This window comes from Bombus vancouverensis, chromosome 2, assembly GCF_051014615.1.
Source record: "Bombus vancouverensis nearcticus chromosome 2, iyBomVanc1_principal, whole genome shotgun sequence".
Taxonomy (NCBI): domain Eukaryota; kingdom Metazoa; phylum Arthropoda; class Insecta; order Hymenoptera; family Apidae; genus Bombus; species Bombus vancouverensis.
The window spans coordinates 8,558,579-8,675,068 of record NC_134912.1 but is presented as its reverse complement, the minus strand read 5'-3'; the positions used below and the strand labels follow the sequence as shown (position 1 = coordinate 8,675,068).

Genomic DNA, 116,490 nt, shown 5'->3' with positions numbered 1-116,490 from the left:
AATATGTATATACGAGCAATTTCATTTGCAACAAGAAATAAATTTTTCATAAATTTCCCTACTCATTTTTTCCTTCTCTTTATATAGTTGCGTTTAGAGAAAAATAATAAGCATAATACATAGCATCTCTTTGTAATGCGATAAGATCGATAACTCGGTGTTCCTCTCAACTCCAATAAATCTACGACGGTATCCTAGAACAGAAAACAGTTGAGAAGTATATATAGTGTGTTGAAATTGTATATATACATATAAGTATGAAATTGTATATATACATACATATATATATATATATAGGTGAGGCCGCGACGTCCAGTAATTCGACGAAACTTTTTCACGGAGGGATAACACCTTCGTTGCACTTGTCAACGAAACGGTTGGGCTACCAGGAACGATATCATCGAATGGACCTCCGGCTGCTCGTTGTCGCGGCTAGGAACAAGAGGATTTTTCGGAGTCTGGGAGCGAAAGGCGTTGGTATTAATTGGCTGGACTAGTCCGTGTGGAGTGGGCTGACTATGCGAGTGGCGCACTACTACCAATATCGCAACTATCACCACTACTAGCGCACGACAATCACCGAGCAACGCTATTCTCTGGGTTCGAACGTTTTTCGTGGTCCGTGCCACGGAAATGTTCGTTCATTTGGTGACCGTCCCTGCCATCTCTTTCTTCTTTCTTCTGCGACCCCTGGGGTCGTACCCTCTTCCTTCTTCGACCCCTACCCATGGTGCGGAACTCGAGGAGACCAGCGGGAGTATAGGCCGCGCTCGCTTGTAGCCGTGTCTATACACACGTATACTGGCGCGTAGAAAGGCATAATAAAGGTTGGGGAAACAGTCCGCGCGGACTTAACGAACGGCTGTCAGCGCGCTCCATATGGAAGCCAGTTGGTCGGAGTTACTGCGCTCTTCCGGCAGGATTGGCCTTTTTCGTTCTCGATTACGCCTCTTTATTCGCCCACTGGGCGTCGCCTCGCATTTTTCTGCGCCCAGGTTGGTTGCTGTGGTTGGCTCGCGCCTCTTATAGGCTGACACGGTGCTTTTTCATCGTGCAAACGTAGAGAAAGTCCGCGCGGACAAACCGAGGCCGAGGTTAAGACGCCTTGGCAATCAAGTAGAACCTCGGGCAAGCAGGGGCGGTTATGGGTGGTTATCGGAAGGGGGTGCACCAGCCGCACCGGTATAGAGAAAGAGAGGATGTACGAAGGCGGCCATATTTAGAGAAGGAAATCAGTGAAGAGCATTTCGCGCCGTGTACCGTGTTCGACCGTCTGTCCTTGTTTGGCAGGCGATACACTCCATCCCCCTTTCCTTTTCTTTCATCTTCGTCCCTCCACTATCGGTGTCCCTCGTTCCTTCTTTACGCGTCTCAACATACCGCTGTGTCTGCGCCCGTTGAATTTTGACGGATGAAAAGTAACCGAGGTCGTCAGAAGCGGCCGAGGTTTCTTCTCGCCAATAGGGAATTATGGTTTTGCGGCAGCGAAGGCGTCTCGACGATCATCGGCACGCTAAAAGACGAATCGAAACGTTGTTCCTCACCGCGAGAGGAGAGTTGCGCGCTCTCAATCTCGCTCTTTCTTCCTCTTTTTCCTTCTGTTCCTCTTTCACCGAGACTGTCCTTTTAGCACGCGCGTTACCCTTGGTACTTTACGCACTCCAAAGAACTCGTCGCTCCGTATCTCTCGTCTCGACGATCAGTTTTTATGGGAGGGAGAGAACAGTTCGCGGTGTTTGTTATTAACCAGTGCATAGGACCGCAACGTAGCAGCAACTCGAAGAACTTTACCGTTCTTGGCGTCGTAAATAGACCGCCGCATCGGAAAACTATTGTCGCGTCTTTGATTCTACGGTGAAACAGAAGCGTGCTTCATGATTTTCCATAGGCTATAGATGGAGTTGACAGTTTTCTCGTGACGTACCGTTACGCCTGTATGTATACATATATATTTCAATGCCGTGTATTCGTAAACCTTCGAAAGATCACCCTTCTTGCTAGCCACAGTCCCAATGGGCTCATGTACGTATGCGCGAGTCTCTATCTGTATACGTAATTCGTAGCGAGTGTCCAATGGCGTAGAAAAGATTGGGCACGACGTTTCGTCAAATTAAAGTTCGCGCTGTATCGAGATCGTAGATATTTGTCGAGGCTTGCTCGATCGAGCATCAACTTAATACGAATTTGTGCCTCTAATTCGACAGAAAATCGCTAAACCGTTTATATCTTGCGATGTATTGAATTTTCTCTTGTCTAATAAAACCTTTATCACATACAAATTTCATTGAAATCGATTTTCACATATGTACCTTCGATATCAACACATAAATAGTCGCGTCATGGTCGCTACATCTGTCGTCGACGCGTATAGAGTTATTTCTACGCTATTGTCTTTCGAGTTGGCGTAGTCAGTGGAGAAGGAACGAGCCACTTCTAAACGCGTAAACGCTCGCTGCACGCGTCAATCGTATATACGCGTATAATCGCGTACCTTGGATCCGAGCGATCATTCGAGCTAGGCAGCCTGAAGCTTTTCAAGCAGTTTTTTGCAGTCGTCGACGACGGCGCTGCTGTGTAGTCGACTGGTGTGGTGTCGTCGACGGGCGCGAAGCGTTGCTCGAAGCTCAAGAGCTTTTTCTGCATCGCGCCTTCACGGTATGTAATGTCATTTCTCCTCGCCTCGGTGCCGTGACGAAAACACTCCTTCTGATTTCTCCCGTCGTTTCTCCCCTTTCTCCTTTTTTCTTTTTTTTTTTTAATATCGTACCCGTAGCCAGGCCTTTTTTATTTTGCACTTACCGTAATGTCGGAGTCGGAGCGTTCCCTGTTTAAGAGGTTACCTCGCGAAAGAACGCGCGGTTTTTTCGATTTCAGCCGTATGCTATCTGACCGTGTTCGCGTATATATATGAACCGCGGGCGCGTTTATCGTTGTTGCGGTTGTTTGACAAAGGGAAATGATTAAAGCACGATAAAAAGAGGGAAAAAGGAGTACGATAATATATTAAAAAATTATAGTCTGTTTCTCGTTCTTGTCGTTGCCCCCTCCTTTTTTCCATTTTCGTTTTCCTTTGTCCCATTCGCCGATGGAAAACGAGAACGCAGGTGGAGCGTGGACGATAAAAAGCATTTTCTACGAGCCAAAGGAATACCCTTTTTCGTCGCTTTTTCCCCACTTCCGTACATACTGTGTATATACGCGCGTTATCGACACGCGGCAGAAATTATTTTTTGCCCCGGTTTTATCGACCGAGCCGCCTTTGTTCCGTACGAACGCCTTCAGATAGGATTCTAATGACTTTTCATATATCAAATCCGAGCAGTAGGCAAGGCGGGTCCAAAGATCCCAGGGTGATCGTGAAACTTTTCCGTTTAACAGTAGCAAGCGGACGCGACCTAACCCGTGCGGTTGCGCCGGGTGATAAAACTTTCCGCTTGATCTATTGCCGCTTCGGCAATTAATTCTCGCGCTCGCGGCCAGCTGATATCAGTATGCTGGTGTGTCGGTTATCAGGAAGCGTGGAAATAGTGACGTCCACATCGGATCGCGGCGTTATAGGTGTTTTCGCGGAAAATCATTTTTTGATCGTTTTCCAAACACACGCCGCAGCTATTGCCAATGTATACGTATAAATTTCAAAACTGACCGATCTTCGTTAAAGTTTTTATCCGAAACGCCGTGCATATATGCGAGCTATCGAAATGGACGAATGATCACAGGTTTGTAGAGTGAATCGGAATCAAAGTTAAACCATTCACGGTTAGAATCTTACTACAAGAGCAAGCTCGAACAACTTAATCTTTCTGTATTTAAGGATCAGGTATTTCCCATGCTACGGTAATCTGTTTTACTAAGGTGTGATTTTTTAAATCCACGTCGATGAAATTTTATCCTTACGATCGCTTAAATTTTTATTTCAATGTTATTAGTGATACGGGAACATGTTTCAACAAATGTAGGTATTATCTAGCGAAAGTTCGAAGATGGTATCTCACTGGGGGTAGCCATTATATTATTATACCACTAAGCTATAATATTTTACCAAATGTCCTACAAACATTGGACCTCCTGGACAAATTGTAAAATTCAAATAAATAAATAAAAAAAAAAAATCTAGCGAAAAAATACTTCATTTTTACGTATTATATTCGCGTGGCAGCTTATATCCGAAAAAGAGCATGCGACATTAAATCCGTCGTACCATTCATCTTAAGGAGTAAATGTTTTCTCGGAGATTGATGCGTTATTGCTCCATGCCCATTTAAAACAATGCCCAGTCGGACCGCTGATCAAATTTACTTAACCATCCGAATTACATGTCCGATCGGTCGGCGTCGTCAATTAGTCAAATTGCTCGAATAAATATCATTTCGATTAAAGTTTGCCGTGGATGCCGAAGCCGGGGCCAAAATTGGCCCGTTTCATAAACCGACCTGACAATGATCGGTTTATTCGGCCGCTGATAATTATCCAGGTAACAAAACAGCGTCGATTACGCGCAAGAGACCGAACCAATCTCATACCGTATCCCCGTCCACTTTCCAGTTGAAAAAGGTGATCGTTAAGAAGAGTGGTCGGTCGAAGTGTATATGTATACATATCTACGTATATACGTTGCAGAGTGGCGTATAGAGCGAAATGCTTTCGCCGGATATCGAGCGGACGTGTACCCAGCGCGTAGCGATTGATGGCCGAGCCAATTGGCAGCCGGGCACTTGGCAAGAATGATGCAATTAACCAATAAACACGTTTTCCAACCGGGCAACTGCACGTACACGGCAGGGAGCAAGCGTACACAGTCGGACAAACTCGTACAGGACACATGCGTTTCTGTCGTGGACGTGGTCGTCGTCGAGAAGTCACGTTCCACGTCCACGTCAGACATTCCACGATTATCTGCCATCCGTGATCGCATTCCCGCTTTGTCTTCGATCCTGTCGCGATAATTCGCTCGACATGCGATTCACTGAAATCGGACGTTGTGCCATCGAATCTAAATAAACCGGTTCGCGTTCGCTTCCCGTATGTACTTACGGTTTGTCCAGGTGAAACTTTCTTCGCCTTTCATTGACAGTTTTCCTTTCCGTGATAGTTCTTTTTAAATGCTGATTTTAAAGGTAGAAGGGTTATGAGCTAGGTATACTTCTATACGTGTTCGGTCTAACGAGCACGTTTCATTTTAATATTCGAAAGGTGTTTGCGTGAGTAGGTAACATTGGAAGGAACGTTGTATTATACACACGGATACACGTAGATACGCGTGGAAAGGCTGTTTTTCTTCGGCGAATCGATAGAGATTCGCATGCACGGGACGCGTTACGCTGGTAATCGTGTAATCTTTCGATCACGCTAGAATTATCACGTATGTACCGTGGCAATCGATTCGACGTACGCCGATCAATTTCGCCCCCGACGAACCCACCGAACAATAGACCGATGTAAATAAATACACCACGTGAACGGAGAAATTCTGTCGGCATTAATAAACCATGCGTTGACAAACATTCGCGTTAAACAAACTATAAACATCGATGATCCTAAATATTCGTCATCCTCATTGATAAACGCGAGTCCGGCCGCGCTACTGTTTAAATAGGCACACGAATCGAATCGTCCCGAGACTGATATCGTAGCTAAAAGTGACGAACACGATGCGAATTGATCTCATTCTAAATGATAATAATAACGACAATGATGTTAAGCTCTACTCATTGACACAACGGATTTATTATACGTTAGCTTCGAAATCGTCTTTATAGATTAGGATTATAGCCAACGTTATTAAAATGTACTGATGAGTGTCGTATCGTAAAGATCTCGTCAAATAATAGCAGGATGAATTAAAGAAGAATTTCACTAAACTTTTAGGAAAGTACGGCACAGTTAATTCTGAAACGTCCGATCATTACGTCTATAATAATAAGCATTATCATACCGTGATATTCACAAACAGCTTAAGAAATACTTAGATGGAATTTTCTAAGGGTTTATCTCTACCTGAATTACCCTAATACCTTTCTACCTGGGAATTACTTGCGCTGTTGGTATAGGACAGGATGTTCAACATTTTCTTTCAAAGCTACGTATAAGATCTGTAAAGTACATGACAATATTAGGACTTTTGTAGCTTTGAGTCAGTTTTTCCTATCTACAAATAAAATCTATGTATATATACCTTGCAAATAATATATATTTCAAATGTTAAAATACAAAAGTATAAAATACGAAATAGATTCTAAAAGATCTCAAACAAAGAGCGAAAGAAAGAAAGAAAGATCAATGAAATAACACATCACGAAAGGCGCGAGAGGATAAAACATCTACGCGACTCTATCACGAAGCTCCGGTGAAATAAGTGCGGAAAAAGGGAGAAGAGATGGTCGTTAAAATGTTCGGTAAATACGATGAAATGGGAAATGTTTGAGAAAACGTCACACATTCGTCAAAACTGACATCGTAAAATGCGACGTTAACTCGGTTTTGTTTGCGAGAGAAGGCAACCGGTTTTTACTCGCGATCTGTCGTGGCTCGTGTTACATCGCGAACATTCGAAAACACGAAGTAAAAGCGTAGGAGGTTGTGAAGAAGGGTGGGAAAAAGTGCGATCCATAGCTTTTAATGGTACGCCCGCGTAATATTCGGGCGAGAACCGTCCTATTTTTGTCGCTGGATTATCCGGTTAAACGTGTCGTCGATATGTCAGAAGATAGGAATTTCGTATCGAGCGTTCTAGTTCGATGACAAGCGATGACGTGTTTCTTTCCAGCTTTCGCGCCGACTCGAATTATGCGGCACAGATTTCTGTATCCTGTACCGCCAAACGAAACGATCTCGTGCAGTATGACTTCACAAAACGCTCGTGGATATTAACCAATTAAACCAGAAAACGACCGAATTAATCCTATATCGGTAATTATGCGTTTGCTTAATCGACGTACGAGTGATTTTCTAACATGGAAATCGACGTTTAAAAGCCTTTTTTGTTTCGCTATCGATTGAGAGTAAATTAATCTTCGGCAAAGTCGGTTTGATCGCTGTCTAATTTTACTGGCGCTAGATTAATTAGCTGTGAAATTTTAATTGAACGTTCAATTGCAGTGTGAACGAACAGAAAAACGTTTGTAAAAAAACTTCATGTATCGAATATTAAAGAAATTTGTAAAACGAATGGTGAAAAGAATTAGAGAAAGTGTTAGGAGAATTTAACATTCTAATTATTATATGTAGTATATATCTTGTACATAATACAATTATTAAATCGTATTGCTCACGAGAAGTTAAAAGTATCTACGTATTAATACGATAATAAAACCATGACTGTAACAAAATTATTTCCTAAGTCCTTTGTTCAACCTAACCTCAATTTCTCCAAATTTGATCACACCATGAATAGGTTCAAGTAATGCTAATATTTCACAATTAGAGCCGCCGAACGATACGCAGCGCGATGTGGAAGCAAAATTATTGCCGCAAGACATCGACACAGAGAAACGGTCGACAAGAAAAAAAATGCACCCCTTGTCCTCAAGCACGCTGCGCAACGATTAGCTCGAATTACAGTTGCTAAAGCATGTCGCTGGGTGCACGTTGCCTGGCCACGGTATCATTAGCGGGCTCCGGTAATTTCTTCTTCCATTTGCTCTGGCGTACGCGAAATTTTCGTGACGAACATGGCTCGCGTGTCACCGCTCGTTAAAACTACTCGCTCGTCTCGTCTTCTATCCGAGAAGTCTCTTTCTCCCTCTTTTCCCCTCGTGTAGCCTTGTTCTTCTTTCTCCCGTTAAATAACGATAAGATTAAGCGTCACCGGGCCGAGTGCAGGAAGGGTAAAGTGATAATAATTGTTTGCAGGGAGTTGAGGCGGAAAGGTCGTCGATGGTTACCACCCTATCCAAAGGGGATGAACGTCGAGGCTTGTAACAGGGCGTGCACGCGTGTACACGTATACACGCCGACTGTAGAACACACACTGTCGAGTTGGAGTCACTGGGACGAAAAGAGGCTGTAGCGGAGTAGAGAAGGCATCGACGTGGTCGAGGGTTAGGGAGAGAGGAAGGCGGGGTGTACGACAAGTAAGAGGTCGAGGATGAAACGGACTGGCGGCGGTGAGATAGCGAGGACGAAAATGAGAGAAACTAAACGAGCGTGACGAGGATGACGGATGAGCCGAGAGCAGGCTAAACTCCAATCTGAGAGGTTCGTGGCTACAAACGGGACGAATGTAAACTAACCGAAAAGCGCGGGTCCACGGTAGAAGGTTTTGCCGATTGTACCGGAACGATGCGGTAGAAGAATAAGCAGAGAGATTCGAGGAACGAAAATAACTTTATTTGTAGCATGAAATAAGTTTTGCATATCTGGTTCCTTGTTGTTTAATGTTCGTTTTCGGTTTGAAGTTGGGATGAGACGAACGAGAAAGCCGATGGTAATTGTAGTTTGTTTAAATTCCTTTTCGATACGATTTGAAGCTAGGCGGAGAAACTTCATGCGCGTCGAGACACAAGGATAATCGTTTGAAAATAATTCTGGATGCTTGCAGGTAATTTAATTTAATAAATGCATGGGGAAGGAATCGCGGTAGCGACATTCGTTATGAAGCGATCAAATTTGCATGTAATAAAGAGGAAGGTTAACATAGGTTTTCCGGCGCGCGTTAGCAATGTTCAGCGTGTCTGGAGTAATAATTTAATACGCGCTCGGCGTAATGCAGCTACAAACTCACCGCAAGATCTACCGCGTGCAAATCTCGTTTTTGTGTAAGTAAAAATGCAAAGCGGATCGCGACGAACGGATTCCCTGTCTAGCTGAAACGTAGTATACGAAGAGCCCGTCTATGCCGCGCGCGCAACCGACCGGACCAGACGGAAAAGAGACGAACGAGCTAAGAGGCCGATTGTCGGAGGTGCAAGAGTGAGAAAGAGAGGGAACGACTGTGCGGTTGGATGGGAACGAGTGAGACGGAAAAGACGAGCAAAGGGGAGACCACGTGGTGTCGCGGTAAGCAGTGGGAGGGCGTAGCGGACGACGGTGCGGGAGAAGGAGAGGGAAGAGCTTCCCCTCGACTCTGCGGTTGATTAGTTGATACCCGTCCGTCGTCGAGGGTAGATCGTTCGGAGTTACGTCTTACATGTGTGTGCCGTCGGGTATTCGTATTGTGTAACTCTAACGTGATTCGATACTATCGTAAGTATTATTTCCTATTCTAAACATACACGCGTAGCGTATGTTGGCTTTCTTCGCGGTGTATATTCATTGTGAAACGAGTATCAAGTGAGTAGTGGCTGCCACGAGAAAACGACTCGAAGAAGAAAGTGACAGTGCTTAGTGTGTGCTCTAGCTTCGACTATTCTTTTCTTGTCTTGTGTCTTCTCCCGTTATTTCGTTTTTTATTGCTGACCAGTGAATAATAGTGTATACTGGCTATGACCTGGGATACCGCCGGATATACCTGAGGATAACGGAGACATATCCATTACTCCTGGCAGGACTTCGTCGTGACGGGAGGAAGCAACATAACCTCTTCGAGGGCCTCTGACGATAAGATGTACCCTAGTGCCAGTATAAACGCTGCGGCAGCTGTGGCTGTGGCAGCTGCGGCACGGCACCCGGTAAGTGCTTTTATTTCTCTTTCTCACTTGTCGATCTTTCTTTTCTTTTTCTTTCTTTGCCTCCTTCTCTTCTTACGTACTTATGCGTTCGATAGGAATGACTGACACGACAATCGCGATAAAAATAAAACAGCAAAGGATTTTGAAGTATTGAGACATCTTGTATTGAGCTCACGAGGCGAAGCGTTTGGATTTTCGCGTTTAGTCGCGTCGAACCGTATGATTCGATCCGACGCTACAGACAAACACGATCAACTTTCGACGTGCTCGTGCAAATTCTTATAAAGTTGTGTGTTCTTACGTTCTAGGAAATGAGCTCGGAATTATTGATATGTATATGTAATGAGCGTGTAACTGTCGTTTACGCGGTAGTTAATTATCGTATTTACAATTTCCGTGAGACAATTGCACAAAGACCGTTTGCATATTGAACGATAGATTTTTCTGCGAGTCGTCAACGCAGTTGTTCCTTCTTTTCGCTCTGATCGTTTATCGCACGTTCTAAGTTTCTATTTATCGGGAAATTATACGCGAAGTGATGAGGTTGATTAACTTGAACCGGTGACCTCGCTACATCTTGCTATCAATAGATAGTGATTAAAGCACAAAGCAACCGTGAAAACATTCAGATCCGTGGTCAGATACGATTAACCATAGTCGGTTTCCCCCAACATTATCGTGTATATACTTATACACCGTGGACGCATTGTTGTCGTAGCAGAAGTGCACCTACAACCAAACCGGTGAAATTAAATTTAACCTTCCTCATTACAACAAGATAGCAATTTGCATGTCGTAAAGAATAAGGGTACGAAAATTGCATCTGGTAGTAATCAGTCATCGAATGACTGTACGCTCTTTTCTTTCTACCTGAAACTTCTTGAATAATCATTTTGTTTAATTTTTTGTCGTGTAAAAAGAAATACATAATGATGTATATTTTAATATTTTAGATTAGATTCTTTTTTTTTTTTACACTAATAATTTTTATAATTTTATGACCATTATGCGCAATATAGTTATTAAACAAATATATCTGACAAATATACTACGTGAATTACTGGTGAATCACTTGACCTGAATGACAAATTATGGGACGTATTAACCAAGTACTTTACAAATATTGAGTATCAATGTCTTATAACAAATGACGAATTGAAATTCACAGGATGTCTTACTCATATAGAGCAAATCAAAATTTTGAGAACTTTAATATAACGGCGTAATTTAATTTATGCAGGCTCTTTTAATTTCGTAGTTCAATAAATTATAAATTCTTTCTCTACCATAATACTTATATCTGATACCTAATACTTTTAACGTACACATCAAATATATTCTTTATAATTCTTATTAACAAAGGTAGAACATTATTTTACAAAAAATACTGCTAAGCTAGCTTAGCTTACGCCATTATGATTTTCAGTTAACAAATATGTATACAGTATACAAGTGGTGCGACTATTCATATTTGAAAAAAATGTCAAATAAAAATTAGACAAAGTTTAGTTCGGAGTATCCATCTCGTAATGGCTTCCTCTCGATACGTTGCGCCCCCATATTCCTATATACATACACGTACATACAACGTTGTCTCCACACTTCTCGCAATTCATCGTCTCGTTTCGCCACGGATATCGAGTATGCATCGTGTATCCTCACGTTCGAAAATCCTTTCAATTGTGCGAGCGTACTTTCGATAAGTATCGTTCGTTGCAGCACCGGTCGGAGCGGAGCCTCTACCCATGCTAATTCGAGATACCGATATATCGACCGGTATATGGGTGCCAGGTCCATAGACTCTTTCTGCCGTCAGATGAATTCGTAGCTCATGGTCTATGGCTCCATAGCCTCCCCTCCCCTCTAGCCGCCTTTTCCCCTTCGTGCACCGGCGTTACTCAAACGGAATAAAAAAGGTAGACCTGAAAAGTACTGTCAGAACGTTTTTTCATTTTTTTGGGGGGCAGGTCGTCGGAACGGTTGCGACGGCAAGCGAGTCGCGCGCGCGCGCGCGTATACTCGCTCTGCCAGACGAACTCTTTCGGATCGTTAGTCGAATGAATCCGGTCCCGTATTTATTTTCTCTCGATAGTTTACCCACGTTCTGCACCCATCACCCTCTCCACTCTCTACACGCGCTTCCCTTCCGTCACTACCTCCATCACTCTCTTTCTGCAAAGTACACACACGCGGCAGGAACTCTGACTCGCGCGCGAGACGAAGTTTGCTCATGCGTCTGTGCGCTAAATACCTATGCACTCCTCTTGTGTATAAATACGCGTCCGATGGAATTGACGCGAATCTAATTTTTTCCCTTCGTTTAGTTTTTTGGACCTCTCGCTTGGACCCTGAATTCACTATATGTAGCATAGATATATATCTACTAGGTAGTATGATTGTCAGGATTGTACGTGTCTTGTGGAAGCGCCTTATGCCTCGTGCAAAAGTTATATGTGAACTGGTATATTACTTACAATTTTCCACTAAAATTATGAGAAATTATGTTCGTAACAATTATAACAATTCTCTTCTTCTTTAGTAATAATTGTCATATTAGTGAACATCGATTTGTAGTTGTAGATTATATCAGGCATACTTTTTAAAAAAACGAAAAAGATTTCGTTCTGAAAGTAGCTCGAGTTCCTTATCTCCCGAAATATATCTCAAATTACATGTTTCGACAGTCGAACCGTGTAACTCAACTCCTTGCTGATTTTACGACAGCGCTTATACGATAATATGTATCGCATCAGCTGGTTGGAATTTTGTTTCGTTAACAGACTTTTGTTATTCTCGTCGCAAAATAAACCAAGTGGCTTAGTTCATTGAGTGAAAATGCATTGAATGGAAGACAGATATTGCGGCATTCTTAGAATTATACCTCTCATGATAAGGTCACGACCTCTGGTCAGTTTACGCGGCACTACTGTATATTGTTTCCATCTAGTTCGTTTGTTCACAAGGCTTGGTATATCTTGCGTGTTTGCGTTGCACAGCATGGGCGTGCTATATACAGACGGATAGACGGACGGTGGCGCAGAAACGGTCGAAAAACGAACGAACGAATGACTGAACTGGGCGAGCACAGTGAGGAAAAGAGATTGTGAACGAGCGTTGGGGTCGCCGACGGAATAATATTTGGCCGGCGTGCAAATTTCCATTTGGCCGTAAACAGGCCGCGAGCCGAGGCGGAAAAGCTCGTCGGGAATACGACGAAAATAAATGCGTGTATCGTGACCGCCGCCGGCCAATATCCGCAATTACATTATGTTTGCTATAGCGCGGTACCGGTAGGTCGATGTATCGACGATTACCGACCGAGTAAACGGCGGGAATCGAAGGAAGAAAAAAAAAGAAAGGAGAGGGAAGGAAATAGATCTTGGATAAGAGGAGACGCTTCTGTCGCGTGGAATTATTTGAAAGTGCTGGAACATTTCCAATACGGTATATCGGAAGTGGAGCAGATTTGCTGCTCGTTTTAAAAGCTTGCTTTAGGTGATCCATTTTTATTCGATGTTCTATTGCACAATTGCTTTTTTATTGTCTCAATCGTATCGTAAGATATGCGTGTTATCGAACACGCTTCTTTTCGCCGTGTAACCGATTAATGATTCATAACGCGTTCGATGTGAAAGTGCGTTTAGTTGAAACTATAGACTCTATAAAATTGTATATGATTAATATAATTCCGGGCTTTGTCGTTGAAAAGAAAGCTGTCAGGTATAAGAAACAGAATTTTATAGTATAGCCATTGTTCTAGAGAACGGCATACACTACAGTATACGCTACATGTAACGGTATGTCTAATGTAGAAATTCTTGATCCCTACGAAAAGGTTAGTGAAGAGCTTATGTGATGGAATGATTCATCTGTAAATGTAGCGCGAATGATGCTCGAAGATCGAATGAAAAGAATCGAGTGTTTCTCTTATGATATAGATTGAGAAACGATTCTAAGAACATACGTAATATGCATACTGGACATTCAGATGCAGAGTGACGTATGGTATAGGTTTTGTGCATGAATAAATCTTTAGGAAGCTGGTGTAGGTGATAGGAAAGAGAGAGAATCGTCGCAGAATCATTAAAGTGTTGTGAGGTAGCGTGGTAGTGCAAACGTGGCTGCACAGACTTGGTTTCACGTTTGTATGAAGGTGCACTGTTGTAAAAAACACGTCTGCGAAAGAAAGACACTTTTCAGACAACCCAATATATGTATACCTAATTGAACGTATAAATGCATATATTTATATACTTATCAATTTAAAACTATTCAGCTCATTTTCCATCTTATCTATATCTATCCATTGATATTCACTCGCACGTGTAATATTACATAGTCGATTATACGATACTACGCACATATCTTCATAATTATATGAACTGCAATTTTCTCCACCATTCCAAATATCTATCACCCTCGAAATATGCAACTAATTTTATATTTCAAACTAACCTTTTCCGATTCGAGTTTCTATTTCTCGAACAGAGATCATCCCCTACATCTATACCTAGATGTCTTTTCACTGAAAAGTGAGTCTCGTGAACAGCATTCGCACCAGGACGAATCGCGTTTGCTCAAAAAATATTATTCGAAACTGTGAAGGATCAATAAAAGTAGGAGTACCTGCCGTAACGAGCCGGTCAAACAATCGAGGCTGACAATGCTAAGCAAACATAGTCGATCGCAACTCAGGTAACCAGCTTTTTCTATTTTTCTTTTTTTTTTTTTTCTTTTCTCTTTTCATCTGCTTCTTTCTCACCCCAAGATCCAAGAACACGGCATCTGTGTTTACATTGCAGGCACTTGCCAACAACCAACTGTCCCCTTTGTAAATTATAACCTCACCCGAGCAAGGGTTCGAATTTTACGATTATACGATGTTAATAGGATTACCAGATTAAAGTGTAAAAAGCTAAGATACGGCTGTTGGAAGTGACGGCGAACCGACAGTGGCGGGACGCGTCTTTAGAGAGGCGCAACGAGGCAGCATGTTCTCAAGCTAGATTTTTATAAGCATTTCTCGTATCGATTACGGAAACCTGTAAACGGCGCGTATTACGGCGATAAAACAGGAATAACCAACTCTCATCGACTTACCGATAGTACGGTTAAAGGCAGAATCGTTTACGATCGGATAAAAGGAAATGCGACTATGTGGGAACAGGTTCTATAATAGCGTAATGCTAATACAGGATGATACGAAAGTAAATTACAATCTTTACTTTTTTATGACGAAGGTAATGAGAGGAATTTGTGAAAAGGTTTTTATCGGAACGCATGTTTGTTTTGTTGAGAAATATTCCAACGTTGGAATAAATCTTGCTATACGCAATTGCCAAGAATTCCTCACAATACCGGCGAATTTGCCATCATGTAATTTTATATTGGAATATTTCATTCGAATTTAGTTCGATTTAAAGATATCGGAGCGTTCGATTTTTCATGAAGTATCTAACGAATTTTACTTCGGTCTGTTAGTTTGAAGGTAAGTTATTCACGCGTATATAAGCCATTGTAATACTCCATCATATATACAGGGTGGTTGGTAACTGGTGGTACAAGCGGAAAGGGAGTGATTGTACGCGAAAAAAGAAGTCGAAAATATAGAATACAAATTTTTCGTTTGAGGCTTCTCGATGGAAAAATTAAAAAAAAAATTAAAAAAAAATTGTTATTCTATATTTTCAACTTCTTTTTCGCGTAGAATCACCCTGTATATTTCTCAGATACAACCAGAATTTAGTAAAAATCCAAATAATCCCCTCCTGCTTAACAGCCCTTTAACACATTTCGTATTACGTAAGATGAACATCTTCGAGCAAAATACAATTACTGTATTCCACGTTATATTCCATTGCAACATATCCACTGAGATCCTGCGTAATCTCACCTTGATCGATCGGTGAATTTAGCAAAAGATCGAAATTGCATCCACGTGCATATCCTCGGCCGAGCACCGGCTATTCTCCACTTCCAGCTACCATCCAATAAAAAGTAAAAAACCGGAAAGAGAAAAAAAGAATCGTGTAAATCGAAACGGAGGAGAGTACATTTAAACTCGAATCGAATTAAATCCCGAGCGATAATGGAACCGGCAGACTTTCTTGTAATTATTATATGACGATATACGCGGGAACAATTGGTCGCGTCGCGTAATTGTCGTCTGGCGTGTGGAAACGAAGAAAAGAGGGAGCACGCGGGGAATGTAAAAGCGGAACAGGGCTGGGAAGAGTGACGTGAAAAAAAAAAAAAAAGAAAGGGAGAGAAGCGGCGTGTATGTGGGAGAGATATATTCAGGCAGGATCAGGGCGAAATTGAAATCGAGACGAGCGGAACGACGAGATGGCGACGAGATATGGGGATGAGACGCGGGTGGGGCAGAGAGGAGCGAACGAAGGGATTCGAAGTACGATTGCACGAAATTCGCGGTTCGCACGCTTCCGAGCTTCCGCAGAGACCGCAATATGCATTGGTAATTACACGGGATGAATTACACCGCGGAATGAGCGAAGCGTGTTACGTGTAATTGGCGCGCATTATAAATCTCGCGACGTGCAAATAGCTCCGCACACCTCCGTTCCGCGTGGATCGTGGACCATGATATCGTTGTCACGGTCGTTCTTTTCCGTAGGACATTCGTTTGCTCTCGATTTTTGCTGGAAATCCTTTCGCGATAATTTATCGTCACGCTTTATATTGGACGTGGACGTTGAAAGTGGCAATAGGGAAATTTAGAGCCAGTCACACAGGCGTGTTTAATGTTTTTAATATGATTCGTGCTCGTTGCAACGAAGCTCGATAAGAGAAACGTTTCTTTCGATGAATCATTCGATTAGATCGTATGTAATGCATGGAATGTGTGAATTATTCGGATAGTTCGTTTAAATTGTGGCTAAAAGCATATCTTGCTTTATGTAAAATTAAATGTCAATCAACTATATGTTCTTTCGTTTCGTGTATTCTGCGTTTGAAATAGCGTTGTTGGAATTAATTCGCTATTCTTCTTCGAAATTTGCGTTATCTTCCCTTATGGGGTTAAATCCCACCATTCCATTGTGAATGCTGCATGCCATGTTAATTGTTTTTGACGAGAGCTTTATTAATGAATGTGCTGTTCTTCGTTGGTTTTCTACATTTATTTTTAGTCACCCGTTAAAATGAAAAATAGATACACGTATCTGTGAAACATTCATAGAGTAACTATGTATATAACGCTAGAAGTACAGTTTGATATTGTTACTGTAAATGGCTTGGTTAGAGGCGGAACGCTAACTAAATTGGAATACAAATGCTGCTTCCTTTTTAGTGGTGTAGTAAAATGGAAATAAATAATCTGTGGACGTGCTAATACCTTTTTGGAAATACACGACTCCATGTAAATACTTTCTTAATTCTTCAAAATCAGCCATGTAAATTTCACTATTGATACTGTTCATGAACCTTTGTTCATACATTGTTTTTTTCCTATTTGACGTATTATCTTCGGAACATCTTTCTTATATTCTTTCGTGTATTTTACATTGTTATAATTCGAGCAATTGCATAATTGGAAATATAACTAAAAAGCTAACTAATAACTAAACTAATAACTAAAAAAAAACAGAACGTAATTGAAGACTCGATTCGTTCTCTAAATATTATATAAGTATCTTATTTTAAGTATTTTGTACATTCATATACGCGTTAAAATCTTCCATAAATACATAAGCGTCAAGTATATGAAATTATTTACATTCCACAGCTTCTATTCCATAACGTATCAAATAAATTTTGTTCGAAGAAATTCAATTTTCTATTACATGAAAAATCTCTATCCTATGCTATATTCTATTCCACACCGTAAGAAATTCTATAGCACGATACCACCGCAGTCTTAAAATTCTTGGAAAATTTACAACCGTACAATCATCCCACAGCCTTTCGCCGAAAAGTCTCAACGGATGATTCGCGTAATTTCCGTTCCGCGATCAGTCCGATCTTCCTTATCCGGGGTTCTCAATGTTTAAACGACGCCAAACAAGCTTGCCGCGTTTGGAGGCGCTAAAAGCCTTTCGTGAATTACTAATTTGCATGGAACGTAAACGACCGAACGGAATCTCGCGTCGTTAGTCAACGGGCGTCATTGCAAGTTTATTGCGGTCGTAAAAGCAAAAAGTAAGAGGGAGACAGGGGGAATAAGAACGAGGTAGAAACTGCTCTCTTGGCGTGGTTGGACACCGCCCTGCCTCTTTCTCGAAGCCCAAGAGTTACACCTTTCTTCTGGCTCTCGCATCGTGACTCATTTGAGCGGCCTGGTACTTGACCGAGTTGACACAGGCGGTGTTATTGGCACTCTGGAGGGCCGCCAGGGTTGTTTACGTACAAGCTGTACAAATATTATTTCCGGACAAACTGGCTCGCCGATCATTACGAAACTCCAGGCGGAAAGTTTTAACAGCGAACAACCCCTCCCACGTTCCTGCCGACGGCTTTCCACCGCCTTTCGTTCTCTTCTCCAGACGATACTTTAAACTTCTAGACGGGATCGATCGTTAAGGATCGAGCCCCGGTGTTTCCGGACCGACTACTCCAAAACGCTGTGGCTCTCGAGAATTTCGAACCGCCGGTAACGTTTGCGGTCTGGCAATCGACGAGACGAACGTTTCTCTTTTATTTTTTGGTCCTTCGGTCGTCGTTTAATCCCGCGAAACTCTGTCGGGATAAAGTCGGACAGCTGGTTTTTGGATGTCAGAGGATTCTCGAGAAGGATGAGGGAAGCGGCTGTCGCGTGTTACAGCTTGGATTGGTCGTGCTCTAGCGTGAATTGGATGTATCGGTGTGAAATATAAGGCGATGAAGTTGGCGTAAAATTGTTTCGACCGATAAAAATTGATTTTCATGCGATGATATAGCGGAGATGTGAAATAATTTGGAGGATTATGTAATTTTGATTTTCTTTTTTCTTTTGTTTTTTTTTTTTTTTGTAGCGTTGGAACATTGGTATTAAAATATTAACTTCTTAATACACGTATGTTTTCCTTGATATTTCACGTTCTCTTTGGAAATGATTATTGGAAGCGTGATACGTTTATGGATATATAAATATGATTACTTTTAATACTTAGATAAACGTTCGAGTACAAATGGGTTAATACATTGCAAACAGATATGAAAGTATGGAAGACTTTAATTACAAAGAGTAAACTGAACGTGACGCATCTTTCTCTGTATAAAATAATTTTCGATGCGTTGGATGGTGAAGTTTAAATTGAACGGTTAAAGTAAATAAAAGATACCCGTTATGTTACTAAAACAACTAGACGGTCACCTATCTAAACAATGTTATCGCTTGGAAAGGAATTCTTGAATTATTCTAAATAATTAGTACAAATATTATTGTAGTAAATAAGATAAATATTTTGTCCTTGACATTTAGTTAAAAATGATACTCTTATGTTATCAAGGTACTCACGTTCTGTGTCATTATTTGACTGTTCGAGATAACAAATTACGCGAATTAAGAATACGCGAAAGCTGTAGGTACAAACAACTAAAGCAAACAACTTTCATCGCTAGTAAATTTCATTTCAAAACTTCAAACCTATTATACTCTAGATAGACTGATAATTATAAATAGAATGATCGAAGTTATCTTTCTTGGCGATTAATTTTTAATTCTTCGTAGGCAATACGAGTTTATTTAGGTTCAGGGCGGTATTTTTTATTGTTCTAAGCTTCCAAGAATTTCCAAAACATTCTGTAATATTTGTTTATGTCTTTATTGTATCGTACAATCGTTTGTAAAGTCGAACGGTGGACATTTTTTTTCTAATAAAAAAGCGTATTTGGAGGAAAAAAATTAAAGGAAGAGTTTCGTTTGCATCTACTTACTCTAAGTTTAAAATTAATCTCATAATCTATGGGTATAATCTATTCACATGCTTCCTTCTTTTTATTTCAATCCCTTCATACGTAACAAGATTATTAACATTCATTTCCAATACAAAATTGAGTGCATGATATAATTTTGGCAAATTATGCAGAAAATGCAAAAGAAATAATTATTCTCTGAAATTCATTTCCAATTCACCCTTATATAATATTACACCGTTAAAACGTTAATAGCTAAATTGTTAAGCATTTTTTAGAAAATATCGTCACGGCAAATGGCAGAAAAGCGCATAACAAATATAATATTTAAAAAATTTCTAGTTAACTTGTCGCTTTTATTTCATACAACTACGATCAGTCAAATTTTATATAATTCGTTTTACACAGATAACTGGAGAGGAATGATTTCGGTTGAAATATCACGGGAATCTGTGTGTCGTTCCCGCGGATATTGTCCGGAATAAATCAGATTCCGTTTGGAATGTCTTTGTCGATGCGCGACGTGCGTCGTAAACGCGAACGAATATCATTCGAAGAGCGTAGAAAGCGCGATATCTAGGTACAGGTTTGTCTAAAAATTTCGAGAAATGATGACGCGGGTCCTCTTTGGTGAAATTCGGCCGCGGGAAATATTCTCGACGAGGATTCCAAAGGTGCATTTCGCTCGGATATCGTCGAACACAGTGACTGTGAACGCTCGAAGCGAAAACTCGAGACCGGGAGAGCAATTGCGCGCTTATCACGCGATATCTCGACACGAATTCGTTCCTCTGCAAATAACGCGACGTGCACGTGTAATACAAGACTCGTGTATGATCGTCGTTGACGTATCCGCGAATATCTCGAGTGGCTCTTTTCGTAACTCGCCTCTAAATTGCTTTGCGATCGTAGGAATATCGAATACGATATGAGAATTATCGTGTTGCCTCACTGTACCTTGTAGTCTTTTATTTATAGCCTGTTTTTAAATGGGGTATCGAAATCTTTTTCTGTATCTTTATCGCAGCAAAGAGAGAAATACAGGGAGGAGAAAATCGTTGCTCGAAAGTTGTTCCGATCGTAAAAACTTTTTGGAAGTTTCGCTGATTGTCGACGTGTAGTCTTCCATCTAGATATCGTTTGTGTGTTCTTTGTAAAACATAGCATGTATCTTATATATTTCTTCATTGTAATCGAACAACAGAGTATAAACAATGTTGTTGCTATTAATGTTATTTTACGTCTAAAAAGAAATATTTAAATGCCACGTCGAAAGAAAGAAAAATGCAAAAGACCTGTTACTATTATAGTAGAATAATTTTTAAATTCTGGCAAGGGAATAACGATACGTATCGTACAATCGCAAAATCAAGTAATACGGTAATTTCGATAGCATCGGATTTATTGCAGACGTATCTACGGAATTATAAAATCGTTGTCCTGTAAAAGCCTAGGAAAATGTGACTTCGCGTGTTTTTCCTCTTTGTAGCCTTCATTGTAAATTACATTCAATTTTAGAATAGCAGTTAAACGCGATACCTAACCAAGTAATTTATGATCATATCGAGTATCTATATCTTTTTCATTTAAATATTCGGAACTTTATAAATAATTCATAAGTTGTGAACATCAACGGAATTGTTGTATTTAACATTTTCATGCTTGAGGTTCTACATGCAACATTGTATGTTAACAAATTATTAATTAAACACACTAAACGATAAATAAATGTATTTGTTTTGGATAAAATTGGTCTTAAATTATGCTACCCAAAAATAAATCAACGTCGAGCAAATGTTTGTCCGGATTTACCGCTTATTTTTTCTCTCTAATTAAATTCGTTAATGAGTATAATTAAATTTATTTGCGCCGAGTGGATTGCGACGAGCTGGTCGGAACTCAAAAATTCATTGTTAATCGGTGGTTGCGGTACGCATTCACATGAACAGGTCCACCGAGAAATCGTGCAGCGTACAAATCCCTTGGTTGTAATTGTTGCAAAATATACAAACAGTCTGCGCTAACCCAGAACAGCTGCATTATCAAACCAATTCCGCACGTAGCACGGAATCCCTGCAAAAAGGCACAACCTTTCACCTCTCCGTTACGCAATAGGAATTTAATCGATTAAGGGGATATTCTACCGTGAACGAGCTAGTTTCAATTTGTTTTTGAAAATTCTTTTTCCGTGTGTGTATCGCTATTTGAAGTATCGAAAAGGCATTGTAGCCTACTACCACTGTTCCATTTTTTTTCTAATACAAAATTTGTCACACGGTAGGAAATTTATACGATTTATGTAATTACCAGAATAACATTCGAACAATTAAGATTAGAAATTATTTGGTTGTCCGAAAAGTTTCTTTCGTTTTATAAGGAAATAATAAACGCACAATGTTTTCTGTTTTATATTAGCTTATTGAATTATGCACGAACATAATAATAGAAATAGAACGAAATGAATCACACCTAATTCAATAAAATAATATAAAACAGAAATTGTTGTTCATCTATTATCATCTTATGAGACCTAAGAAACTTTTCGGACAACCTAATAGAAGTGGAAAAATTTCGTAAGACAGCGATATGATGTGAAACGGAATATACTTTTGAATAAATTTTATCCATTTTTTTATACATCGATATATTTAAAACTGCGTTCGTATCATCTCTTTTAAGTGTAACTTTGTAGTTTTGGCTGCAGATACCTGTATACAGCATTATACATGAAAAATATAAAAATCAAAAAATTTAACGTTCAACGTTCGATCAATTGATATTTCATCGAAGTTAAAAGTTTCTGCCGGAAGCAAGACAGATGCGTATTTTTTTACATCAATTAAGCGTATCATCGAGGGAGCCGTTCGACACAATTGTCGGCCGCAGCTTTACAAACGTAGCGTAGAATCGGAAAATAACGTAACCGAGTGACGGCAAATTACGCCACGGCGCATAATCTTCGGTCAGTCATTAGTTTATTGCGGTGCACGTTCGCCGAGGTTACCAATGATGACTTTTTATCGACGTGATTGTGGTGATGATTAAATCTATTCCCCTCGACGATCTGCTGACCTCTGACCGTTTCATTGAAGTAATCACGAAAGAAATGTTTTCACGAGTTGGAAAAAATGATGCAACATCCACGCGTTTCATCTCTGCCACGAGTAATTTATAACACGTTGCACGTTACGTAGGGTCATCGATAACCGTAAATTATCGATGGAAGTGATATTTTTATTAGATAAACAAGAATATTATTAACTTTTTCTTCTTAATCTAAGAGAAGTTCGTAGCGCAGCAAAGTAACAGAAATTTGTATATATGTAGTATACGTGTGTATATGTGTATGTATGTAGTATATCTGTGTATATGTGTATATATATTTAGATGAAGCTTTTGGAAGGTCAGTTGTATTCCATCTAGGAACCAAATTCTTTTCTAATGTACGAGAAAGATTGCCTTTATTAATTATCGGTAACGGCAGTGTACTTGTGGGATGGTTTTATAAAGAAAATAAAGTTTTATTGAGAACAGATGTATTTATAGTTCAGTTTAATTAATCGTGTTTTATATTATATCACATTGTACTTTAATAAATTGTAAACAAACAGAACGATAAATGTATAAATTTTTTAATAAAACTAGTCTTCAATGTTATCATTATATTCTCTTCACAAAAATATGAGATCAACTGTACACGTTTTTGTCACGAATGGCTGATTAGACAAGAGGTTCCTACAATAATAAAACAATTGAATCCCGAAATAAAACATAGACAAAATATATTATTTTACGCGATGAGTCGTATGGAACACTGCTCCCTTCAAATTACAGCAAATTTATAGTCTACAACGATTGTGTTATAAAAGTACCATTCTGCTATTCGTATCACTTCTGCGAGGAACATTTAGAAACTGTAAAAGCTTCTTTACATTCTTCTGCACAAGTTTGGTGAAAGATGTTTTGGGACTTTTGAACATGTCTGCCAGGTCGGTCTGTGCCAGAAAATGGTGAAGTAACCGCATTGTTGGCGCGATAATACGGACTAATTTGTAAGGGGCAGCGAAACGTTGGAATCAAGAGGACCATTGTCAGCGGAGTCCTTGGTGGAACATGTCGAACAAAGCTCCCTCCTCGTAGAGTCCTTAAGATCGCCTCATTGTTCATAGACCGTGAGTCCTCTTCCACGCTCCATGGAGCAGCCGTTTAGTTAGAAATTGCCGATATTATGCGCTCGACACTTCTTCCTTTGCCAGGTAACGGCGGCTACGAGAGAGAAAAAAGGGAGGAGGGGGAAAAAAAAAGAGAAATCTCGCATTGTTTGCCAGCCACTGTGTCAAATATTTGTCGACGCCGGGAATCTCTAGAATAATCTCGATGGACGATCCCCGCTGGACTTACTTTTCACGTTGCCGGTTAACGAGCACTCTTGCTTTAAAATTGGGCGTTCCTGATAATTTTCGATTATCCTATCTGCAGCGACTGTTGAAGCGCGCCCGTACGACGCATTACTTGAAGGGTACTCTCTTTTAGAACATCGATTTTTTAGCGTTTAATCGATAGTTTATATAAGGCGCTCACTAATTGAGAAATTGGTAGAAAACTCACGTAAGATACGTTGAGTGTTCGTTCTTAGGAAGATAAAATAAGAGTATATGTATTTATATACATTTTTACTTGAACACGATATCGATGATTATCGAACGATACGCGTACGTTCAGTGCATCGATGTATTTGTTATTTTATCTTGTTTTAAAGTGTAGTGTCTACATTCGGTGTTTTTAACCAGTTAGCTGTTGCGACCTCTTTGAAAACTTTGAAGAGTGTGTACGTAAAATGCGTGGCAAAAGGTAAGCGACGTCGAGTATACTCGTCAAACACAGAGTATGCGTGACTGTTATAATATAGAATTAAGTTGTAATGAAATGACTGTTTTATTTTCTAATTTTATTATTGACAGGGTTCGTCATAACACCAAATATTGCCATTTCTTCATGACGAGTATACTCGTCAGAAACAGTCAACTGAACTTAATTCGTATAACGATACAGCTTGGAGAAGTGGTCTTTTTAAATAAATGCATTCGTTTAGTTTGGAGTTTCGAAGAAGATCATCGTAGCAAGGCAGGTTAAAATCACACGATGAGTACCGTTTTATAAAATTTTCCTGACAGAGGAGCGAATCATTGCAAATTGATTCGAAGAAATAATTTCATGTGATAACTTCTTCATTCTATCAACTTATTTGCTAATACGCCTCGAACATAACTATTGCGGATATAATCGCGCTTGTCACAATTCCAGAGAAATGTGAATTATTAAATTATACGCGATATCGTAAATGACAAAAACACGTATGTTGCGAAAGTACGTAGCTTGCCCGACAAAGTAATATTTTCCTATCTCTTTTCATGCGACATAGTATTTTGCTACTTTTTTCTGTCGTGATATGAAATTTTAAAACGTCAAACATTGCCTATAAATATATCTTTCATATCCGTGGAAACTTTTAGCATAGAAATAAAAATATTCTCAGCCGAATATATCACATTCTTTTCTCTTAGCAAAAAGGAGCAGAGTTATACGTTGTAACTTCGTGTTATTCGTATGTATTACGTTTCAAAGATTTTGTTTTCACTCTCATCCCCTGTCATGCAATCTTCTTATATTTTCTGGTTAACAGTGCATAATGCATTGTTCCACAATTATCGCTGTTCACACTCGTCCTCCCATTTATCATTGGCGTAGCCCACGCCAGCCTGTTCGTGATGTCGAGTGTTTATTTTAGACCACTGTTACACATGTTAGAAGAAAAGTAACTTACCCTTTAAATTTCCCTTTCTTTTTACTTCGAATGAAATCCTCTATCTTTCGGATTCCATAAATTAATTTCCAGTACAAATTATTGTACTTTACTACGACGTTCGAATATGTGTAAATTACGATAATCCAGTAGCAATATTACTGAGATTTTCATTAAATAACAAATTGGAATTTCGTAGTACCTGTATAATTTTTGTTATTTAAACTTGTATAATCCAATGTGTCTCATCCTCGTCAACGAAACTATACTAATCAAACGTATTAAAACTAGTCGTATTACTTCCATCCTTGCATGTCCCAATTAAGCCGTATTAATAAAAAAAATACACGCCATAAATTCAAGTCACAAAGAGCCCCCTTTAGCGCAATTATAATTCACATCAATAACCTGATCGCTCGATCATTATCTCTTTATGGTACAGAACCTATACTTTGTCAAACAAAAAAAAAAAAAAAAAAGAAGAAGAAGAAAAAGAGGAGAAAGAATAGCCGTTCTCACGATAAAAATACAAAAGATAAAAAAGAAAGAACTGGCAGCTCTTCGCGTGTTGAAATAACTTCGAAGTGTTCGCTTCCCGACTCTCGTTGGTCGTTCATCATCGAACGAGAATCAGTGCCCCGATTTCGTTCGTGGTATAATTAAGGAAGAAACTGGAAGTTTTAAGCAAGCCGATGAGTAGGTGAGAACAACAGGGTTGTGCCATGAATAGCGGCGTTCCCCGGCGAATTTCCTGCGCCGGCCGGTGTGGATTATTGCTAGGGGACGGAATCGACTACGAAATTGAAGGGCTCCGGGCAATTTAGGACGGCCCGCCCTAAAACTGCCGTCAATTTCCGCGTTAATGGCCGAATTCGGGAAATGGTACTTGGACCCTCGTCACCATTAAAATGCCTTGGGTACGAGTTTCATGCTTTGGCACTCGTAGACGGTCTCTAGTAGGAAGGCCGGAAAGGAGCCGAGTCGATTTCACGGCAAAGAGAACCCTGTCGGAGTATTTCCTCGACGCGTATCGATTACTTATTTCGAACGTCGAGTCCTGATTACAAATTAAAATCGTGCCTGGCATTTAATGGAGGACCAGCGACACCGCGCGCGGGGACGTGTTCCAACTTTTAAGAGACGAGAAGCGCTTAGTAGCGAGCGCGCCATTTGTTGTCGTCATTATTATAATAGTATTTATGCCATCGTTTCTTTCTTCCTTTTTTTTTGCTCGATTGTACACGTTCCTGCTCTTATATGCACGTACGTATAAAGAAAAAGAAGAAAAAAGGATGGCATGCGTAAAAAAATGGACGCGAATCGATGATCGCGTTTCACGCGTCATCGAATCCTTTTTCTTAATGCAATCTCGTACTCTGGCGCGCGTTGATTCGCGGTTTTATGGTCTCGCCGGGCTAAACGAGCGCAATCGAAGCCAACGAGCACACTCGAGCCTCTGTGTGCAATCACCAGTATCAGGGGGTGGAGGAACATTTCCACCGGGTCGCGAAAAAAATTCGATCTCGCCTCCATGATATATGTACATACGTATACGCGGTGGTTCGTGCCGCAAGTACGCGGCCGCTTATACATACACATAGAAAAATGGAAAAAGATATGTACCGATCTATATGTATATGTATATGTATGTATACATCATGTACGTAAAGATACATGTATACGCGTCTATATGTATACGCCACATGTACATACATCTAGACGCATATACATGTATGCGCCTTGTACATATAGATACACAACATGTATGCATCATATACATGTAGACACAAACAGGTAAACCACAGGTAGATATGTAGATAGTATATTCTACCAATAGACGGGACAGCTCCAGTCACGGTGACTACATCCACAGGCGCATGCGCGGTTGTATAGCGGCGAATACGCGAGAGCGCGGAAACGTACGCACGCACGCACGCGCGATGCCCTGTGTACATTGTTCGCAATAATGAGGAGTTTGCACAGACCGGGATCCCGACGTTCTTCAAACAAGGAGAGCAAGGACAAACAGCCCTATATGGACGGATGGACAAACACACTCAGCCACGAATCACACACCGCGCCAGCAGGCCCGGCGACATGCGTATTGCGTGCTTATGTACGAGGCAACTAAGCCTGTGAGCCGCGTCGTGTACATGTGCGCTCACCCGCTCACGGAACGCTCACGAACGAAGCCTCTTCACCGCTCCCACCACGGAAACTATCGACCATCACCCTCGCTCAACAAGCACCATAAGCGATATGGTGGCTAATATTTGCCGGGCTAAGCACACAAATACAATACAGTACTGTTTACCTACTGCCAGTGGTGCTCAGCCGTTTTGATCGACGCTGCTGATACCGGCAGGTCCCGTTTGTAATTGCGGCTCTCTCCGTTTCACGCACGATCGTCGTTCTCTGTCTCGTTCCATCGCGGACGTGTGTAATGTTGCACCATGCTGATGGTACGTCGCGCCGCGTCGCGTCGCTCCGAAATGGGAAGCGCGCGTTTCATTATGAATCGATCGAACCCCCTGCCATATGGGCTGGTGCGACCGGTTTGTCACGTTTTCGTGCCAATCTTGATTTTGCGAGGATGGAAGTTACATCGAGCGTTAGTTTTCCTTCTTTTTTTTTCTTCCTTTAGTTTTTTCTTTTTATTCTTTTATTCGATACTGCTGGTTGGAGAAGGTTCGAAGAATATGTTATGATTGATTTTAAGCGAGAGGTTTGCAGCAATTGGAGTTTGTTGAAGTTGATCGTATGCTCTCGTTTGATCGAGGTTTAAGGGAGCGTAATTATGTTTATTACGTTATGTGTATTAATTCTATGATATTCATAAATTATTAAACGATTGTACAACGTTAAACGAAGTACTCGCGATTTGTATTGACCATTTTTCCAAAGTATAAAGCCAAAAAACGTACTTTTCTTATCGACACGGCCATGCAAAGGACGTACTCGAGATAAGCGATAGGCGATCAAGATCGATTTACGGTGTTTGTAGAACAAGTTTCATCGCAATATCGATTTCCCGATAAAATGTTTTCCGGGTATGATTTTCGAAGCTTCGATATTGCTGTGATATTTTCGATGACTCGGTAAATTTAATACGTGCTGATAATGTTGATCACGGTTTATCGATAACGTTAATTTTATATTGAATCTAAAGCTAGGACTTGTGATTTCTATCTATTTATGGACTATCGACTGATCTTTTAAAAATGTATTTCATTATGATCCAAATAAAAATGAAACCTTTTTTATATCCTACTTTAAAGTTAGATAAAATGAGGATTTTAATTTTAAGAAAAATGTTTGTTTGTCCTTCTAAGTTACTAGTAAAAAGTCTATTCTGTATCGCTTATTACGATCTTTATCAAATTTACACTTTGGAATTCCTAACAATATTACGAATTCACTATCTCGACTTACCATTTATCGTACCTTACACAATCCATTTCAATACAATTTCAAATTAAACGCGATTGCTTATCCCGCCTTCTATTTTTCCACCAGTATCACTTACAAAGTAATCAAATTACATTCTACGCGGCGCTCTCGTTGCTCCCTGTATCACAAACAATCCACGAATTCGAAAACAATTGCCGCGCTCACAATACTTCCGCGCCATTCACCGGCACAAAGAAACGTGTATTAGCAACGGTAGCGCGAGAACCGATTCTCTCAACGCCTTTCCAGGCGTTTTTTCCATCGACCGAACGTAACGCGAGCCGAGCGCAGCCGGTCGTTTCGTTTCGGAGAAACATTTCTGCGAATCGGACGATTTTACGCGAACACGGTTCATCGGGTAAATTTCTTTTTTGCCGAAACGACCGCAGGCAGCTCGCTATCGAAAACGAGCTACTCGCATTCACCGCTTCCTTTTGAACAGCAAAATTCTCTCAGGAGCCGCGGGCCCGCCAGCATCCTGGCGTGACGGTTAGGTCAGCTGGTCGGTGGTTTGCGAACTATCTCAATTTGCCTAAGCCGCAACCGCGGCGACCACGAGAACCGCAACTTCCCTCATCCGTGGCCACCTTTGCCCCTCTTTCTCCGCAATTTCAGCTGTTCTCTATCCCACCCGCAACGATCCTCTTTCCCCGTCCGCCTTTTGCTGCTCTGTCTCCCCGAATATATTCTCTCTCTCACTCTCTCTCTCTCTCTCTCACTCTCACTCTCTCTTTCTCGTGGCTCTAACATCTCGAGAATTTAGCAACTACATACCTAGTCTACATCGGCGTAACCTCTGACCACAGACCCTCGCGTCGAGAGAGCGACACTATCGTGTACTTTGCTACTAGTAGTAAGCTCGAGCGATTTTAATGATGGGGGGGAGGGTAATGTTAGGTTTATTTGAGACAGGATATTTTAGTCCGGTTAAGTAGCTTGCCTTGTAACTCGTCAATTTCGATTATGAACAATCTTTAAACGATCTACACGTGCATGTACCGTGTACTTACATTTACCTTGATAGCTTGACGATTATAGTTTTCTACGATGATGTAACTCCTATTCGCCGAAAGGAAAGTTTGTTAACACTAATAATTGTATCTTACGACTAATGTCAATGTATTCTCAATTGTATATAATTATAATTCAGGGTACGTATATTTTCTGGAAGTTATTTGGTCGTTTATTTTATTTTCAATGTAATAGCTTCTCGCCGACTCAGACGTTCCTACCGGTGGTATTGTTCGAATCATCTTTCGGTTTTTTGATATCTTCGCTTATTGTACCTGAAGTACACCGTATTTCTTTATTCTTTCGTTATTATATCGAAGACCATTCGTAACAGAGATAGAAAGTCCGCTGTCTCGTAATACGCAAGCTTCATTATTCTGTACGGAATTTATGGTTGAATTCTAAGATGTCGAAGCTTAGGTGACTCGAAATAACTAACTTTACTATACTCCGACCCGAGTAAGATCTACGGCGAGAGAAACAGGAGGAGCATGAAAATGAGAATACCAGAAATTCCGCCAGCGAGATTACGAATAACCGCGACTCTGCCACGAGAAAGGAAAGTCCTGATCTCTGTTCTCTCGTTCTTCGCGACTCGATGCAAGACAAGAGATTGAATTCTTTCGCGATTGCTCGCTGTATCGAGCGTAACATCTTGCGGTTTTCTCGCAGCTCGATGGGTAATTTCGGAGTACGATGGGGAAAGGATTAACGCGTGTCGTAATGAGGCGTATGGTGTAAAAGTATTATTTTAGATTGGATTGCCTTATGTGAAACGATGAGTAGCGTGAGTCGGACGAGTTATGTCCGATGCTCGATCGAGGTTAAGGGGGTGTCCTGAATTAGGATGTTCTAAAGTAGCGTCTTTTTGTGATTTCTTTTAGAAGGGAAAGAAAGAAATAAAGTTATTGAATTGTGAGGTATGGTTTTATATATATTTAACGAATGCAAAAAAATTTGTTTTAAAGTAAAAAAAAAGAAAATTATAACAAATTTCTAAGCCTATTTCATGGGCTGCAGTTTTCAATCGGTGTGAACGATCCACCTCGTAATTCTTGACTGAAACAAAAAACCAAAAAAGGATTAGATTATTATATATTTTTCTTCTCGATGAACTAGAAAAGTTCGTCAAAAAATTTATTCAAATAATTGTTATAGCACGGACGGATTCAACGATGCGTTATCGAGCGTGTGTTTTTCCTTTTCAGCAGATTTTTAGTTATATCGTATGCGAGACTGTTAATTTATGTGTTTACGATTTTTTAATCAGAGCCTCCCATTTAGATTTTTTGAATTTCGTTGTTCTTATCGTTGTTTATGGTAACGTCGTTGAAGTCATAATTTGTTAAGATGATTAACGTAACTGGAAAAATATCGTTTCTTCGCATCCGCATCTCGAAAGAAACGTATAGTCTTATTAAGTGTAACTGTCAATTACATTTTGTAGGTGCACTGTCAAGATTAATGTTATTGTAGCATTCGCTTTCTTATCGAACTAGAGATATAACAACCATCTTTTTTATCGTGTAACTGTAGAAGTATGTTGATGTCAAACTTTGTAAATTCATTGTATTCTATGTACAGAGTAATAACACACTAACTATTGCGGCGGAGATACAATTTTTTAACATCCGTACTTAATACCTTAATACGTAAAAAAAGGTACCAGTTAGCAGAAAATATTGGTATATCGCAAATAACATTTACACACATCGTGTTCACTTATCAATAATTTTAACGCGCATTAAGACGTACATATATAGCTTCTTGTTTTAAACCAACTGTTTACTCAATCTATTCTACGAATAGACGAAGAACTTCCTCTTGTATGCTTCCAACTTTTATCTGCTAAATATATCACCGCGAAAGATATCCCGTCTAAAGTGATATCCGTTCGTTGCTACAACTGCCTATCAAACTACTTATTAACGGTATTTACGATGTATTTTTGGAATGCAGGTAGAAGTTAGTAATGCCAAAATAAAATCGAGTGCCTAGATTATCGATAAGTATTCGCTAATTGTAGTTCTCGGTATCTACGCTGTTAACCATAAGCACTTGAACATCATCTCGTTACATTTATTGGGAAATTCTGATGCATTTCGTTATGTTTGGTAGCTTAGAATTTTTATTATAACAGAGCCTTTCCGAGTACAACTGAAATTTTCTAAAATGGTACAAGTCTCAAAAAACGAGATATATTAAATAGAACGTATGTTTATTTTTATAAAATCAATTTATTTTTGTATTATCCCGTACGAATAGGGGTGCAATATACTTTCACATTACCGACACGCGTAACTTCGGTTCATGGGGAGAACCAACCCTTACCGCGTATAAAAGGCGGTTAAGGTTAAACGATCGAAAAACATCATTTTATTAACACTTTACCGACCGCTAGCGATTCTCCCTGGCGCCGGTTCTGTTTCGGTTTAGTCTCTCCAATACCATTCTTTTCGTTCATCGCAAAACGATAAGTTTTCCAAATTGGTATAAAACTGTGGGAGCTTACGAAGCAACGCAACTGACGCAACTGAGCAATGTACCTTAGTACTAAATAACAAATTAATGCTCAGATAATGAGAAAGATTGTCGGCGACAAAAAACCGATTAATAGGCTATCGATCGGTAAAGTGTTAATACGCCATCCGCCTCGAACATGTTCCAACCATTCGCTGCGACGTAGTCTTGGTCGTATTAAATTGTTAGAAAGTAGATGCAACTAGCAAAGAGTTACAATTTCCTGGAAATAAAAATAACGGCAGACTGCAGTTACTATGTTATAGCATTGCAGGGTTGAGATCGGTGATAAAACGTGCCGCAGCGCAGATTTCGTCCACGTATCTGTTGATCGTCGTTCGATTTGATCCAGTTTCACGCGATAAAACGATTCGTTGAAACGATTTCTCGCGTGCTATTGGAATCTGTTGGAGTTAAAACACAGAAAGATTTACTGTTCCTTTCGGCGAGATCGGAATCTGCGAAAAATAAATAGCCTGTGACATCATTATTATTCGCGTCAAACACTATTTATCGCGTTTTATCTAGCGCGATAAGTTTTATGCGGCAGACAGTTGAGTGTACCAGGGGAGAAATATGATTCGTAGCGTCCTTGCTCGGCGTGTTTCACATTTTACGCGGTGTATTTCATTCGAGTAGACGTAGATAGGATGCGCGGAGAGGTATGTATCTTTAAATTTCCGACGATAGCCGCCAGGGGAAGCTTTCGTCATGCGAGAAAAATGCTTTCGTCGTGTTAGAAAAATGCTTTCGTGGCGCAAGAAGAGGCTCGCGACAAAGAAAATTCGAAACGAAGGTCCGTCGCTGGTAAATGAAATTTCATCGATCGAACAAGATAACCGGAGCTGAAAATGTGTTTCCATGCCGATAAAAACTGGTAATATTGAAGTCGATTGCCGTGTTGTAAAAAAGGTTTATTCTTTGATAAGCCGTTTCCAAAATTGATACGACGAACGTGTTAAATCTGTAGGGAATCCTATCGATAAAAGTTGAAGCGATCGATATCCATCGAGTGTTTGCTTATTTGCAACGAAAAATAAACTAGAAAACTTGAATCGGCAAGAAAACGAAGGAGTATTTTTGTCCGATGGGACAGTCTCGGGTGATTTTAAAGATTTGTCTTCTCTTCTTTTCAATCAAATCGCTTCTACTCGATACGATTATTAACCAAATGATTGATGGAATCTGTTGCTCTAATCAGGAGACTCGGAAGAAAAGCGATACGTACGATAAAATCTTTAATTTCAGAAAATTATCGGTAAACTTGAACATAGAAAGATCTCTGTGCGTTTGTTACTTTTGATTTATAGCCTTCTCATAATTCCGGTATTATGGGTTTCTATAATTCCTTCCGCGAGTCGTATTCGATCTTAACGGTTTTGTCTGAGACATTTTCACGTATTGTAAGATTATCGCAACGACTGCCTCGCGAATTCCCGTTTCGACGATAAATTTGCTTTCGAATAGTGAAAATCTCTAGCGTCGGTAACTATACGTTATTTCCACCACAGCGGGTGTGGAGTGAATGCACGATGTGCTGGCCGGTTTGCATTGCGGTGCACAGCGTAACGAAGTGCATTTTAGCGCATTAGCCGAAACGCTCTAAAAGCCGCAAAGTGCCGCTTGCGTTAAGAACCGTTTAAACTGCTGCAACAAGCTGCGTAGAGCGTGTGCAGCCTACGTGTGCTACTGAAGACGTAAGATATTTGACAAAGACAAACAAAAGGTTTCTATAAAATTATAATTACAGCATCGCGACTGAAATTACGACTGTAACGACACGAATACAATATGCAAGGTCCTCCTGAAGCCTTTTTGAAATCGTACAGCGTAGAATGTTAATTTTCGTAGACGTTTCTTCGACCAACTTCGGCAGTTTGTATTTGTTTACTTGTATTTGTATTGCTTTCAAGAGCGAGTCGCGTTGCAACGTATTTATATAGTAGATTTAAACCCTTTCACCGTGTAGCACGAGAGAATCTTAGAAAGGCAGTCAAAAATATCCTACTACGAATTTTATATTTGAAATTTTATCACACGTAACACAGTTACTGATACAGTAGCACGTATCCTTATTTTTCAATGAAATACTTTTTTTTATCAGATTCTATGTTACATATGTTCGTAGTATGAGATTTTCGTAGATGCACGAAAGTACCACAAAGTGATACGAAATTTATCGATGATACGAAAATATAATAAAATTAAAATTAATATGCGGTATATGGCATAATGATATAACGTATCATATAATAAATACAATTTTATATACTTGCAGCCGATCGATTAGCATGTAAATGCTATAACGAGAACAATAGAGTACACTTCTCGTAACCACTGTATACACTTCCAATTAGAAATTGAAAATATGTATTTCTTGTTTATCACGTGCAAGTCACTGGTCCATCAGAGGCCGTGATTTCGCTTTCCTCATTTAACGTTTTACCTTGCTCGAAAGTAGACGATTGAGTTCCATTGCAGCAGAATAAAAGAGCCGGGGACGGAAAAGCGCGGAGCGAACCGCAAGAATGTTCGCACAAAGAGACTCGATGGATTCCACGATCGATTCAGTCGGCCGACAACTGAACCGAACAACGAGGAAAGGGAGCCTGGCTCCTCGGTTCATTCGATTACAACGGTTCGATTGTGATCGAGGTCAGGAGGTACCCGATGCACTTCTAGCTTAACCCGAGATAACTCCGGAGGCTAGCCTTCTTCCTTCTTCTTGTTTCCTCGATGATGCTCCTCGACGCTTCACGGAACATCTCGAGAATACGTAGTTGGCTGGAAGAACTTGCGCGAGGCACCTTAGCGTAGATGCAGACGCTGATTAATCAGCAACCTTCTTGTTTTCTTTCCATCGGAGCAGAGTAATCAAAGGGAAGTTTCGCAAATTATGTATCAAGCGAACGCTCGAACGATCGGCTCGATTCCACGACGAACGTTTCGTAAAGAGATTGATGAGCGGTAGGAACCTACGTGGAATAATTGATGCGATTAAAGAGCGTTCCTTTCGTGTTAGCTTTTCGAAAGGGAGCGATAAACGCTCACCGGTAAATCCGATTCGAATTTCTTACGCACGTAAAGCGATGGAGAACGAAAGCTCGATGTATTTGCGAAGAACTTTCCGTAACAAATTGTTACCTTTGTAAACTATCAGCCTTTGGATGTGTTTCTTTCATTCGGTTAGTCTCGAAAGCATATTTTTAAATGGAATTGCGACGATTATTAGCGTATCGGAGTAATCTAATAATCTTTCTCTCGGGTAGTTTTATTTATTTTATTTATGCTCAGTATAATTTGATCTATGTTCTACATTCCATATTTTATGTTTCTTATTCTGTTCCTGATCGTTTAATGAGATTATCTGATACATCCTTTCTTTCCTTTGTATCTGATTTTTGAAAAAAGATCGTAGTTATGCCAATAATTCATCGAAACTCGCGGTATGAATCCCGCAAGTCACGTTAATCGATTTCACGAATTGAAAATTACAGGAAAATGATCTTACAAACGCTGCTGTTTTTTGAAATTTATGTCTCAGACCTCGCTCTTCGTCTACGTCATTTCGTAATATGTAAACCAGTGGAAATAAATCGACCATTTCCTGACAATCCATCGGTAATTCTACTACCTGGACTTTAGAAATTTACAAAAAGTGTAGTTGCGTGTGCGAATCACTTCGTATTCCGGGGCTCGTACAACTACTCTAGAACCGTCTTTCCGACACGGTTTTGCCTTTGTCGATCGATTTCCACCAGTTCAACAGAGAGATAGTCGTCGGTTAACGTGACTCTGCTTGTAGGGGAGCGTATCCAACACGATCTACAGGTCGGTCGAAGGACAACGCTTGCGTAGGCAGGGCAACTGGCGAATGTAGTTAACCGAACACCCTCTCTCTCTCTCTCTCTCTCTCTCTCTCTCTCTCTCTCTCTCACTTTAGGACACACGTGCAACGTCGATGGGCACCCACGTGCATTTGCACGCACACAGTACACGTGTGCGCGAGAGACTCGCAAGTTCATAGTTTCGGTTGTAGCGTGTAATCCTCGTGGACACCGCAAACATGTAATTAACACTTGCTCTCTCTCTACGAGCCGCTGCAGTCAGTCGAGATCGTGTTGACTATACCCAGCCTCGACCGTACCGGCCGTGTAATCGTGTGCGCATGCCGACCAATGTAACGAATAAGACCCGCTCTCCGCTATACGGGGTGTCCCGACACCAACCGTAAATATTTTGTCATCGAATTTCGCTGGTGATCCCTGAAATTGAGATTTTGCTCGTTTCAAATCGGGTTTCTTGGTTTTTGCTATTTTTCAATTATCGAAGAGAGGAGACGAGTTACTGGAAAGTTTGCTAGTGGAAGAAATGCAGGTTGTTTTTGGTTTAGTGGACCACAAATATACAAGCAGTAAAAAATTGCTATACCTTGTGTAATACGATCTCGATCCTTTCACGCTTGGAAATATGATACGCATAAGTCTGCGCTATTAAACTTTGAGTTTCATGGAAGTTTTTCTTAAGGAATGACCTAGTTTGTAACACAAGTATGATGCATATTGGTGTTTCTTTTTCTGTTTTTCTTTTTTAAGCTACACTAATTCGAGTTTAGCGTGCCAAACAGAAACTTGTATAATTACGAAGTTACAAATTAACAAAGGCGAATGGTTTTTCGACCTGTTTCGGTGCTTGAAGCAGAAGTTCTTTGGTATTGAGTGATAAAGCTATTGAAGCGAAATAAATATCTGAAACTATACTTTTCTTCTTTTTGGGAAGAATTGAAATTATCGTGAATTTTTTAGACGGTACTGTGTACATATTATTTTTCTTTTTTTTTTTTTTTTATTCTTGAACTACGTACGAGTACATGTTACATATATGACAAGCATACGAAGTATATGATAAGTTATGATAGTTTAAAGAACTTCGATCTTCCAGTAGGGGAATTCCAATAGAAAAATCTGAAACATATTTTTGTTAAATTACGATATTCACGTTATATGTACACTCGGATCAATTCTGAATTTCCATCGAGAAATATCCGCTGAAACGCTTCTGGAAGCGATCCTGAGCGCGAAAAATATGATGAAAGTTTCGAACTAGATTTTCGGCGATATTGTTGACACGAATGTCGGCTCTGCGGTAACTCGAACGTGATTTCGAACGTTATTGGGGATACGGAGGAACGTTTGAGATAATATGAAAGGAGAAATGTGTGTTATGCGCGAAGAATATGTAGAGTCGTTCGATCGATCGAGGTTGAATAGATGGTTCGGGGCGAGCGAGTTTCATGCATCGATGGAGACTGCAAATCATAGGTTTTAAGTTTCCTAGCGATGGTCCGTGTATGCATAGTACATCAATTTTTTGAAAGTTTCTTCGAGAAATTTGCGGTGAAACTCGTTTTCCATAGGTAGTTGTTTAGAAGATAGATTAAATTAAATGGTCGTGTAATTTCGTTGCTTAGCACCGTATACAACCACGAGAATCTTCCTCTGTCTGGAATTTCGACAGCGATACATCATTTTCTTGATTTTATATTCATTTGGATTAGCCATTGTTGTTATACAATATATATGATAGTTAACGGTACAAATATGATTATTACAGAATTTGACAATTAGCTGTGGCTTAGCTGAGATGCTAATGACAATAATCTCAGGTTCAATAACGAATACACGGTCAACGGTCAACGATAGCAGATACGCTTACTTCTCAAAAGTCCAAGTGGAACTGAACATACTTGTCCACAGTCCAAGTGTAACTCAACTTACTTGTCCACAGTCCAAGTGGAACTGAACTTACTTGTCCACAGTCCAAGTGTAACTCAACTTACTTGTCCGCAGTCCAAGTGTAACTCAACTTACTTATCCGCAGTACAAGTGGAACTCACTCATGTATCTTTCTCTGTACCTCTTTGTACCTCTCGGGTCAACTATATTTTGAAGGAGAGCAATACAACTACTTACTTAACCTCTGTTAGGTAAAAAAGTCCATGCCATGACTGTGGCTACGTTTAGCGACCAGATATCACTTCGAGTCCAAGCCTGCTGTCATAAATCTCGGGCAAACATACTCGGATTAAATCATAAACAACTACTTCTAAGTTTTATTATTTAAGTACAGCTATAATAAAAAGTGTAGATTAAAGTATTGGGGATTTTCGCAAAAATTCTAAAGGAAAGACCCCGATGTTCTTTCATCTCCGACATATACATGCGCGTTCTTTTAAGAAATATCGCTACTAAATACTGTGATGTTGTATATTTTATCAAATTATCGAACGTACGGATTTCCAATTTTATCATTGCTATCTTTAACGCGTACAGGATCGAGTTCTTCCACCAGACTATGGAAAAAATTATTTTACAAATCACGAACGACAGAAGCACGTTCCTTTCGGTATTTCTGTAAAAGAGATACAATGCAATAAAATCTTAGATCAGTCTCGAAACGTACGTTTATAAATCGATATCAATCAAATACAAATATACGAATCAAAATCAATATGAAACAGGTGGATTTCGATTCTTTCAAACATAACGCAGGAAAGTCTAAAACCAGTTTTAAAAAGTACATTCGTATCGTTTAGTCGCTTGACAGAGATACATTGATTTCAAATACGTTAATTTCAATTCTTTCTGTCATAAACATAATCTCTGCTCTCGATTGAAATAAAAATGGTTAACGTGTGAAAATCTGAGCCACCTTTCTCTTCCTTGTCAATGGGACACAGTATACATAGCGAAGCCGAAGGCAATGCGAATCATTGGTCTTTCGAAATAACAGAATTTCCTCGAGCGAGGAGAATTGTTTGGGATCGCGGAGTCTCCAGAGGCCGGACGAGATTCACCTGTCAAGCAAATCTTGTTATCACGTTGCGTTACGTTACATCGTGGGCTCACCCACGCGTGCACGATTGCCAATGGCGTTTAGGTGTCTTTCACTGTTTACCGTATGCCACATGGTCCGTACGCCTACCATCGTCTGGTCTGGTCTGGTCTCGTCTCGTCTCGTCTCGTCTCGTCTCTTCGCTACGCCTGTCTGATTCCCCCTTTTCTTCGCTGGCTCGCGAATCGGCTAACGCATTATTTCCTGCATCCATTCTCGCTCCTTCGCGATGAACAGCTGTGTGAAATTAATTATTCACCGGCGGCATTGACGCGTATTCACATCGCGCGCTTCGCTGCGCTTCCGTCGCCTTTGCTATTCCTTTTTCAAATTGAAGATCGCAGGTGACAGACGCGATAAGTCACATTTACGATCTTTCATGGGAGAACAGTTTTTAAATTCGATATATTGGCGTCTATTTTTGCGTCAATTTTGTATCAATTAATTCGTTTGATTATGGGCTCGAGTATGTGTTTTGTTATACGCTCGAGAAATATCAACAGCATCGGTTACGTGCACCGATATTAATTGATTTGAATTAGTATTAATTAATTAAGATTTGTATCTTTTATTCTCCTTTCAACAGTTTCACGCGAAAACATTTTTTTTTATCCGCTGGGTTCTACATAAAAGACGATCGATATGAAAAGACATATATTTTTCTCGTGTAGTCTTTTGTTTTTGTCTTTCTCTTTAGTTTCTTTCATTCTTCTCTTTCCTTTATCAGTTTGAAACGAAGCGAATTCTTTGTTTGAGATAAGATACGGAGAAAGTTGGATAATTCTTCGAAAAGTCTTGATGAATGTTAATGGGATTTAACGAGGATTTGTCTCGTGTGGTTTTGAAGACAGAAGCGTCATTCTTTGAAAGTGATCTTAACATCGAGTCAATGGATTTTAACTTGTCTTGAAATCTTCAAAGCTTTAATAACGTGAATAATTCAAACAGAATAACGTGGTGTAATTTCGGTTAAATACGTTTACATATGAACATATAAAAATATATATTTATATATATATTTGTTAGAAAATATGTAAAACATGAAACATAATATTCTACAAAACTTCCTACTTAAGATTTTATTTCTTAAATCCTGTTCGTAAAATAATACCAGTGTAATTACACGAATATCATTTATGTTAACCATAACAAACATTCTTAAACGTAAGAAAATTCCGTTCTTCTTCATCATATTTTATTTTGCAACAAGTAAGTGAAATGACTGACCATTACCAACGATAATAAAACGTGTATGGAATAGCGAAAACGGATGTTAGCAGTTTTATTTCCCATCGGTATAAAAACTACGTAGCAACTAAGAAGATAATAATATGCAATATTCCGTCGGCTAGTTTTCGCATAACATGCGCAACGATTAATACAGCAAAGTTTAGACTGTAAAGTTTGCTCGTGTTTTACGTGCTGTTGCGTTATAATGTGATACCACACACGTTGTATAGTTAGATATTCCAACCGTTATACTCTGTTACTTTCGCGAACTAAGCTGTAGATTATTACTGTGAAATCCGATAGATGATTTTTGCTGTTTAATTTATGTAACAGCATTCGAAGCAATATGTTATTTCGCTGAAATTAGCTTCAACTTTGTTACGCAATTTTGCGAACCATTTAGATATATAATTTATAATCGTTTTGCAAATTTCTAGAAATTTATAAATAAGATCAAATTCTACGTATAAATATTATTAAGTAATTTTTATTATTATTCATCTTATATTATATATTTTATTATTGCTTATTAAGTAATACTGTGCGTTGAGAAAAATCATTGAGAGATTATTCGCTAGGAAAAATGAAAAGTTATGTGACAATTAAATTATCTTATAACAAAAAAAAAAAAAATGTTAAACGTAAGCTTTACTTATCTTGCTAAACAAATGAACGTATTTTGACGTAAAATGTTAATTCTTACTGCTCTAGAATACTCGACGAACATCCTGGCAGACGCATGTTTAAGAAATCGAAGACGATAAAGAAACAGCAAGATCGTTAATTTAATTGCTCGACTATTAATTCGTTTCTCTTGTGAATTTATTGCAGGGCCCGCCACAGCCCGGACAACAAATTAAATTCACAGTCGGAGAATCCTGCGATAGGATCAAAGAGGAATTCAACTTCCTGCAGAACCAATGCCACGCGTAAGTGACAGATATCTTGTACCATAATGATCTACGCATAATTTCCTCTCACACTTCTTAACACCTTGTCATCGTTTCATTACACAAAAACAACAAATACACCGATCCAACTTTTCGCTGATTTATGTTTTACACGCGCGTAGCGTTCTAAATAGAAAATCTAAAGAGAGATCTAAAGGTATCTGAAATACCTAGAAACAATCGAAATCTCGTTGTGAAACACAAGTAAAATTAAAATACCAAAAGTCGTGGTGAGGTAAGGAACGAATTAATTCCTTTGGAACAGCGACGTTAAACTATCCGCGATAAGGGCGAAACTTAATTACAACGCAGCGTAAGTAGAACATAAGAACAATCATCCGGAGAGATTCGACTCGAGGTCTTTGCACCCTTTGCAAGTCACCTTATTACAGTTTCTTTTCTTTTTTCTTCTTCGGTTCCAAGGGAATTAATATTAAAAAAGACGGACGGGCCAGAGCTAATCCGAAAAAAGGTCTTCCGGCTCGAATAAGTTTATTAAATCGTGTAACGAAAAGGGGGAAAAAAGAGAAAAGAAGAAGAAAGTAAGAGAAGGGAAAGAAGGAAAGAGGAGTAAAAAAAAGGGGGGGACAAGAGTCGTAAAACGATTGAAGTCGAGCGGCACCTGCTCATCAGCCCTTTCAGACTCTCTTTCTCTCTCTCTCTCTCTCTCTCTCTCTCTCTCTCTCTCTCTCTCTCTCACTTCAAGTTCTCCTTTTGTCTCGAAGTTGCATACGTAGCCGGCAGCTACCGGGCACCACCATCGCGGATCGAGAAAGAGCCTGGGAATTCGTGCAGCTGCTTCCTTGGCTTTGCACGCGATACACAAAAGCCATAAGTGATTTACGACAACGTGGCTATTGGCAGACACGTAATGACACCCGTGCACCGTAGCCACCGCGAATACGAAATTAAGGAAGCCTCGATCTCGCTGCTGTTGCATTTTTCAGCGTTTCGCCGATCGAAACTTTCATTGTTCGTACAAGCTGCAACTTCCCAGCCGGAAGTTTCAAGCTCTTTTCCATTTTTCTCTCTTTCTTTCTGTCTTTTCTTCCGTCTCTTTTTCTTGTCGTTTCGCCTTTTTTCTTTTTTTCTACCCCTTTGAAGTTGGCAAACGTACACGGCATTGTTCCCAGTCGATGACGGCGAGGTATAAGAGAATGCAGAAGAACGATAGGAACAATATTTCAAACGTTGCGCTCCAACTTCTCGCAGCGTGCACACGCCAGAATGTACGTGCTGTCTATTATGGGCAGTAAGTGGTGCAACGAAGGACAGAGTGGTTTTGTATTAAAAAATGGATAGAAACTATCGAACGAAGATCTTTTTTTTATAGGAAACTTCGTTTTTACGAAGACTTCAAGTTGTGAATCTGTATTAACGAACGAATGAAATTCATAGGAAACTGCGTTTTCGAAAAACTTGAACTAATAGCGAATTTGCACTAGCAAACGGATGCAATCTTTTAATAGGAAGCCTCGTGGAATGTGTATTAAAAATTTGTCTAATTTAAATGAAATTTAATTGAAATTAATTGAATTAAACTAAATTATAATGAATCAATTAAAATTAATTTAAATCGAAAGTTGTTTCGTTCTCAAAAAGATTGAAATTGAAAATTCCTCGGTGGTGAGTTCTACGTTTAAGTTCCGATTTAGGTATTCATCGGGTAGAGTTTTTAATAAACGAAAACATCTACTGACATTTTCACTCGTCAATGTTGCAAGTGCAATCGTTTTGATGTATGATTAATGAAGATACGTCTATCGGGAGCTTTATACGCCAGTAATTAGATGCACGTGCACTCAAAGAACTTTCAAACTCAATTTTCTTGAGAACGAGGCCTTGTATCGCATTATCTTACTCTACATTTTTTATTCTTTTTTGCATGTACAATCATTTATTATTCTTTCTTCTTCTACCACTTACGAGACACGGTAGTTTAATAGAAAGGGAGTGTTTGATGGGCGAAACAGGTTAGGGAATATAGCATAAATGGCCATCGCGTGTGCACGCAATTACGTATGCATAATCGACGACAATTAATATTAACATTATGCTAACGCGGCGAGCATAAAGTAGAAAGATCGTGGGACGTTACTCGGATTACACAGTGCGTAATGTAGGCATGTGTGACACACATGGCCACGTGTTATCTGTAAAATTATGCTACTTAGTGAATAACACGGGCAACGATATTTTAGACCATTTAAAATATCGTATAGCGGATGTTTGCATGTTGGTTGCCAAAAGTTTTCGTAAAGTGCGATTTTCTTATACCGTGTAAAGAGATAAATTCCAAAATTTCAATACAGAGATTCGCTGTGCAAGTATATCGTGTAGTTAGTTCAATTTTCAAAGCAGAGAAAATTTATTGATCTGCGATCTAAAATAAGTTGTTTTTAAAAAGACATATTTATATTATACCATTGCCAACAATTTTTGGCTAACATACGCAGTGGTGTGTAAAAGCTTCTGGCCAAACAGATTTTTCAATTTATATTCTATCTTACGAATTTGTAACAAACGTTGTACGACTGTAGTAAACCTATGTTTATTTGTTGTACTGTTTTCTTTTACTTGCCTTGCCTTTAAACTCGATATTTAAGTTAAAGTTCTTTAGATCTGGCTAAAATGTTACATTACATATATACAATCAATAAAACGAAAATAAATATACTATTTAGAACTGTATCTGGCTAAAAACAATGTCTTACTTGCGTATTTATCGTACGAATAACGTGATTCATATTTTCACCATTCATATCCAAATTGATTTTTCTCTGCGATGCCTAAATTCCGAAACATAAAATTCAGCATTAAATCTGCTGTTCTTTACGCAACTGGACGTATCTTTTTCTCTCTCCTCAGAATGTTTCATTGTAATACTAAAATCGAATATTTAAAAGCCATTTATTTTTGGATAATATCAATCAAAATGAAATATTCATCTCGAGTCACATAAATCTAAGAAAAGCAATAAAATTAAGGTTACACCATCGCTTGACCGCCACTTAATATATTACACACACACAATATACAAAAGTTAAGAGAAACATAAGATGGGATTAAAATCATTTAATCTGTACCAATTCCCCTTTCTCTCTGTTCACAGCTTGAAGCTCGAGTGCGAGAAATTGGCCACGGAGAAGATCGAGATTCAGCGACATTACGTGATGGTAAGGAATTACCATTCTGTAACACTAATTCCGGTTAAGTCCGTGCTCTCCTTTCTCCCTCTGTCCCCTAAAGTTTCCTTCTGATCCCTTCTCGCTTGGTCCTTCTGCCTCTATCTCTACCCCGTTCTCCGTATCCAGGATAATCATGCTTGCTCGACCGCTAAACCACCTCGGCTTCTTAGCATTAATTGCATCCTCGCCGCACCGACTTTACATTGGCCTGTTACGCCGCGCACATTTCCCCTCTGTTCAGGTATACAGTGTACAGGTACACACAGAGCCTCGCAAGGGACACTTACACACAAACGAACCACGTGTGCTGGCCCGTGTATCTGTATATTTATCTTGCGCACCTACTGTGCATAGCTAATGATTCTAAGAGAGCCAGAGGTTCTCACTGATTGGAAGACCAGTGGTTGGGAAAATCCAGTGTACGAGCGTATCGCATGCGAGCTTCTTATTTGACAAATAGCTTTACTTCAGCAAAATATAAAGGCACAGAGGATGGAGGGAATTACACGGGATTAGCATCAAAGTGCTTTGGCATTAAAATTGGAAAAGTTTGAAAATCTGGAGTTATTCATCTTGGCTTGTGAACTGCCCCCTGTGTGTTTCAAAGCTTTTACAACCGAAAATAATTCAGTTATGCTGTGCAAAAAAAACATGAAAACTGTCAAACGGGTATTTTCAAGGGTTAAAAACGAAAAACTGCGAAAATAATATTTGACCAAATAATGTTATGCGTTTGGTATATATATAAATTTTTTGTAAGCTTTCAAATGGTTTTTTGCGTTTTCTGAAAAATTTGTTTGAGTTGCCACGCTTTTGAAATACATGTTCGATATAGCAATGGGATCTGACACTTGGAATTTCTATGCAGCGCGTTATAAAATATATGGGGGATATTTATAGGGCCGATTCTAAATATCAAAAAGATGAAAAGCGCTGTTTCAAGCTTACCGTTCCAGTTATAAACAATTCTATTTTACGTTAGAAATATATGGTATCAATGAGTCAGTTGATAAAGCTTTTTCTCTGTATCTCACTTAGATTTCAGGTTTCTCATTTTTCATCGACATCGGTACATTTCCAGCGCGAAATGAAATCGTTTGTAACTGTCTTCATTGTTTTTATGTTGAGAATTAACTCTCTCCCTTTCTATATATTTTAACCTTTGAATTATATTCCAGGTGATTTAGAAGTTAGAATTCTTGAAAGCTCTCACTGAATCCTGGAAATCCTACGTGTCTCGAGAGATACTTTCAAGTGTCTCAAGTGTGAAATTTTGATCATCATAAGATCTTCACATTATTTAGACTATCCGATATTATACATTCATTTTCAATATCAAAGTATTCAATCGATACGCCATAAGGTACCAGCAGTTAATAAGATGAGAAATTAAAGGAGAAATAGAATTCAAGATCTCGAAGCATTCAAAATTTAGAAAACTGCGAATCTGAAAGATTGAAAACTCGTCGAGGCTTTCGAGGTTGCAAAGTTTCGGATCGCGTTCGAAACGATTTGCATCTTCATAGTCTCGAAAAGCTTCGAATTATGTACTTGCGAGTTGAGATTCGAACACCCGTTACTACGAACGACCCGTCTTGGGACACCTAATGACAAAGTAATACAAGCTGGATGGAGGCGCGCGAGCAATGCCGAAGGATAATGTAGTTGGCCTCGTTGGCTTGTACCCGAATGCTTTCCAACGATCGACCGCCGTAAACCAGTCTAATTATACCGATCCGCGTGTCCCGCGAGGAAATCCGAGCCGCACTCGCTCGCCGCACGCAAGATGGGATTTATTGCCAGGCGTTTTCATGGTAAATGCCTCGCAGTTAACCCTCGCGAAATTGGACTGCGTGCGTGCACGAGTGCCAGGAAGAGGGAAAGGGTCCACCGAGTGACGTGTGGTTGGAGTTTATTGTGGTCCCGGTGACACAATTAATCGACGCTGATATCGCGACTATCGTTTATTCAGGGCGTTGTAAAATAGGACGTTTGACATTTTTCGAGTGTTAATTTCGCGTGTTTCGTTTCTTGCGTGGGATAGAGCGGTTGAAATTTCTAGAAATCGAATGTCACGCGTAGAGAAACGGTTTCATGGATTCTGATTACTGTCTGTGGGTATCACGTATTCGAGCAAGTTTCTTCTTTGATCTTTCATTTTTCACATGTCGTAACACAGATACACTTCGGTTTGTTATTTGGCCAGTGAAAAGATATACAAATTTCGAGTGATAGAAATTTTCTATACGATATAGGTACTTCGTATCAAGAATATCACGATTAATAAGAGGAAGATAATTCGTTGCTCTGTTATTGTAAATTCATTTACGACGTTGAAACGTAATAGAACGAAGCATTGTTTCTATCCGTAGCAGTTCTTACGTATCTAGAACGTATACTTGAAATTGTATCTCTTCTGCAGCAAGTGTGCGATATTATTATAAATGAACATAAGTGAATGAGATTTCTTACGAACAAAAGCAATTACTACTTCATTGATAACCCTATTAAAAGGAAACGGCGATAATGTCTAAAACGTAAAAACACTATTGCTATCCTTGTATTTGTCATAACCTAATAATAAAATGATAAATTAAACGCAAAAGATAACAGAAGCAAACAGCAAGGAAAATAACATTCTTACAATTTAATCGTCGTGATTGCGTCTCATACTTCTCTGTCCTACATAACGCGCATAGTTACAGATAGAGAACTATAAGGACATAATATGGCGCCTTGTTCAAGGCCCGTATATCGGTTTGATATACTAATTTATTGTTGTCCCTTGCTACCCTGACGTGGCATTTCGCCTTAGGTTCTGTTTTTCCTCGAACACTCGGATACGAGGGAGTGTCTCTCCCTCGGTCCCTTTCTTGCTGTTCTTGCACAGGGCGTTGTACAGACTTAATTGGCGCGGAGGCGACTAGTTTAAACACGATTAATCAAGCGTACGAGCCAACACGGCTGCCGCCGGAGGAAGTCGCCGTGAAGAGAGAGAGAGAGAAACTCCATGGAGATTTATCGACACGAGCCACGTTGTTCCTCGCGAGGCTTTCTAAGACACGTTCTGTCTCATAATTTCTGTTACCGTGGAATGTAGATTTTGTTGCCCCCGGGACGTTATTATTGCTTGTAACATGCACTAAACGCATTGTTTCCCGCCAACGAATACCAACTTCTATGAACGTCCTCGTAAATATTGCCAACCGTGCTGGCCTTTCGTTGTATCTCTGTTACGTATTTTAATAGGCTGGGATTTTCCATTTTGTCGCGTGTTTTGTCTTATTTACAACAGGGCGAAATATCAGGGATGAATCATTGTCGTTGGAATCTCGTCCTTTACGTTTGGTCGAACGTTTTCTCAGATTGTTTCTGTTACAAGCGCATTATCGATGAAAAGTTTGGGATCAGTTCTCAGTCGGATCGTACCGAATGTTCGGCTACTTTTGTCATCGATTCGAAATTGATATCAGATCGATGTAACAGATTTTTCACCATAGAATTTTCGGAGATGACAGAATTCCGAGCTGACGTTTCTGTTCTCCGGTTCTTCGCTTCTACGGAGCATGTAGGGTGATTCCAAGCTTTTGACATTTGAGGCAATTAAGGATATACGAACTCAAGCAATGACTATGCAGATGAAAATGATCTCCTAATTGTTTCAACCTGTATATAATAATACAGGCAATTGTCTTTCATATCTATGCCTGTTAATACTCATCAATTGTTACAGAATAGTAGAACGATGATGAAAATTTCCAAAATTTTTAAACGTCCTTCCTCCAAACAGCTTATCCTGTTTCCGCGATTCCATTTCCCTAAGACATCAAAGTCGTTTCTGAATATCTCGAAACGCGTTTAATTCTGCGATTAATCAGCAAGCAACGCGCTTCGACCTATCCTCGTTCGACTTCTCTAAGGGGAGCCGATCGATTTCTATCCGGTCAATAAAAATTTGTCGGATTGAATTACACCTCGGGCACGCCTTGGCCCGATCATTTATCCCCCCTTAACAAGATCACTCTCCGAGAGCAAAAGAGAAAGAAAGAAAGCTGTTCGAGCAATAGTACCGACGCGGCAGTAAAAAAAAAAAAAGGCCAGGTCTCTAACAAAAGACCGCTTGTTAACTCGCTTAAACGACGTGTACAGAGTACATCTCGGTGGGGTGTCGGTGCCAAGGCGGAGCAACAACGGTGAGACGAGAAGTAGAAGAAGAAGGAAGAAACTAAGAGAAGAGAAGAAGGGCGCGTTGGCGAATCGAGGGAGATCGCGTGCTTTTTCTCGTTCTCTTTGTCGAGTTCATTAACAAGCGCCACGTTAAGGACGCTGGTGTACAGGGGTCGAGGCCCGTCACGTTAATTTGTTGTGCAAGCCATAATGAGTCGCGGAAGTTGGTCCAGAGAGTGCACTACTACTAAGGGCTGCTGCTGCTGCCGCCACCACCACCACCACCACCATCACCATCACCGCTGCTGATCGTCGCTGCTGGTTCCTGCTGCTGCAGTTGATCTTAACAACCTCTGCCTCCTGCCCTCTTCGCCTCTGTTGCTCTCTTCCTACCACCGCCGTTTCCTCAGCATGTCCTCCCCCTGTCCCCGCTGTGTTCCTTTCCATCGGTGGCTCGCTTCATCCCCCTTCTCCCTCGGGTGGAATAACTTACTTACGACGCAATTAATTCGCCCGTGTAATTACGGGGCTAATGGCCCGTAAAATTAAGAACCTGTACCTGGCTCTCGAGCGTGTTGCACGCGTTCTACTACCCTTCCCTCTCTCTCTCTCTCTCTCTCTCTCATCTATGTTCATCGTCTCTTTGCCCTTCATCTTCTATCTATTTCCGTCTTCTTCATACGCTCTCGTATAATTTCTCTCTCCCGCTCACACTCCAATTCGCTCCCTCGCGCAAAATCCTACGTATATACAACCGTCCGCTCCTCTGTCTCTCTGGAGTGTATTCGACTAGACTCGATTAAGTTTATCGCGATTAACGATAATTAATAACGCGTTACCACGGAAAGTGCAGTGCTGCATGCCGTGAGGGAGAGAGAGAGAGAGAGAGAGAGAGAGACTGGGGGCAGATATAGTCGAAGCTCGCTCGCGCCACCGCTCGTTCACGAGATTAATGGTACCCGGGGATGTTAATGACGCGGATGTGCAAGGAGGCGGCGACGTCGGGCAGGTGGTAGCTCGCCACGATGCCTTGCCGTAAGAAAGCCAGAGGATGAAAAAAAGAAGGCGAAGACGAGGGAGAGAAGGATGTAAGAAAAAAAAAAAAAGAAAAAAAGGGAAATAAAGGAGGAAAGGCGAGGAGAGAGAAAAAAGTAACAACGTCGAAATAACGAAGCAAGACACGGACAAATCTGGCAAATGATGTTAAATTGCTGGCAGTGAAGAGACGCCGCGCTGTACGAACGACGCGATGCTAAATGACCGCCGCTGAGCCTCGGAGTTGACTGTTAAGTAATGACGCTACAAAACGGTCTCTTCGGTAAAATGCTCGTTTACCGCAATTATGACCGCCTCATCGCTGCCCTGCTAACGACCACCGTTGATAGCCGATGAAAGACACTTCGCATCGGGAATTCTAGGAGTTTCCTGTGGTGTCGTAAGACGGCAGAATCGACGCCATATTATTATTTTTCAACCGTTTGAACATTGTTTCCGTGGAATTGACGGGACGAATCGCCGAGTTTTCGCGGTATAATAATAAGTGGCGAACGATCTATTGCAGAGAATTCTGTAAACGAGCGGCATTATCCTTTCAGACTTTGTAAATTTCTTTCTTGTCCCGTCTTATTATCGTCCTCTTAAATTTTTATCAGGTGTATTATAAAAGTTAATTGCGTTGTTCGAGAAAACGTTGTAAACGAGTAACGTTGTTTCTTTAGATTTTTGTAATTCCTTTCAAACCCATCTATTTATTGTCCCTTGAAGTCAGATGTTGTAGTTGGATTCTATGGAAAAGTTCATTGATTTTTAACCGAGAACTCTGTAAAAGAGTAATGTTATTGTTTCCAATTTCTGATAATTCCCATCTATTTTGTGTATTTTAAAAAATGGTCAATATTGTATCGTAATTTCGCTGTTGGATATTTTATAAAGGTTTACTTTATAGAAGTTGGTAATTGTTTTCAGAATGAAATTTCGATATAAAACGAGGAAGAATATTGTGCGAATGTAAAACAGTTAAGTTTTCTGTTTTGATGTTTTCTGTGCAATATTAGAAATTTGTCTCTATCATCGAGGAAACATTGTAGACAGGCATTATATAACTTATTGCTAGTCTGTTATTTCCACTGAAAGCATCAAAATGATGAAACGGCAACCTAATGACATTATACATAATGGAGAAATATATTTCTGAAATAACGGACCGCGTCTTACACATGACGCTTCATTTACATTATTATTTCGTCGTATTTGCGAAAATAAATCTTGGAAAGCTCATTCGCGCGTAACATTTCTCTCTTATTATACGTTGGCTGCTTTTTAGTTTGGCATTTCAAGTTATCACAGGCCAGCGTAGTTAAGAATTAATCATTGGAAAATCTAATTAACTCTTTGCTTACAAAAGGCGGCTATGCATGCCCTTAATGTGTCATTAACATATTTATGAACTCTATATACAATAATTGTATGTACAGCCAATATATCTTTTAATTACCTGATAATCTCGTATATATTAAAAGGAAAGTGCGGATATTTGTAGCTACATTTATAGGAAATTTAAATGTGTATCGAAGAAATAATAAATAATTCGATTAAAATATACAATCGTATGAAGTTCAAACATGCACGAAATATCCAAAAATATCCATGTTACGATATTTAGAATGTGAGATAAATTTCTGGTCAGTTCCAATCTCTCGTTTCTCTAGTTCTTTTCACAAAAATATGAATTTCCATCGGCATATCCAGTCTATCGATATACACTGCACTTTTGCAATTATATTAAAAAATGCTTCAAAATACGAAATTTAAATAAGAAATTCAACGCTTCTAACGCGCATCAACGACTGATTTCCAAATATAATTTCATCCAATGCAATATAATTGTGCTCTTTTAGTATACACCGTAGTTAAAAAGTTAATAATCCATTTTCATTTAGAAGTTGACGTATTTATAATTTTGATGCATAACCAATTTATGTTCTCTGTTACAGTATTACGAAATGTCGTACGGCCTAAACGTGGAGATGCACAAACAAGTAAGTTCCTTCTACCCTCTGCACCAAGAATTATCATAAATTTTCTCGTCATCATTTCCGACATATAACCGCGATTTTTTTTTTATTTATTTATTTATTTAAATTTTTCAATTTGTCCAGTAGGACATTTGGTAAAATATTATAGCTTAGTGGTATAATAATATAACATATCTTCGAATTTGATTGATTTATTTCTTTAGTGTGGTGAGTGTACCGCGATTTTCGACCGGTGTACCATACAAATTTTTCAAACATGCAACACCTGACTATTTACTCAGGCGCATTGAACTCCCTTTTCCCTTAGATTATCAAATAAAAACGACGATATTCTTTCGATATAAAGGTCCTGTCTCGAACCAGCTACCTGTAATATATTTTTCAACGTGTCGCGAGATTTTAGTAATCAGCTTATCCGTGTAACGAGGCGAGAAAGGTGGAAAATCGCTGACACGATAGTCCCGTCTCGTTGCACGAAATTCAGAAATCGACCGCGAAAACGCGTTTCGCGTGTGTACACGCGCACTTCCTTCCACTTGCATTGCATCGGGCGACGATCTTTCTTGGCTCGAGACCCGCGCCGGTTAACGTCGCGTGTTTGCCGCAGTCATTAAGCGGGATAAGTTTGTCCCGTGTACACGGCCGAATAAACATTTGCAGCGATGACTCGACGACATGGGGCAAGGCTCTGAGAGAATGCAGCCGCCACTTTCGATTCCGTTTGCGAACATCTATTCCGAGAAGACGTTCCGTTCGCACGATAACTTGGTAGCCCGTACGCGTCAACGTTCTCCGTGTTTAAAAAAATCAGCTTCGCTACGGAGAATCCACGGATTCGTAAATATTGCTCCGTTCGAAATATTGTTTCGTACGATTCGAAAATACGAGGACCGAAGAAATTTTGTTTTAAGATTAGGTAGAGAAATTTGCAGATTTGCTTCTTAATATATTTCTTAATTATACTTGATAGGTGTACCTTAGAACGTGCGCGTATTTGACAGGTCAATCACGTAAGATTGATATTAATGAAACATTAGTTTGCAACTGTTATTGGAGATAATCGAGTAAAATTGGTTAACGGAATAGTTAAAATTCAGAGTATTCGAATAATTAAACTGTTGCGATAAATATAATCTGCCGGATACAGATCGTTTACCTCTATTTAATTTGCTAGTAAATTTACTTTAAATTTAAGCTAGATTATCTATAACTATTATTAGGAATTTAAATTTATGTATTTCTCACATATCTTTTAAAATGATCATCAAATATGTACAGAATTCTTTTCCAATACACCGTAGAAAATCGAAGAATCAAAATAGAAGGGAACTAATTTCCGGCTCTGAAAGACCTCGTAATGGTTATTAACTATTAAGTTAAAATTTACACAAAGATAAAGATAAATCAAGTTCGTAAAAGTCGTATCTTCTTGCTGTTTTTCTTTTCTGCTTAGTAATTAACATAAATAGCGCGTTCGTCGAATTTTTTGATCAGGCTACATAGGTGCAGTTAAGTTGGTGTACGGCTCGTTTCCTATACACAGAGGACGTAAACTAAGGGATCGGCTCGTTAAACCGGCGAAACCGAGCCGTGACGCGCAGCTTTTCTACGCGTCTCGTTAATCATCCTCCTTATGTCTGGCTGCGTCGCTTATTTCCGCGGTTCCACCGCCTCTTACCAGCTTCTTGCGACGAAAATAGAGACGCAGCCCATCCATGCTAGAAATACGCGGGTTCGATGAATATTGCTTGCATTCCGCCTATTTCCTTTACAAAATGTTGTCGAGTTGCCGCGGCAAAATATTAATTAACCGGCGGAACAAACAGGTTGAACGATTTTACGGTAGAATTATGCACACATTAATTTTTGGTAAATAACTTTGATCGGATGTAAATATGCAATCGAGCGTAAAACAAATTGAGGGAACGTTAGAAATTGGAAACTTTTGGTCGAGAGGAATTTTTATTGTAATTTCTTCCTTATGATATATTAATATACGAATCGAGTCGATAAATTAATTATACAAATATACATTATATAGTGTGACAAGGTATTACGACAATATGGAATATTATAAGAAAAAGTTTAAAGAATTCCTTTTTCCTCTTTCAAGTCGATATTTCTTAAGAATAGGTGAAATTAAATATCCACGCAGTGTAATGTTTTAGAAGAAAATATTCTAAATCTGTAGTCTCGTTGCTCGAAAAGTTTAGGGTTCTGATATCTGTGTAACAAACATCTACGCTTGGCCAATTAAAACTCCAGCAAGACACAGTCGACGAAACCAAACAGTTGAAACGTAATTTCACAGCGGTGTATCTCGTTCTTTTGTACGTCTAATTTTACCGCATCGCGTGTTAAAAGTGTCCACGGTTAAACACTCTGCTTGCGAAAAGTGAGTGGGCCAAAAATATTTTCCATCTCTCCGGGCAGCTGGAAAGCATGTGTTCACCGCGAAAGCGAAATAAAAGCTTCCTTCCTCTTTTATGCACTTTGTTGCCGGCACGTTTTACTACGCGTAGCTCTCACGCGTCGACCGATCACCCACTGTGCCAAGTTAAAAAAGCGACGAACCGTGACCGGGTCCCTCTTACACCATTCAATGAAAAACTAATATTATCAGTGAAACTGTACAAGTCACGTGTTACAAAAATTACCAGTGCTACCAAATTCTTATGTACAACAGCCACCGCGTTTGATGATCTCGCGAATCCAGATCTTTGAGTAAATTTCGCAAATAACGAGCCTAATTTCTGGCGGAAATTTATAAAATTATAAGATAGAAGTTTGTAATTATAACTCGTAACTTATCAGTTCATTGACATTATTTATACGATTTAATTTGATATTTTTACTTTGACTCAATAATTACGAATCCATATGAAATTTAAACGCTTCCCTACTATTTTGAGATTTCCAATTTTAATCTTAACATTTCTAACACGCAGTATCGCGAATCGAGATTTTTAAGTAAATTTCACGAATTACGATTCAGCCGATCATCTAATTTCTGGCGGAAATTTATGAAATTATAAGACAGAAGTTTGTAATTATAACTCGTAACTTGTCAGTTCATTGACATTATTTATACGATTTAATTTGATATTTTTACTTTGACTCGATAATTACGAATCCATATGAAATTTAAACGCTTCCCCACTATTTTGAGATTTCCAATTTTAATCTTAACATTTCTAACACGCAGCATACGTAACATTACTTCAAATGCTAAAAAAAATAGTAGAAAAAAGAAAAAATTATTGCTCCAAAAACTACATGGATAAATAAATGATAAATTTATTTTGAAAGACAGCGAATTAATTTCTACACCTAACGTTGTTACTTGATAAATTATTGCGCAAGATCGTCCATATATTGTTGTTTTTATATAGATATTAATCGGGGACGAACGTTTCTCGTTAACCTCGAACCTTTGTTCCTTTTACAGGCCGAAATATCGAAGAGACTGAACGCTATCATCGGACAGATCCTGCCCTTTCTGTCTCAGGAACATCAACAGCAAGTTGCAACCGCTGTTGATAGGGCGAAACAGGTCACGATGACGGAGCTGAACTCCATAATTGGGGTAAGTGCGCGTCATGCTCCGTAATTGACTAATTTTCCAACAGAGGAGAGCGGTTGTTCGATCAGCATTACGCGTCAGGATATCGCAACAGGTGCATCGTGAAATTACGCGTTTCCGTCGAGGAAAAGGTTTAGTAATGATCTGTCAGTTTCAGTACCTCGGATACAATCGAGTGGACGTTTAAAGGATCGCTTTAAATAAGTTTTATCGGTGTCGTAAATTTTTTCATTGAGATATAGTCGAGCTTTCGTTAACCTTCATCCTCTTCGTCGTGTTGATTCGAACCGTTGCGATAAACGCGAAAGTGCAATATTGCTACGTGTCGTTTTATTATTTGTAAATCATACGAATGATATTCGTATGCTTGCCGATGTAGAAATACAAACGAGTCACAATTAAATGTTTTTATTAGGTTGTACATTTTACGTACGATTCGCCTTTTCCAATTGGACCACACGTCCAATAACTTCAATTTAGTCGCATAAAAAATGTATGGAATTTAGCCTGTTGTACACTTTCATAACCAGAGAGTAACACCGTTTGTTACTCTTGTAAGATACGTATAAATAACTAGACTTTATCTTTATGCAAACCCATATTCTCGAGAATATGATTAAAAAAAGCTAGAACTTGGCTAGAAAATTGTTCTACCTACCAAGTATTATACAAATCACTATACTTGCATGTTTTATACGTTTTTTTCATACCATGTGCATTCTGCGCAATTTGGTACTTTCACATTATAAATGCATAAAGATCGGCAAACTACCCAGAACCCATGTACACAGAATGATCGTTTCAACCCATCCCATACACCTCCTCTTTTCTCATATCTACCGTATCTTCCGTATCTTCAAAGCGAAGTATCGCATGTTGCACTTAGAAGCCACAACATGATCTGCGATATTTTGGCGACGAAAAAAAGATGGGTGCACACGCAAAAACCTACCGCAGCAGGCAAAACGCGAGACAATTTTACACGCGACCAGCCGTTTATTCGGCGAGCGGGTAATTTAAGGTCGTTAAGTCGGGTGAATCACCCTTGCGTATCCATTACCTGACCTGGACGAGTCGCAAACGCGTTTCCACTTTAAAAAAAAAAAAGAAAAGAAAAAGAATTTTTTTCCCGCCACCCAAGATCGCGTACGTCCGTCGTTGTCGAGCGAGCTTCAATTTACATAATAGTCCACCGAATCTAACCGCGCGACCGTGTGTACTCGTGCAAGCTGAAAAGGGAATGAGGTGTAGGTAAGCCGAGTCCTTTCTTCGCGTCTCGTGTACGACAGACTTCCGGTGGGAAACGTTTTTCTCATACTCATAGGCTGCATGCCGGTGATAGCAGGGTCGACGAATGCGAAATTGGCATTCGACCGCCGCGGCACGTATAATTGAGTTCCGTGTCGGTTCTCGCGTGCACGACTTGAATAATTCCCGATCGCCTAAACGAATGCACGGTCCTCGTGGCCCCGGACACGCTTGAATTACTCTTTCTGCACGTGCGCAGCTACATGCGCGTTAAAAACACCGCAGGCTAAAGGGAAATTTAGTAATCATATACGGCGAGCAGAAAAACCCAGTACGAGGGATTCTTTTTAAGAAATGATGATTTGTTTGTATTGCGATATGAGAGACGCAGAAAATCGGAAACATATACTGAGCGGCTACACAATGTATTTGTATATAGAGATCAGACCAATCGCACCGAGAAGCAAGGAATGGGCAGAAATAGTAACAACAAACCGAGAAACATATATGACAACTGGCGAACTTCACGAAGGGAAGCAGAAAGTTGGATGCTTTCCGCATGAACGAACAGAGAAAGGAGGAACAGGAACGAAACACCAAAGACTGAAAGACTGACACGTAGAAGATGTATAGGATGGGACAGAATAAAGAGCGATTTTAAAAAAGCTGTAAAAAGGAACAATCAATTTTTCGAAATGTTATTTTCACCGCCTTCGAATACGTAAAAAAGTATTAAAGAAAAATAAATATTAGAATGGAAAAGTAACTAATTTTTCAAAATTACTCTGGTAATATGACGTCCGCTCAAGCATACACATGCTTCCAGCCGGGCTCTCAAGTTATTCGTTACATTCCGCGGCATTGCCAGTGGAATTTGAACCACTTCCTGTCTGGAAATGGGCCTCGCCACTCATCCCTGAATTATTTGTAATGTCTTGATTAATTAAATTTAAAAATTCTTCACGAAACCGTCTTCGGTTCACGTTATCTGTTCCTTTAAGAGCCTGAACCATTTGGACTTCGTACGGATGATTATTGTGTAAAATTCATCTAATCGTTCTATTGGAAATCCTAAATGTAGCGCTGTGCGCTGGCGAGCCAAACGACGCGGGCTTCTTCCGATCGCAACTCTTACACGCTGTTACATGTTGTTTTCGGGTGTACGCACTGTTTTTGGTCTTCCAGGCGTTTTTCTCGTCGTTGACGAAATCTCTTCAAACCACCCATGTTTCAGTCTCGACCCATTTTTTAATCAGACGACATCGGTCTGAATGTTAAAATGGTTGCGGAAAGCATCGTTTTGATAAAACGCTTTGGCAGTATACGCGCGATGCTGAAGAGGGGTCCGCCGCTCCATTGATACAGCGTCCCCACTCTCTCCCATCGACACAATACGATTGCCGCGCTTTTCAAAATCGCTCTTTATTCTGCCCACCCTGTATAATAACACGTGTAATAAATTAAGATATTGATCTACCTAGATAAATAGCATAAAAGGAATAAACTCAGATAAAAACGAAATGCAACGAGCGCCCATATATACGAAAAGACTGTAACAATCATAAGCTTCGATACAATAAACGAATACAATAGGATACGATATAATATACGATATGGGAGAAATTTATTAGTTGCATTTAATAATATTTTATTTTGTTAAGGTTTTATCTCGTAATAGAGAAAGAGAGAGAGAGAGAGAGAGAGAGAGAAAATGCGTGGATGGATGTATTTATAGTAGAAAATATATTTAAGCAAGTTTAACTATAAGTACAATGTGTATGCTAGTCCAGATCCGCAGGCTGGCAGCTTTACTTTACGAAAGAGTATTTACTCAATTACAGAAAACTGACCTGTCTGTACCTCGTTGCAGCATCTGTGCAAGGCATGTTCCTAGAAAACTATAAGGCTGAGAGGCCCTTCAAATTGATTTAGTGCTAAACAATACTGAATGGTTTCAAGGACTAAGAAAACTAAGCTTTAGAAAAGATGTGGAGTTTTCCTGGAAGTGGGACCCACTTCAACGTATGTTAACACTTTGACTACCACGTCGAAATCACATGTTTCGATCAGGACGCCACGGGAGTATTTTTATTATTCAAATAGTAAAATAATAATAAATTGATGATATAGGACAACATCCTTCCCCAATGGACCCTGGCGCCTTGCTAACAGTCGATAGCGACATATTATAACAAGGCTTCGTTTATTTCAACAAACCATTCGCATTCGTTATTTCGTCGTAAGCAAAACGTCCAGAATATATTGTTGAAACGTGTAGAAGATATTAATAAGCAGTATTTGTTCATTCTGTGTATAATAGTAAAGAATGTGCACACTTCTAACTGTGCGACACGAAATGCAGAAGAAAAAAGGGCAAGCGTACCTTCTGTCTTTTTTTTTTTTTATTTGGAAGTAGTTCACAATCAATTCTCATTGAGAATTATAAGTAAATTATTCTGACGTGGTGACGTTATAGAAAATGAAAGTTTCTTTCTCCGTGTAAAACTTGTACAGGGTATGTGAGTCTGATAGGAGTTGATTCTACGAAGCTCGTGGGACTAAGCTTCGCTCGTTTCGAATCGTCGAATCGGTTTAGCGAAGATAGTTGGAAGACAAAGACGATATCTTTACATAATATTACATCCTACTAAATTTTACTAAATTTTGATAACTAGATTCTACCGTAAAGGGACGATAATTTGTTAATTTTAAATTAAATATAAAGTCGAAGAATGCGCGAGCAAATTGATACGCTGCATTTTCGCGTAATGGACAGGCAGCGGACAAGCGGCTTTCATTTTCTATAACGTAAATAATAAATGATTATCGTATGTTTGCTTCTAGCTGAATCTAATGTTTAAATCTAGAGAGTAATGTCTTTTTAATCTGCGGATCTGATCCGTCGTGTCAAGTAATTGAGTAACTAGTGGGTTTTGGTGGTTGTTAATTCATATGTTATATCTATTATTGAAATTATTATTGAATTTAACTGTAGGTATCTTAAGGTCGCGATGTACTGTTTCGTTAAGCGTACCTTTTCTTTTTTTTATTATTTATTTATTTACATTTTACAATTTGTCCAGTAGGACATTTTAAGCAGAGACTGCTTTTAATTTTGCAGAGAGTGCTATAAAAAAATATTAAACAGTTAAGATCAAAAATTGCTAAGAATCGGACCAAAAAGGTGACCACCTATTGTCCAGATTGTATTGATGAACCACATTTATGTTTACAGTGTTTCAACACAGTGCACCGTTAGATGCAAGATTTTTTTTTTATTTATTTGTTGAAATTACAATCAATTCTCGCGTTGAGAATTTTCAGTAATTAGATGCAAGATTTGTTCTCATTTTTTTTTATTGATGTTCTAATAAAAATGTTTAATTGTTCAATGGGGCACTTTTTATTTCAAAGTATCTTCTATTTATCGCTTATATTCAAAATGCACCAACCGTCAATTTTCATTCAATTTTTACAATTGTAAGAAGTTCAAGCGTTCCGGTCACTAATGACCACCGTGATCACAGGAGAAACCGTCATGTATGACCGACGTGTCAGTCAAAGCGTTAATAGGATTCAAGTAAGTTTATTAATCGGAGTAGTTAATTCAACTTTGCACGGTTCAATAAAAATTGATCAAATTATGCTTGTTTGTTTCCCTTTCTTTTTCTTTTGTTTTGTCTCATCGCGAGATGCGTTTGACGTAAGACTGAATGAAACGATATATGTAGATAAAGAAAGTTAATTGAACTTCGTCTGGCTGATATCAAATTTGTCGGCGATCGAAGTATCTTTACCGGAATGGGTCAGATTAATTTTTGACGGTCGAAATGCTTGTAACGAAGCATCATAGAAATTCGAATGCCGGCTGTTAATTATACCAGTTGTTTTCTACAGAAAAAAGAGAACTGTTGCTTTTGATTTCTGATTTCGACGCGCGATTTCTTCTGCCATTGAAATTTACTACGTCATTACCACGAGTCTGCCATAAAAACCGACCAACCCGTCAGAAAAATAAAAAAGAGCCATCAAACGTTATCTGGTCCGATCACCGCAGACAGAATCAGGCTCTCGTTGGGGCGTCCTCGATTTAACGAGCGCAGGCCTGACCGCTAGAAATCGTCGGATCGAGGTCGTGACACAAACCGCAATCTGCAGTTGCGTAATACGCGTCATCGGCATGTGGGGACGCATAATCAGCGCGTGCACTCAGCGCCGGCCAGTGGCTAATACAAGGTGAAGCCGGCAACGTTACACGTGCACATGCACTCCTCTCGTTCGCACATGCGGTTAGCGCATGCTGATGTACTTACCAAGGGGAGACGTTCCAATGTTTCCAGTTCTGTCGTCGTAGGGTTGGAACATGCTAAATAAAGACGCGAAAACAAGGTAGAGATAAATCGAACGAGATAGAGTAAGGTACACACATATACATATAAATATACAAAAGGAAAGCGTAGTGGAAAGCAACGACGAACGCAGAAGGGAGACAGAAACGGACAGGGCAGAACGGCAGGGGCCAAAGGCTGAAGGGACGACAGAGGCAAATAGACATAAGCGCCAACCCCCATGAATATGTATTACTCGGTAAACAGGGGTTGAATCAATATTTCGTTTAATAACACTGCACGCTGGAACGCAATTCTCCCTGCCCCGTTTCTCCTATCTCGCTTCCACCGTTCCTTGTCTCCGCTGTATCCCATTGCACCTCTCTGTTTCACCCTGTCTCGTTTCGTTCCCCATTTCCTCTTCTTCTTGCACCTTTGAACGCGCGTATCGCACGCTTTCCTGCACGCACAGACAGATACGATAGCTAGCCAACCAGCCAGCCAAGGGGGATGCATTTGTACAGGCGCATACAGGATATTCCCTGACACGTATTTAAACGTACAGGTATGGACGAGTCGCACCTCCGGCACTGCGCGATGGTGCCGGACCGATCCTCCCCTCAGGCATCAGGCCAGCCAACCCTCCTCGTACTGTAGCTTCCCTTTCCGCGTATTATTCACGCCGCGTTAAACCTCGTTTGGGACTATTACGTTTCGTTTGCCGCGTTGCACGAACGACGACGCCCCCTGTTCCCCCCTGTCGATTCTCTCGCGTTGCTTCGAATACGAATTGAATACCGTCGGGGGCTCGTGCACGCTCAACGTGGCCTATGCTCGCCGATTTTCGCTATACATGTACGTGTTTGTTGCGAACAACGCCGCTTCCACATCGGTTCTTTCCCCACCCCATCAGGTCAAACCGTCGGTCACAAGCACAAGGATTGGAACTTCGAGACGCTTTGGACGATTTTTAATAACAACACGAGAATCTTATCAAAAGGGTGAAGATCAATGTGGTAGTAATGTTTATCGACTTCAACCGACGGCACTGGAAGTGGACTATTTTTCTAATCTAAAATTCTCTCTCCACTCTTCGGTTGCGTACTAACGATGAGTTAGTATTTAGAAACTTTGGTAGTTAGAATGCCTTTTTATTGAATCGTCGGGCTATAAACCGAAATCAGTTATTATTCGCGCCACGTCATTGCATTGAGATCGTATTGAGAAACAGTATATCTTTTTCTTCTTCGATAGGAAACCGAGTTATTCTTGTTGCATAGCTCTAAAATCAGCGAAATAGAATATTTTATTATACAAAAATCGAACTCAGGATACAGGAAAATGAACATTTACGGAACAACTCAAGCCTGTTGCCTTTTGAATATCGCGTGTCTATTGCTCGTTCGACAATTGTTTCCGTGCTTTGTATTTTTACTTTTATTTTTCTTTTCTTCTTTCGATTGATGTTGGTTTGTGAAATGGGGAAAATATTACAACTGACGTTTACGCATGTTTGATGGATGATACAGGGGTGGAAATTTTGGTCAGGGGTGTCCGAAATTTGATCAGGGGTAATCGATACGTTTTGTTATGTATAAAGTGGAAAATGATTATACGGCGTGGTGGTAATGGTAGTATTATGGATATAGCGTAGCGTTCGAAATAAAAAAAGGGTAATTTATGTAAATGGTATTCTTGGAACTGGTGAACATCCGTGGAAAGTTGTGATTCAGTGGCTGCGAATCTCCCGATGAAATGAACGTTAATAAAATCAGTCGATTATTTAAGCTGTACCAACGACGTTATCGGTGTTATATTTTTGGTAGATTCGTTTAAAATGCGTCTTAATGTCTGCCCAATAATAATAATGTCCAGTGGACGCGTATTTCTGTCATTCGAAAGCAACGTGCTTTCAAGTAGTCGAGTTAAATTTAGACGAAGCGAAAGGTTATCTTCGGTATTCGATAAAATTATTCAGTATTCGAATGTTCCTTGTAAAAATAAATTCTTCCGCGCATTCGCCTCTCTCCGTAAAAACATGGCTTTAGCAGCGGCTAAAATATCCTATCGGGGTAAACATATTTAAAATAGAACTAATTTTCCAGCACGAAGACGTAATCTGCGAGTGATCAAAATAGTGCATAATTGTTAAAATAGTTGCACCATTAATCGAGGTCGCTCTTTGTTTAGAAACTTGAACTCTCTTCCGCGATTACTGTTCTATTCTACTTCTGTTTTATCGCAATTTTAATCGTGTTACTCATTTCCTCATCTTCTCTCTTTCTCTTTACTTACACATCCAACATTTGACTCTGCATATAAAGCAAACGTAGCATAAAAACGACCTACTCTTTCAATTATGTTCACAAAAATATGAAGCCGCTCAAATATCCTCGACCTAGTATTAACCGCCGACTTAATATTTCCAAACGTTTAAAACTCCCACTGCAAAGCTCACTAACCGATGTCCACAAAGCGTTCGAAAAAAAGAAGAAAAAGAAGGGAAATTCCGCAGCAAATATCGCGCGAAACATCAAACGCCGCAGACCGTTTACCGTGCACGTCGATAAAAGCTCTCGACGGCTACCTCGAAAAAGCGGGGCGTTTCTTGAAAAAATCGATACCCCTGAAAAATGAACGTCAACGAGGCCTTCCTTCTCTTGCAAACGTTTCACCGTCTCGCGGCGCGATCCCCGTGGCCCCTTCCTGGTCGTTCGTCGAGCGGGCTTCACAGCATAGAAAAAGTTGTTGCGCGTCAAAAGCCCCTCGCCGGAAGTCGAGTGGCCGCAAGGCAAATTGCAAGCTACATCCGTGGAGTAGGTACACGTGCGTAGGGCGGTGCAAATACGTCCCTAGGGGGTAAACTGTGCTGCGGGAAGACCATACAAGCTGTATACACACACGCCAAGCCGCGACCCCTCGCCGTCCCTTTTGGCCCATTCAGCGACAGTCCAGGAAAATAACTATCGTACACAATCGGCGCGTAGCCCGAGAGGGGTTATTTCGCATAATCCACCCTCGTCGGTGCGACCACGACCCTCGTTCTACGAGAATCGTGTGTTACTTTCTCTCCCCTTCTACTCTTCTTTGTTCCTCTCGGTCGATCCCTAAATACCTAAGTGAAATCCACGATAAGCATGATTCGCTCACGTAACGAGTTTACCGGCCTCTGTTATCCCCTCTTGATCTAACATTGGATTTCTCCTGCCCTCGACAACTTGTTCTCTGTCTTCTTCGTGCTGAGTTTCTTTTTTCGTCTTCCCGTTTGCTCTTCACCGGTCTGTCCGCTCTTGTGTTCGTTGATACACCTTCTCTCCCTCTATTTCTCGTTGCCTCTTATGGAGTAGCTCTTGGGACACCGTGGCCATCGCCATTGGTCTGCAAGGGTTCTCGAACACGGATTCGTTTTCACCCCTTACTCGGGGCGTATAACGTCAGCTTGGATTTTCTCGGCGATGACATTTCATCCTGACGCCGATGGATGGTGTCATCTAAGGAAACGTCCACAGGGGACGTACTTCTGTGGCTCGAGTTATCGGTGATTATTATCGGTGGCGAAGTTTTATGCATTTTATGGAAGATTCGAAGGTGATAAATACACAGAATGCAATGTAATATTTAAAAATGTGTCGAATAGAGAAAGAGCCTGTTCTAATATATCTAATAAACGAAACACACATTTCTGTATAATTTCTATCTCTTTTCTTGTATTCATAAAAGTATGAATTTACATAAGTACCGATAATGGTATATATAGAATCTGAAACATATGAAGAATTCAATTTTTATATTTAACTCCTTTGTTCTTAAATAAACCAATAGTGTTACGATAGATGAAACGCAATCAAAATTTAAACACAGACAATATTAATACAATACTATTCCTATAGTATTAAAGATATCAATTAGACAATAATACTATGTGTATTCGATGGCTATTCTCTTTGTACAAAATTATTTCCTTTATAACGAAAGATTAATTAATTCAATCAATAAAATAACGTTGTTATATGTGAAAATTGAACCACGGTGATAACTATTTTTTCTGTGTTTTAGCAACAGAGACCTGACATATCAAGACTGCTGCAGCAAATGCATGCCCAACAATTGCCACCGGGGACGGCGATAGGTGCTCATCCAGGACTACCCGGACTTCCGGGACTAGGACCAGCTGCTGGACTTCCGGTGCCAACTTCCGCCTCCGCGGCTCTTCTTGGCCTTGGCTTAACGCCGGCTGCTGCCACAGCACCGGGCACAACAGCGGCTCATCCATTATCGATGTTGAGTAAAACGGAATTGCATCGTGGTCAACCCGATGATTTAAAAAGCAATGGCGGTGAGTATCGTTGCTTCTCATTTCGATCAAAGAATACAAAGCTCCCATTAGCTTCTAAGGATTTTAACCCTTTGATAGTCCTAAGCGATTTTCTATTTTTATCGTTAATTTTGTTGTAAAAAAAAAAAAATAAAAAAAGGATTTCTTGTATAATTTAACGTTGAATATATCACGGTAGATTCTTTTCTATTTTTAATTTGGATATATGGTATTTTGATATGGAAAATAGAACCATTAAATAAACGAAAATAGTACTCGTCTGTGCTCGGAGGCAAATATTATCGTGATTTCTCGTGGAAAATAAGAGAAATATCGGAGTAACGGAGTTAATACTAATAAAACAAGAGAAACTAAGGAGAAATCTACTGTTCGATGGTACAAAGCCTCGTTCATTTAGCTAGAAAAGTCAACAAAAATACCGATAAAGATAATGATTCCTCGACGTACGTTACTCATAAAATATGCTTCTGATGGATCAAATAAACCGCGTATTTTCGCCAAAGAAAATCAACACGCGTGTATCATCGACGAAAACGTATCTCAGCTGCGACACATCAGCAAACCAGTAGGTAGAAAGGTTAATTACGGCATAACACGTATGAAATCATATGCTATATCCATCTGCAAATTATTAGAAAAGGAATTCCATCAAAATTACAACACTATATATTGTACTTGGTAGCGTGGAATCTGAAAAAGAACTTACGGTCCGAGGCATCAAAACCCATTTTAACGTCGGTGCCTGGAATCAAATTAGCGCCAGTTAATTTCCGCGCTTCCTTTTACGACGCATTACATTCCCTTCTCCCTCGCAGCAATTCCAAAAAACCACAGAAGACCGGCGCGCGGCGGGTGCGCACCCCTCCGCGCCACACGCTCCCCTTCACGATCGAATTCCTCGCCGCGGCTCTCTCCACGAGAATCGTAAAACCCCGGAATACTCGTTATACGCATACCTTCCGCCCTTTCACACGATTTTAATTGCCACCTCTGTGGGCAGCACGGCGGGAAAAGAAATTAACGAAATTCCGGCCTTTGGTCACGTTCGAGTGGCGCTGCGCCCCGATATAACGAATCACACCAGCACGCGCGCATGCGCAACAACGAGCGAGCGAGCGAGCGAGTTCCATGCTGCAAACGGTCCAGACCCATCGCGAGGTTTTTTCTCTTTTTGTCACCATCATCCGTTTGATCCCGCTTTTGCGATACCCTGAACAAAAAAAAAAAAAAAAAAAGAAAAAAGGAAGAGAGGGCCAGTCGACCGACTGTAGCCTATGTGTGTATATGTACGTGTCCTGTGTATATTGGTCTGTATATATGTATATGTATGCGCTATCGAAAATGGGTGGTCGGGAGCACTCTGGACCGCGGGACAGTCGACAGCGGGGGAAAGGGTATACGGGGGGTGAGGGAGAGAAAAAAAAGAATATGTAGCCGACGTGGCGCGAGCGTGCGGCTCGGCTCGCTCAACTGGAAATTTTCAAAGCGCTTTTCGGGTATCCGCTTTCGAGGCGAGGGGTGAGCGTGTTTGCGTCACCCTGTTAGCGGACACCGGCGGTTTTGAGCGAAAAGCGCATAAATATGCATGAAGATCATTTATACGGGCGCCTCTCGCGCTTCTACTATCCACGCCACGCTATGCCACATCGCATACGTATCTAACACACACATAGATATAGATATATATATATATATATAGAGAGAGAGAGAGAGAGAACAGGCTAGTCTCCCCCCCCCCCTGTTTCGGCTCACACCCCTGCTGTCTCTTTTTTATGGGCACGTTATTAACATTTTATCGACGCGCGGTGGCCGGGATTTCGACAGTTTTTTTCACCTGCCCCCGTCCGCCCCTAAATCGTCCTCCCATTTCACCCCATGCATGAAAATGATTTTTTTTTCTCGCCCCCTCTTCCCATTGAAAGCGCACGGCTTTTGACTGACGATTGTTTGCATTTGTCTCGTTACAGGTCTCAGCTCGACCGAGGAAAGACACGTGAGTAGAAAATATTTTGTTCTATTGTTTTTTTCTATATTTCCCTCGCTTTCTTCTGTACTCGCCATTATCGCTACTTTTCTTACTTTATCTCTCTCTTTGCCTTTCGAGCGAGCGAACGATTATTTACGAGTTATATAGACGAATTTCTCGAGTGATCGGAGAATTTTTGTACGAGAAACTCGCCGTTAATGAAATTTTGCTCTTTCGTTTCGCGTACTTTTATATTCGGTTGGAGTGCATTTAGTTTTTCTTTCGTTGCTTTTAACGAGTAATTTACGGGACGGTTGACGCGTGTACCGGCGCAGAAATCACGCTCAACGATAACGTCGCCGTTTCGAATTAAATTATTAATGGACGTTGAAGTGGCGGCGACGTGGCGCTTTTTGTTAGAATTTTCGAGCGTCAGAGATGCAGAGAGCGTGTGTTTGGGAAGTGAGAAATGTAAAGAGAGAGAGAGAAGTAAATGAGGGGAAGGGATGGAGAAAGGGACGAGCCGCGCTTTATTTTTCATGTGTCGTAATTAAGGTTTACTACGCAAATGAAATTATGTCAGCGTCGCTGTTTTATCGCGGATGAAACAATAATATGCGCCGAGATTTACGGACCCATATTTTCGCTCCGGTAAATATTTCTCCACTGAAACGCAGACAAATCATTTATCGAAATGTCGAGTTAACAATCGGATTATCCGTCGAACTTCTACGTACGATCTATCGCATAAATAAATAAATATGCGAACGGATGGGCATTTTTTACCGCTTATCCGTTCTCGCCGCTGTTTCCGTCTGAAATTTCCAAAGGATTTAATGACGTAGATAAATAAATCCAATTGAAACGAATCGAACGAACGACAAAAATCGTCTCTGTATTTTCAACGATTAAAATTGCTTCAACATCCGCGTCTCTGTTATTGAATTTATGACGCGCGATGTGCGTGCATTCAGCGTGGAAAGAAGTTCGTCTCTCCATCGGTGATATGTAATAAATCGACGTCACTTTTTCGATGGATAGGAATTAACAATAACATTTAACAATAATTTAAAGTCACGTTTAAAAATATCACGTTTCGTCCACTGTAACAATAAATATTTTTGATTTTATGTACTAACAGGTTCGTATATGTGTATAGTTTTTCTTTAAAACTGTCTATTTTCTTTTTTCTTTTTGTCCTTTTGTCGATACAATCGCAGACGAAAAATTAACATTTCTACGAAGTAAAAATATAAACTAAGGTTCCTACGAAAAGAGGTATAACAATGTTTGAAAAAATAAAGACGTAATACAGAATTCGATATTTAGTAAGTGATCGTTACTTCTTGGCTTCTTGAACGTTTAATAATATTATTGAAGAAACAATCGTTCCTCTCTGACGCATTTTATCTCAAGGAGCGTATTTTAGTTAATCTTTCGTAGACAATTGTATCTCTCAAGGAGGTGAATCAAATCTGATATAGAAAGATAATACAAAACAATAAGAACGAAGTTCAGTCATCGCTAATGGTGTTTATTGGCTTCTACGAATCCTGTACATATCGTTTATGATGTTTTGCAACTGTTCTTATACCGTTACTAATATAATATAATATCTCAACTTTTAATGTCCTCGCTGACATTTTTTAATTTAATTAAGCCACGTTAAAATATTTGAAATTTATCGATACATCTAGATTCGTTGGAAGACAAGTAGTTTATACAATAAAAATTGTCCAATTTTCCTCACTAACTACTTCATTTTATCCACATAATATCAGTTCACGTTCAGATAAATAGATTCGATCGACAAAAATCCATTTAATCGTACAATTAACACTTTGACTACCACGTTGGTCATATATGACCGGCCACGGTTTTTCCTGTGACACCACACGGTGGTCATTTGTGACCGGAGCGTTTGAACTTCTTACAATTTAAAAATTGTATGAAAATTGACAATTAGGACATTTTGAATATAACCGATAAATAGAAGATACTTTGAAATAAAGAGTGCCCCTTTGAACAATTAAACATTTTTATTAGAACATCGATAAAAAAAAAAGAACAAATCTTGCATCTAACGGTGCGCTGTGTTTGCATCCATATCTTTGAGGGGTAATCTATAAATATTATTATAAACACAGCTTAGAAAATAATCGTAAATGCTGTTTTATAATCATGTAATTGAAGTTACAAGTGTGCACATACCCTACTATTATATATAGAATGAGCAAATACTAATATCTTATACACGTTTCGACAATATATTCTGCACGTTTTGCTTACGACGAAACAACGAATGCGAATGGTTTGTTGAAATAAACAAAGCCTTGTTATAACATGTTAGCAAGGCGCCACGGTGGTCATCCGTGAGCACCAATAAGATAAACGGTCCATTGGGGAAGAATGTCGTCTTCCATCATCAATTTATTATTATTTTCCTATTATATGCTTTAAATAATAAAAATACTCCCGTGGCGTTCTGAGCGAAACATGATTTCGGCGTGGCAGTCAATGTGTTAACTAAAATTTCATTTCGTTTCTCCGAAGCTTCAAACAATATTAGCCGTACGTAGTAATGTTATCTGTGACAGTGTTAAACGCAAACCATCATTCCAATAAATAAAGTCTAGATAAACGGAGTTCCACTTTACGGAATTTTCTTCGATGACGTAAATGATGCACTCGAGACAACTACATATTTCTAATCTCGGGGTTGCAGCATGAACACGCGGCATGTATACGCACCTACAACGTACTCGACGTACGAGCACTCGCAACGTGACCTCCTCAATCTCTCTCTCTCTCTCTCTCTCTCTCTCTCTCTGATTCCCTCTCCTTCTGCCGTGTATTACAGCTACATTACACGCGTGTAACTTTCCGTGCGCGTGAAGGGTACAACGAGTGCTTCGACGTACTTCGCTTACGAGCACCCACTGTACGCGCAATTATGTTTTCGACGAACGCGTGAGTGGTATAAAGTGGTGGACGTGAAAGAGGCCTGCATGAAAAATACCTAACCGCGGCTACTAAGAAAAGAGCGTGTGCTCTTTGCCTTTCGACTTCACTCGTTCCCGCGTTTTGGTTCGTTGGACTGCAGTTTCAACGAACGCGGACCAAGGAAATTTTTCAGCTTCCCGAGCTTTCCGGTTCTATCGTGTTTACTTTTAGAAAAATTCTTTCCGAACGGAAATGGTTAGAGAAGAATATTAGTAGGTTAGTTGGTGGTTACGCTACGCTTTGAAACGTTTCGCAACAGAGTTGGTAATTTCGATGTATTTTTGTAGCATACAACTGTTTCACATCGAGGGTTTTATTTCGAAATGGAAAAAGTTAGAGCGATGTTTCCTTTCCTATTCTTCTTGTTTGTCACTGAACACGGCGCAAGAAACGTTATTCGCAAACGATCGTGAAATGGAAAGATTTTAGACGAAGAACTTCCTCGAGGTTTCGGTCTCAGACCTTCTAATTATTCCACTTTTTTGAATAATCAAGTTGGTAAAAACAGCTTGTTTCGTAAAACCGTAGGGAACGGAATATACTCTAATAGTAAGGAAACTGTATCACAGAATTGTAGTTTATCTACATATTTCCTTAACACGCAGAGTTCTAGAAGTATCGCTCTTACGTACGCGAAACTGTGTCGAATTACATACGCAAATATCATCCAACACTTTAGTACTTGATGCGAGAACTTGGAGTTTAGTGTAGCAATAAGACATTGATGTTCTTCCATGTTCTTTCAAGTAAGACAACAAATGAATGATTCTGAATAAAATTAGCAAACAGCACAGGCGTATTCAAATACATTTGAACCTGTACATTACTTGTAATACGTTGTACTCTACACACTTTCAACATGCATTTGCACAAGTGAAATCGCACTTTTCTGAGAGCCATTGCGATCTAAGAAAAAGTAACTCGTCTATTAGCATTAGCGATAACCAACTCCTGCCAGTTCCTTCATCTTTTTTCAAATTATAATACTTAGACGTATTCGGTAAAATCAATGTTGGCTCCCACCGAGTACACATATCTATATTACCTTCGTCGTAATGTATCTATCTTTATGCTTTTATGTCTACAATTTTTATAACCTACTTTTTATACTTATACATATATATATATATACTCTTTCATATTTATAATTTTATTTAGCGATTTATAATCATTGTTATTACATACTTGGAATATTTAGATACGTTAGAATCTGATTAGAATCTGATAACATAAAGTCAAAATGCAGGATATAATAGCAGAAGAGGCTTTTATATTTGTCTTACGAAACTGGCTGTTCGTTGCGAAGGCACGAAACAAAGAGGGACCGGTCGGTGTAAATCGAGCGAGAAACGGAACGAATCCGCGCTCGGGAACAAGAGGAGAAAGATATACCCGACCGTTCGAGAAGGAATAGCATTAAAGTTACAAAAGTAATTACAGACGAATACTAGTTCTCGATTGTATCGAGCTTAGGGAATAAAGTCCGCGTGCCGGGGGTCGGCCCACAATCTTTCTTTCTCTTTCTGCTTCTTCGGTGCAGAAACTTTTCTTTCCGAAGTCGTAGCCGTAGGGAAGGAAGAGGCACGGTTCGCCCGTAGAAAATGCAAGTAACGATCCTTCTTCTTGCGAGAATGGTCCCGAACCAGACCCCATGGAACGTGCAGAGGTAGTAGTAGAAGAAGAAGAAGAAGAAGAAGAAGATGAAGAAGAAGAAGAAGAAGGAGTCAAGATGAATAGAGAGGGACGCGTCGAAGAAAGGAAAAAGAACGAAGCAAGGGAAGGAGAGAGACAGAGAGAACAAGAAAAATAATGGAAAGAGCAGAGCACCCATAAAGAAGGAGAGGGAAAGGGGAGATAGCAGCGTGTATTATAGGTTTGCCGAGCCTGTAATCATCGCGGGACCGCGAAACGCCCATCGACGCCCTCTCATTCTGCCTCTCGCCATTCTATTTTCCTCTCTCCTTATTCGACCCATCCTCGGGCAGTTTTCTCTGGTTCTTTCGTCCTTGCTGCGCGCTCCCTCGTGTGTGTCTCCTCGTCCTATTCTCTCTTCCATCGCGCCGACTCTATAATCATTATCAACCTCTTCCCAAACCATCGTCTTCCATTTTTTCCCCCTTCGTTCCCTTTTTCCCCCCCTTTATCTTCCCTTTTTTGTGTGTGTGTGTTTTTTTTTTATTGTACCTCTGCCTTCCTTCTGCCTGTATCGCGGTATCGTGCTTCTTTTAATTCTGTTTGGAGCCGCGCGTGTGCTATTCATGGCCCGTCTCCCAACCGTGCTTTCCCCTTTTCCATGGATTTTAGCGTGTTCATGGCCAGCCTCGAATTCTATTAAGCTTCGTTACAAACTGGACGGCTATGCGGAATATAATGTGGACGCGTCGCGTGCCGCCAACGGCATTTCTGTGGGAATGAATTCGAAGGTTACGTGTGAGAAAATTGGCTCGACGGGAATTAGACAGGACGAAGTTTTGTTACGTTGGAACGGTGATTGTTAGCGGGAATTGGGGGCGAAGGTTCGGCGGTTTGCACTTGGTTTTCAGTTACCGCGGTCCGTTCGACCGATGTAGAAATTTCGAATGGTAACCGGGCCAGACAGAAGTTTGTTTAAGTACATACATGGATCTGTTTGTTTAAGTTCCAGTGAATTAGTCTTGATTCTTTTAGTTACTGATTGTTAATGTAAAAAAGCATTCCATTTGCAAGCGAATAATTAAACGAGTTTTTAACGGACAGTTAAGAACTCCTGTAACGTTTGCGAAGACACGTGCCTTTCTCCTTCTTTTCTCTCTTTTCTTTAACTTTAAATTACGCTTCAACGTATAACGGTTTATTTTCATAACATTAGCTTCTTTAGATTTTTTATGTCGTTGTCGAAATTGCAACGACTTTCAAAGTTATCGAGTATAATTACAAATTCGCGGACAAGTATCGCAAATTCGTATGTAAAAAGCATCGGGGGATCTATTTTGCACGGTAGAAAAACACGCAAAACGCGTTATACCATCCCGTTGAAATATCGTTAAATTATATTGCGCATATCAAAATCACCGAGAATCTCTCGAACGCAATTCCGTCTCGCGGATATAGAGATTTTATTCACCGTAACGTAAACTGCCCTCCTCCCTCCCGAAATCTACGTATCGAAGCTCGTCGTTCGGCTGTCACGGGTGGAAAGTCGAAATCGATTATCGCGAACGGTCGCGTGACAATTGATAATAACCGTCGACGCGGGTAATTACGGTTTTGTCACGTTGATCGAACCGCAGGAAACACGTGGGTAATCCGTTGTTTCAGTCTATGCCGGTTGTCTGTTATTTAACCAGAGATTAACGGCTCTGTAAACGTATACTTCTGCTCGGATAGAAAACCGTATCTCTTCGTTCATTGTCGTCATCTGCAACATCATTCCTATGCATTAAATCGATCTCGTAATATGTAGTTGCTCAAGGTATCGAATCTTGACACATAGTAGCTGTAAGTGTTTGAACGTTATGTAATATGTAACATTATGTAATGTAATAATATATAATATTATGTTATATAAATATTCTATAAGTATATTATGTGTTTTATATGGAACAATTTTAACATTTCATGGGCACCGTAACGAGATAGGATTATCGTTATTACAACGATAAAAGTTTCAAATGTACTTGAAAATGTTCATGGAAGTCGGAAAATATTTAGTGCAAATATAGATGATACTTGATACATGTATCTATATGAATAATATGAATATAGTTATACTTGATAAATTTTCAAACTTGATTCTCTGGAAGATTAAGCCGAGAGTGCACAAATTTTATTCTACATCTTTTTCTTATTTTTCCACGTGGAATTACTTCGTGTCTGTTTTTACACGTTATACGGTTGGACCCTGTATATCTCGCAGAGATGATAAAAGTATTCAAAGAAACAAATGTGCGTTGTGTTAATGAGCCTCGATATATTCGGTGGGACCATACATCTTTAATATTAGGTTGTCCCAAAAGCTTCCTTCGTTTTATAAGGAAATAATAGATGCAAAACATTCTTTGTTTTATAGAATTTTATCGAATTATGTATGATCCATTTTATTCTATTAGAACAGATTATTTCCTTGTAAAACTTAAGATAACTAGTTACGCTAATTACACTAATTTTTGAAATAAGTTATTCAATATGTTTAAACGCTTTTATAATCTCTTCGAATTATGTCTATTTGCACTGAATATCTTGTAGCTTTTACGTACATTTTCAAATTAGTTTGAAATGTTCTCGACGCAATCATGGCAATCGTGTCAAATTTAAAACGTGATAATGTGATATCAAAATTTATCTGTACGATACACATAACGTGTAAAAATTGTCTATGATCGAAACGTCACTTGGAAACGTATTCCTTTTCGTTTTTCTTCTTTTTTCTTTCTTTCCTCAAATTCAAGAGATACGATCGAAACGCGATTATCGGTGACGATCTCTCGCGTCATTTTATAGCGCGTTATTTGAAACGAGCGTGAGTAGTGAGTACGCGTCACGAGAGCCGTAATTTTCGTCACGTTACAGAGGAGCTCGATATCGCCCGGTGATAAATACAGTCGTCCACGCACACCGCAGGAAACGCATCATTCCCATCATTCTCAGAATCACCACGACCATCCCATGCACATCAAGAAGATGAAGAAGGAGCAGGACAAGGACATCGGTCATGTAAGTGTTTGCACTGTATTATTGTTCTTGCTAAGCTTGTTGGTCTTCGTAATCTCGCGACCATTCTCGCTTCATTTTCGACCCAGTTTTGCTGCTGTTTCTTTAGAAAATTGTGATTCTCAGGGAAATGGAGTCGGAGTGAGAAATGGGGTCGAGAAATGAAAGATATACATAGGATAGAGCGTACATCATAAAGATTTGTTGAAACTGTAGATTACCTCTACGTGTTCAAATAAAGCAGTTAATATTAATCGTTTTGTTAAGATCTTTCCTCGAAATTTTCATAAATCACGTTATACGTACGATCGATATAATCTTCAACTAGGAAAATGTAAATAAACAAGAAAAATGAAATGCTATTAAACGAACAAAATCAGAATCACGATTCCTATATATTATTTATATTTATCTGACGAATATATTATTTAAGATAAAATATGTCTGTTGTTGTATCACGACGTTGATTGTGTATGAATGAAAACTTGTGACTTTATATATACGATGCTTTTCATAGCAGACATTGATGATAAACGTTCGAGTTTCCTTATCTGTCGCGATAATCGATCAAGTATCTGCTTTTGATTGATTGATTTATCAAACGATTATAAGGCTACGAATTAATTAGCGACATTGATGAAATTGGCATCAGGTACCGTTATAATTCCAATGCTAATAGGGCACGAAGGAAACGTTGAACCGTGATTGAAACTTCAAACAAGATAACACCGATTAACTCCGCCAATATGTAACTTAGATACAAACCGTGCAAGCTCAAACACACTTCAGCGTGAACAACAAACTTTCAGCGAGTCTTTCGATAAAACGAAAAACCGCGTCATCTTAAATTCCCCGGCTAGCATGAATCATTCAGACGTCACAAATTACGTTCGAGCGATTTTACAAAGTCAGCAAATTATATTTTGAGGATCTTCTGAATTTGAGTAAATTTATATATAATACCATTATATGCGGTAAGGTATTATAGAAACAATATATTACGAGTTTATAGCATTCAACAAGAGGAATACAAAATATCGTATCGATAGGTACAGGCCTTGAAAGTTTATCCTTTCGATGTTATATCGAATTTTGTATCGACCATATTTTTCAATTGATATGATACGTATATCGTGTTTAAATTGGACTCGATCTTAGCTCTGTGTTAGGGCAAAAACAACTATGTACGTGTACACATGTAAAATGAAAATGCGTAATAACTATCAATACTGCCTTTGACTTAACTAGCGAGAAACTTCACCCTTTGCTATACTAAATTTTAATCTCGTTTCTACAACACTCTATGGGCAATCGATTATCGTTTCGATTCTTAACCGTTCTATCTCCGTTACCTTTTGTAAACTGAGGAAACTAAGTTTAAAGTTTATGAAGTTTGACACTACAGTGTGTAGTTAGGATTTGAAAGAAACGAATATTTATCGCTCTCTAAGTAGAATTTTCATCGTATTACCACGAATCCGCATTTTTTATATGAATTGATTTCTTTGAAAAATAGTGTTAGAACAGTTAAGAACTTGGCCGATAATACGTACAAGGTGTTAAAAAAAAGGTACGAGACTCTATATCAATCAACATAAATCCTACGATCGATCCTTTTGACGCGAAACCGATTTTTATTATTTACGAACATTCGATGAACGACGATACTGTGAGTGAGTTTCTTCGTCGAACGTAAACACAGAGATTGAGCTCAATAGAACCATCCAATAAATTGTAATCAAGTACGTTGGTGCTCGAGTAGATGTGAGCATCTCATTGCAATGAGATGAAAACATGGAACATTTGCTGCACAAGGAACATTTTTACTTCGTTTCGCGTCTATGAAACAATGCTCGTTGATAATAGTAGCAATTTTCTGTTGATAATCTTGAATCGACGCATTCCTGAATCAATTCGTTTGTTTACATTCAACGAAGAAACTGGAACATTCGTAAATGATAAAAATTGATTTTACGTGGAAAGAATCGATCGCAGGACCAGTGTCGATTTTTTTGATCCAAAAGAGCAAAGAATGCGCTGTAGTATTGTAGTATCGTGAACGAGGGACCTGGGGGGGGGGGTGCCGTACGAATTATAAACAAGCGGTTGCTGAGCACGTGTACTACAGTATAAACACACTTAAAGTCTTCAACACATATTTTTGAACATCCTGTGTAACTTTTAACTATACCTAGCCACGTGTAAGAACATAACGAATGGCGAAATAACCTATCGACCATCGTATCTCTGCAGAGCGACGGCGAGAAAAGCGATCAGGACCTGGTGGTGGACGATGCCAGCGAGGGACCAACGAGTCCGGTTGTAAACGGTACTACGTCACCCCGAGAGAACGGTCTGGACAAAGTGACACCGATAGGTGCCGGAGTTCAGACAAAGAAAGATGTGCCTCCACATTCACCAAGAAGTGGAACGAGCAGCAACGCGAGTACACCGTCGGCCAAGAAAATGGAGGAACGAGAGAAACCAACGACACCGATCTCCAAGCCTTTGACACCGACCTCAGGCTCGGCGATCGGTGGCAGTTTGAAACCATCGGGATCGGCGAAGCTACTTCAGGGACCACCGCCTCCCGGTGTACCAAGCGCGTATCCGCCACACTACGCTCCCGGCCCACCGCCTCACCATCTGGCACCAGCTGGACAGCATCCTCATGTCGACATGATGGGTGGTTATAACGGCTACGTGGCGCCTAGAGCACCACCTTCGCTTCAACAGCTCTACGATCCCCATGTTGCCATGAGAGCTCCCATGGGATCCGTTGGAGTACCCGGAGGCAAACCGTAAGTAGACATATGCAGTTTCTATATTCCTATTATCGTGAGCAGATTGCGGATTCTTATGCAAATTTCTATTTTCATGAATACGATTAAAGAAATTTGAAGTTGAAGGAAAATTGGTCTTGTCTGTTAGATATGAAAAAGAAAAACGTATTTCCAAGGTTTTGCATACTTTTGCATATTGTATGCATATTGTGTTCATTTTCTATGAAGGACGAATATCGGATAAAAATCCGCCGTCTAATCGCGAAGTTCGTAAATTTAACGCACTCGCTGCTAGAATGACTGTTCTATCTGTGATTATTAATTTTCTCGTTGATCGAGCATTTCTTCTTTCAAAGTCAGAAGCGTGTTTGTTACGAGTAACGTTATGTTTACGATAGATTTTTCGCAATTGATTAAAGACAGTAGCAGCGAAAGGGTTAAGTTGGTGAACGTTGTTAGTTTTTTTTAGTACCGTAGAATTCCATTGATCTGAATACTATTTATTGAAACGAAATTTTAGTCAGCGCTGGATTATCTGAATTCCTGACGATTGAATGATGACCGATCTGAACGTGAACTACTATTATGTAAATGAAAAATAGTAAGTAGCGAGAAGAATTGGTAAACTCTTATTGTACGAACTCTACTTACATGAACTGTTTTTTATCTCTCAACAAGTTCGGATAAATGGAGTTCTACTTTAAGTTAGTTCTCAGAATTAGTAGAACTAATGTCTGCTGAGAACTAATGTCGGAATTGTCAATGCCAATATTTGCGACCAATTAAATTCTCGCCGATCTTTAATATTAATTTTTACATAGAACGTAATATGCACTAATTAATGTAAATAATTACACGCTTAGAAATATTTCGTCGGTGTTTTCGAAAGATGATATTTTTGAAATATAAAAAATGAATCATGAAAATTGTTTCTCTTTTATTCCACACGTAGCTCATACTTTTCAAAATATTTTCCTGCAACAATGCATTCAGTTCTTAACACCCGAGCACCTGACCATTTAATGTTTTTTCCCCAATACCAACTGCGCGTTTTGTCAACCAGTGTTTCCATAAATATTTTATAACGTATCATGCGTGATATATTTTTCAAATAACTTCATATTTTATATATATACAATATCCTCTTTTTCCTACTACAACTCAATCGTATTTGAATTGTAATAAAAAAATACTCGTAACCTAATCCACGTACCATTATTCACGCTATGGAAGATTCTATCGAAAGATTCTATAATATTACATGGATCGTACGAAGAAGTCTTCTAGGCTTCGTAGATTAATTCGTATTACATACGATACTGTGATAAAGATTAATTTTACTGGTACAATCCAATTGATAGTGAAAGATCAAAATAACAGAAAAATCCTTTTAATTATTTTCAACAACGTATTTAGACCAGACTGCCTAAAGTCAAATCTCATTATTTAAACCGATAAAAGTATGAAACGAATAACAATGTGTCGCGTTTATCTTATAGCTAATACCACGAGATAGTGGTAAATTTAACGATACACGATGATGTAAGGTATATAAGCAGTTTCGAAAACGAATCTGGAATAGGCGAAGGCTGAGCGACACGAAGCTGTTTGCTTTCCGAAGCAGATTATAAAAATTCGACAGAACGTTCCGCGATAAGATAATTGGATTAAATGTTCTGAAGCCTTAAATCGAGGATTATTAAGGGGGAATATGTATTTGACACAATTACTCGTCGTGACGATAATAATCTCTCAATCAATAAACCATTCGAAATTACCTACGTAGAAAGTGGAACTTTCCAATATACAATTTTCCATTTACGATTTCCCATTTCTCTTTTTGTAAAAAAAAAAAAAAATTATATGGAACGATACTAACGATTCTTGGTAAGCAATAAAAATATACGCTTTATATTTTTTAATGAAAAATCGAACATCCATATAATACGGTTTTTGTTAACGTTGTTTGATATTCGGTCTGCTTGCCACCCGGGGCTCGTTATCTACGGCTTTGTTTGCTACGAAGATTCACCAATGCTATTGTTTATTGTAGCCACGGACGGTTAAAATACGACGCGTTATCGATATTTTTATTTTAAAATGCAAATGCCAGTGCAGTATGATTAATGCTCAAGATAAAGATTGATGAAATGCGAGATTTCTGTGCAATTAGTATGTATACATCCTATTTATGGAACTCATTAATGCACTTTAGGCGGATAAGATAATTTTCGGTGTCCTTTCTTCTTTCTATAAATTCTCTATTTTCGAAATGTTTCATTATGAGAGATACTGAAAGGATCAGTCTCTTTCGTAGTCTAAAAATATCCACAAGAATATCCTAAAACTACATCCTAATTTTATTAAACGAGTCGTTAATTAATCCTCCATAGGCAAAGTTAAGACCAGAAATTCTTTTACAAAAGAATTTCTATCGCTATCGAAAAAAATTCAAACACTCGATTTAACAAACTATTGTATAACGAAATATAAACGTTGATCAGCGTTGGAGAATTTTTCTAAATTTTGTTGAAAGCCTGAAAAAATAAGAAAACTAGGTTTGCACGTAAAGAGACCACTTTGCCTATTCGATGTTAATTAATCGAATTTCTCAACCGACCTATTAAATTCTATAAAACCTTCCTATGGAGAAAAAAAATCATTTTCCCTCAATTTCACGCCCTTTGTCACATCCAAATTACACTTTCACTCAGTTTGCCCGTGCAGTGTTAACTAAATTCCTCAGTCGTTCCATTAAATTCTACAAAATATTACGCGCTATTCCTACGAAAGAAGTCATCCCTTCCCAAACGTTCCGCTCGTGTTAGCGCCCGTAGTTTAAATCCATCTACCAGTTTCCCAAAGACAGAGAGCGACAGAACTAAAAAAAAAAAAAAAAAGAAAAAAAGAAGTAAAAAAGCAAGTCAGTCTGATGACCAAAATCAGGCAAAATCCTGTCTCTCGATTAACTTCTCCAATTTCGTTGAACGATCGTTGCCCGAACGCGGGTCGCGTCGAACGTGTCAGCGAGCGGAACAGCGAATGGATGGTTGACAGACGCGTGTTCACCGCACGAGTCGCATTTTTCTGGATGTTTCAGCGCGTACAGCTTCCACGTGTCGAGCGAGGGCCAGATGCAGCCGGTGCCCTTCCCACCGGATGCGCTCAGCGGACAAGGGATACCACGTCATGCGCGGCAAATTAATACCCTCAGCCACGGGGAGGTCGTGTGTGCTGTCACGATCTCGAATCCGACCAAATATGTGTATACTGGCGGCAAGGGATGCGTCAAGGTCTGGGACATTGGCCAGGGCGGTACAGGAAGCACCAAGTCGGTCTCCCAGCTCGACTGTCTACAACCTGACAACTATATCAGGTGAGTGATTCTGCGAAATTTTTAGATTTCTTCTACTCTTTTCAATTATTTTATCGTCCCTATCTCCTATGCTGACAATTAATATTAAGAGGAGGAGAAACGTTTTACGCGTATGTAACATTCTAACGTTAGAACTATGAAAAGTATGACGTTGCGTTAGTTGAAATGGAAACTTTTATGTAACGAAGAGAACGGTACTTACTACTTCGTTGGTCAGGTAAATGTAGAAATGTCAATAATTCAACACCACCGATCATAGGTATTCTTGCTTAATTGAATTGGATATCCTAACGTGACTACTTGATTATCAAATTCTATTATACCCTTCGTTTTCATACATTATGAATTAACGACAAGTAATTTAGTTACATACACGTCTTTCTGCATATTTTTACTTGCAATTTAATTACTTTCAATATCAGACTCGGTTATGACGTTCTATTCTTTACGTATTCTATCATTTACATATTATTAATTGCACTGCAGAAGATCTTCTTCGAATCGATTTAGAGATCACGCGAAGCACACACGCAAAACAACGCAATAAACATTTATAAAACGTAATGAAGCAATTTCTTTTTAATAAAACAATTGCGAGATTCTAGCAGCGATGCGAATTAATTTGATCAAACACCTGGCGAACGCTCTTACAATAACACGAACGAAATTATGCAAGCCACACCGTTTTATTTCGTAAAAGCAGGCCGGCAATCAGCACAGAATCAAACGAATCAATCGGAACGGCGTACAAGAGGGGAACGAGGGGAAAAGATGGCCAGGAGCGAACGAAACATCGACATAATGAGATTCGATGTATTCGTTGCACGGAACGTCGAAAAATCGCGGCGAAGTGTCGGGTTTGCATAGAACAAACGGGACAGCGCGACGTTTTCACGATACATTTCGCGCTGGATGCACGTTTTAACGTTGGAATATGGCCGCATGTATAATATCGCGCTCGTATATGACTGTTAATGTTCGCGATACGCTGCCGGTAATTGAAGCCCGGCCGCGTTTTTTGAACGTACGGCCGAGCCACCGGCAAATTTAATACATTTCGTCCGGTAATGCATGCTCTACCTCACCCCCCCCCCTTCGTCGCTCCTCTTCTGCATTAAAAGGTACTTTATGATCCATCGGTCACAGTTGCTAATCACGGCCGCTGCAGTCCGCCCGATTTCGACACGGTCCACCGCGTAAAAATGATTACCACTTTTAAAACCCTGTCAAACCGAGCGAAACGAGCGGAATTCGCGACGCGTCGCCTCATCTCCAGAATGAATTGCAGTCACACAACGTTTTATTTATACGGAATATTCGACTGGATTTGGTTTGTCGATCGATCGAATCGCGCGGATTTTCACACTTGTGCGAATGAACTCGTTGTAAAGTGATTTTCGGCTTGTTGGCAACGGTGAGTAGTCTGGTTGCCACATTTTGGCAAAGTTGCCTTACGCACAGTATTTAAAGACTAGTTTTGAACAAAGGGATTGAAAAATTAGAAAATTTCAGCGTTGTCGGTGAAGATATAAAGATTGCGACTCTACGAAAACTTCGTCCTAAATTTAACGAAATACCTGTATCAAAAAAAAAAAAAAAAAAAAAAGAGAAGGTACAATTCTGTAGAAATCAACGAATAACGCGTTCCTCGATATCTTCCTTAAACCAAACAAGCGCAGACAAGCGCGAAACAAACTTGCCAAAACTTAGAACCAAACCTACGATATAACGAAACGTACGTATATTATATCCAGGTCAGTGAAACTGCTACCGGATGGCAGAACGCTGATAGTTGGCGGTGAAGCTAGTCGGCTGAGTATCTGGGATCTGGCGAGTCCAACACCAAGGATCAAGGCCGAGTTAATCTCTGCCGCCCCCGCCTGTTACGCTTTGGCGATCTCGCCGGACTCGAAGGTCTGCTTCAGCTGCTGCAGCGACGGCAGCATCGCCGTCTGGGATCTTCAGAATCAGACTCTGGTCAGACAGTTCCAAGGTCACACGGATGGAGCGTCCTGCATCGACATCTCCGCCGATGGCTCGAAATTGTGGACCGGTGGATTGGACAACACGGTTCGCTCGTGGGATCTTCGAGAAGGCAGACAGCTTAAGCAACACGACTTCACCTCGCAGATATTCTCTCTCGGCTACTGTCCCACGGGAGAATGGTTGGCCGTTGGAATGGAGAATTCAAATGTCGAGGTGTTGCACGCCTCTAATCCGGACAAGTATCAGCTACACCTGCACGAGTCTTGTGTATTGTCGTTGAGATTCGCATCGTGCGGCAAGTGGTTCGTCTCCACTGGCAAGGATAATCTGCTAAACGCGTGGCGCACGCCTTACGGAGCATCGATATTCCAGGTAAGCCTTTTTGCGATTTAGTAGAATATTCGACAGATAGCGTAGTTTCATTTGATCTTTTGTTTCTTCATTGATCGTTTTGTTTCTTTAAATTTCCACATCTTCGCTTTTTGCACGATCTGTTATGTTCGACGAACGTGAGTACCTAGGCTAATGCGCAGAAGTAGCCAACCGCTTGATCGTTTACGAGAAAAAATGTACTTTAGTTATAGGAGATCGATCAATCTTGCTTATTTACGATACAAAATGTATTTTAATTGCAGAGTCGATCTTGCTTATTTCAATTATATCTGTTTGGAATAATTTTCTATAATAATATGCCAAGGTTCTGCTGTCTTTCTTTTTTTTTTTTTTTTAAATCTTCTGTGTTTTGAGTGCCTTTTCAATCAGTTTCCATGACTTCCCGGCATACGCATTAGGATATTTTATGCGGAAATTGTCAATGCACGAGTTGATTTGTTCGTCTAAATCGGAGTCATGGTTACCCCTTGTCACATAGATCGTATATCATTCAAAACGTAAAAAACAATGTGTCGCGAAGGAACAGATTTCAAATTCTAATTGAGCGACGCTTCTAACGACGCCATAAAAAAAAAAAAAAAGAAAAAATAATGCAAAAAGGAAATAAGATCCGTAATGCAAATCGTTAATGTCCTTTACATTTTGCACGATTTCTTCGATGACCAAGCTGTTTCGATATAAAAAGAACGCGGAAAGAAATGTATATGAATTGGAATATAAGTCTTGGCATCGTATATTTTTACGCAATTCTTTAACAACCAGTTAACTCACGAAGGACGTATCTTATGATGTTTTCAGTCGAAGGAATCGTCATCTGTGCTCAGCTGCGATATATCAGCGGACGACAGGTACATCGTTACCGGTTCAGGTGACAAAAAGGCTACAGTCTACGAGGTGATGTACTGAACGACGAAACCGCAACGACCGAACACCACAACCGAACGTATTCATCCGACTTGGAGGACTCCCGTTGGCGTGGGTGTACATAATTCTTATACGATATTACGAGAGACGTTTGTTGCCGTTGTTCTTGTTATTGTTGTTGTTGTTGCTCTTGGTGAAGAGAGGGTCCGTGCAAGAATGAAAACGAGCCGAACGAACCAGAAAGCAGAAACGCGTGAAACGAATAAAAGAATTCGATGGAAATGAATGAAACGCGATTAAATTATATTGCTCGAGTAATTTCGTAGGAGACTTTGAAACACGTTCGTGACATCGGAGAAACAGACGAAGCGGAAATGGAAGACGCCGTTTCGTTCCTCGATCGAATTGTCCTTCTTACGACGAGAAGATGAGGTCTCGCGAAAGAAACGAACGTTTCCAAAACGGCAGGCTCGAAAATCAAACAGTTCGTTCCGCTCGTTGCGCGTTCAGCCGCCACTTGGGCGGTGGGATCGCGTATTAATTAAAAACAAACGTTGGCATTCGTACCGCGTTTTCCTCCTTGTACATTTTGTATATACGTATATATATATTATATATATTATATATACATACTTCAGTCTTTAAGTATACCATGATATTTTTCTACGTCCCTTAAAAGTGAGACGGAACGTGAGTAATGAAAAATAAAAGAAACCACATACACATACACACACATACACAAGCGCGCGCGCGCACGCACCCGCTCACGCACGCACACAGAGAAACATGAACACACGAGAAACTAAAAAAAATTTGTAAATATTGTCTGGCTTAGAGAATAATAACAGAATCGTGACGAGAGACGATTAAATAAAAAGTGATACTCGATAACGAACTCGCTGATCCGATTCATTCCTCTCCCTTCGACTCTGCAATCCTATGAACCGTCATCGAAAAACAACAAGCGAAAATAAAACAAAGGAAACGAGAAAAAAAAAACAGAGTATTTACAGAAAAGGGGAGGGGGGTGATTGGTATAAAAAAAACAACGCAGAGAAATAGAGTTTCGATGGGAAAAAATAACCTCATATACGCGGCGGGAGAGCGTGCGCGCGCGCGCGCACGCGCGCACGTCTGCATGGGTTTATCATGCTGCAAGGGTAGGTATGAAACGAAAATCGCGGGCAAATATTATCTCGCCACGGTTGTAATATAAAAACCGATGAACGCGCGGCGAGACCACTTCGCGCCGCAAACATTCGAAAGCGGCCGAACAGACTAACGAACGCGTGCCGGCGCCCGTCACTGAAAATATAAAACAAGGGTCGTCACACGGCCCTGGTCCCCGGAGCCTCCGTGCCCATAAACGTGTCAACGGCGCGGCGGCAGCCAACGTGGATCGAGAGAGCCAGAGGACCGATACAAAGAGAGAAAGCGACGCATGGCGTCAACAATATTTAGTCACAACGCTGGCGTATCGTGTCGCGAAAATTACGACACCGTTTCGTCGATGAAAAAAAAAAAAAAAAAAAAGGGAAGGGAGCGAGAAAAAAAGTATAACGCAACCGCATACGCGTCGGAAGCCACGGCATTTCGTTCCTCGCGTTTCACGCGATTTCCACGGCGAACGAATTGCGGTGAACTCGATAGCCGCTGCTGTACGACTAACAAAAAGAAGAAGAAAGATATGACTGTTACGCGAAGGTAGTGAAACAACGGGTAGAAAAAGGAAAGAAGATGAAACGTAGCGTACGTTACGTTCGAAATGGCGATCGTGCGAGCCTCGTGCGAATCACGCCACCCGGTAGATAATTAGCGATGCAATCCACGATCGCGGAGCGCATATTCAATGGAAGGTTCATCGGCGTAATGTTATTATAATAGTGGCACGTTTTGCATATGTGACTGGGTAGCTGGTGCGAAGTGGAATCGCGAGTGGACAACGGACACGGTGTGGGAGTAGGAAGGTGAAAAAGAGAACCGCCGTTGCGTGGGAGGGAGATGAATACGAGTGTAGGCGAAGCAGGGTACGAGGTAAAGAGGGTGGGCGATTTTACACGGGCTTTGCCGCACGCCAAGCGTATTTGCATGGTAATGATATGCGGCGCGGCAGGACGGATGGAGTTCCGCCGGTGGCGGTGGCAAAAGTGGTGGGGGCGAAGGTTTTCGGGTGGGGGATGGCGAATTGGCGATGGTATTTCGTGCACAAGTTTTGAATGTCGCGGCTAAATGCATCGGTTATTACGGTTAATTCGGTGAACGGGCAAGCGAACAGCTGGTCGCAGGTTTATTTATTCGTTGGCGCGAGCTTGCTCGTTTCTCCGCCGTTTTATTAGCAAGTACAGAAGACCGGTGTTCTTGTACCGCTACTCAACGCCTTCGTTTCTCTCCATGCCTCTACTGGCTCGCTCTCTTTTGCGTCATCGCTTTAATCGTTTACACCGGTGCAGTGTGTTCTGCGGTAAGAGGATTAACAGGCGCGAGCAAGTCTGTCCGTTCGATCGTGTCAAACGCGACGTAACCACTTAATCGACCGACTCTCTCGCCCTCCGCCCATCCCGTTGCATCGGTACTGTCTCGTCGGAGGATCCCACTACGGATCCTGGCCGTTTTATTTCGTTTTAGAAACAGCATTTTCCACGTGGAACGCGCGAAACGCGCACGAGCGCTCGTTCAACGAGCGAACAACCGCGGTTACACGCCACACTGTATTTCCAGAAACGGATACACGCGGCGACTGCTTGATCGATCGCGATCGTGATCGTACCCGGACACCGTGTAATCTCCATTTTACGCGTAAAAATGGACGGGTAACGGCGTAATAAGCGGAGCGTACCGCTATCATTCGGGATCGTTAGCCGCCAGTAACTTGAGCTATCCGTGCCGCGAGCCTCTGTCCTATTACGCTTCGCGTCGATGTCCAATTTCGCGGAAACCCGTGTACCTTTTACGCGCGTGTATACCGTGTCGTACGTTCGTCACGGCTTCCATCCCTCCTCGTTCGCTGTTTCTACATCGGTTTGGAACAGGGCTAACTGGCATAACGCGACGAGAACGATGGAAACGTTTTCCACGTTCTCGTTGTATCGTTCGAATATTTAGTCTTTACGATTTGCGTACTCTTTTCGTTGTTGCATGTCGTTGGGGAGACGAGCTTTGCAACATTTTTCGATTTCCAGAAGCCAGTTTTAGAAGGGTCGATCGATTATGTTTGGTGAAAAGACGCGCGATGTGCGCGGACCTCTACATAAACAAAGCTTGTGCAAACGATTTATGTACAGTGTACATATGTATATAAGTATGTTAGTTTTGATGTATGAAGTTTTTTAATGGTTTGTTCAGAGTCAATTTTATTTTTGAAGACGAGCTTTTTGTCTCTACTTCGCTCGTGTGTTTATTCCACGGAACTTGAATATTTATTTTACGCGTGTCAGGTGCAAAGTATGAATTGCTTGATTATTTCTTTCGGAACTTGATAATACGCATCGTCGATAGAATGGATTTTCTTTCTGAAACGAACGGGTTAAACACACACGTAGAAATCAATATTTATTAGATACTTGATGGGAATCAGTACGGGGATGATAAAATAAAGACAGCGCACAATAAACCTGTCGAATAAAAGCAGCTGTATTTCTTATCGCTTCAAGTGATCGCAATAACATCGATTAGCGGACTATCGACGTTTTAAAAAACTTGCGTACTCGTAACGTGAAAATATTACGAATAATAAGCAGAAGCTTATGGTGATTGTTTATGACAGATGATTAATTTCACGCAACTTTTATTTTACCAACATCGTCATACAAAAAATGTACAAAATTTTGCAGAAAATCCGTTCCCAGCTTTCTCAGAAAAATCCACTTTTCTGCCAAGGATATTCCTTCCTCATCCGACTTGCAAGATATTTGCAATGCGAAATAGACGATAACTCGGAACACATTACGCCTCAATAATCGATTTCAACAAATTAACAGCATTTAACGTGTAAGGATCCAACGATTTCCCCAACAAATAATTTTGCAATTCCACGTATAATCAGCGCCGCTATTTGCCACGTAATCCCTGGTTCCCTTCTTTTCGTCGATCAACTATTTTTCCGCTCCCTACGCCACGACATCGAACCATCCTCGATTCGATATCGAAGATACGAACCTTGACCCGTTACGGATCGAACGCTGGTCCATGAAAATCGAACGTGACGAAGCTCGCCGCCTAACGCGACGCGCTTTCGTCGCGTCTGCTGCGCGAGAAGAAAGAAAGCGAGAAAAACGCGCAAAAAGGAAAAGGAGACGTCGAATGTCGGGCGATTTTTATCCGACGCACCACAGGGGACCACCCAGGCGTTGGTACGCGAGCCGACGCGCACGTACGCTTCCACCACGCGCTCTCGCATTGCGACGCGAGCAAGCCAGGGTCCGAGAGAGCTGGGTTCTGGCCGGCAGGCGGTCAGGCACCCATACTCAAAGCGCTAATTTTCTCTCTGTCCATTGGCGGGGACTGGCTTGTGCGTGCCGCGGCGCGGCACGGTGCTCACACAAACGTGGCAAATTAACAGGCACGCAAATGAGCGAGTTCACGCGCTCGCTTTCGTGTTACCCTGCGCCTCTCTCGTCACAATTGGACACTAATAAACGCGGCAACGCGTGTCTCTATCCCATTCTGCCTCAGTGTAGAAGCCTCTCTGTTCCACCCCTTTGCGCTCTTCATCCCTTATGCCGCCGCTATACCACGCTATCCAGTTCTATCGTTCTGTACTCTCTGCCTTGCTCGGTCCATCGCTAACGAACTACGTCTAGTATCTATGCTCTGCGAGCTTTGTCACGTAGGCGCACTGTTTCTGCCCGTTTCGCGTGCTTTCATTCCGTTCTCGCGTTACACGGTCGAGCCTCGCATCTTGACGCCAGAGAATCTTCGAGTTGTGCAGATATCTTTCGGATACAGTAAGCGTTATAAGATGAGCAAGATATCGGCAGGATTCGTAAGCTGGTGATCTCGCAGGTCGATAAGAGTTCGTATCTCTGGGATTGTGGAGGCTGGAGGAAAGGCGAATTTGATGATTCTAGGAAAAATATATAATTCGAGTTACATAGTTGGCGTGCAAAAGGAGCACAGTGAGGATTGAAATACGACCTTTTATCGTAAGATACGACTGTGTACGTATGCATATATTAGGTTGTCTTTCTTTTACAAACACGTCTTTTACAACAACGCATCTTTATACAAACGTGAAACCTAATCTGTCAAACGTTGTGATCTTTATCTTGACAGAGCGAAATGGATCATACGTAATTTGATAAAATGATATAGAACGAATAATGTTGTGCATCCATTATTTTCTTACAAAACGAAAGAAACTTTTCGGACGACCTAATATAATCTACTACGTCGCAGCGATGATTAAACTTTTACTTATACAGGTAAACTTGGATTTGTTGAAGGTTGATTTCCTAGTGTGTATGTATCTGCAAATGACTGTTATACGGATAAAAGTACGTATCTAGATACGTGGTAAAATATTCCATATAAGTTAGAAGCAAATGTCTTCACACTGAGGCAGAAAGAAACGAAGAGAATCATTGTCGTATAGAGATTTTTAAATTATAGAAAGTTGAATCACACAGGTCTTCGTTTCTTACTTCTCTTAAATGTAGTTGTACAATGTATAGAAATGTAGTAGTTGTTTCTCTGGCGTTGTTTCGTCTGTTTCACTCTCTCTCTCTCTTTTGCTACGAGTCTATCTCTATTTAGTACGTGTTGGTGTTTCATGTGATATACCCTTCTTCGTTACTCCTGCGAGTGCAATCTCCCTTGGATGGGCCATGATATCTGCAAACACGAGAGAGCAGCTCGCAGCGGGAATATGCACGCTTGTCCGCGTGAAAAGCGAGATACAGGAGAAAATTACCGGTCTCCGGACCGCTGCAATCGAGACACACGTGTCTCGTGCTATGAATTTCGACGTTGAACCGAGTCTACGAAGATTCTTGCGGATTTGTACCTTTTTCATATCTTCGCGTCAAGGATACTTATTAGACCGCGGAGTTTTATGCGTTTACGGGGAATTTGAAGAAGCAGAAATATACAGAGTGCGCGTGATATGCAGAGGAATATGAAACACTAAAAATAGAGTGCGGATATTTATGCAAATTCATATTTTTATAAACATAATCAAACATACATAGAAATTTTGTTACACGCCAAACATTGTAAAAGACACTTATAGATATTTTATACACTTTTGCATTTTCAAATTTTCCACAAATGTACGAAAATCCGTAGTACAGTTACAATATTCAATAGATGAAACACACGGCTCTTTGCTTAGGTCTCATTCGCATTCGCAATCCGATGATTATGGTGGGCGAAGATCTTTGTATTTCATTTCACTCACTGAGCGCTCTTTTATCTTTTTATTTCTCTGGTCTTTGCTCCAGTTTTTGCTATCTATTATATTTGGTGGTTAGGTTGGGCGATTAGGTTATATTAGGTGGTTGGTTATATTCGATGAAAGTGATCGTCTCTTGAGAAAATGCGGCGCGAAGAACCGAGTGATATGTAATCTCGCGGGTTGTCGGAGAAAGCTCGAAGATCTTGGGATTTATGGCGATTTGCATGCATTAGAGATCGTCGAGGATACTCTGGCGAGTCGAGAGGTCGAATGAGAGAAAAAAAGGATGGTCTTCTGCGAACCGATCACGAAGCGGTCTCGAAGAAGTCGAAGACACTAGGCTCCTTTTTGTCGATCCGAGCAAGTTGACCTTTTAAGGATCGCCTTCCGCAATGGAATCGATTAACCTATTGCACTGTCAGACCCTTTTTGCATTCTTCTGTTACACTATGCCACGCGTGACCAATTACTTACGAATCGCATCTGATCCTTGTGTACTCGCTGTATTACGAAACAATTCTGTTTTCTAGCAACATTGTAACTATCTCAAATTATCGACATTGGCTTGACCTCTTTCATCCGACGTTTTTCTATCCGGTTTTTATTCTTCCACTCTGTAAAAACTGATAATACCACGGTAAGAAAAAGATCGAGATTTGTGTATCAATTTAAAAAATTGGAACATTGTGGATAAGACTATGTGTACATATATCGTATGTGTTTTAAATATATGTGCCTATCTATATATATGTATGTTTTACGATTTTTATAAATAATATTTGCCAAACATTTTATAAACAAATGTAATCAACCATTCGTTTGCTTGGCCAGAAACCTAACCCAACGCAGGCTGATTAAGGAGTATCGTACATCTCACAAGCCGAAAGATAAATAGATACAGACGTTCAAAACGTCGCGAAATTAGAACGCAAGAAAATAAAATTTAGTTTAATGTCGACTTATCAGAAGACAAAGTCATCGAGTACGAAATCACCAAGGTTTGACATTTGTATCCGTCTAATAGGTGGAAAGATTCTGCTGCAACGAATGTAACAACACATTGTTCTACCTCGCAGAAAAATAACGTGAAAGAATGAACAGAAAGGTGCGCGCGAACAGTCGTGCATATCTGTACACGGACCAGTTAGAAAAAAATCGTAACATCAAAAACGCACAGATATTACATGGCCCGTACAGGCGCACCTACACGCCAACTACTGTTCCAGCTGTTTTCTACCTCCGGCAGTTTAAAAGTTTCCAAGTAATCTCTCGATTTTTCAGTTACAAAAATCAAATATCGTCGGTTGATCGAGCGCGTTCACGCTGTTCACGCGTGTACATCGGCAACGCATACGCGTACGCACGCATTTGGCCGGAGAGTCATCGTGTAAACCGCGAAAAGCTGAGGTGACGCACGCCTATGAAAACGTAACCAGCCCCAGTGGCGGTTGTTTTTCTGCGGTGTTAATGCAACGACAAAAATTGCTACAGCCGCGGACGGTGCAGCTGCTCGCGCGTGTCGAAACAAGCGCGCGAGAAACGCTCTCTCGGCTTCGATATTGCGATCCCTGCGTGTCCATAACGCTGAAATTTCGTTTCCCGGCCGTCCAAGCATAATGGATTTTCGACTTCCGCTTTTTACGTTTTCAATACCACCGACGAATCGTTTAACGAGCAACGCGCACGGCACACCGAAACGGGGCGCGAATTTTTCTCTTTTTTTCGCCATTTTGCCTGGAATTTGAACGTAGAAACATTTATTTCGAAGTTGCATCCTTTTCGGTTCGATTCTTTCTCTGTGAGAAACGCTTTCGCTATTTATATCGCAGATCTTTCAATTATAAAATATAGCAGAGTCTCGATGGAACAGCTGATTATTATCAGAAGAAGAATGATTGGTTTGGATAATCTCTACTGTCTCTGAATACGAGGAAGGATATTGTTTGAGAAATAACTCGACGATTTAATTTTCGTGTTTCTCACAATTAGGGAAGAAAATTTTTCAAGGGAAAAAGAATGAGAACGGTTACTGGCATTTCTTTCGAGAAATATAAAGTATATTTTCTCTTATCGCATCTTGTAGCGGATCGTAAAATACGTTCAACCAATAGCACAGTAATAATTTCCTAGTGCTCTTAAATGGTATTAATGTTACAAATACTCGTTCTCTGCCTCTCCCTCTCTCTCACTCTCTCTGTCTATCTGTCTAAAATGAATACGAACGTATCATAATGTTATTTCAATTATTTTTGACTTAATTGCAGCAGGTCTAATATAATGCGATTTATTATGTATTCCAAAGTTGTAGATTATTTGCTCTGCAATGGTATCGAATAATATCGTATTCGAAAATAACATCAATTACAAAGAACTCGATATTACAAGCGAACACCATTCTCAAAATACCCGATGGATCCTGATCTTGTTGTGCTTCGTCCATCATCGATCCATTTAACACGTTGGCCGCCACGTCACCCATATCTATGTGACGGGTACACTTCCGTAGGGACCCGTCACCCAAGTACGGGTGACGCTCTTCTTGTTCCAGTTAATTAAATATGGGATATACAACATAAAAATATTATAAACACATTATACGATACTTTTCGTTCATTTATATTCTGGATAAAATATTACATTATGCAATATCGCGTGGTATTTTTTAAAACATTCCAAACACATTTGACGTGATTTTGCGCACTTCGAACAATAGTTGTAGACTTCGTCATCATTACTCTCCCCATTTTCAAATATATTTTCACGCTGTTTACTGAACATTTTGAGGATGAAAAAATCACTGATATAAGTCTCACAAATATGCTTCTCGACTAAATGAAAGATCTGAGATATTTGCCATGAGATCCCTCGCAATACTTTAGCTGGAAAGCATATTGCTTTCTCCATTTCAGAACCAAGTAATTTTTTCTTTTCAATGAATCAAAGGCGATAAGCAATGAATTCCCGCTCGTCGCTCTGTTTACGTTCTGCGTACCGGCAGTCGGACTTGGGCCTCGCAGGAAACTTAGCTGAATCAACGTGTTAATAAAGACAAATAAAGCTACAAATAAAGAATAAAAAAATTCGTCGCGCGATCTGAGAGACTCGTGGATTGTCTAATGCCAAAGTACAAAGGGAAAGTGCAACGCGCATCGAAACAGAAAAATTGATCTCCTTAAAAACCTCGCAAGGGCGCAATTACTCGGACGATCGAGCCCAACCGGAGCAGCCCGTGACCGCGTGAATTAGAGGTCGGTAGGAGATTAAAATGAGCAGCAAACGGAGAGCAGATTTACCAGGTTAGAAACGTGCGGCTCGTCCTCGGAAAAGACGAGGAAACGATCGGGGGATCCACGTAAAACGGCAGCTGGCTCGCGGGATCGTAAACGCAGCTAAACATGTGTACGGGCATAAAACGTTGCTGCACTCTCCCTCTGTGCGTCGCATAAATATACAGGCGCCCCTTTAGCCGATGAGCCGTGGTGCGCTTAAATTTCTCGGTAGCCGTAAACGAAACCAGAAAGAGAAAAAGCGAAACACAGAGAGCGAGAGAGAGAATGATGGAAAGAGAAGAAATAGCACAGAAAGGGTAAGAGGAGGAGGAGGGCAGAAAGGAAGGCGAAGAAGGAGGAATTTATCGTGCAGCCTGGTCGAGGCGCAGCTGAGTGAATCGCTGCAATTACATGCCAAGGTAATTGCACACGGCGACCGGAGATTTTTATCCTCGCACCTTGCACAAAGAAACCCTTCCCCTCCTGGGCTATTCAATTTATTCGTTCTCCTTCTAGCGTCTACGATCGCCGACCGGCCGCAAAAACTCAGCCACCGCCGCAGTGGTTTTTTTCGTTCCACTTGAAAAATTGCGACACCGCCGCGTACTTCGCGGTTTCCCTCGGGGCGTTCCCTCGTGTGAAATCACAGCCAGTAGGAGTATGCAAGGGGATGAGTTGTACGTGTACAGAGGTCGTTCGAATGGCTCGATTTAAGAGTGGGATATAGGGACGATCGATAAGGATCGACGATTAACCGAGATCGATTAAACGAGAGTTGCTCTTGTTGAGACTAGTTAAACGGACGCGTGTGATTTACGTAATCGAGCGAAGCGAAAATCGCGTTGCTCGATAGTTGTTGCTCCACGACGATCGTCGTCGATCAGTTTTGCGATTCTCGATGGATATACAGCGACCTATACCTACGTAGATTTGAAATTCATCGAAATTAAAGGCTGTTGATTTTGTTCTTTCGGAGGAATGAGAAACATTTGATGTCTGTTTTACGGATTTTTAAGGATGCTTCTGATACTGTTTCGTTAGTGAGGTCTTGTGATTTTGGATAGATGTATTCGGTCAAATGAATAGGGAGATGTTGTACGCGAGATATGGGATTCGAGGTTGTCGGACGATTTCGTTGATTCGCGATTTTGCATGTTGACGAGAACTGAAGGCAGAAAAATTAGACTTTTGGATAACGATGATTGGATGCTGGTATCTTTCGATTGGGATTATTTGCGGTAATTACATATTGAAGCTGTTTTACTGTGCAGTCTGGATATAAAATGGCAGAAATTGTGCGTTATTAAATTCTCCTAATAACACATAAGCGGACTGACGATCATTGCCAATTCTTCATATCTCGTCATACCATCGTTTCAACAAATTACACATCCGTCCAAAAAGCAGCGGCAACAAGTACTTATTAACAAAAAGAGAGCTTCTTCGAGTCATATAAACCAGCGATAAAAAGCGCACTCGAAACACACAACTGGCAATCACGACAATACAATTCTGCACAAAAAGCCGAATAGCATCGCGATTAAACGTATTCTTCCTCTCTTCGCATCTTAAAAAGCCTTGAAAACTTCGGCATTAAGTAATTACCGTGCCACCCAAGGAGATCGTTAACGCTCCACGTATCAGCTCCTCGATCCTCCTCGTTCACGCGGCACAAGTGAACATTTTCTTGTCTCGTGCCACCGGAGGCCCATTCACAGAACGAAACGCTGGAAAAAGAAAAGCTTAAAAGAAAAGGGAAGAAAAAAGTGCGCTCTCGAACGCGTGTGCCATAAAATAAAGAGAAAAAAAGGAGGAGCGACATGACTAAGCGGAGACGCGACAGCTCGTTAACGCGTTCTTACGAGAGTTTCGATGATCGATCGGCTCGAAATTAGCGAGATAAGCGAGCGTTACGTCGACGGGTATCGTCGGTTCGACGACGAGGATCTGGTGAGTGGAAACGGTAACGTGATGTCGTTCTCTCTGTCTCTTTTACCTTGTCCGTCTCTCTCATTCCGGAGGCGGAGGTGTGCAGGAGGCGAACGCGGAGGCGGAGGGCATCGGCGGCGGCGGTGGTTATCCAGATAGCAGATAGCCAGGACGGTGGTCTCGTTTGCGGTTTGACCACCCTTGTGGTGCACTGCCCTAACCGCCCCTAACCACCATACCGCACCATCCGCAGCCGCGCGGTGTGTGCAACCGGCGATAATGTCGCCCTTGCTGCGGCCGATGCATGTCGTTGCACTGGCCACGCTTGAGGCACAAAGTGTTCTATCAAATGCTCCAACCTCGCCTCTTTCCCACACCTCCTTCTTTTCCTTTCTTCATTTCCTTTCTTCTTTTTCCTCATTCCAGGCCCCATTATTTCCTTCGTCTTTTATACTTGTATTTCTCCTTTTCTTTCGGATTTCGTTTATTAATTTGCTCGTCCCTTTTGGGACGGCAGTGGTTCTTTTAATTCGTAATAGACTTTTGTGCATGACGATAGAAGAATGTAATCGCGAGGTGATCGTTAGGAGCAGGATTTCCAGAATTTTGATTTCGAAAGGGTAAAATATTTTTTGTATATGCTTCTTGGAAGTTAGTAACATTTCGTTAGTGCACTTGCTTACCGTAGTTTATCTCGAAATTTAATATCATTTACGTCATCTTCTTGCAATAGACCAACGATAAATTTATACAAATAGGACGTTCGTTTCTTGAAAATCGAAACAATCATCTACTTATTTGATGAAATTAAGAAGCGCGTTAACAAAAATGGTTAACGAATATAAGGGGCTCTTGAACTTTTCTTTCTCCTTGCATTATACATTTTTCATATACTTGTCATTTAAATTTCTTTGATGCAAATTTCATGCCTCTATCGTTAACGCTGTCGTATTTAAAGCACCTGCGCGTCTCAGCGCGTTTCAATCAGGAGCCCCATCCTATAAAATCAGCAAAACAGAAACGTAAGTTGGTGATACAGGATGATCCCGATTAAAACTGACCAACATGCTGGCTAAACGTCTTACCGGATTATCTCGACACAGTCCGACGCGGAACAGGTTCATCGGTGGCCACGTTTGACAGGCTGTTTTACGCGGATAGCGATACGGGCCGATCGAATAAATAAGCGTTGTGGACGAGTTAATTATACCGGTCGTCGGGGTTCCATATTAATGCGATCCCGGTGAACCGTTTATTCGATGAAAAAGTCCAAATACGATCGTGGCGAGGCTTAACGAGATCCTTTCACGGGGTCCCGTACGATTGCGACCACGTAACCACGTATACGTAGCAGGCCACGCGGTAAACGAAAACATATCGGTCACCTGTAATGTGAGAAAATATCAAGAGGCAGGAATGTTCCATGTAACGAGCTGTTCCTGTTTTAAGGCATTTTTGAGGCTACCGATCGCTGCAGAAATTGGGTTCAGCGTGTTCGTGTGCGGGTACCAGCAATTCTTTAAATATTGTTTATGATAAGTACGGATACTTACCATACTGAGCGATAGAAGTATGTATAGAAGGCTTTAATAAGTAGTTTTCTATTTGTAAATTGTATCCTAAAATTGTATTCTATGTATCTATCGACAATCGAGAGGATTTTACCGTGTAACAGGAATTTTAATTTGCTACTCGAATTTCAAAATATAGTAAAGAAGCTTCGGTTATTATTATTTTATTTATTTTATTATTAATTTAATTCTTATCTTTTGTCATTGAATGGCTTCTAATTGCCAACCTTACAAAGATAATCAGTCTTCGCGATATTCGTTATGTATGCATATAATTTGCAATATCTTTTACAACGAAACTGTAGGAGAATATTTAATTATTCTTATGAAAGTTTACGATTTAAAAACAAAACGAAGTCGGTCGTACAATCTCGAATTTTCAATATTTAAAGTCGTCTTTTTCATAAATGATAAAAGAGAAAAGTTGGCATAATTGTGGTTAGCCCTTTAGAATTCGTTTGTACTTTATACCGGCTACCTACTTTTCAAGCTCGGTTTCCTTTAAAAATCTCACGTCTTGCTCATGATTGTCCTTCGTTAGCGTTCCTTGTCTTAACCTGTTAACTAGGTCGCCTTTCAGATAGAGACTTCTTTTTCAGGTGGAATTAAAAATTCTCAAAACACGGGTTAACTCTAGCTAGATGCATTTTGACGTTTTAAAACATGAATATAATATAATGTACGTGTAATAGCAGAATGTAATAGCAACGTAACGATGCATTAAAACCGGAATATCCTCGGATAAATTAATTATTAAGTTCAAAGGTTAACTTGTCTTTACTAGTCAACAGGTTAGCTTTGTATATCAAGTAAGCGTACTAACCTTGTATATCAAGTAAGCGTGCTAACTTTATACTTTGTAATTTACATCCAGCATTCTGATATACGAGATAGGAGATTATTCAGAGAATGGTCCGTTTTTGAATATGAATATATTATAAATTTCACGTATCGTTGAATTTTCCATTCCTTTGCAAACCATACAGTTGCATACTAGTACGTGTGGAGCACTGGAGAACACGTAAAACTTCAAGTCAGAGGGCGATTTCCCTTTAATCTTCGCTCGAAGAATGGTCCCGATTAGCCAAAACTCGTGAACTCCACAATACACCTAATCGCAGCGGTGGTACAACAGTCTCGGGAATGCACGAAACGGTTGTTCTCTGGTAAATCGGCTGAATCTCTCTACTCACTGTCCCCACAGCGAAATTGGGCTTTATTCGCATAAAATGCTAACACCAATGAAATTTCGAATAAATTTTTCGAATGAAACTTGGTTCGAATAAAATATCTTGAATACACCTTTTTTTTTTTAATCTTAAATAGGGCGTTAAAATACAATTACACTCAAATGAAATTTGACATAAATTTGTCGAACAAAATTTTGTTTCCTACGGTCTGTGACTAAAAGTTGCGAATAAAACGGAGTTGCTCGAATATAACGAGCAATCTCTTATTCAAGTGAAATAAAAACTTCTTCGAATAAATCAGAAAATAGAGGTATCGCGTGTGTCATCGGCGCGTACTATACACGTGTGAATGTACGCTATCTCAAGAAGGGTTTTCCCTTACCTTGTGGTATATACCTCTCGGATTTCTATCCATAAATGTAAAGTAGTGACGCTTTTATTTCTGACGTTTATGCTTATCGCGCAATTTTTTTCAATAACGAATAACCACATAGATCTATTCATTAATAACTTTATTGAACAAAAGAAAATACAAATATTATATAAAACTGTATTGCAAATTGTACAAAGAAATACAAATCAGTATATACATACACGCTGATATACAAACACATATTAATCTATTAGAAATGAGAACTCAGTAACTGTGGTAGTACATTTTTTCGATCGTTCCATATTATCAAATTCTGTTTTTCATCAAATTCTTGTTTTATTCCAAGGATTGGTTTAAAATTTCTCCCGCCATTATTTTTCCCAACCTATTCCTTTCTCTCTCTCTCTCTCTCTCTTTCTCTTATTTGCACCTATTCTACAACTTCATGAGATTTACCAAAATTAAAGTATTTATTGCACCGAGGAAAACTGTGTCCAACATAATCCCTAAAATACAGACAATGAACACAAATGCGTGTTAATCACGTGCCGTCTAGCAGCAGCCTAACGGATTTCCATTTCCTTTCCTACTTGACTCACCTAGGTATACACAGGTGTAACCCGAAGAAGCTATTCTGCCAGGTAAGGAAAGCAAGTGGGACTCGACTCCGGCTTTTCGTCCCGATCCAGCATTTCCGTTCGAATGATCGTCCAGTCGTTTACGAGGCGGCTAGCCAACGAGAGGAAACGTTTGTACGATTCGAATCATCGACAACCGATGGCCAGACTTCTTTATATGTACATGTACACGCATATACGTATGAGTATGTGCACACGCGTATGCATATATATATGCACATGTCACTTACACACGTATGTACATACATACATACATACACACACATCCAGGCGTGCCTATACACAGCTTCGTACATGTGTACGTACATATAGAGGCTGCATACATGTGTACGTACAGATGGACGTAGTGCAACCGCGCGTGTGTACATTTTACATATGTATACCTTGCACACGACGTATGTACACTGCGTAACGCCTATACGACAGCAGGCCGCGCCTAACGAACCGAAATGATACCCACCAGTCGTCGCGTGTGTACACATATACGCATAGATGCGCGACGGAGAAGTTCGTGTGACCGTTACACAGTTATACACAAACACGTGTCTCCGCGGAGAGCGAGAAGAGAGCAGCAGTCTCGCTTAATGCTCGGGCATTAACGCTAATTGATGGATTGTTTTTAATATTTACGCTTCGTTTCTCTTTCTACTCTTCTCCATCTTCTCTCATAGCGATGCCTGCTTCTTCCTTTTGCTTGTTCTTTTCCTTCGTATAACGCTATCTCTGTCTTTCTTGCGTTACATATAGGGCAAACACTGCACGGTCCTATTCCCTGTATCTTTTTCTTGGCGTCCACAGTTGACCACGTTTTGTACGAGCACATAGATATTTCAGTATGTCATTCGTGTATATGTACGCTTGCACACCATTGTATACGTGCAAGCATGTACATACTTACTCGTAGTAGGTATATACGCGTCTATCGTACGAAGCAGCACGAAGACACGTCGGCGACCAAGAGAGCTTGACGACGACGAGACGACGATGGCAGCGGCGACGAAGACAACGGAAAAGACGACGAAGACGAGTACGACGACGTCGGAACAACACGATCATACGCGTATATAGCGGGAGAAGATCGGACGAGAGCGAGAAAGAGAGGGGAAAAAAAGGAGAGAAGAGAAGCCTGTGAGATAGCCGTGCAGCCGACACATACGGTAGTCGCAGATCGGCGAGGCAGACAAGGGACTCGAGCAAGCAAAATGGAGGGCAGGCGAGCGTGGAATATAAAAGGAGGAACGTGAATTCATATCTCGTCCGGGGGATCTCGCTGCTTTGCTGCTGAGAGACTGTTTTCGCGGGACAGAGAGAAAGCGACCAAACGATGAACAGAGATACGTTGATGGAGAAGGGTGAGTAGGGTGAAAGAGAAAGAAGGATTGAAGAGCCGAGAGGCAAGGAAAGACTGCGAGAAGGAGAATGAGAGACTCGAGAACAGCCGGCCGTGGTTGCTATCGTATCTGTCACGAGTGCAACGATGACGTTTGAATATCCCGCCGATAGAGAAACAGAGAAGGAACATGGTTATCGTATAAGCGGGACGAAAACGACGATCTGTTCGTAACGAGTGGAACGAGGATAGAGGATACAGTCCGCGTGGAGTAGCCGTCGAAACGCCGGGAGAATCGACCAATGAGCGCGCGGCTCCGACCAATCGGGTGGCGAGTTACGAATCCGCGCTTGACTACTACGTAGTCTCATCTCTCACCCGGGCCAGTCGTTCCCGAACCACGTAAGGAGGTAGTCTCTTTTGTCTCGTGGAGCTGTGAATACACGATGCGTATACACAATGGTCCCTGCTAAGGATACCGCCGTGTACTCTGCCGTGTAGGCAGGTGAGAAAGTACGAAGAAAGAGGAAGAGAGTAAGAGAGCTGGGTACAAAATTCCCCGAGTATTCAGCGGTATTACCATGGATATAACGTGTGGTTTTTCGACTAGGTTTTTAGAGAGCGTTCCACGCCACGATGATAAAACCGTGCACAGATTAGTTCCGATTCTCTGGCATCGCGCGGCTGTTTGTACCGAGTGTAAAATTATTCGTTGACCTCTCTATCCCGACTCGCTTTTATTTTTCGAAACACTTCGTTAGTGTTTTATTTCGTATTCAGATTCTTCGGTTCTCTTTTAGCCTTTATTTACTTTAACTTCTTTTCCCAGCTTTAAGGAATTGTTCTTTTTTTAGACTGTTGGATCTAAGGTCGATTTTAACGCGGTTATTAGCACGATCGATAAGTTTTTCTTGGAACACGATCGTTCGCAATAACATGAGCTTTATATTTCCTCCGCCTATGGCATTACGTTCGTAATTGATCGGACAATGGCGAATTGTAATTTCGTCAGTCTTATGTGTTTGCTCTTCGACTTAACAGCTTTATCCTCGGATGACGAATGCGTCCATTAGTACGGTTGCGTTTCTAAAAACGTAGAACGCCAGGAAAAATTTATTCACAGTTTATTGAGGCCTCGTTAATTAAAACACGTGTCCCCTTTTTTCGTTAGCGTGAATTTCGGCACTCAGTTACCACCATTTGTCTGCTACATGTTGTTCCAGCAGCTGTTTATTTTTGCTACACTTGTGGATATCTTTAGGAAACATAGGATATAATGCTCAACTGTTTGAACGAAAATATCAAATTCCTTAAGGCGTCGTCCCATGAAAAAATCTTATTTGCAAATCCTATATAAAAAAAGACTCTTTCATTCCAAGTTATTTATAGTACAACATTTTTTTAGTAAATAAAAATATTTGTCTGTCGCGAAATAGGATCACTGTGAGAAGAGTAAAAGATAAAATAATATCCATCCGGATAGCAGACTTGATCTGATCAGATATCGTAATTATCTGAAACGCAAATTGCTAAGAAATTCTTAATCTGTAGACTCGTGGCTATCGTCTGAACGAGGATAATAAAAAAAATGTTAAGAGATAGAAAAATAGCAACAGGATTTCCAAAAAATTTTTTTGTAGCAAAAGGAAATTTGTAGTCGATCAGAATGTTGGTTATAACAAAAAAAAAATTAAATTACCTAAAATACACAAAATTGTATAGTTTACGAGTCATATAACCTTCTCACTGCTCATCCTAATTAATACTAATCCATTCAAGTAAGAACTAATTCGGTCCGATCGATTAATTTATTAATCGATTGATTAATTTAATTCTTAACAAACTACAACATGTACTTCATCTAGTATTTCACATTATAAGACACGAACGGCATAAAATGCGCTATAAACATGAAATAATAAATTACATCTGCACGACGAATCCCAAAATTTCTATTGCCCCAAGCAAACAAAAAAAAAATAGACAAAAATAACGAAAGAGAAAGTTGCTTCAATGAAAAATTAAGAAAAGAAAGATTCGTGCGACAAAGCAGCACAACGAGTGCCGAATATCGTGGCCCTGCAGAAAGCGAAATCACCTTCGAATCCAACGCGATTTCATTAGCGGCAGTTTGCAGCGATGTTCACGCAAGCCGATTGATACGGAGCATCCGGTCGGATCGGCGTTCTCGACGATCCGATTAAATTCACGCGAGTAGACGGCTCGTTGGCGCGTCCGCCCGTGAGAAACACGCTTCGCCCCCTTAACGATCATGCTAAACCCAGCGTTGGTCTATTTGTTGCGCCGGCGTCGAAACGGAAGACGCTGGTGTAAACGTGGTATAATCGGTATTAGACGCGTGTTCGAATCGCCTTTGCTTCGTGTATACGTATCCGTATTCGATCGTTTCGTCCGTTGCGATATTCTCGGTGGCGACTTTCGATTCTCACGTGTTACGTGTTACAGAATCTGCAGATCGAAGCAACGGCGGACCGCGCGGCAGAATGCCTCTCGGATATCCTCGTATAGGCGTCACGGGTATAGCAATCGCGTGGCTTACAAGGCAAGCCTAACGAGCGTTTCTAAGAGCCTTCGTCGGAGAGATGTTTTCTCAAGGTACGGAGAATTAGCGTACTTAAACCGTTTACGGGCAGATTACGGCCGACTACCGTGCTCCGTGCCTCGGAAGATTTCCAAAGCGAAACGTACGTTACGGTCTCTAATCGGTGGATTTTTTTTTCTGCATAGGTGGTGTAGTGTTGCGAAGGATTTTGATTTTTTTCTTCTTTTTTATCTTTTTTACGATTGTCGAATCTTAGACTATCGTTGCGCGGTGTCTTCATATTTGGAAAATTCCATTACAGTTCTTGACCTTTTCTTGAATTAACATGTGACGTTTGGGACTTTTCGACAACTGTTGCGCGACGTTTCGATCTGTGACGGATGAAAAGAGAGAGAGAGAGCGTTTCGTCCCGGGACTACCGATGGACTCGTCAGTAAGGCTATGCCCGGTAGTCCCTACCTTAGACGTAGAGGGAGTCTCGCTAGGTGCGGTATTTGTATCAATCGCTCGTATATTCGACCGCTAGCGAGTTAGACAGACAGACTCGTTGTCGTCGTAGCCCTCTAGTGTTGGCGGTTGGTACCCGCGGATCGCCCGGGAGGTGTTGCGCCGCGTTGATGCCTCGTCCTGTCAGCGTCCTGTTGATACCGATCCGCCACAGATCTTTGACACATTGTCGCGAATTTTTCGAGAATAAATGGAAGACGAAAGTTTGAACGCGTTTCGTCTTACGAACGATCGCCGGTGAATTTATTTAGAACGATCGCTAATTGCTATATGTCGATCGTTAATCCTCTTGTGTAAGAAGAGACGAAAGTCTCCGATGAACCGGAAGTTTTATCTCGGAACAAAGGGAAAATCTAGTTGCGAAAGGTTAAGAAGAGATCCGTTTGAAGATTAAAAGCAGTTCCTTCTTCCCAAGATAAGAAGCAGAGGCGAGCAGAGCTGATGGCTGCAACGTTATCACCGTAATGGACGGCTGTCCCACAAAAGTTTAACATCAACAGATACCACCAAGACAAGCAGACTTTCGTTTGTGATTTGCAAGAATCACGGTCGCAAAAATATGAGCGTACTGACCGCAAACTAGAACCTGAGCACTCCATTTGCAAATATTCCTCGGGTTCTTGGAAGCTTCCAAAGGCTCTTAAAAAGAAACGACCACAGTAGGGCAAGACGCTTTGCAAAGTGCTTGTTCTTCGTCCTGGATTCGAATCTAAAAAATTAAAAAATAGCCTATATAGCAAAATGCGTTTAAGAATATTGTTATAATAGCCGGTGTAAGTACTTGCATTTAGTACACACTGATATACATAAATATTATAGAATATTGGGTTGGCAACTAAGTGATTGCGGATTTTGTCATTAGGCGGTATTGACAAATGCCGCAATCACTTAGTTGCCAGCTCAATATATTTGTAGAAATTACCGTTTTCCAGTGAATGGTTTTTACTTGGGGCAGTAAACATTAAAAAATATTTGAACTGAAATTATATTGATTTGCAGCTTGTCCAGAACAATTTAAGCACGAAGCGTTTTACAGTTGAATTTCGAAATTTTTTATCGCAATATTCTCGGCACAGTAACGAGGTTCATTGGTGAAAAATCAATTTAATGTCCCCGGCTATATGTGTGTTTGTACATTGAAAAAGTTGTTACGATTCTTTCATAGGAATTTTACGACCCATTAAAATCGTATAACTTTCCGGCAACTACTTAAAAAGCTACCACTTATTCGTAAATATTGCTGTTATTTTTAGAGGCAATCAAATCTTCGCAAAAACACAGACAAAAATATTACCTAATTAAAATTAGAATTTATTTTAATCCCCAATTTATATCCATGTTATCCCGTTTTTCGAACGAGAAAAAAAAGAAAAAAGAAGAAAAACGTCTAGTTATTTTCTTGTAAGTTGATAAAAAAGATTATACGAGATAGCGATATTTAATAACTCGTAACAATCAAACGTCCGGATTAAATTCTGCGCGAAAAAGCTGTTTGCAATGATAATTTAAATGCAAACGTTCGGCGTTAATCGGCGTATCCTCGTGTCTCGTTTCGAAACTGTGAAATCAATATAATTGACGTGTTTGCGCCTTCGAGCACGTCGTTTTAGACATTGTATGTATTGTTATAGGCCGTTTGGCTCTTCCATCTGCCTTTTCTAAACACGTCATCGATGACTTTGAGAAACTGAAACAGAAAAGAGAAACGATCTTGAGCAACGACGTGAAATCGTCGAATTTATTTAGCCGCGCTTCCTATAGTATGTTATTCCACTCTGTTATTCTTATTCCATCGAAACCCTTGCGTGTGACAAATTGCGAATATGCCTGACGCTTTTGGAACGCAGCCACGTTAGAGCTACGTCGTTCATATGTCTTCTTATAAAACGCGTGTTTCTCGTCATGAGACTCTTGCATTGCTACTTGTGCATTACATCGAATGCATTTTGCACGGTTGAATTGTTGTATTTCAGGAAACTCTATTAACGTGTTATAATATATCGTAACATTGCGATTGTGAAAGCCAGTTCGATGGATTTTCTTAGTTCTTTAATTTATTATTTTTAATTCTTTTTTTCTGTTACTGGTTGTTCTTTAGATTTCACAATTTTGTTCTTTGTTCCTAATCGTGGGATATTCTTTTGTTAATGAGTTGAAATATGGTTAACAGATTCGTGGAAGCTTAGGTTTATATATATTATTTTTATATAGTATGTTAAAGAATATTTATTGTTACTTATTTGAGAACAATTTATTTTTAATTCTTATTTTCTGTTACTATTTCTTCTTCAGATTTCACAATTTTGTTCTTTGTTCCTAATCGTGGGATATTCTTTTGTTAATGAGTTGAAATATGGTTAACAGATTCGTGGAAGCTTAGATTTATATATATTATTTTTATATAGTATGTTAAAGAATATTTATTGTTATTTGTTTGAGAACAATTTATTTTTAATTCTTATTTTCTGTTACCATTTCTTCTTTAGATTTGACAATTTTGTTCTTTTTTCCTAATCGTGGGATATTCTTTTGTTAATGAGTTGAAATATGGTTAACAGATTCGTGGAAGCTTAGATTTATATATATTATTTTTATATAGTATGTTAAAGAATATTTATTGTTATTTATTTGAGAACAATTTATTTTTCATTCTTATTTTCTGTTACTATTTCTTCTTCAGATTTCACAATTTTGTTCTTTTTTCCTAATCGTGGGATATTCTTTTGTTAATGAGTTGAAATATGGTTAACAGATTCGTGGAAGCTTAGATTTATATATATTATTTTTATATAGTATGTTAAAGAATATTTATTGTTATTTATTTGAGAACAATTTATTTTTAATTCTTATTTTCTGTTACCATTTCTTCTTTAGATTTCACAATTTTGTTCTTTTTTCCTAATCGTGGGATATTCTTTTGTTAATGAGTTGAAATATGGTTAACAGATTCGTGGAAGCTTAGATTTATATATATTATTTTTATATAGTATGTTAAAGAATATTTATTGTTATTTATTTGAGAACAATTTATTTTTCATTCTTATTTTCTGTTACTATTTCTTCTTTAGATTTTACAACTTTGTTCTTTTTTCCTAATCGTGGAATATTCTTTTGTTAATGAGTTGAAATGTGGTTTACAGATTCCAGAAAGCTTAGATTTATATACAGAGTAGTTGGTAACTGGCGGTACAAACGGAAAGGGGGTGATTCTACGCGAAAAAAGAAGTCGAAAATATAGAATAAAAATTTTTCGTTTGAGGCTTTGTTTTCGAGAAAATCGACTTCGAATTTTCGCTCGGTACGCATGCGGTACGTTATAACGGATCTCCCTGTAGATCGTTGTCTCGATGTAAAGATTTAAAAAAAAAAGAAAAAAAATTTTTATTTTATATTTTCGACTTCTTTTTTCGCGTAGAACCACCCCTTTCCGCTTGTACCGCCAGTTATCAACCACCCTGTATATCATTCTTATATAGTATGCTAAAGAACATTATTATTAAGAATATCATTAGGTGTAACATAGCAATTTGCTTGAAGCTTTATTTAGAACATACATACACGAAGTCTCGCTTATTTCGTGTTAAATTCCCTTTATATTTAGTCAATTTTAATTATAGAAATATTGCAGTGCGTTAGAATCGCGTTAATTAAACGCCAAATGAATTAATTTGACAGGAGTTATTTTCATCACTTGGAATTGACTCAAAACGACAAACTCTAAGCTACAAATACACCCTTTGGCCAAGATACTAGAAACATCATCGATCAAGCGTTTATTAAGCATTGACTAAGCAATGACTCATTCTCTAATGATAGTAAATTTACTCTTTCCTTTTCATACTCCACTCAATGTTACATTTCCACGGTAAGGTCGATTCGTATTTTAACTTCCAAGAAGGTACCATAAAGTTTAATCAAACTACCACCAATATTATCTGCATTTCAGTTTTATTCATTATACATCACTACAATATGTACAGATTATTAAGTAACAAATAGAAACAATTTAAGTTAATGTTTACATTTTTCCATCAACCAGCCGTATTTAGCCAAATTCTTCATTGATACCTGCTTCTATTGTACCTATTCTCTTATTATTTTTATCTCCACGAAAGCTAAACTCAAAAGACAAAGTTGCTCGAGTTTTCCTTAATTCAGTTTTATCAAATAAAACTAAGTCTTGTCAACACTAAACCTACCAGCGCTGGTCAAATTGGCCGTTTTTGAACTTCTACGCAAATTTAACACTTTGACCGCCATCCAGCCAAAAAATTCTACCAAATGTCCAAATTGGGACAAATTGTGAATGTAAACAATTAAATAAAAAAAAACAAACCTTACTGCCACGCCAAAATCACATTTTTTGCTCAAGACGCCACGGGAGTATTTTTATTATCCAAAGCATATAATGGCAAAATAATAATAAATCGATGATGTAAGGCAACATTCTTCCCCAATGGACCGTTTATCTTATTGGCGGTCACGGTGACCACCGTGGCGCCTTGCTAACAGTTGATAGCGACATATTATAACATATTAAGCAAAACGTGCAGAATATATTGTCGAAACGTGTAAAAGATATTATTAACAGTATTTGCTTATTCTATATATAATAGTAAGGTATGTGCACACTTCTAACTTCAATTATATGATTATAAAACAGCATTCACGATTATTTTCTAAGCCGTGTTTATAATAATATTCGTAGATTACCCCTCAGAGATATGGATGCAAACACAGTGCACTGTTAGATGCAAGATTTGTTCTCATTTTTTTTTATTGATATTCCAATAAAAATGTTTAATTGTTCAATGGGGCACTTTTTATTTCAATGTATCTTCTATTTATCGGTTATATTGAAAATGCTATAATTTTTACAATTGTAAGAAGTTCAAGCGCTCCTGTTACCAATGACCATCGTGGCAATCAAAGTGTTAGCTATATTTAAACGTTATCATATCGCTTTATAATTTCTGATTTTTTCTAAAACATGCATACAATATATTTTTCGGTATTTACTTTTTCTTTGCTTGTTTCTTTTCTAAAAAAAAAATGGTAAAACTCTTGAAGTAACTGCAATCGGTACAAAGAAAAGGCTATCTCAATTAGTAATAGTAAATAATAACAGCTGTTACGCCCGTAACCTTGTCATAAACCATAATCCATCTCTCGATCAAGATGACTACCACTTGTCAAGATATATCGATTCAGGCCCATAATAATCCTAAGGAACTGCCATAAAATTTAGCATTGTCTTTACGGTCCATTGTTACAAACATTTTAAACCTCGAGAAGTTTCTTAGGGTTATTGCCCATTGCGATAAAACATGGGAAAAGCGGATTTTTCCCAACTCCACCCTCGAGTAACCGTTGATGGAGAATGGCAAATACTCATCAATATTTTCGTACAAATATCGCCGTCACAGACCATATTCTTATTTCCTATTGCCCTTTCGATTAGAATCTCAGTTCGTTAGTCAATCAGTTGACATCTAAACTTGTTATCTCTAAAATTCAGAGAGAAAGCATTTCAAGGCGTTTTGTGTAAAATGGTTACGAAAGGAAAAGTAACGCATATCAAATTTTTTTTTTATTTATTTATTCAAATTTTACAATTTGTCCAGTAGGACATTTGGTAAAATATTATACATTTGGTAAAATACTAATATAACATGTGGGTGGCTACCCCCAGCGGGGTACCATCATCGTGTGTATCAAATTTGACAATAATTTTGTATTCCGTACATGGTATTATTCTGTGATAAATATTTACCCTAGAAATGTCAAGACTTTTCAAAAAAAAAATGACAGACATAGAAGAAGACTGTTCAGTGTGCGATGAACAAAAAACTTCAGCAACTGAAAACAGCATGGAAACACATGAAAAGCTATTTGCAACCGAACCAGAGTTGAATATTATAAATAAGCGTTTACGTAAGGGCAAAAAATTATCGTTGACAGCAGAGAGTGAAACTGGGCCCGATGGAACAGTTTGAAAAGAAATAGATGCAAGTCCCAAACCTGGCAGGACATCGGTTCATAATATTTTTAGGGATGTGCTAAACGACATATAATGAAAGGATAAGTAAACACGGCATTTTATCTTATCATTGATCACCGTATAATAGATCATATAATAAAATGTACGGAAAAAGAGGCATTTAGAGTATTGGGGACTAAGAGGGAGCTAGATGCAACAAAACAAGATACATTTATTGCTCTGCTATATTCCCGCGATGCATATCAGGCAAAAAATTTAGATGCCTCATATTTGTGGAATAAAATTTGAAGACCTGCGTTTTTTTCAAAAACAATGAGCAGGAATGACTTTGTTGAAATTATGAGATTTATACAATTTTTTTTTATTATTTATTAAAATTACAATCAATTCTCGCGTTGAGAATTTTCAGTAATTTTTCTGGCGTGGCGCAGTAACATGGCCAGTTATTTATAATAAGTTAATACTTGTTATAGATGAATATAATTTGTACGTAAGTATTGTAAATAAGTAGATGTTACTTAATTTATACAATTTGATAAGAAGAGCGAAAGAAGCCAACGTTTACGAACCAATAAACTTTTCTTTTCTTTTTTAATATTTATTAAAATTACGATCAATTCTCGCGTTGAGAATTTTCAGTAATATTTCTGGCGTGGCGCAGTAACATGGCCAATTATTTATGATAAGTTATTACTTACTATAGATAAGTATAATTTGTACATAAGTATTATAAATAAGTAAATATTACTTAATTGAAATAATTAGTTGAATCTATCGTTTAGGTCTAGCGGGTAGTGTCTTTTCAGCCTGCGGAACCAATAAACTTGCAATGGCATCTACAGTATGGGGCCAATTTGCAGAGAATTCACAAAATTGCTATAAACCTGGTGCATGCATTACTTTTGCATAAAAAATCGCGAGAAAAAACCATGCAATGAAACTATTAATAAATTCACAGATCCATTACTACCAAAACTTGTCAAGTAAAGATCGCAAAGATTACAAAATTAGGAAAATTCGTTTAGGAAACGGGAAATATGTATTCGGCAAACGTACATTTGATAATAAAATAATTTGTAAAAAATGCAGCGAAGTTGAATAAGATATATCTCTATATAAATAAACGTGTAATTCTATTTAAATCTATAACTGAAATTAAACAAAAGTAAATTTGGACGAAATTTTATGAAAGTTCATTTTATATACATTTACTTACAGATTAACCATTATCTAAGTTAAATCATAAAAACAATTACTTCTTTAATCACCGGTCATTTTGACCGCACACGATAGGAATAGATAAACACTAAGTGATTCGAAGATGGTATCCCACTGGGGGTAGCCATCCACATGCTATATTGCTATATCACTAAGCTACAATATTTTACCAAATGTCCTACTGGACAAATTGTAAAATGTAAATAAACAAATAATAACAAAAAAAAACCAAGTGTCGGTAGGTTTAGCGTTAAATCAACCACGGCCCAATTTACAGCTACACCACTTCCTTCCGGATATTTCTCACTCAACAAGAAGCTCTCTTAACGTCACAACCTTAGCGCATTCCCATCGAAAAGACACGGTTCCGCCCCGCGACACCGTTATCCGCGTCGCGGATGGGGCCCGCGCGCGCGCTCGTGCTTATAAATTATCGGCGAGCCGGTATCGGCGCAACGAGCGTGTATTATCTCGGGGCAAACACTGGTCGGAGGCTCTCTGGACCGCGTTTCCATCGACGCGGTCCGGTTTTATCAATCGCGCCGACGACCACGACATCAAATTATTCTGTTTATCGAACGAAAACGCTCTCTCAACAGGCGTGCTCGATACGTCGTTTATCTGCTCCGCCTCGTCGTATTTCTGCCTACGGCTGTATCTTCCTCCCTTTTCTTACCTATCTTTCTCCCTCTTCTTCCTCTTCTGCTTCCATCGCTTCTACCGTGTTCGTCTTTCGCTACTTAGTCTTTTCTTTTCTTTTTTTTTTCTTTCTTTTCTTTCCTTGGTCCCCGGTTCTCGTCGCTACTTGTTCCTTTTTTCCTTTCTTGGCCCTCGTCGCCGGTTGGTACCGATTCTGGTTGGCGATTTTCGACGTTGCTCGTCCGGTCCATCGCTTGACAAAATGCACGGCGAGCAACTAACACGACAAAGGAACGGGGCAAAGGGGAAAAGAAGGAACATGGCGTGACAGAACGACACGAGCCGTCTTTCAGATACGTCCGAGCGATCACTGGCCTCGGACAAATTATTAATCCCGAAGTCTTGACCCCTTTCGCCTCTTAATCCGGATAAAGAGAGATATCTGGCGCGTTCGGGGACAAAAGGTCCAAGTGGTCTCGACGATCCCGCCTCTCTCCTTTTTGTCCATCTTTCTCTATCGTTTTTCTTTTTTACCTTCCCTTTCTTAACTCGTCCTCTGTTCAAGAGACTCGACTTTCCGTCTTTCTTTCCCCTCTGTTGCCGGCCTTCACATTTCTTTCCGGCCCTTGCTTTTTTCTTCCCTTCATCCTTTCTCTTGTCGTTCCTTTTAGACCGTTCTCCGTGACGACGAGATAGTGCGTCGCGTTTATCTGCCGCGACTTATATTAGCTTTTTAGGTATCGCAAAGATCCGGAGCACCAGGAAATTCTTGTTTCACCGTTTGCAGATTTTCTCTTGCGTCTGTCGCCCTCTCGCCGTCGCAGCTTTGCTTCCGTACTTGTTCGCTGCGATTCTATGTGAAATTGCCGTGGAAGAACTAGACTCTCGGCGAAACGAAAATCCGGAAAGACGCTTTTTAGCTGCGTTGCGAACGATCGGTAGACGCATTCGCCGAAATAAAAGCAAGTTGTATCGCAGCTCGGTGAATGTTAGTCGACGAATATTCCGTGTATCTGTTGGTTGCAATTATTCAGAATTTCGAGGATTTTTGTCTGAAGTCAGCTCTTGAGAATGTTAAAAAACACGCAATTTTCACGCATTTCATTTCACATCCATAGATCGATTTCTATCGTTTGTAATTCTGGAGTATTTTTGTTATCTTAAACAGGGATCACTGTGTTGGTCGATTTTTAAAAACTGTTACAGATATATACGACTCTAATCTATCGTATAATATTCAGAGATTTATATATTTATAGCCTACACCTACATACAGTACCTAGAACGTCGAGATCTATTAAATTCTTCGTTTCTATTTAATTTCGCTAATAGTGGTCATCATGGTTCCAAGAAACGTATCGAGTCACACGGTCAAATTAATCGTGAGAAAGCCAAAGCCCATCATCCGAATGAAACAACTCTGCAAACAATCAAAGAGGCCAAACAAACTTCGCCGCATCGATCGTCGAATCCATCAAATCTCCCGCAAGCAGCTGGCAACATCCGCAAACGCGAAACATCAGATCCGCCGAAACTATCTGGCGCAAAAGGAGAAACATGCAACAAGAGAGGGGAAACAGGCGAGCAAGAAAGCAAATAGAAAATCAGGAAACCAGTAACAGTAAAAACTAATACTATAGTGAAACAGGCGAAAATGAGATGAGTAGAAGTTTTTTTTTTTTATTATTTATTTATTTACATTTTACAATTTGTCCAGTAGGACATTTGGTAAAATATTATAGCTCAGTGATATAGCAATATAGCGTGTGGATGGCTACCCCCAGTGGGATACCATCTTCGAATTTGATTGATTTATTTGTTTAGTGTGGTGAGTGTTTGTATGTTAGGTTACGTTCTTTGTCAGATCTGTTGGGTGTTTCCTTTTTAATCTTCTTTTTATGTTTGATGCACCGACCGTTTCCGCTGCCAGCCGGTTCGGCTGCGTTGCTATTCTTTCTCTGTACCTTCTTGCACTTCTGTTAATCTCCTCCTTGATCGTTGGTATTCCCAGATCTTTCCGAATGTCCTCGTTTCTAACGTACCATCGCGCGTTTGCTATTGTTCTGAGTATTTCAGATTGCATTGCCTCTATTTTGGTTATATGGCTCATTGCTGCCGTTCCCCATAGTGCTATTCCGTATGTCCAGATTGGTTTTATGATCATTTTATATATTTTTAGTTTGTTTTCTATGCTTAGTTTGGATTTTCGACTTGTTAGCCAGTACATTTGTCCCCTTGCCATCTGTACTTTGTCTATCGAGTAGAAGTTAGAACGGGAAACGAAGAGAGATTCGTCTCTTAATTAAGTCGTCTCTTTTCTTCCTGTTTCCTCGAGTCCGGCGTCGCGTCCCGTTTATCCGCTACAAATTCAGCCGCTACCGTTCGCCTGAATCTAATCGTCAAGATACATCGGGAAGCTACGTGTAGTAGCTTGTTCACGGATTGTTTCGTTCCCTGGTTTCTCGGTCTCCCTGTGGGAGTAGTAGCGGGAATCGTAGAGAAAGACCGATAGCTACGCTTGTGCACGGTGTTCCCGTGAAGGAAACGAAGGAGGAGCGTTGTTTGGATGGGAAACAAACGGCGGAGGACGTTCCATGGAGAAGGAATAAGGGGAAGGAGCACGATCCACGTTGATTAGAGGGGAGCAGCGAGCGATTAGAACTTAACCCGACAGACCAGAGATAGAAAAATCTGGTATTTAATTAAGCTCCTTCCTTCCGTATCTGTGTCCGGCTTGTCTTTCATTCACTTTGTACGTCTACGTGTGTATGTATGTTTGTCTATGTTTGTAATACGTGTGTGTATGCAAGGTGTACACTGTACGCATCTATTATACGTATAAGGTGATTCAGAATCGAAGAAGTGATGCCTTTTGTTAATTCTTATTTATCGTCTTATCGTTTATTTCATAATTCTTTTATAATTCTTGCCTTAGGCTTGTTTAACAGGCTCTCCGACTTACGTCATATTTACATTTACGTAAAAGCGTTCTAAACTCTTATCCTAGTAATTACTTGAGTCAATACGTTTCATCATTGCCTTGGGTATTGATACTTTCTATTAATTTGAGTAAACCGACAAAAACCGGCTTAAGATCGAACAAAAATCAAATTACTTGTTCAGATGCTGTGCTTAATGCTGCTACGAACTGCTCGAACTTTTTTATGTTTTGATCTTGCTCTCGTTATACGATAGAAAACGAAAAGGATTTCTAAGGTTTTAAAAATATGTTTCGCATAAAATTGAAACGAGAAATCACGCAAACATTGATTTCTTTCATATTCTGTCCAAATTGTCTGTACGTGCGCGCACGCGCGTGTTTGTGTAAAGGCATTTTTAACGTATTTTTTAACGATGGAAAAATATAATTGGTTTGAAAATGACCGAAAAAGCGTAACAGAGTTGATTGGTATTCGCAGTAAATAAACTTTTGCCCCTTTTCAATGTTCAAAAACCCGTATCTTTTTTCTCTTTAAATAAACACAATGTAAATATCGGAGCTTTGCCTCTTTATTAGAACAAATCCTTCAATTCGTAGATTACGGTGCTGTGCTTCTGTAAACGCTGCTGTGGTTATCTAAGAGACCTATCGCAAGAAATTCTGAAACACCCTGTACGTACTGCACGCTCACGCGACCACTGTGTCGCAGCGTCTCGAATTTTCCTTAATGCGACGAACGCCATGCTATCGGCTCGTGTTAATTGCTGAAACGCCAACCGATCGTTAATCGCCTCGTCTCGCATCTCCAGCCCAGCCGAGAAGATAATTGAGCGTTTTGAGAAACGAGCCGATCGAGAACACGACAAGAGACGGAGCTATCCGCCGCGAAGCGCGTTGAAACGGCCGCTTCATTTAAATGAAGCTTTTCTTTTCTCCGCTTTTTCTCTTCTTTTTAAATACGCCTTTTTTAAATACTAAGAAGTCAGTCATGAGCGAGCAGGCCGATAACTACAACGCCGGCGAGCAATTTCGATCTTCGATCTTTGTCTTGTTTGCCGGAGAGACGTGCTTCCTCCCTCTCTCTCTCTCTCTCTCTCTCTCTCTTATAAGAGCATTCTCAAAACGAGAGAGCCTGATGGCTGCGCGATTAAGCTCGTAAACGTGGCGAAATTAATCGACTGCGCGTCAATTCTCGAACCACCTTGGATTCTTCTCATCTCTTCTGCTCTTAACGTCCCCTCCTCCCTCTCTTTCCATAATACTCTTTCCATCTTTCGTTCGATCGAGCCAACCTCGAGCCAGATAAGATTCAACGCGTTTCGGTGATTAACAACACCGAGTTCGCCGTGTTAATGTACGATCGTACGAGGATCATTACACGCTGAGAGGTCCGAGCGACATATATAGCCAGACTGCTAGAATCTTGTGTGTGTGTATGGGCTTGGTAGAAGCGTGTGTAGCACTCCTTCGCACTAGGACACGCAGAACCATGTCATTATATTAGCTTAGCCGATTCCGGTAAGTCGGGCTGCGCGTTCAAAGAGCTCGTGTACGGGATCGCGTAGACCGGTGATTATGGATGACTGTCAGATTCATAAATCGACTTAAATCCGATCTCGGCTTCTGCGTGAATTTAACTATCCTCGCGCTGACTACTCAAGTCTATC

At 40.0% G+C, this 116,490-nt stretch overlaps 1 protein-coding gene across 1 annotated transcript; it reads left to right on the top strand.

Annotated features, from left to right (window-relative positions):
• Positions 1-9,064: 9,064 nt before the first annotated feature.
• Positions 9,065-85,158, top strand: LOC117166308 (protein groucho). The gene is made up of 12 exons (XM_033350163.2): positions 9,065-9,608; positions 41,200-41,297; positions 44,431-44,494; positions 51,667-51,711; positions 55,157-55,294; positions 64,924-65,203; positions 67,171-67,196; positions 74,721-74,864; positions 77,115-77,662; positions 80,745-81,020; positions 82,775-83,378; positions 84,198-85,158. Exons 1-12 carry the CDS (start codon positions 9,543-9,545, stop codon positions 84,303-84,305), a joined length of 2,397 nt encoding a protein of 798 aa, XP_033206054.1. The 5' UTR covers positions 9,065-9,542; the 3' UTR covers positions 84,306-85,158.
• The last annotated feature ends 31,332 nt before the right edge of the window (positions 85,159-116,490 follow it).

Excerpts from the sequence above, each read along its gene's own strand:
- LOC117166308 (XM_033350163.2), top strand. The coding sequence starts at position 9,543 with ATGTACCCTAGTGCCAGTATAAACGCTGCGGCAGCTGTGGCTGTGGCA. Across the intron at positions 51,712-55,156 it reads ACGTGGAGATGCACAAACAA|GCCGAAATATCGAAGAGACT; the intron begins GTAAGTTCCTTC and ends TTCCTTTTACAG. Across the intron at positions 55,295-64,923 it reads AGCTGAACTCCATAATTGGG|CAACAGAGACCTGACATATC; the intron begins GTAAGTGCGCGT and ends TCTGTGTTTTAG.